Below are 144,179 nucleotides of genomic sequence, written 5' to 3'. Positions count from 1 at the left end.
ACTGGTAGAGCCAGAGTGAGAAACGAAGAAGGAGCCAACATACGGACTGGGCTGCAGGCTCCCCCATGTTGCCATGTTCAGGAGTGGAAGGTGACCTTGTAAGTCATTCTGATGGCATATTAGTCAAGGTAGGTGGACAGAAGATCTGTAACAGTGCATTGGCTTGAAGTGTAAATTGTAAATATTTAAACTAGATAATATGTGGGCACTCATTTGTATCTTTGCACTGAGCTCCGTCAGTTTGAGAACTGGGCTTGCCCTCACACTACAGAGAGCTGGTAAGGAGCCAGGTCTTTAGTGGCGCTCAACAGCACAAGCTAGGAGAGGCAGGCTCAGGAGGCAGGGAGGCAAGGGTAAAGAGTAGTGAAGAGTCTTTAGCTCTTGTGTAAAACAGTCCTAAAACACTCTATCAAATAGAAAATAAATCTTCCCAAAAGATGACCAAAGGAAGATGCAATGGACACAAGGCAGCCAAAAATTAGCCAAGGTTACTGCAACTACTTACTGTGTGATTTTAAGCAAATCACTTACTGCTATACACTGAATATTGGTGTGTCTCCAAAATGCATATGTTCTAACCTAATGCCCAATATGGTGGTATTTGGAGGTGGGGCTTTGGGGAGGTGATTAGGTCATAAGAGTAGAGCCTTCATGAATGGAATTCGTGCCCTTTTAAAAGAGACCCCAGAGCTGAAACCGGTTTGGCTCAGTGGATAGAGCGTCGGCCTGCAGACTGAAAGGTCCCAGGTTCGATTCCGGTCAAGGGCATGTACCTTGGTTGTGGTCACATCCCCAGTAGGGGGTGTGCAAGAGGCAGCTGATCGATGTTTTTCTCTCATCGATGTTTCTAACGTTCTTCCTCTCTGTAAAAAATCAATAAAATATATATTATTTTTTAAAAATAAAAAAATAAAAGAGACCCCAGAAAGCTTGCCCAAAGAAGCCCCTCTCCCCTTCAGCCATGTGAGGACCCTGAGAAGACAGCTGTCTATAAACCAGGAAGCTGCCCTGCACCAGATGTCAAATCTGCCAGTGCCTTAATCTTGAACTGTGAGATATAAATTTCTGTCATATATAAGCCGCCCAGGCTATGGTACTCTGTTAACAGCAGCCTGAACTGTCTAAGACACTTACCCATTGGAGTTTCTGCTAAAATGTGACTTCACAGGTCAGGGATCTTTAGTTTACTCCCTGATATAGCTCAACTGCCTCAAATGAAACCTGACAGATGGAAGATGCTTAATAAATATTTGTGGAAAGAATAAAGCTCAAGATTCAGTTCCCAAATTTGAAACTGAGATGTCTTATAGATGTACGTGAAATGTCTCCTACAGTGCTATAGTAAATTCTGATGATAGTATTGTTTTTATTAGGATAAATATTGCTACAATTATTTGCTATAAACAAAGTAGAAGTGGCAGGTTACGCTGTAAAACTACTACACAAAATAATGGTTATTCCTGCCCTGAGCAGGTGGCTCGGTTGGTTGGGGCATTTTCCCATACACCAAAAGGTTTTGGGTTCGATTCCCAGTCAGGGCACATGCCCAGATTGCAAGTTTGATCCCCAGATGGGGTTTGTATGGGAGGCAACTGGTCGATGTTTCTCTCTTTCTCTTTCTCTCTCTCTCCCTCTCTCTCTCTCTCTCACTAATTAAAAAAACATATCCTCCAGTGAGGATTAAAAAACAAACAAACACCACAATACTTATTCATTATTCATCCAACAAAGCCTGTTACTGAATTCCAGAACACAGTGAATAATCTGACCAATGATGTAATAACGTTATGAAAGGAAAGGGAAAAGTGAGTTTTAAAAACTTAGCATGTCCTCAGGGGAGCTGGCAGCTTACAGTGGCACCAATGTGTCATTAGCTCCAGACCCAAATGGAAAACAGCCTGATGATCTCTCTCCTTCTCTCCTTACATCCTCAGCTGATTTCATTCTCCGGACCCCAGGGCAGATCCTCCGACCGTGTTTATCTGTCTCCGAGAGCCTCCCTCACAATCCATTCCTGCTCCCACTTCCCCCTTTCTTCCTGTTTCAGCGGAAAGAAGTTTTTCTCTTCCTTCCCAAAGGCTAGCTTTTCCACCTAGCCGCCAAATCCCATCCCCCCCTGCTTTGGCCTGGGTCTTACGTCAGTAATCATCCTTTCTTTCTTGGGTCTTCATTCCTCCCCACCTTTTCAAGTTTCCCCTTTCTCTGACTACAAACCAGCTCACTCTTCCTCTTCCTAAAACTGTTCTCATGGCCCTTAGCTCCCTCAGTCACTGAACTTTGTCTGCCTTCCCTTTCACTGACAAACTGCTTACACAGTCCTCTGCGCTCGCCGCCGTCTCCCCTTCCCACTGGCTCCTCGGCCCCCACCGCTCCCTTGCAGCTATGGAGACCGAAGTCTGCCATGCCTGGCCAGCTGCCGGGTCCAGGCCTCCCTGCTCAATCATTTGCCAACTTGAATTTTGTGCAGCAGCCACCTCCCTGGTGCCCACTCTCGATCCCTCCGAAGTCTCTGCCTGCTCAATTCTAGTTTTCTCCTGTTTGTTCTCGCAGCAAACGTAGATTGGGCACAACCCTGGGTACCAGCAAATACATGGGAATATGCTCTAAGTGCAGTGTGGTATCCTTGACTACTAGTAAATTATGGAATAGTGAAAGTGGAAAACCTGATAAAAATCTGAATTAAGTCTGTAGTTTAGTTCATAGTATGGAATAATGTTATTTTCTGGATTTCAAACAAAAAGAACCACAGTTACATAAAATTAGAACGTTAGTGGAAGCCAAGTAAAGGATGTATGGGAATCTTCTATAATTTCTTTGCAACTTTTCTATAAATCTAAAACTATTCCAAAATAAAAATCTTTTAAAAGGGAATACTATAATGATCCCTGCCCTCAGCATTCTTAAAATGATCCACAGTCCTAGGCTGAAGGAGGTATATTATAGAAAAATCTATGAACCACAGAATCTTCCATCAGGATTCAAAATAGAGAGGGCCCCCGGCGTTCCCGGGTCTGTCTCCTGCTTCAACGGTGTTTGGACGGAACAGACCCAGGGACGCCCCTTCCTCCAGCCTCCGGCCACTCTCCTGCGTCTTATCCAGTCACCACCTGCAGAACCACCTCTGGGACCAGCCAACACACTGGGTTTCTTCTACCTTAACTCCTTGTTGCCAAACAAATCCGTCACAATTATCCCACCGAGGTGGAGGCTGCAGTCAACCGCCCGGCCAGCCTGCACTGCGGGCCTCGCACACCTACCTCTCTCGGGGCTGCTGTTTCCAGGAGGGTGTGGTCTTGGGGGGGGGGGGGGCACTCCTTCTGCGAGCTGGCGGAGAAGAAGCTGAGGGCGCTGGGCGGCTCTTAAAGGTGCAAAACCAGCGCGGTGGCCCATTCTCCTCCAGGACGGGCTGAGGCCTCCCCAGATGAGTGGGCAAAGCTCAGCCACGGGCCGCCCTGGCCTTGGAGAGGAGCCGGACCAGGCCCTTGGGAGCTGCCGGCCCTGGGTTCTCCCCGAGCAGACCCTCAGCTCTGTGACCTCCCGGAGAACCACTTCCGGGTGAGGAGGGGAAACTCATCGAGAAGATGGGCCACACCTGCCACCTCCGCAGGCTGCCGGCCCCCAGGCTGGGCGCGGGGAGTCCCTCTTCCAAGGCTCACCCTCCAGCACGACTGGGAGCCTCTGGAGCCCGAGGCCTTTGAGGGGCCCCTCTGCATCCCCTGGTGTCTGGCTGTTACCTGAGCCTCTCCCCGAAACTACTAGCCATTCTGTAACCACCCTGAAGCCTCTCCCATGCATGGGACCAAACGAAACAATAAAGCTTTTTGCAGAAAAAATATATCTATACGGTATTCAATAGAGAAACCAATCTGCTTTTCTCAGCATTTTCCCCATCCCGGGTAGTATGATTTGGATGCATTCATGCACCACGCTGGAAGCACTTTATGAGCGTGGAATGAAGGCATATCCAAGAGTGAATTTTTACACATTCCTGGTAATAAATGTTGACACTTTGGGAGACCTTGAATTGATAGAAGCCGACTCTAGCTTAATCACTCCACCTTCAAAGGAGTTGAATTTAAATATATTACCTACATACTTTCTTTGTTCTTCCCAAAGCAAACAGTTTAAAGTTTGAGGGAATAGCAGGCCAAACAGAGGTGATTTTTCAGCCTTCTTATTGTCTGGCTGCCAGGGTTCCTGGAAATGGCATTTTTAATGAGCATTTTTCCTTCTGGAGGAGACTTTGATGTGGTGGAGATTTTATTTTCCTCTCAAGTGTAGGCAGGGCACCAATTAACCCACATGGAGCACCGTGCTGTCGTCCCAGCTTGGAGTTTATTACACTTACTATGCAGTGTTTAAAATCCATTATCTCACCTCCTGTTATGCTTCCCTCCTGCGGACTCAAAGCAATTCTTCAGCAGCTTTCTGCTCTCTCTCGGTCTTTTAAATATCTCCGTTTTGCCTTGTGCCGCACTAGTGGACATATGATAGCAAGTGAGGTGGAAAGAGGAAAAAGATAAGACAGGAGAGTTGCTAGCCCGACCAGGTGAAAGTGCTGGTTTTATTCATGTCGAGATACGTTTCTACAGAACCTACCACATGGCAGAGGTAAGGCACAAAGATGAACAAATCCGAGATGGATCCACAGACTCACAGTTTAGTGGTGGAAATAGTCACCTCCCTAACTGCAGAAACACATGAAGGCTAGAATTCTTTCCCTAATCAATGGAAATGACAGTTACATTTTTTTTAAAAAAATTGTTTTCATACAAAAGGCCACTGCTCTTGATTAAATAGGAATTAGGGAACCCTGTAAATGTAAGACCCTCCCAATCTGGTGGTTGGAAAAAGAACTAAGAACATTGAGTAAAAGTAATTTAAATGTGAAAGTTGGAGGCATCAGGCCAAACTGTACAAGGAAGACCTTGAGTTGCCAACATTCTCTCCTCCCTCCTGCTCCAGTGTGTTGACTCGGGCTTTCTCTTCCTGTTCTGTTGCATGTAGGGTCTCAAGAAACTAAAAACAAAACAAAACAAAACAAAACAAATTTCATTTAAAAGCCCATCCCTTTGTCACTTGGCAACACCTATCTGGGTTGTGGGTTTAATCCTCAGTTGGGGCACATACAGAAGGCAATGGACCAATGGATCTCTCTCACATTGATATTCCTCTCTCTCTCAACATGCTATTGGGTGAGGAATCAAAAAGATGTTTACCATTAGCAGTTTTCCATATGCCTCATAGTCTTCATGATTTTTTTACTGGCTTCAGAATATTTGTTGAACACAAAATTTCTTGAACTGCCCCTAAGATTTAAACATTTAAGCTGTCTTTAATATTGTATGGGACATATTTAGTCAATAGCCTTTTCCTGACTCAAAGAATTCTAGTTCTCAGGAGTTGCATATTGGGTCAAAGTGAAAAAACAATCTTGATTTTTTAATAGATTTATATGTAATCAAATTAGCCTTTCAATTTGACTTTTTTCCTGAAAAATCTACTCACCAAAAACAAACAAAAAATATCCCATTTTCATTACTCTCTCTGTCACTTGAAAACTTTTAAATTCTTGTTGATTATTTTCCTTCTTTCCTTTGCTATTTCATTAAATAGGAATTGGTATCTTATTTCCTTTTCTTTCATTTCCAGTGGAGATTTTTTCCACATTTATTTAACTTCATTATCCTTCTAAATTTTTTTTCATTTCCTTTGCCGATTAAAAGTCTAATAATTTTTCATAGGTTTTAGATAACTCTGAAATTAATATTTAGACCTTGTACCTAACTAGAAAAGAAATCATATGTGGGTTGTAAGTGAATGTAAAATGATACCTATATAAACAATGCATAAGTTATAATTTTTATAATCTTATACTCTTTAAGTGGGCAGAAAGGTTTTTGTTACTGATATAACCAATTGCCAATGCTTCTAATATAATGCATACTGTATCTGGAAAGGATGTCAAAATATGTAGGAATCCTTTTTTAATTATGTATGAACCTGAATGTACACACATAATAGTACAATTTATGAACAAAACATATACATATTAATAATAGTTATCATTAAATGAGCAAGTACTAGGTACCAGGGATTTTATTTAAGAGAACTATCCTAATAACAAAGTAGATTTTAGGGATAAGGAAACTGAGGCTCGAAGTCACACTGAAAAACAAATCGTTTTTGTTATTGCTGTTAATCCTCACCTGGGGATATTTTCCATTGATTTTTAAAGAGAAGGAAGGGGGAGAGACAGAGAGAGAGAAAGATTGGTTGCCTCCCGCACACCCACCTCCCCCCACACACACCAGGGCCAGGAATCAAGCCTGCAACCAAGGCACATACCCTTGATCAGAATCGAACCCTCGACCCTTCAGTCCTCAGGTCAACACTCTAACTACTGAGCCAAACCAGGTAGGGCAACAATTCAAACCTTAATCAGTATGATTTTAAATGTGACTCTAATTAGACAAATACTAAGTAGATATAAAGACCTGGAATTATAAATTTTGTTTCTACCTACCAAAGTATGTCCTAGGTGTATTTGCTTCATTCAAAACGAGTAGAAATTCCCTTCGCAAAAAGAACACTGACCACAGATTGTTGGATGAGCTCTTTTTCTCTGGTGGAGAGAGAGAATCTGCCTAAGTCTTCTAGGATTCACAAGTTTTTGCACAATAGCATAGCCTCCATTATCTGAACCTTGATATTTTACCATTTTGTTACTTTTATATATTCTAGATCAAATTTAATAATAAAAATCATAAGCAGTTTCTACCACTGGAAGTTGGTTTCTTGATTTTAAGGAAAATCCCACAGAATCAATATTGTGGGATGGATGTTTCTCACTTTAGCAGCTTAGGACTGAAAACAGAATCGCATTTTTGAATCCTTTGTCTCTCTCCACATACTAACACCATGTCCAAGGTAAGTCTGCCAACCCCGGGAATCAACTACTCAGTTCAAGGCTGTGTTCCTTTTGATAAGTCCCTTTTAGAGAGAAAATTTTGTCTACTAGATTCCCTACCACTACTGGGGTTAACATTGTCACATGGTGTCCCTGTTGAAGCCCAGATGGTCCCATCACTTAGGCATGATCCTGACAGATTTATGGCAAAATGGCACATGCCTCCACCAAATCTTTCAACCCACCTGTTCTGTTGTTCTGTGATGGCTGTGCCCACTACCAGACATAGTCCCCTCAGCTCAGGCTTTCCACCAATGGAAATAGGACTCATTTGAAGTTGATTCAACCAACTAGTAGAGGATCCAAGACTTAAAGATAAGCTACACATGTAGGGAGAATGTGAGAATCTAGACAACATGAACCAATTACCAGCTGCTCAATCACTGACTTCATTAAAATAAAACTCCAGGGGCAAAAATATAAAAAGGGAAACAGCCACATGCTATACTGTCTGGTCCCTGCCACCTGGGCTCACATGCTTCAACCAATAGCCCAAATTCAACTCTGCTTCTTAGTTATTCTGGCCTTACCCATACCTACAAGCAGTCACTTTCCCCGACACACAGCCAGTACCAGGATGACGGAATCCAAGGAGATTTCTGATCTTAGCACCTGCTGTCCAAGATTTATGTTCTCTCTCCCCTTTTCCCTCTCCCTGCTCTCACTCCTCCACCTCTACACACACATCTCTCTCTCTCTCTCTCTCTCTCTCTCTCTCTCTCTCTCTCTCTCTCGCCCAAGCCCCTCTTGCCGGAGAGCTGAACACATCATTCCAAAATCTGTCCCTTTTCCTACAGAACTCCTTCATGAGGGGCAATTTTCCAGGAAAAATCCAACCATGTTATCATTTCCAAGGTCCCTTTCAGAGTCTGTTTTGTTTCTAGTGAAATTGTGCTGGGCTGTGAATCTAGCAGTGAGCAGATAAATGCATTCTGTGCTTCAGTCCGTCCTGAGCATAGGGCCAAGAGTTTGAGATGTGATGAGACAAAATATTCTTGGAAACATGAGAATTTCAAACTTGTACAAGAAGATAGTCTAAACCATGAATGTATATTAAAGTTACACACTTTGCCCGGCTGCTGTGGCTCCACAGTTGAGCATCAGCCCAGGAACCAAGAGGTCACTGGTTTGATTTCCCCATCAGGCCACATGCCTGGTTTTCGGTTCAATCCCCAGTGGGGGATGTGCAGGAGGCAGCCAATTGATGGATCAATGTTTCTCTCTCATCGAAGTTTCTATCTCTCTATCACTCTCCATTCCTCTCTCTCTTAACCCTTTGCACTCGCTTGCTTTTTTCTAGAGTCCTTTATTCTAATGCTAACCGTGTCGAGTCACACTCGACACCCGAGTGCAAAAGGTTAAAAAACAATCAATAAAGTTACACCCTATAACCATAACCATCTACTTAGATTCATTCAGGCAAGAACCCGAATGATCTTATTACTCTCACCTGTTAAACACAGAGCTCACCGAGGATTGGTCTCTCACATTGAACACTGCTCTCTCCATAACGGGAAAAAAAGCATTAGTATCTCTAAGCAGGGCCCTTAGAACACATGTAAATTCTGGAAAGTTCAGAAAGGGACTCCCCAGGGACCTTGATTTTTTATTCTCTAAGTAAATAATTCACAATAGTTAGAAATGTTTAGTGACACATTAATAAAAGGCAGCCTGCACAGCTTTACTTGGGCACTGGAAACCATTCCTTGTGCTGCCAACAAAAACATGTGGCCAGCATCATTCCAAAGAAAGAGGTAATGAAACTTCCCTTGAAGAAACTGCTTAAGAAAAAATGGTGACATGATAATAGAATAAGCTTTTGGAAGACACACCATGTGACATTTAAATTTAAAAAAAACAAACACCAAATAAAAGACAGAGGAGCAAACCAGCTAACTTGTTATTCCCCACACTTCGGTCTAGAGACTCCCAGCACCTTACCTAGCAACTATCTGGTCATCAGGCCTCTCATGACATTGCTCGTTACAAGGAAAGCACATCTGGCCATCTGCCTCATCTGAGGTTTATTCCCCCCCAGTGATAGAGAACCCAAGACTAAAAGAGAAGCAACACATGTAGGCAGAGGGTGAGAATCTGGACATCATGAACCGAATAACAATTGCTTAATCACTGGATCCATCAAAATGCAACTCCAAGGATGAAAAGATCTCAAGATGCTCATTCTCACGGGGAAGGGAAATTTTCTCATTCCAGTAAATGAACTTCTGACAAATATCCACAGCTGTATAGCAGTAATTAAGATTGGGAGTTATGCTGTTCCAGTTGAGTGAATAATCTATCATTCATTATTTTAAAAAAATAGATACTAAAAAATAACCCTGCCTATCTTAGGGTAGCATTTTAGGATAGGTAAAATAAAAACTGGCACTAACTCCCTTCAAGTCCCTAGCCACCCTCTTGTGACAACTCATCACTCTGTCCTACACCCTGTGTGACATTGTTTTCCCTGTTGTCCACCATCAGTAACGTCTCTGACTCTGTTCCTCCCTTACATGCTTGATCTGCTAGCTTCGCTTCCAACACTGACAGCCAACTGATCAATTCGTGGTTGACTCACTTTTGAACCATGGAAAAACTCATTCTAACTCTAGCCTCTAATATTGGGAACACTGACTCTAACCCAATTGGGCTTCCACCTGTCTTTATGGCCTTGAGTGACATTTTGGGGGCTTTAATTTCCTCATTGTTAAAGTGAAGGATTGGACTAGATAACTCTAAGACCTTCTGCAACTATCATGTTCTCATCCTAGAAATCATAGCAGCATCAACGTGGTTTCCAATCTTAAAGTACTTTCACTACATGCACCATTGAATTTGATCTTCATAAAGCCCTATGAAGTAGGTCAAGTATTATTAGCGCCATTTTGTTTTATTATTTTTTAAAATATATTTTATTGATTTTTTACAGGGAGGAAGGGAGAGGGATAGAGAGTTAGAAACATCAATGAGAGAGAAACATCGATCAGCTGCCTCCTGCACACCCCCCACTGGGGATGTGCCCGCAACCAACGTACATGCCCTTGACTGGAATCAAACCTGGGAACTTTCAGTCCGCAGGCCAACGCTCTATCCACTGAACCAAACCGGTTAGGGCTACTAGCCCCATTTTAAAATGGGGAAGGTGAGACTAATCTACCACCAATGAATTTCATGTAACCCCTCCCCTTTACATCTCCTTTGATTGTAATGTATATAATAAGCTGCATTTTCTGGAGCATTTTCTCATCCCTTGAGATTTTGCTTCCCAGCAATTGTCATAAGTTTGGCTCAAATAAACTCATAAAAATTGTCTATAGATTTGGATGTCTCTTACATTGACATATACACTGAGTGGCCAGATTATTATGACCACCTGATGTTTGTAGGCAAATTAGCCGTACACTGCATCGTATGGGATATGGAAGCCGAAGGCCTGTTCGAACACCTTTGCTGTCTGCAGTTACCAACATAAAACATCTCCAATTCGCACAGGAACACAAGGATTGGACAGTCGAGCATTGGAAAAAAGTCATGTGGTCCGATGAATCACGTTTCCAGTTGCATCATGCAGATGGCAGAGTGAGAATTTCGCAGAAACAGCATGAAAGCATGCACCCCACATGCATGAGTACAACCCTTCAAGCTGGTGGGGGCAGTGTTATGGTTTGGGGCATGTTTTCCTGGCATGATTAGGGCCCTTTATTCATGTGGAACAATGTCTGAATAGCACAACATACCTAATTATCGTTGCTGATCAAGTTCATCCTATCATGTTGATGGCGTATCTCAATGGAGATGGCTTCTTCCAACAAGACAATGCGCCATGCCATGGTGCTCATATTGTGCAGGAGTGGTTTCAAGAACATGAGGGAGACTTTACCTTGCTTAGGTGGCCCCCACAATCACCAGCTCTCAATCCAATTGAGCATCTGTGGGACAAAGTTAAAAAAGCCATCAGGCAGCTGGTTCCACAACCATCAAATCTCACAGAACTGGACAGTGCTATTCATCAGGCATGGTGTCAGATTCCTCGCATCACCTTTCAACATCTCATGGAGTCAATGCCAAGAAGAATCGCCGCAGTATTGAAGGCAAAAGGTGGCCCAACGAAGTACTGATGGGGTGGTCATAATAATCTGGCCACTCAGTGTATATATAGTCTAAAAGTCTGATGTTACAGACAGACAATAGTGAGGGGAAGGCCTGAGAAGAGGACAGGAGCAGAGTAGAAGGGGTCAAGGTCGGGGGTCGGGGGAGGGGGACATCTGTAGTACTTTCAACAATAAAGATACATTTTTAAAAATAATAAAAATATGTCTTGTGATAAATTATTCATTCCTTTTATTTAAAAAAATCAGTCCTTTGCATAGAAAGAGAAGGCTTTTAAACAAAAGCATGTGATTATTCCTACAAGATAAAATATGGGAAGTTAGAATAAAACAGAAGGGGAAGGAGAAGCAATATGAACTTTTTACTCCCACATATAAAACTGATCCCAGCAGAAGCTAATTATAAAAGCCAAACAGGAAACGATCAAGCTTCCAGAACGACACTCCCGTCTACATCTTCAACCTGTTTCCAAACCTTAAAATAATGTTCATTCCAGGTCCTTCCTCAAGTTTGAATCTTGTATTTTCACTTTACTCGATTGCCATTGTATAATAAGTACTCTGATATGAAAACTTCTTTCTTAGTGTCTAGATGTTTCTTGAGTTTTTACTCTTCCATCTTGAGACATCAATTCCTGTGATGTCCACTGATGTCCCTACCATGGACATTCTCAAATCACTGGCACTCCTCACAGCCAATCAGCGCCCTGTCTGTAGAAATGATCAGCATCCTTGTGCAGTCAGTAGAAAGCAGCTGTAGTTTAGGCACTGTCACCAAAAAAAAAGGAACTGACACCCTATCCAGTTTGGTTCAGTGGATAGAGCTTCGGCCTGCGGACTGAAGGGTCCCGGGTTCAATTCTGGTCAAGGGTACATGCCCAGGTTTCGGGCTCGATCCCCAGTAGGGGGCATGCAGGAGGCAGCCAATCAATGATTCTCTGCCATCGTTGATGTTTCACTCTCTCTCTCTCTCTCCCTTCCTCTCTGAAATCAATAAAAATGTACTTAGAAAAAAAGAACTGACATTTTATCAGCTCCCAAGCTGACGCATTCATGATCTCAGAGTTTATATGCAAGCCGTATTTCATTTTAGTAAAGCATTTCTTCAGGGTAGCTGGCTAATTTTTGTTAAAGTAATTTACATCCATTTCCTCTTATTAGGTCATTTGCCCTTCCCAGAAGTCCTTTTAGGAAGTTATTAATCCATTGTTTCCTCTTAGGACCTAATTTCTTCAGCTTTCATGCTCTTGAGTATTCTAATATCCTGAAATAGTGAAGCTTCCTAAAGCGACTAACTTAACCTAGGAGATTACTCATACGTCAAAAAAGTACTGTTCAGAAACGTTCTAAACAGCTAGGGTCTTCCTTCAAATGAATTCCAATGCAGAAACTTGGTGTATAAATCAGGAAAGGTGAAGCGTGGGTGAGAGAACCCCGATAGATGGGCTTAAGCTCAATGCTGACCCCTGAGGCTGCCCAGAGGACCGTCCCCAAAATCTAGGAATCTGTAGACCACACTTCAAAAACACGTGTGCTAAAGGAATCTGAATTCTTTAAGTGATCTATAGACCATGATCTATAGACCATGCCATGCTTAGAAAGATCAAAATATTAAAAATAAATTAACAAATAAATCAGCATAGATTGAATGAAAAAAATGCTGCAATGAAGAAGGGAGCCAACTATTTTTTATATATATTTTTATTGATATAAGAGAGGAAGGGAGAGGGAGAAAATGGTAGAAACACCAATGATGAGAGAGAATCATTGATAGGCTGCCTCCTGCACGCCCTACAATGAGGATCTAGCCAGCAACCCAGGCATGTGCCCTGACTGGGAATCGAACCATGACCTCCTGGTTCATAGGTTGATGCTCAACCACTGAGCCACAGTAGCTAGGCTAAAAAAATAATTCTTTTTAAGAACAGGAAATAGATATCCATCCTAAGAATTATAATGTTTTGAAGAAAGAAGTCAGAAGTTCTAGGACCCAAAAACAAACAAAACAAAAAGAAAAAAAAAGGAAGAAGGGAGGAAGAAATTTTTCTGGATTAATAAAATGAGTCCTTAGCCTACAAAAAACAGGGTTCGTCATGTTCCAGGAAAAATTACTGAAATAGGAACCATTCCTAGACACAAAGGGTGAAGTCATTTTAATTCCCGTATTTTCCGGCGTATAAGACGACTGGGCCTCTAGAACATTTTCCAGGGTTAAAAAGTCGTCTTATACGCCGGAAAATACGGTATGTGGATAAAGAAAAATACTAGAAAATGTAAAATTTTAAAAATACTACAAAATGTAAAAAATGAGAGAAGTTTACCTAGAAAGGAAAAACTTCAAGCTTGCCTCAGTCTTCATCATGGAAGAAGAAATACCAGAAGAAAATGGAGGTATGTCTGTAAGATTTGGGCGGGGGGGGGGTTGGGGGGGGGGGCGGGGAACATAGTAAACGAAAACCCTAAAATTAGTCAACTTTTCTTTCACAAACGAAAGCAACAGAAGAAAGTCTAGCTTGAATTTCACTGATCTATTTCCCCTACTCCCTCACCTGTTTCTCCTGGGAGCAATTCCCTAATAAATTATTTGCACATAAACCCTTTTACCCAGGGTTGGCTTCCGAAGAACCTAACACAAGGCAATGCCTAATTTTGAATGCCATAATACGTCCAGAATGTGTAAGACAAACAGTAGCCTAATCCTCTACATGCAAAACAAAACGTGCCCAGGAATGCTTTCCACTTTCACTGAGAGTGAGTGGGTTCTAACGGTATCCACAGTGAATAACTCATCAGGAGCAGTCCAGAGCTGATCCCCTAGTGGCACACACCAGGGTACGACACTGTACACGTCACAGTGGCAAGTCACACTCGTACATACACTATTAGCATTATTCAAAACTCAGCTGTGCATCGCTCTTCTAGATGAGCAAAATTTCCTTGGTTCTAGAAGACAAGCAAATCACTCACCATTTCCAAAGACTGAATGTGGCGCTTATTGTTTCAGGGACAATGGGTCCAGTGTTTGGCCCTCAGACTACATGTTTCAAAGGGAATCTTTGTCTGCCTAACATGAAAAAAAAAAAAAAAGATTCTATATTTGTTGGGAAAAGAGCAATCCAGCAGCCTTCACTCAAAGAAACCAGCCCTGACAGTCTTAAGTTACAACTGTTGAACAAAGCCATAGGTAGCCATTCAGTAATACCAGCCTCTCAGAGACTTCTGAGAGGGGCTGAAAAGAAACCAGTTAAGAGAACTAGCCCCGGGACTTGCTTGAGCCATTTTTAATCATAGAGACGTTTTTTACAGTTATATAAATCGTTTTCAAGCACCTTTCTACGATAACTTTTTTTTAAAATATATTTTATTGATTTTTTACAAAGAGTAAGGGAGAGAGATAGAGTGTTAGAAACATCGATGAGAGAGAAACATCGACCAGCTGCCTCCTGCACGCCCCCAACTGGGGATGTGCCCGCAACCAACGTACGTGCCCTTGACCAGAATCGAACCCGGGACCCTTGAGTCCGCAGGCTGACGCTCTATCCACTGAGCAAAACCGGTTTTGGCTACAATAACTTTTTATAAACAAAAATTTCTGCCATTGACATTGTTTAGATATTTACAACTGCATAGTGGTCTGAAGTTCGGCAAGAAATATAGAGCCCTCGCCATATTGGGCTCTACTGGTTTATGAGAAATATTTTAGATATCTTATGCTGAGGTTCATCATTGTCCTTTATAGGGGGAAGAAAACACATACTAGTATACACACCCACATATATATCAATAATATAAACAGAATATTTAATAAACATTTCTCTAGCCTTATATTAAAAGTGTAACTTTGTGCTATTGGACAGGGCAAAATAGGCCTGACATATGTGACAGACATGCCCAGTAATGCTAAAAAGTAATTGGCCTTGCAAACAGATATTCCTAAAGCCAGTTGTCAGAGTACCTCACAGAAGTTCCCTCTCAACTAAAGTTGTCTTAGCCCAGCCCCTGTGGCTCAGTGATTGAGCTTCAACCTATGAGCCAGGAGTTCATGGTTCAATTCCCTGTCAGGGCACATGCCCAGGGTTGTGGGCTTGATTGCCAGTAGGGGGCATGCAGGAGGCAGCCGATCAATGATTCTCTCTCATCATTGATGTTTCTATCTCTCTCTCCCTCTCCCTTTCTCTCTGAAATCAATTAAAAATATATTTTTAAAAAATAAAATCTTAAAAGAACCAATTAATAAAGGGACTAGTTCAGGCTATTCAGAAGCATCCTTCTATAGTCATACAATTAATGTGTTAATTAAAATCATTCATCTCTGTTCACCAAGCAATGTCTCTGAGGGTATCAAATGAGTTAGGATGCCTTATTCTAGTCTCAGATACTGGGTGGTCTTTAATGCAATCCATTTATATAGCCCATACTGGTCCCTTCAACTCTTTCAGAAATATTTTATTATATATCTTTAGAGGAAAAAGAAAAATTCTCTTGAAATATAATGGTCTAAACACTAAACACATCAAAATGTACATAGAAATTCAACATATAGCAAATTCTATGCTTTTACAATCTTGGAGTGATTTGGTTAAAAAAAAATAGTAAAATGCCTACAAATTAAAACTCACATAAGAAAAGCCAAAAGATAAATAGAAAACTGGAAGAAAATTCACAGCTCAGATTATAAAGTTCTTATTTTCCTAATAAATTTTTAAATATCTTAATAAAAAAAACTGAGTCCAATTAAAATGGGTAAAAATATGAAAAGATATTTCACAGAAAAAAATTAAATGGATCTAAAAAAGCAACTAATATCACTTAGAATAAAAGTACTCATTGAAATTACACTGAAATATTTTTACTTATTAAGTCATGATAAAAAGCAATGAATGGTGCTGCTGAAGAATATATATAATGATTTAGAGATAATATTATATACGAGATAATATTATATACCGGTGCATGGATTCGTGCACTGGTGAGGTCCCTCAGCCTGGCCTGTGGGAATCGAAGCCGGGGCTGCGAGGGAAGCCCAGGTCCCAGGTGCCAGAGAGAAGCCAGTGCCAGCAGTCAGGGGAAGGAAGGCCTCCTCTTGCACGAATTTTGTGCATTGGGCCTCTAGCATGCACACACACACACACACACACACACACACACACACACACACTATGGAGGGCAATTTGGCAGAATAAAAAGGATAAAGGATTTGATTCATCAATCCTTTTTGTAATCCTAAAAACACATCCCACATGTGTGAAAAACATATCTACATCTGTATCTAGACACATATCCATCCATCCATCTATCTACTCCCAATAAAAAGATACTCAAAAAAAAAAAAGATACTCAAGAATGTAGCAGAGGCTGCCTTCAGGAAGTGCAATGGATAGTGGATCATAAGGGAGACTATTTCATTTATATCCATTTATATTCATTTGCACTCATTGGACTTTTATTCTTTTTTAATATAATGTTTTAAAACATTCTAAACAAGAACATGAGACACTGAGGAAATAGACTCGATTTCTGTTGATTGTTAGATTCACTTCTTTGGAGTAAAATCCTTTTCAAGACTGAATAAAACACTCTGGAGTGCAGCAGATAACATAAATCACTCACATTTATTCTAGGCTTTGGACAGTAGACATGCTTTTCCTTTGACGCCATACTGCAAGAAACCGGCATCCCCCTTTGCCGCATTTTCTTTGCCTTGGTGAGACTTTTCCTGGGTGATGTGGGAACACACAACAATGTCACACAGTTTGGACTTTTGCTGTTTCCATTACATCATTTCTGGACTTAAGTGGATACCAAGGGAAGCACACTAGATTCTACTGAGTACTTGGCCCACTTAACAATTTTACATTAGTGCATCACTCAATCCTTACAAAGTCATTATGATGAAAGCATGATTACCTTCATCAAGCTGAGCCTCAGAGAATCAAATAAGTTGCCCAAGAGGGCCTAAGGACTAGCAACCTGCTGGGCTGAGATGCAAACCCAGGTATATCCGGTTCCTCAGTGGAGGGTGGACATCAGGTGGACAAGAATCACAAATAACCACTAGTAGTTGTGCATATAACTACAGAAACAAATATGTATGTTTTAATAAACGCTTTTAATGGAAATTATGATGGCATATTGTGCCGGGCCTGCACAGCCAAGGGTTCGGTGAGCCTGAGGGGGGTGAGGGGTGGGGGGCGGCGAAGGATTGAAGAAAAGACAAACAAAGAGAATAAGCTGGATCTAGGTGGATCTCCTGTGCCTGGCTAAGGCCACAGAGAAAGATCCAGACGGCAAGCTGAGCCTTTATTTTATAGCCAGAGGTAAACAAGGTAGTGGTCACCATAGTTACAATGTTCTTGTGAGTTTCACTTGTTTTGGCAGCACTTGCTGCACCTCCCACCGCCCATTAGCTACCCAGGTAAGATCTAGGGAGCGTCATAAGGCCAAGCTTAATTATGCTAAGAGGGCTGTGCCCTCTAAGCTGGGACTTTTTTGTGGTTTGCCAACAGGTCAGTCTGAGGCTTAACCCTATAGCCGCTCCCTACAGCACATCATTCCTAAAATATTTACAAAGTGAGATTCTAACTGTAGTAAGTATAACTGATTTGTAACTGCATTAAGTATAGATGGAAAAAAAAAAACACAGACTTAGATCTGAGTCTATTAACACCAAAAAAATCAAACAAATTTAAGACTCTTTTGTTGGTGATTGCAGGTGGACAGGGTGGGTGAAGGTGGAAAAGGGCAGAGAAGAGACAAATGGTGATGAAAAATAAAATAAAATAATTTTAAAAGAATCTTTTGAAGTTCAGCTTGAATAATATTGAAAACGGTTTAAATGCTCACACAGCTATCCTCGCTTTACCAATGAGAAAACCCAAATCAACCGAATAAAAAAATTTTTTAATTGTGTAATGGAATATCATGGTACTGGTAAAATATTTGTGGCTTATTTTATCCCAAATCTGCACATTGCATTCTCCATTGCATGGATTTGGGTTTTTAGGTTTATTTTTCAGTATCTGGTTTAAAAGGAAAAAGGGCTCGGCATCACAGCAGGCACAGAAGGAAGGACTTAGCACGTGAATTCTTTCTGGGGCCCCAAAGAGGGGCTGTTCCAGCAAGACTCGGGTCTGAGCGCTGGGCAGGTCACATGGCTGACCTGGGGCAAACTTGTTTTGTGAAGAAACAGATGATTTCTACTTATGAGACCGTTGTTTCTGTAACTTTTTAGCAACCGTTAAATCCATTCCAAAATGACAAGCAAAAGGAAAGAACATTCTGAATAAACTGCAAATGAATGGAGTTTTCTCCTGCCTCCTTGGGAATATTATAAGCATCTTACCAAGGGGGCCATATCCTGTTTCTTTCTCTGGTTGCTACAACTGTGGTTTGTATATTGGCTGTATCACTAATGTGAATTTATAACCCAAAGAAAAAAATCAGTACTCCTTTACAAATATGCATCCCCCCCCCCCCCCCCCAGCTTTCAACAGACACTGTTTTAAGTAACATTATTTTTCTCTGCACTGGAAGCAAATCCACAAGTATTTTTCATATCCTACTGTTAGCACGGAAGGTGAAATACTGACTTAAGTGAAAGGAATTGCAAGTTCAGCACTAATATAAACCAGGCCAACACTATTGGGATGTTTATAACTCAACAGTGCCCCCTGGTGCAACTCTAAAAAATTAGCATGAGCCCAAGAGCCTAAATAAATCAGGTTGAAAAAGGAAAGGAGAAAACATTAATGAATGTATCCTTTAAAACGATCAAGGAACTTGACTTTAGTGGTGAACCTTTATACTTTAACAATATACATATATCACTTTCAACTAATAATAGGACATTGAGAAATCAGATTCAAGTGGAAGGAAATGTGGAAAGAAAATAGAAATAAAAATAAGCCACTTGAAAGAAAGAGAGGTACAAAGGGGGGAAAGTGTGGAGAAAGAGGAGGAGTAATAGAAGGACAAACAGACTGTTACTGCCCACAGAGCAAACCAGCTAGAAGGAATATCAAAAACTTGGGTAATGATAAAAAGGCACTTTGCTCCGAGCCAATACCCAGCTTTGTTAGTTTCCTCCTAAGAGAACTCATATTACCAATGTCCAGGGGTCCTCAAACTTTTTAAACAGGGGGCCAGTTTACTGTCCCTCAGACCGTTGGAGGGCCGGACTATAGTTTAAAAAAAAACTATGAATAAATTCCTTTGCACACTGCACATATCTTATTTTGAAGTGAAAAAACAAAACGGCAAAAACACCCGCATGTGGCCCGCGGGCCGTAGTTTGAGGACGCCTGCCAATGTCCTGCGTGCCCACCTGCTAGCATCGGTGACCGCGGGCCCCCGTCCTCTTCACACTTCTGAGCAACTATTGGTGCTGTTTCCCACCAATGCCCCCGAAGTTGGAAATTCGTGTTCTCTGTTTACATGAACGCAGCTCTTTTCAGGAGTTTCTGCTCTCTGAGGGTTTACAACAGTTTTTGATCATTAAAAATAAAAAAGTAATGCTATGGAATCCAGCACGAAGGCACTTAGCTGAGTCAAAGATATTTGGCTCACAACCCTCGGATGTCATGCTCAGAAGAATTCCCCTTTGCTGGGCCCAACTGATGTCCCAAGACGGAGCATCCCTAGGCGTTTCTACTCTATCTTCATTCTCTCCTTGTTTCTCCAAGAGTTTATGTACGTACAGGTCTTATCCCCTATTTGTCTGAATCCCACTGTCCTCAGCATTCTCTTCACTTGGGGAGTGAACAGTGTTTTTGGCTGGTGCTTGATCTCAAGGTCTTTGAAATGTGATGCAAATTAAATTGTATAATGACTACTCTAGGGGACATCAACAGAACCTAAATTGCTTGAGAAATCTAGGCCTGGCAGAATAAGGAAAACTCTCACAGTTACAAACCAGTTATAAATTAATACCAGAGCCCCACTGTATATGTATATGTTGATTGCATATAATGCTCCTGAAATTGACTAGTTAGCAGATTATGTGTATACTCCTTTTCCCATTTTGGTGTTTTCAAAGGGTTCAAAGTAAAGATGCCCTCCCTATAATGCTTTGGAAATAGATTTTGATAAGGTCAGTCACATTTTACTGTCACATTCAACATTCCATTTACAAAATGGGGCGGGGGGGGACAGGTAATCAGATCGACCTGTCATAATGGAATTAATTCTTACTTGTAAGTATATACTTGGTAACAATACTGAAGACACACTAGTTATAAATTTTTATAAACTTAACTTAGTAGCTTTGAAATATATAAATCAAAATTTGATAGAACTAGAGAAACTATTAAATATGCAATCATAGTAGGATACTTTCTCACTTCTCTTTCAGAAATAAACAAATATATAAATAGATGTTTCTCTCTCTCTCCCCCCCCCACCCCCCTCTCTTTCTCTCTCTCCTCTCCCTCTCTTCCACTCTCTCTAAGAATCAATAGAAAAAATATCCTCCGGTGAGGATTAACAAAACAAAACAAAAGTATATATTTATCCATTGTGCAATTTAAAAAAATAAAACAGAAGGTAAAATAATTTTTTCAAGAACAATGTAGTTGGGAAATACTTGCATAAAATCTGACACAGCCCCTGTTTGTCAATGTCTCTCATAAATGGCAATGCTTTCTCCAGATGAAGGTTCCATCCAGTGCTAACGTTTGCCTAGGGCTGAAAGACAACAAATGCCAAACAGAAATTCAAAAGAATTTTAATGAGCTACTTAAGTCTTCTTGAAGCACAGCTAGCTGGGAGGCAATCTGATCATGGAAGTAGCCTCCTGTGGACCAGGAATACTCAGAATAATTGCTAACGTTAAGTGGGACGTTCCATCTGAAATCAGACATGGCAGACACAGCTCTGACCCATGAGGAGTAAAATGGGGCCAGCCCTCGATTTGTTCTGGGCACTCTGCTGCTATTAACATGATGCTAAGGAAACTTTCTGTCCTGAAGATGTTGAACAGGATAAAGATATAGGGACGTGGACTGGTTCATCTGCAGGCCCATCTGAGACAGGAAAAATGGAAGATGGGGCAAGAGTCACACCGGGAAGGTACTTCTTTGCTCAGGGAACAGTAAAATACGTGCACAGCAACCTAGTCCTTCCCTCATTCCAGATGCCGCACCATCCCTCTGAGAGGACCCACCCATGGCCCTTTGGGAGGAGCAGCTACTTTTGTGCTCTCCAAAGAGCACAGGAGCATGCCTTTGTTGACAAAACCGCCCTAACCAAGACGGTCATGCTCTTCTTACTCGGCAGCACCTTCACTCTTCATTATGACACCATCCGCACTACACAAGTTCAAGTCACAGGCTCGTTCTCACTGTCCCGGAGGGAGCTGGCTCCACTGGGCTTCATTATAGTCTAGAACCCCGGGGGCGCTGCTGCCCTGGAGGGCACACAGGTTAAATAAGACACCGTGGGACTCAGTCCCGTGGTAAGCAATAGGTTAGAAACAAGCTTGGGAAAATCCAACTGAGATTTATTAGGAAAAGAACTTTTCTTTCTCTTTTTAAAAATATTTTTATTTATTTCAGAGAGGAAGAGAGAGATAGAAACATTAATGATGAGACAGAATCATTGATCAGCTGCCTTCTGCAAGCCCCCCACTGGGGATTGAGCATGCAACCCCAGCATGTGCCCTGACCAGAATCGAACTGTGACTTCCTGGTTCATAGGTCAGCGCTCAACCACTGAGCAACACCAGCCAGGCTAGAACTTTTCTTCTCAGAAGTTTTCTAAGGGGAATTCAAAGTGCCTTCAAAGTAAAATGATCTCTATTTATGAGTAACAGTGAAATACTGAGAGATAGTGGTGGTTCAAGTAGTCATAAAGGGACCAAGGAGTAGTATCACTCACAAGTTTAAGAAATTTACTCTAGCCCAGATGGCATGGCTCAGTGGTTGAGCATTGACCTATGAACCTGGGGGTCATGGTTCGATTCCAGTCAGGGGCATGTACCTTGGTTGCGGGCACATCCTCAGTGGGGGGTGTGCAGGAGGCGGCTGACCGATGTTTCTCTCTCATTGATGTTTCTGACTCTATCACTCTCCCTTCCTCTCTATAAAAGAAATCAATAAAATATATTTTTTTAAAAAACACACATTAAGTCTTCCAATCCATGAACATGGATATCTTCCCATTTATTTATATCTTCTTTATTTTATTTCAACAATTTTGTAGTTTTTAGTCTTAAAATTCTTAAGTCAAATATATTCCTAAGTGTCTTATCCTTTTTGATGTAATTTTCATGGAATTGTTTTCTTAGTTTCTTATTTGGATTGACTGCTTTTATATAGAAACATCACTGGTTTTGTGTATTGACCTTGTATCCTGAAACTCTGCTGAACTTGTTTATTAGCTGTAACAGTGGGCTATTTTTGTCATTTGTTTAGGATTTTCTATATGCAAGATCATGTTATCTACAAGCAATGGTCATTTACTTCCTCCTTTCCAATTTGGAAACACACAAGCTACCAAATCTTACTCAAGAAGAAATAGAAAATTGAACCAGTTTAAAACTACTAAGAATATTGAATCCATAATCTCACATAAAAGAAAAGCCCAGGACCAGATAACTTTACTAAATTCTACTAAATATTTAAATAAGAATTAACACCAGTCCTCTCATATACTCCCAAAAAAATAGAAGAGGAGGAAACACTTCCTAAGTATTTCTGAGGCCAGCATTTGGCCCCCAAAATGTCCACATCCTATTCCACAGAATTATGATTATCTTAGACTAGAGGCCTGGTGCACGATTTCATGCACCAATGGGGTCCCTTGGCCTGGCCTGCACAATCGGGGCCAGAGAGGGGCGTTGGGGGTTGGCTAGCCGGGGAGAAACCGTGGGAGGGCACCAGGGCATGTCCAGCTCACTCAGTCCTGATCAGCCGGACCCCAACAGCAAGCTAACCTACTGGTCAGAGCATCTGCCCCCTGGTGGTCAGTGCACATCAGAGCGACTGGTTGACCAGTCGACTGTCTGCCCCCTGGTGACCAATGCACGTCATAGCGAGCAGTTGAACAGCCTTAGCATATCATTAGCATATTATGCTTTGACTAGAAGCCTGTTGCACGAAGTTTCGTGCAATAGACCTTCCTTCACCTGGCTGCTGGCGGAAAACTGGTGCTGGCAGCCACGCAATCGGCCACCCCGAGTTCCGCCACCGGCGCCTTCCACTGGCTCCATCGGTCCTCCCGCAGTGCCGGCCATTGGGGCCGGCTGGAGGAACGGGCGAGTCCCCGCCCCCTGCTCCTCCTGTCAGCCCAATTGGCCACCCCAAGTCCCGCCCCCAGCCTGCCGCCAGCCCAATCGTGGGCGTAGCGGAGTGATGGTTATTTGCATACTTCCCTTTTATTAGGTAGGATTATATAGGATTATATAGCAAAGGGATTACATAGGATGACCTGACACTTAGCATATTAGGCTTTTATTATATAAGATTATATAACAAAGGGATTAAGGTTACAGATGAAATTAAGGTAGCTAATCAGCTGACCTTAAAATAGAGAGATTATCTGTCTTGGCCCAGTGTAATCATAAGGGTCCTTAAAAGTGGGAGAGGAAACAGAAGAGAGAGTTAGAGAAAGAGATGGGACAGAAGCAGGGTCAGAGTGATGTGATGTGAGAAAGACTTGACTCATCTTTGCTGGCTTTGGAGACGGAGGAAGGAAGGGGCCAGATATTAGTCTGCTCCAGCTGCTATAAAAGAATCCACAGACTGGGTGGCTAACACAACAGGAACTTATTTCTCACGGTTCTGGAGGGTGACCGTCTCTGCCTCAGGTACCAAATGCTAAGAGGGTAGAGAGAAAAAGCAGTAGAGACTCCCCCAGCGCTCTTGGGACCACAGCTCTTCCGGTCGGGAAGAAGGGTCCTCTTGCCTAATAATTGTAGGTGCCTGCCCAGCCACCACTGCTGGTGCTGTCATTGTCACCACAGGATTGTGTAGGAGGTTCGGCAAGTGATAATGGGAGAAAAAAAAAAAATCCAGGAACTTACCTCACTCTTTATGATGCTTTCTCTCGTTTTAGACCATCAGAGCACTGCCCTTGGAGCTCTTTGTGTCTAGGTAAAGGTTTGGGTTTCAGGGTGCTCTTGATTCCAGGCCAAGAGATATTGGGGAGAGGGGGAAGAAACACAGAATATTCACAAGCGTTTGTTGGTACCTTGCATTCTAGTTTCCTTCCCCCATCTACCTGCTACCATTTAGTTTGCAGGATCCTCCGAGAACTGCTCCTTGCCTTCTAAGCTAGAGTTTTGAATTGCATTCAGTGGGAGAAACAGGAAGGTGTGTGTTTGCTTCATCTGGACCTCGACTGGACTCTGTCTCCTGACTTTTGCTCTCTCCCTTCTTTAGAGGTTGCTCCTTTTCGATACCCCTTTATTGGCTTTTCCTGTTTGATGGACTTTAAATATTAGTGTTCCTCTGGTTTCATCTTGGGTAATTCCCTCACTCTATTCTCACTCTCTACTTAATGCCAACCATGTTCGTTACTTAAATTATTCAATATATGCAAATATGTCACAAGTTTCTATCTCCAGCCTGATCTTTCTCATTAACTCCAAACTAGCATATCCAACTGACTCCTCGGTATCTCCACTTATATATCTCAAAGGCATGATCATTTCAACATGTCTAAACACAACTCGTGATTTACCCTTCAACCCCCAAACCTGGTCCTTTTCAAGTAATACCTGTGTCAATTAATGACACTGTCAGCCTTCTTTGGCATTTAAAAGTCACCTTGGACATCTTCATCTCTCTCACCATAGGAATGGTCAAGTACTAACTGAATAGCCATCAAAAGTTTATTACGAGTATTTTTATTCAGCAGATGATCAATGAACACTTGGTCCTTCACCACAGTATGCGCCGAAGGTCTTCTCTGTGCCAGACCTTGAGCTAAGCCGTGGGGAGACAGTGGTAAATGAAATTGATCCAGTCCTGGCCTCAATGAGCCCACAGACTAGTGAGCAACATTAAACAAGTAAACCCACAAATGACTATGATTACAAATTGTGATGTATGCTCTTAATAAAAGAACCAGCAAGACAGAGCACAACATCTTCATGGAACCAAAAGAAACCTTGTGTTCCTAGAGTAAAAAAATATAAATGGTGAGCAATAAGATTATAAAAGTCCTTGCATGTTATCTTAAAGACTTGGACTTTAGGGTAATAAAAAGCCACTAAGGGGTTTTAACATGATCAGATTTTCCTAAAGCACAAATCTGGTCATGTAATCATCTATTCAGGAATTGGCAGAGGTGGTTTTACCCTCTCTCTCAAATATATTCCTCTTTTTTTAAAAAAAAATATTTTTTTTTATTGATTTCAGAGAGGAAGGGAGAGGAAGAAAGAGATAGGAACATCCATGATGAGAGAGAATCATTGATTGATTGCCTCCTACACACCCCACACTGGGGATTGAACCTGCAACCCAGGCATGTGCCCTGACCTGGAATTGAACCATGACCTCCTACTTCATAGGTCGATGCTCAACCACTGAGCCACGCTGGCTGGGATAATATATTCCTCTTTTTAACAATACCAGAAAAGGGTCCCTTGCCCGAGACTCTATCAAAGTAATGATTGTAATTAGTGCTGGCCGAGATAGAAGCTAATCCACATGGAAGAATATTCCATTCACAAATAACTAACTTTAGTATTGCCTATTCTATATAAAACACATTTATATTTAATTTGCTCATTGTTTTTCACAGCAACTTTATATAACACTAGAGACCCAATGCACAAAATTCGTGCAAGGGGCTCAGCCCTCACAGCCCCGGCTTCGTCTGGAAGGTCATCCAGAAGGACGTCCGGAAGGACATCCAGAAGATCATTCAGCGGTTCGGTCTAATTAGCATATTATGCTTTTATTATTATAGAGATCACCGTAACTATTGTAACTCTTATTCTGCTGCTAGTGAGATTTCTGCCCAGGTCCCATCTTGGGCCTTTTCCTGACATCTGGGTCATTTCTAATCTTTTTCAGTGCCCCTGTCTGGTGCATGTCTCATGCTGAAACAATTTGCTCAGTTCCTTGTGTCAAAGCTGATATGCTAATTACAGAGTGTGTTCAGACCCTGCAAGGCCTCCTAGTTCACTCTTTGAAGAAAAGATCTCAGCTATTTCCATAACTGGTTATTCCTGTTTATATTTGGTATCACACATATCATAGCTAAGTCAAGAGGCAGATAATTAGCTCTGCTCTCACACAAAATCCAGCTCTGCTCTAATAAAAGCCTACTATAAAATGTCACTTCAAAATGACTCTGAAATCACCAGGAAATGAATGTGGTATTTGGGCTGGGAAGGTTGAGGTATCTAAGCAGAAAAATAATTACTTCTAGCTGCTAAGAAAGCTTCCTGGTCAGCTCTCCCCTGCTCCCCCAAAACTCAGGGCTTGTCTCCATCCCCCACTATCAAACACCTCTTGGCAGCAACACCTGGCATCAAATTGTCCCCTTGCTCCATCACCAGAATTTTGGTGCGTGGTTACTGCTAGCCTCTTTAAATGTAGGTTACACATCCAGGAGCACATATAGGAGCCCACGATCTAAGGGAACAAACAGTTTAAGAGTTAAAGCATCTAGAATTCAACAGCCAATACTAAACCTTCTTAGGACTTTCATATTTTGTTTTTGATTTTGTGGTTGTTTTTAAATGTGTTTTTATTTATTTCAAAGATAAAGGAAGAGGGAGAGAAAGAAACGTCAGTGGTGAGAGAGAATCACTGATCGGCTGCCTCCTGCATGCCCCACACTGGGGATCGAGCCCGCAACCCGGGCATGTGCCCTGACTGGGAATCCAACCATGACCTCCTGGTGCATAGGTTGACGCTCCACCACTAAGTCACACCGGCTGGGCAGGTCTTACATATTTTGAAATTTGTCAAGTGGGTTAACCTTCTCTATTCAAAATCCTCTCTTCCCTGCTCTAGAAGCGGAGATAGGCAAGTGAGGAGGTGCAAACAGGCAGGAAGAAAGGAAGAAAAAATAAATTAAAAGGAAAAAAGAAGAAATAAGAACTAACCCTACTTTTCTTGTGGGATTTGATTTTCACTGAAAACAATGTCTCCCAAAGTATGGTCATCCTACAACCTTTTTCAGAATTTCTTGGGGATCTATTCTAAATGCATTATCAGGACCCCACCCAGAGCTACTGGATCTGGGAATGGAGGCCCCACTCTGCGTTTTAAACAAGCAGTATTTTTATACAAGTGAAAGATTTAAAACAACTAGTATAAATTGTCTCTGTAATTGTTAGATATTTATAAAGCAATATACCTCATCGCTCATGTTGTTTCTTCTTCATAATTTTCACAAATGGTGAAATTTAATAAAATGATTAGTGTAAAGCTGATAGATTTATTAGGTCACTGAATCACTATTGTAAACCCCAAAAATACAAAATTATAGGAATCTTTGCCCTTGTGAAGTCCATCATCCAATGAAGAAAAACACACAAACACATAAAGTCTCAATTGACGTATGGCTGGTGCACGGGCATAGTGTCTATGTGCTTAGAAAGGCAAGGTTGGCGGTGGGTAAATCAAGCAGGCGGTGGATGCCTTACTCAGGAAGTCAGGGAGTTTTAGCCGGGAGTTTGGGAGAAGAAAGGCGAATTAGGGAGCCACCACTGGGTGGCAGCACAAGCTCCAGGGAAGAAGACAGGAGGAGGAGGGCTGCGCTTCCAGGGCGCCTGTGTGACATAGAGCCAGTCTCTTAACTTTTCTTTGATTCTGTTTTCTCCCTTGCATCACCCGTTATTTCTTTGTTTCCTTAGGCTCCCACCTCATCTGAGAAAGGACTGAAGGCAGAGAAGACGTCCAAGTTTCTTCCGGCTCTAACATTCACTGATTCTAAGTTTATTCAAGTTTCCTTTCTGGAACGAATGTGTGGTGACTGCAGCCCAAAACTTCTCACAGCCATGAAACACAAATACAGAAAATATTTGTGGGATGGATAGGAAGGAATCTACTGTTGCCCACAGGCAATGACTCCGGGCACCCGTATCCCACAGCTGTAAGATGCTGGAGCGGGCCATCCAGTCGGTGCTCTAAGGGTGAGTGTGTGGTCTAGAATTCCCCTGTGAGCCCTGCCAGGGCTGAGCTCCTGGTGAAAACGGAAGGAACCCAGTCAGAGACTTGCATGTGTTTGATGCCATGATATTTTGTCCTGCAGTTTTTTCACAGCATCTTTGACCTCCTTGTTTCTTAAACTGTAAATGATGGGGTTCAACATAGGGGTAAGCACACCATAAAGCAACGAGATGATTTTATCTGTCTGCTGGGAGCCTGAGGAAGAGGGCTTTAGGTACATGGAGAGGGCGGCCCCGTAATACAAGACCACCACCGTCAAGTGGGCCCCACAGGTGGAAAAAGCCTTGTTCCTCCCCTCCGCGGAGCTGATCCTCAGAATCGTGGACAGGATGAAGACGTAAGAGATGCAAATTAAGAGCATCGGGACGGGCAGGAGGAGCACACTGACCACCAGCAGGGTCATGTCCATGAGCAGGGAACTGGCGCAGGCCAACTTCAGCACCGCCAGGATCTCACAGGTGAAGTGGTCGATGAGGTTCCCGCACAGGGGCATCCGCAGAGCAAAACTGGCTTCCAGCAGGGCCGTCAGGCAGCCGGTCACCCAGGACACCGTGGCCAGCTGCACACAGGCCTGCCTGCTCATGAGGACGGGGTATCTGAGTGGGTTGCAGATGGCCACACAGCGGTCGTACGCCATCACGGCCAGGAGTACACACTCGGTGGAGCCCATGGCCAGGGACAGATACATCTGCACGGCACACCCAGAGAAGGTAATGGTTTTCTGGGGTGACAGCAGGTTCACCAGCAAAGTGGGAATAGAAGCAGATGTGTAACAGATGTCCATGAAAGAGAGGTTTCCAAGGAAAAAGTACATGGGGGTTTGAAGGCGTGCATCTAGGACGGTGATTAAAATCAGGGTGCTGTTTCCCAGGAGGGTGATCAGGTACATCACAAGGCTGAAGACGAAGAGAACGATCTCTAACGTTGGGTATCTAGAAAAACCCTCCAGGAAAAAAAAGCTCCAAATGGTGAGGTTTTCTGCTTGCATTTCTTTTTTTTTTTTTTTTTTTGCACCTGTAGCTACCCTAGGATTATTCTCTTCATTTCATCTGAGAACATAAAGAGATGGATAAAGTATAATGTTTAGTTAGGAAAACACTTTCAAACTTATCTTCACTATAATAAACACAATTTTACCACAGAGAAGTCACAGGGTAGTGGATCTCCTGTTCTAAAGGAAGAACACTGTGATCTACGTAAAAAGTTGATGGTTCCACAACGAAATTTAGGAAAGAGTGAATTTGAAAACAAGAGTCAACATATTTACTATTTAACCTCAACTCGTAATCTTATCCTTGACCCCCTGTAGGTTTTCAGTAAAGTTTTGATGGAAATGTGAATCAACACTGAATAAGTGATTGAGCACAAATTAGAAAAGTAAGCCAGGAAATGAGGCAAATAAAGCACACTTGTACAATAAAAACCGGTAATGATCTTCACTGGACGGGGAGGAATGTTGAGAGAAACAAATCAATGAATTTTAAACTAACACCTATGAAGTTCCAGGTCTAAGTTAACTCTGTCCTTTCCAACTAACAGTTTGGAGGTCTATATACTTGTTCCAAAAATGATGACCCTGTTTGAAGCATTGCAGATACTTGTCTTGATTATATTTCAGAGCCAGTTCACAAGTCACACAAAATAACCCACCTCGTTTAAAAACTGATACAGCCCCTGTACAGTTTCCTTCCTTATTGAGACCTATACCTTTGTGAGCAGGTAAACAGATCTAAAAATTACACCCGGGCAATGCTCGTATTAACACTCACGAAGATCCAGGGAATGCAGACATTAAACTCCCTGCTTAAATTATCTTAAAATCTCTTTGAAAAGATTACCAATCACCTGATTATAAACACGACACTTGGGGTTTTATTTATGTTGACATTTCACAATACTAACCAAAAAAATTACTAAGCCTCCCTTGCTTTTGCAATGATGTTGCTCTTGATCACCTTCTTTCTTTTTCCTTTCCCCACTAGTTCTTTCCTTGCTATTTTCAAGCACACTTGTTCTTAAAAATACACTTGTTCATTGTCATGCTACAGGTGTTAACTGCCACCCTATTTTTGCTCTCCCTTTCATAGACAAACTCCTCAATTACATGGTTTATCTTAACACTTCAGTCTTCACTTTCTCATCACTGACGTTTTCCCCCGTTTCTCCATTTCAATCAATGCTCTCATTTGTCTCCCCGTTCTCCAGATTTTAAAGGTACCGTAGATGGGGCACAATGTTTTTCAAACAGTTTTCACATATTACAGGATTCCTGTGACTTACATTACAGTATTATCTTTGACTTCTGTTCCATGGTCTCTCTAGCCTATTAGCCAGTCTCATCTAGCCTATTAGCCAGTCCTTTCATTTTTGTTTGTGTGTTTGTTGTAGTCATCGGTCCCTAAGCAGCTTACATTGTAGGCCCACACACTAGCAGTAACACTGATACCTGGTTTAGTGGTCCAGGGAATACGTGTCCGTGTTAGTTCCCTCTGTGGTACTTAGGCAGCAGAGTTTTTGCTTTTCTCCCTAAAAGTTTCATTTTTCTACATCACAGTAGTTACCTCTTATTCATTTGTTAGATTATGTTTAGGGATTTCTCTGCCAAATTTTCTATTTAACAAATTCTCTATAAAAATCTTATTATATTATTGTAAGAGATTATTTTAAAGAAACTTAAAAAAATTTTTTTTTGTGCTGCTCTTAAAACTAGCAAAGGGAACACAATTTGCACTGGCCGGGTGGCTCAGTTAGTGGGAGCATTCTCCCATACACCAAAAGGTGTAGGTTCGATCCCCGGCTGGATCACTCTCTCTCCTTCTTCCTTTTTCTCTCTCTAAAAATCAATAAAAACATATCCTTGGATGAGGATTTAAAAAAAGAAAACACAATTTTTTTTTTAGAATGAAAAATCAGCCCAGTTGTCTGGGACTTGATCTTTTCTATTGTTTAAAAATAGTAGCCAAGAAAAATTGGTCCTCTGACCTAAATTCCCTGTCACCAACTCCAAATCTTGTTTTAAGATGCACTTCAGAAAGTTAGCTAAGTGCAAGAAAGAATAAATGCATCCACGTTAAAAATGTTAAACGTATTATGTAAAAATCAACAGTGCAATTCATTTCTTTCAGAAGTATTGACTGTTGCCTCCCTAACTAAAAATATCAAAGGATAGCAACTGAAATACTATGTAAACTTAAATCCTCTGTTGTTTTGGGGAATACCGACTGTCCCTGAACAATTTAAAGTTCAGCAGCCACATATTACAGCAGGTTGAAACTTCAGATCCTTCAGGGATAATGTCCCAAAGATCCAATTATATCAAACTTTTAAAAGTTGAGACAGAGAGGGAATGAGTTACCCCAAAAGAATTTCAAAGAACGCATAAAAATAAAGTCTTCTTTCCTTCCTATCCATCCCAGCTATGTCAAGATTTTTTTCCTTCAATGATTGCACTATAGAATATTTAACAGTATATAGAGAATAGATACCCCTAGAATTCTAAGATATACATTGTTTCGTTTTTTGAAACTGACTCCCTAGTTTTCAGAGATCACAGGAAGAAAATTTACTCTTTAAACTACTTGCTCCAACAAGTAACCAGAAATTTTATCCAATATGCACCTATGGAGAGGGCCTTAAAGCAATGAACCCTCAGTAGCAATGGACACCTAATATCCAGATACTGGGTTCTTTTTTTTTTAATTAATATATTTTTATTGATTTCAGAGAGGAAGGGAGAGGGAGGGAGAGATAGAAACATCAATGATGACAGAGAATCATTGATAGCTGCCTCCTGCACGCCCCCTACTGGGGATCGAGCCCACAACCTGGGCATGTGCCCTTGACCGGAATCAAACCTGGGACTCTTGAGTCCACAGGCCGAGGCTCTATCCACTGAGCTAATCGGCTAGGGCCACATACTGGTGTCTAATACAATTCTCAAGTAAAAGAAAACCCAGAGATAAACAACCCAATCAAAAAATGGGCAATGGACCTAAATATATACTTTTCAAAAGAGGACATATGGAAGGCCAAGAGACACATGAAAACATGCTCAAAGTCACTAACCATCCGAGAGATGCAAATCAAAACGACAATGCGGTACCATCTCACACCTGTCAGAATGGCTATCATCAACAAATCAACAAACGACAAGTGCTGGCGAGGATGCGGAGAAAAGGGAACCCTTGTGCACTGCTGGTGGGAATGCAGACTGGTGCAGCCACTGTGGAGAACAGTATGGAGTTTCCTCAAAAAACTAAAAATGGAACTCCCATTTGACCCAGTGATCCCACTTCTAGGAATATATCCCAAGAAACTGGGAACACCAATCATAAAGGATATATGCACCCCTATGTTCATAGCAGCACAATTCACCATAGCTAAGATTTGGAAACAGCCTAAGTGCCCATCAGCAGATGAGTGGATTAAAAAACTGTGGTTTATCTACACAATGGAATACTAGGCTGCGGTAAAAAAGGAGTTCCTACCATTTGCAACAACATGGATGGAATTGGAGAGCATTATACTAAGCGAAATAAGCCAGTCAGAGAAAGACAAATACCACATGATCTCACTCATTTGTGGAATATAATGAACAACATAAACTGATGAACAAAAATAGATCCAGAGATAGAGACACATCAATCAGACCGTCAAACCTCAGAGGGAAGGTAGGGGAGGGTGGGGGTAAGGGGGAGAGATCAACCAAAGGACTTGTATGCATGTATATAAGCCTAACCAATGGACACAGACACCAGGGGGGTGAGGGCATGAGTGGGGGGGGGGGGCAATGGGGGGGATAAGGACACATATGCAATACCTTAATCAATAAATAAAATAAAATAAATAAAAAATAAAAGAAAACCCAGTTCCTTCGAGAAATGGCCATTACCTTACCACACTAGAACATCAGAAATATGCAAAGAATGACAGGGGTACTTCAGAAGCCACAGATGCCCCTGGGTGAGGGTCCCATTGGCCAAACCTGGGACTGATTACTTTGAGTATCAAAATCAATAATGGTAAAAGTGGGTTACAATCCATTAAATACAATAAGAACGCATGAGTTCTTGGAAGGAGGGAAGGGAGAAGGAAGTTTCTTCCTTACAGTAGGATGCCAAAAAATATAGCAATTGGTCTAGAAAAGCATCAGTCGAGGTTAAAGGTTGCTGTAGTACTAGATTATCATAGGTAAAATGTTATAGTGGGTAAATTTAAGTATCACAGTTATCATAGGTAAAAGCTGAATGAGAAACAGGATATTTCCATGGTGGCAAAGTACCTCACCCCAAACTACTTATTAATTTCCCAAACAGGATAATAGCTTTAAGCGGAGAAACCTGGAGGATAACCACCTCAACATTACCAATAACGGCACAAGTTGACTCCAGCTGCCTTCTGATAAGATGCCCTGAGGACACAACATCACTTCTGCGATATTCCTATCAAAAGGGCATTACCTGCCCTGGCCCCACACCCAAGGGTCGGTTCTATCCCTGACCCCAGTGGGGGCGGGAGGCAACCAATCCATGTCTCTCTCTCATATGATGTTTCTCTCTCTCTCTTTCTCTCTTCCTCTCCCCCTTCCCTTCCTCCCACTGTCTGTAAAAAAAAAAAAAAAAAAAAAATCAACGGGGGGGGGGGGGCGGATTTTGTGCAAAATAACCAACCTATAGCTCTCCCTAACCCCTTCCCCCAAAAATCAAAATCAGGAAACGAACGAAGAAACAAGCTAAGGAAATGTTCCAGGAGATGGAAGAGACAGCTACAAGCCATGACCCAGCACTGAGTGTTACTAAGCCCGGAAAGCATGAGCTCTAGAGAGGACATCAGGACAAAAGACAAAAATCAAATTCTTCAGGAAATAGACCAGCCCTGAAGGTGGGCTGTGCGTTAGACGATAACACTGCACCAGGACATTTCCCGAGCTTCCTAAGGTACGGCCACGTTATGTAAGGCAACGGCCTTGTTCTCAGATACCGACGTGCTTGTGTTAACGGGGCAAAATGTCTCCAACTTCCCCCCAATAGCTCAATGAAACTGCACGGAGGGGGAGGGCGGCGGACCTGCACGTGGGTGGGGGCTCGCCCCGGGCGTCGCCCCTCCGCGCCGCTCCCGGACTCGCGGGGTGCGGCGTGGGGACCCGGGCCCGGCCCCCCAGGCGTCCTGGGCCGGCTGTGCAAGGGGCACCACCTTCCCCGCCGAGCCCGTGAGCACGCCCCCGCCGGGTACCTGGGCGTCCTGGGCCTGTGCGAGGCCTCAGCACCCTGCCCCTCCGCTCTGTCCCCCGGTGATCGGCAGGTTTCCAGCAGCAACGTGTCCAAGGGCTGCTGGGCGGCTGGGCGCTGGCCGGGCCCGAGGCCGCGGTGCTGGTGACCCTCAGTGAAGAGGAGACCCAAGGAGAATAAAGGGAGACCCTCAGTGAAAGGAGACCCTCAGTGAAACTCCCCCACCACCGGACCTCCCCGGCTCCAAGTGCTGAGTGAGGCTTCTTCCACGGAGTCGGGGTCGGGCGATTGTGCGGGAACAGGGTTGCAGGGATGTCCGAGGGCCTCACGCCTTTGTCATGACCTCCCTGTACAGCTGGTACCGAGGGGACCGGCCCAACTCGCCGCCGACACCGCTGATCACGACGTTGGGAACGATGGAGGGCGCAGCTGCAGGACTCCACCCACACGTGGTGTGGGCCGGGTGCGGGGCCTGGCGGTGCTCCGATTCGGAACACGTGGGCTGTGCGGCAGACCCTGGGGAATGAGGGCCTCCCGGCTCCGCCGGTCCCCGCGGACATAGCCATCATGTTCCTCATCCACGATGAGGGGGTGAAGCTGCTCAGCAAAGTGTGGCAGACAGACACCCCCCCCCCGCCCCACTCGGCGCCTCCAGACCGGCCCGCACAGCCCTCTTCTCGCCGTTCCAGTGCAGTCGTCCTAAAGCTCGGTGCTCACAACCAACCCCTCCCGTCACTAGGCAACAAGAATGTTGCTAGAAGATTGACACTAAGACATTAAATAGAAATAACAGGCAGTGATATGGGAGAAAAGGAAATAAAATGATCACTTGCAAACTATATGACAAAGGGAATAAATTAAAACTGTTTCACAGCAAGAGTTTAGTAAAGTTGCCTAATAAAAAGATGAATAAAATTCAATAATTTTCTAACAGCTAGGTGAAACATAGTGACCCGAAAAAGATTCCATTATCAGTTACATGAAAATGTTGAGGTAGTAGAATGACTAACAAGAATAGTGCAGATATGAAGGGAACAATAACATTTTATAGCAGCAATGTTATAACCAATAAACTAAGTGAATCCTAATGTAAAATTTAGAGTGCACCTCTAAACATGTATTATTTTGATCAATAAACAAAAAATTTTAATTCTTGTAAAGATGGTAGAGATGAAGGTTTTCAGAATCATTTCTCCCCAAACCAAGCAAAATAACCTAACCTCAGCCACTTCACCTGTCGAGAGTGGCAGCTCATCTCCTGGTTCTGTGGCTTTTATTTAGAAAAACCCCTCAGGAGGTCTGTTCTATTGGGAAAGCAGGGCCTGGGCTCATTCAAATGGGAAAAGATTCTAACAGAGATAACTCAATTATTCTATTACTAATGAAGTTATAAAATTTTAAAGTTCACTTCTGGCTTCTTTAGAAGGGCTTGGGACACTGGGAGAGGAGAGTGAAGGTATTAGGAAGACAGGAGAAGGCTCAGAAATCTTGAGGACTAAAAAAAATACAAACTAGCCAATGAGAAATACCTAATAGCAGGGAAGGCTAAGGGTCTATAAAAATAGTGATATCTCATATGGAATTTTAGGTTGTTGGCTGGTCTTAGCTATTCTCTACTCCCACTATTACTCCCCAAAATGCAATTAAAATCATATAAACACAACCATCTTGGGTAATGGAGCTTTGGATTTTAGAGGAACAGTAGTTATCAGAATGGAGAACTATGGGTACAGGAAATTTAAGGAAATCTGTCCAATCATTACCTGATCACTAAGCTAACGGAGCAGAGGCGTCAGTGGGCACATACAATAAAGAATTGAGACTTTACAGAATTAGTTCAGGAAGTAGAAAAACAAAGCAGCAATTCTGTAATGGGAGGGGAATATGATTTCTAGATTTGTCACATATTAAACAGTAAAGCATGGCCCATATTTAATGATAGAAGGGTCGCCCGTTGGTGTGGCTCAGATGGTTGAGCATCAACCTATGAACCAGGAAGTCACAGTTCAATTCCCAGTCAGGGCACATGCCTGGGTTGTGAGCTCAATCCCCAGTGTGGGGCATGCAGGAGGCTGCTGATCAGTGATTCTCTCTCATTATTGATGTTTCTCTCTCTCTCTCTCCCTCTCCCTTCCTCTCTGAAATCTATAAAAATATAAACTTTAAATGTTTTCTTAAAAAAGCCCTCAGATTTTATACATTTTATGATGGAATTAAGTGAGCACAAACATATAGAGGGGCCCATAAAGGCTTCTCCCAAGATGACTCAAAAAAGACTCCAAGCACACTCTGGAATTACTGGTGAATCAGCAGAGGTAGCTAAGCAGAGGCAAACTGTTGGGCCTTTTTCGGTTTTTCAAGTATAACTAGCCAAATACCTCGGAAGCTAAACTCTTTTCCTAGAGAACCAGTAAAAATCAATGCACTACTTCAGAAGAACTGGTCATGCAGCTTTTATTTACTTCATACCTTCTTGGGCATGGGTAGGATTTTCCTCTCAAATAAGACTATCACATGCTTAGCTAGCCCAGTACATATTGCAGAGGATTCTATGAAGACTTCGCATATAAAATACAAAAATCTGTTACATATACATCCATTAACAACAGTTTGTACATTACAATGAGTGCCAAGGTCAAAGTTAAGTCCCTGTACTTCACAAGCAGCATGGATACATTGTGGCGGCGGCCGACAGAAACTCCCTCAAGGGGCAGACAGTGTTCACACAGTGCAATTGCTACTAGATCAACACGGTCACGTCTTTTTTCTTCTCTTTTTCTTCTTAGTAAATACACAAGGAAAAGATGGCAGGGGGAAGCCATGGGGGTTTGCTGGCAGTCCGCTTTATTGTGCAGGTAAACTGGATCACAGGCAGACACAGCGGCAATTAGAAACTGGACACAAACATTAAAGAAACTGCTGCTCTTTTATCACCAAAAAGACAATGTTATACTACTTTCACTGTTTGGACCAACTGCCAAACTTCAGGTACCTCCTTTCCATGTATCAATAGATTTCCGAAGCTATATCTAGTGTACTTATTCCAGGAATAAGGAATTTAGTAATTAGACTATCTCAATCAGTCGCTTGTATGACAAGTGGCACAATATTCCTGGGGGGGGGCGGGGGATTATAAAAACCTGTTCCAGATAGCTTTGGAAAATGAAGGCAGAAGACAAACACGCACGGGTCCTTCTTCCATTTGTTCACCAGTATCAACACTCCACAGTCACACACTCTGTTCTTCACCCTTTCACATAAATACGTACACACACGTGCACACGTACACACGAGCTGCACTGGGAGACCATGATTCAGCATTACTCGTTGTACAGATGACTTGGCTGGTTAAGATGAAGGCATTAAGTATAGAAATTAGAAATGTGCTTAGAAAGCTAAAAGAAATTAATTCACTAGCACTAAGCACTAAGGTTCAAGTATCTTAGCACCGCTCTCAGCACCATGGGAAATTCCCAATATTAAATAAGAAAATGTTTAAAAGCATAAAATTTGATGAGGCTTTAACATTTCGGATGGGCCTAGAGCACAGTTCTTGCCCTTACACTGTTTCTGATAACACCTGGCCTCCCCTGCATTCTTGCCTAGGAACAGCGTCCCAGGGACTGAAAATGAAAGTCAGAGGGCACTTGGTGGAGGAGGACTGGTCAGGAAAACACTGTGAGGCCATAAGCTTTCTGAAAAACATCCAAAGTTGATTTTCCCTAAAGCCTTCTCAGGTGGAAGTCCACGATAGATTCCTTAAAACTCATGATACTATTAAAGCTCACAATTATATTCAGTATCAGCTAAGAACATGTTTCAGAAATAAACACTTAAATTTTCTTTGTAAACCCCTTTCCAAATCAGAAGCAACCCCAGAACACAGCATATACAGCCAAGGTTAGGTACTACCTATGCACTGTTTTTCAAACTGTGAATAGCAACCCATTTATGAGTCAGGGAATAAATTTAGTGAGCATTTAAAACAGTAGAGGTGAAGGAGGGATCACAGTATATCACACATAGTAAGAGTCTGAATTATTTATTTTCATAAAATATTTATTTCAGTTAATGATTTTATATTCTCTCTCTCTCTCTCTCTCTCTCTCTCTCTCTCTCTCTCTCTCACACACACACACACACACACACACACACACACTGTTCTGGGTCAAATGTGAAAAGTTATTTTTACTCTTGGTCACAGTCCAGAAAGTTTGAAATACATTCATTGCTCAATAGAAACCACACCAAAAATAAGCATGAAATTTTAACCCTGGTGTTAATGTCAGTAAAGGGCAATACTGAGTATAAACCAATTTTGTGCTTGGAATCCAAGGTGAGCTAGTGTTCTCAGTCTTCGTTAAAATTGTTTTTCCCCTTGCCCTACATCCTTAGGCAGGGGCATGAGCAGCAAAAGAAAGGAAGAAACCCTAGCTGTAATTATTTGAACAGTACCAAGTTATTCCCAGATGGCAAATTAAAATGCTTTCCTTTCTATCCTAAAGTCATACTGTTAGCATAAAAGTGAGTATAAAATTTTAAGGTGCTTTTAAGTTTTGAGATTACAAATGGTCTAAATCAACAGTCATGATTTCGTTGTTGGTTTGGGTTTTACAAAATAAGCAACCACAGACAGACAGAATGATCAATCTTGCCCTAACCTACCTGCATCTGCCTGTGAAAGGAGGACAATCAGCCCTGGCCAGTGCGGCTGGGTAGGAGGATCGTCCTGTACACTGAAAGGTCCTGGGTTCAATTCCCAGTCAGGTTACATACCGAGGTTTGGGGTTCAATACTCGGTTGGAGCGTGTACAGGAGGCAACCTATTGATGTTTCTCTCTCTTCCTCTCTCTCTCTCTAAAATCAATAAAAAAACATGTCCTCAGGAAATGATTAAAAAAAAAAGGGCAATCAGAACTATCACATGGAGACCAAATTCTCCCTCTCAATCCATAAAGAACGATGCTAAACAATTACTTTCTAAAAACCAATCATCTAAACAAATGATAACATTCAGCTTATGAATTTCAAGAATCCAATGATGTCAGTTCAGTTCTTGTTTCTCTGGTGGTCAGCGTTAGCAGTGATTGGCAGAAGGCTGTAAAAGAAAATTTCCTGGGCAGGTCATCCAACACCTGGGTTCTGGCCTCATCACAGGCCTCAGAAAGGGAGCTCTGTCAGCACACAGCCTATTTCTTCAGGTGTAAAGCAAGGGGGTTCAACTAAGTGACTATAGAGCCCCTTCCTGAAATAACTTCATTCAATTTAGAAGCCTTTCTAAGATTTTTTTATCCAGCTTCTCTACAACATTGTTTATCCCTTTAATAACAGCTTTAATCTTCTAATAACTATTTCCATCAGTTTTACCAACAATCACCTCTCAAACATCCATGTTTCATTAAGCTCACTCAGCCCAGATACTTTTAAAACATCAAATAAAATAAAGCTAGTAAGGAACAAAATTTAAGGCATTTTTTGTTTTTATTTCAGCCAAGGAATGATGCATGCTACAGATTAATCTTTACTTTTCCCACTTGGTTTTTCAAAGAATACCACCATTTTCATCACAATGAACATGGCACTTGTTTGTTTCTTCCACTTTTAATTATTCCAGATTTTCAAGCGTTTTCTTCAGCAATGATGCTTTCTCCTTCAGCTCAGGTCGGCTGTCTGTCTCCATAGTTGCTAAAGATTCAATCAGGAGCGTTCTGCACTCAGATGTCAAACTTTCCCACTGTTTAGACTCTGAATGGAAAGAGAAAGAAGAAGAAAAAGATTCCTCATAGAACAAGCAAGGACAAAAAACCAAACTAGTCGTTCTGCTTTTCCTCCATATATCATATCCCCAAAATAAATGCAAAGCAACCACTTGATAACAACTTAGGATATAATGATCACAGGTTCAACAGTTGTCTCAAATCCTAATTATTGACAATAACATGAGAGCATATCAGGGAGTCCCATCCTCTGCCCCCAGTATTAGTGGGATGAAAAGTATCTAGGGATGCTAAAGCAAAGTGGTTAAGTAGGAAGTATCAAGGCAAAGCACAAAGTGACCAAAAGACCATCAACAACACAAAAAACCTCTTTATAAGATACTAGAGGCCCAGTGCACAAAATTTGTGCATGGGGGGGGGGGGGTTCCCTTAGCCGGCCTGCACCCTCTCGCAATCCGGGACCGCTGGCTCCTAACTGCTCACCTGCCTGCCTGCCTGCCAGATTGCCCCTAACCACCTCTGCCTGCTGGCCTGATGCCCCTAACTGCCTCTGCCTGCCAACCTGTTCACCCCTAACTGCTCCCCTGCCAGCCTTATTGCTCCCTAACTGCTCCCCTGCTGGCCTGATCACCCCCTAACTGCCCTCCCCCGCCGGCCTGATCGCCCCCTAACTGCCCTCCCCTGCCGGCCTGATCGCCCCTAACTACCTCTGCCTCGGCCCCCACTACTGTGGCTTTGTCCGGAAGGACGTCAGGAAGGCGACTGGTCTAATTAGCATATTACCTTTTTATTAGTATTTTATTATTAGTATAGATGTTTGTTCAGTTAAAAAAATCTTGAACAAATTTCAAAACTGCACAGTCAGTTTCAACAGATGACAATTTATTAATTCTTTAAGGGGAGCATCAGAGAAACTCAAAGTAAATATCCTAAGTCTTACTTGTGAGGTTCTGCCACTTTCTAGTGTTGTGGTTTTGGCATGTTACCTCACCATTTAGCCTCATTTTACTCACCTAGAATACATTCATGCATATTTGGCAAACAGTGCAAATTCAGTGATCTGATGAGGGGCCTTGCTCTTTCATTTCAACAAAGAAAAAAGGAATTACAAGGTGTGTAGTGTTACTGAGACCAAAAAGCCTGTTCTATGGAGCCCTAGGAGAGGTGCCTTAAATGCTAAGCAGAAATAAAGAAGTAAAAACTGCAAATATACAGGACCTGAGAAAACTGCTCCTGCTTCCCCATCCCCTGGGGTTAAAATAATAAAAAAAGAAGAAAAGAAAAAAAGAGGCCTCCTTTTAAAATGAGTAACAGATACACCACTGGAGAAAATGTTTTCTTTTACCACAGCCATTAGAAGAAATCTTCTTTATAAGAAGGTTAAAAAAAGAAAAACAGGGAAAAATAAGATTAAGAAAATGCTATCAAATTAGATGACTCGGGTGGATAATTGTTAAAATGCTTTCCCAATTCCACTTTTGAGTGTGTCATTCTGTTTATTTACATGCGGACAGTGAGCTATACTATGCACTGTCAACCATGTGCTGTAATAACCGAGATTAAATCAAGATTCACACTGGAAACAAAAACTATTATTCTAAGATAACTACAGCTTCATAAAATTTAAACACTTTAATAAAATTTAAGGGTTTTAGCTTTGTCTATCCCACTTAGATGTGTGTGTGTGTGTGTGTGTGTGTGTGTGTGTGTATTAATTTGTAATTTAGAGCATATGCTTATTAAAAACAAAAACAGAAAATAAAACAATTTCTAAAACATATGCCATAAAATATCCTGGCTTTCCGGTTTTCCAATCAGAACTATCAGGAACTCACCTTCAAGCTTTTTAAGCAGTAATTCTATCACAGATAAAGCTTCTGTTCTCACAGACGAGTATGTCTTATTTTCTAAGAAAAAAAATTACATAATGCACATTACTTGTTTTATATGCCTTTGAAACAAAAGCTTCAAGATTAAGTTAATGCTACTGAAAGATGTTAAATGACAAATTCAGGGAAAGACACACCTTTTCTGAAGTAAGCTTCCCTTTCCGGGTTATCTATCATTAAATACTTGAAATGTGCTATGTGCCCACATTCCTTAATTTAAAAAAAATATGTCAGCCAAATATATCAATCACCACACCAAATGGCAATATTTAAAAGGACCCATTTTAAAGTGGGAATTCAAAAGACACTACTTAAACACATATTCATCTTCTCATAATACCTAAGAAGGGTCTTTAGGTTGCATGACCTCAAATTAACAAAGAACATTACACAACCCAGGGTGAAGACAAAATCAGAGACACCTGCCTGGGACCCTGTTAAGACCAGTTTCTTAACTGCCAGTTCTTTATCCAAAAGCACGCCACCTCCAAGAATTATAACTAAAACATACTTCCTTAGTGTCTACTCTAGAACAGCTGTCGCCAACCTTTCAGACCTCACGGACCACCAGTGTTCGCGGACCATCAGTTGGTGACCACTGCTCTAGATACAGCATCTAGTTCATGGAGAAATTGCCTACCGAAAAAATTAACACAACCAAACTCACAGCAAGGAAAGCACAGGATGAGCTTATAACATCCTGTTCTGTTACAAAGTACAGAAGGGCCTGTAAGAATGATGGTGACCTGTCAAGAGGACACAGGAGTCAGCTTGAAGGAGCCTCCACTGGCCAAATCTGTGACCATAGGAGCAACAAATTAAGAAAAATAATTAATTATAAACCAACTGGGGGAAAAGGAATCCATGAATCAGTATCGATAACAGAGGAAGGGAGAGGGTGGGATCTTGCTTATGAGGCTGCCAACTATCAAAAGGTAAATGTGAGGGAGGCTAGAGTTAGAAAGCCATCTCAGTAAAAACAGGTTCAGGAAGAAACCCTGACGCATGCTAGGTCTAGAAGGTCTTCTGGAGAGGAGCAGCATGCCTGCATGGCTTCACGTGTCTTCCCAGACAGCTGTGAAGAAGAGCAGGTTATCTAAATGGTCTTAAAGTATTTCCCACAGGCTGCTTATCAGACACGAGGAGGGTGTGTATGGGGGGGGGGGGGTGGGGGGGGTGGAATAACTAGAAGGTAGAGAAAACTGAATATACCTTGACCAGGTAATCAAAAGTAACATCGCCAGTGAGGGCAGATGGACACTCTGTGCCTCTTGACGTGAGGCACGTCACTTATGGAGGGAATATCCCAACTGGGAAGTCATGACCTGCATCTAATCAGGAGGAAACATGAGACAACCACCATGAGAAACCCTCCAATAAAAAAAGATGGGGGGGGGGGAGACTTTTCTTCAAAATTGTCAATGTCATATAGGGCAGAGAAAAGCTGGGAGGAAGTGTTCCAGATTAAAGAAGAATAAAAAGATATAACAACTAAATTCAATAAATGACCCTGGACTAAAATTCCTTAATGGAGGGGAGGGGGGAAATTCTATAAAAAACATTATGAGTCAACGGAAAAACCTAGAACATGAACAGTGAAGAATTTGATTTTTAAAATTGCATCATTGTTATACTGCCTGAAGTTGGTAATTGTACCGAGCTGATGTAAGAGAATGCACACTGAAAAATTTAGAGGTAACGGGGTGTGACGTCAACAATATACTTTCAAATGGTTCAAGAAAAATATGTATATAGAAGTAATGATTAAGTAAATGGGGCAAAATGTTAACAGGTAACTTTGGTTAAAAGATATATAGGTATTACATGTACTATTTTTATTTCATGTCTTAACTGGGCCCCTCAGCATGGGACAGGAAGGAAACCGAGACACAGGCTTATGGGAAAGTCACTCCACTTCATGGCAGACCAACCTTTCTGCCCCAGGGGCGGTGTCGTCCATGTCTGAGAGCTCAGCCTGGCAAGTCATTGAGCTCAGGTTTCTGTTTGTTTTTGCTGGCTTTTTAAAATTAAATTTATTGGGGTGGCTTTGGTTAACAAAATTATATAGGTTTTCAAGTATACAATTCTATAACACATCATCTGTATATTGTATTATATTTACCACCCACAGTAAAATCTCCTTTAGTCACCATATATTGGAACCCCCCCTTTACCCTTTACTATCCCTCCCCCACACTCCTTTCCCTCTGGTAACCACCATCCTATTGTCTGTGTCTATAAGGGGTTTTGGTGTGGTTATTATTTTTTTTTTGCATTGATTTAGAGGGGGTGGGGGAACATCAATATGTTGTTCCACATATACATTCATCGGATGATCAAACCCACAACCTTGGCATATGGAAATGATGCTCTATCGAAATGACCCATCTGGCCGGGGCTATGAATTTTTGCTTGTCTTGTTTGTTCATTTGTTGCTTTCAGTTTATATCATACAACTCAACAACAACAAAACAAACAATCCAAAGACACTTCTCTCAAGAAGACATGCAAATGGCCTACAGATACATGAAAATATGCTTAGCTTCATTAACTACATGTCATACCTGTTAGAATGGCTATTATCAACAAGACAACTAAAATAAGTGCTGGAGAGGTTGTGGAGAAAAAGAAACCCTCATTCACTGCTGATGGTACAGCCACTATGGAGGTTCCTCAAAAAATTAAGAATAGAGTTACCATATGACCCAGCAACCCCTCTTCTGGGAATGTACTTGAAAAATTTGAGAACTTTTATTCGCAAAGATATGTGTATCCTTATGTTCACTGCAACATTATTCATAGTGGTGAATACATGGAAATAATCGAAATGTCCCTCGACAGATGACTGGATAAAGAAGATGTAGTACATATTACAATGGAATACTACTCAGCCATAAGAAAAGATGAAATACTGCCATTTCGACAACATGGATGGATCTTGGAGAATATAATGCTAGCGAAATAAGTCCTACAGAAAAAGTCAAGAACCATATGATTTCACTCATATGTGGGGTATATGTACTATTATTGCAACTTTTCTATAAGTTTAAAATTATTTCCAAGTAAAAGTTTTTTTAAAAAATACTTATCACAAGGGTTTTTCTAACGTAGGAGTTAAAATCCTAAATTATAGTTCCAGGTTAATATATTTCAGTCTGGGCATACAGAGTATATTAAATAGGATAGTTCAGTAGTTCCATAAACTTAGTTCCTAGCACAAGTTAGGAAATATTTGAAACTTAGCTCCCTGACCTTTAAAATCAGGACCCCTTATCAATGTCAGTTTATCACACTCACCTAAAGAATATGTGATTGATTTACAAGTTTCAAGGAGAATTTCAGTCAAGGCCTCGGGATCTGCATGTTCTTCTTCCAAAAGCATTAATCTATAAAAATCAGAAGGCAAGACACAAATACCAGTTTTAAGAAATATTCCAAAACCTTTCTGGCACAAATAATTTCTATCTGCATGTATCACTTTATGATGTCATTCTAGCGTTTAGTTTAAAAATGTAAAAGACTTTCATTGATTACATGTAAAATGCTAAGGGGGAAAAGGACAAAATAAATGAACTATGAAGCAAATTACCCCTGAAAAAAGGCATTCATTGACTGTAGGACTCCTAGCTGCACTTTCCATGTGCTGAGTTTTAGCCGGTCACACATCAATTTGCATATCTCCTGCCGATAACAACCTGGGAAAAAAGACAGAATGGGACAGAGTAGGACAGGGAGTGTGAAGGAGCAAAAGACAGAGCGAGGGACAGATGGAAGGCCAGAGACAGAAACAGAGAGGGACAGAGGGGCAGAGATGGGTGGGAGGTAGAAAAAAGAGGGGGAGGGAGGAAAAAAATAAAACAACAAATGCCTTTAGTTAAAGCCATGAAATTTCAAAAAACAAACAAACAGAACTTCAGGCTGACTTTGTGTCCAATTCCCAAACAAATTCCCTGACCAGAACTTCCCCCGTGAAGGTCCCATATAACTGTTCATAAATGCTCATTTTCAATCAGTATCCTTCTCCAAGGAACTGACGCTGAATCTTAACCACACGCCCTTTCCCTGTAGAACACCCTCAATGACAAGAAAGCAGAACTCTGGAGGCGGGAGCTCCTGGGGACACACAGGAGCTTCCGCACGTTGTGGGCTTACCAACAGACACAGCTCTATCCCAAACCAGTCACGCCAACTGCACTTGCAATTACAATTATATAATTAACAGTACACTAACTGATGAAATAGGTGTATAAAACTCAACAAAGTCGTTATTTTTAGTTAGATTCACATATGTAAAGACAGATGGCAGTAAAAATCTGTAAGAATTCTGCACTGGAATTGCTGCATAAGAGATTTTAGCTTCTTTTTCTACAAGAAAGAAACAGAACTCAGAAATTGTAGATGATACCTTGTGAGTAAGGTGTACGAGAAGTCAATGTGTAACAGTTCAATTCTCAAAGGCTTGGCCTTCCCCTCAATAACTGGCAAATGAATATACATTTCTATGCCTTACACTAAAATAAACTGCTTTGGGTATACATCAACTTCTATATATATAAAAGGCTAAGTGACCGACCGTCCGTCCGACTGAGGCACACAGGCAATTTAAAAATAAACGTTGACTTGTGCATGCGCAATACATGTAAAGCTCTCGCTGGTGCCTAACGCACGCATGTTTTAATTTTATAATACTATATTATATATGCTATTTTGACATGTAATTTTTTTGCAGTAACGTAATTACCGCATGAATGTTTCTTCTAATCAATTTCCTTTCAATGTGCACGAATCTGTGCACCGGGCCACTAGTTTTTATGTAAATTCCCTACTTTTTCTACCTCATTCAAGAAAAAGTCAGTAGCCCTAATGGCGTCAAAAAAAAGAGACTTCCACTGCAGGCCAGAACATAATGCCAAGACATAAGACCATTTATAAATACGTATCTTTTGGAAAATCCTTCCTATACATGGCAAATATATTTTTTAAAGTTCACCAAAAAAATGGCAAGGCTCAGAGACAATCTTAAATCTGACTTCAGACAGATCCAATCACAAATAATTAACATACTTTTTAAATAACACTCAAGCATATTAAGGTGTCTGGGGGGAAAACACTGCAGAAACTAACAGAAGGCAAACTTCAGAGGAGCCTGGTTCCCAAGCTCAAGGCCCAGTCAAAGACTCCTAACTGCAACCTAATCCAACAAAAAAGGTTTGCTGTTTGTTCATCTACTTAACCCTTTGGAAATACATGTCCAATTCTGAAAATCTCTCAAAAAGTTTCAACGTTCTCAGTGAAACAGAGATTTCACTTGCTTATTAAAGATTTGTTTACCTACAAGGCCATTAATTTCCAAGATGAAGAGACCCCACTAATATACTCTGTGGATTGCTCAGCAAATAGTATCACAAAGAAGAGTAAAAGAATTCTTTTTACAGTCAAACTATCTCTATATTGTATCATGGGTGTTAAGGGCTGAATTGCGTTCCCCCAAATCATAACTAAGTCCTAACCCTAAGAACCTCAGAATGACTGTACTGAGAGACAGCATCGTTAAAGAGGTCATTAGGGTGGGCCCTAACCCGATACTGCTGGTGTCCTCATAAGAAGAGATTAGGACGCAGACATAGATGGCTATTTACACGCTAAGGAGAGAGGTTTCAGAAGAAACCAACACTGCTGACACCCTGATCTCAAATAGAATTGTGAGAAAATTTCTATTGGTTAAGTCACCTGTCTGCGGTACTTTGTTATAGCAACCCTAGCAAACGAATAAAATAGGATTATGTGCCAATGCAGGAGTAAAATTTGTGTTGGATAATTCTATTAAGTAGTCAGAAGGTACAAGAAACAATAACTTGTCGCTTAGAACATCTCTGCTCTCATTAAGTAGCCTCTGGGTGCTGATGCTTACGCTGAGTCTCCATATTTCGGGGCCAGGCTTTGCCCAGGCCCTCAAAGGCTCCTAGCAGGGATTCCAGCTGCAGCTCCTTTTCCTTCTCATTCTCGTCTTCATTTTTGGTTGTCCGGACTCCAATGCTTTCAGGCGAGTTCTAGGACATACCAAAAAAGAAAAAAGAAAAAGAAAAAAGAAAAGCATAATGTAATTTTTTTCAAAGTTACAGGTTTACTATTAAAACAATCAGGGTGCCAAAGTAGGAGATGTTAACCAAGAATTAAATGCTAAATTCTCTAGCCTGAGTTTTCCTATTTCTAAAAAGAATTTGTAACAGGATACTACATCTTCTAATAAATATGGGAAATCATTTAAAGGAAATCTGAAGCAAAGTGGAAAATAAACACTGTATATGTAGTATTTTGAGCACCACATAAAAATACTTGCATTTAAATCATGGAATTAAAGATGAAAGAACTTGGTAATGACCTAAATCCAAACTCCTATAATAAGAAGGAAACAGGTTGGGAAGTGACTCATCCAGCTAGCTCAAAATATCATCAATTCAAAATATAAGTCTTCCAAATACATTATGTAGGTAATATTATTTAAATAGCCTTTTTACTCAAAGAAAACAACTACAAATTAGCAGCAACACAAGAAATAAGAATGCTATTTAAACTATTTCATGTTTCACAAAAAATAGTGAAACTATACCCTTATTTCTTTGAAAACAAGTATTTCATTTTCCAAATGAAACTAAAGTCTGTTTTGGATCAAATGCCCCCCAATATATGGCAGAGGCCGTTAACAGTGACATACTGAGCTCCCTATCTTCACTCCAGCATGGCTGGGGTGGCTTCTGCACAAGCTCAAAGGCAAAGCTTATTTTAATGACAGGGTGGGGCAGAAGTATGTTTACAGTTGTGAGTACACAAAACATAGAGGTTATTCTCATGTTAGCACTTATTATTGTATTATTTTCCATATGAACAACTGTAAATCCAGTTTTGCCCCACCCTGTATGACAGAGACCATTCATTCCAATATCCACTCCTGTAGCCTAGAGTTTCTTGGCTTGCAGGTCGAAACCCCTGCAATAAACTCATCTTTCTGCTTTGTTTTAAAAATAAAGCTAACCAGCCCTGGCTGGTTTGGCTCAGTGGATAGAGTGTCGGCCTATGGACTGAAGGGTCCCGGGTTCAATTCCAGGCAAGGGCATATGCGTGGGTTGCTGGCTCAATCCCCAGTGGGGGGGCATTCAGGAGGCAGCCAATCAATGATTCTCTCTCATCATTGATGTTTCTATCTCTCTTTCCCTCCCCCTTTCTCTCTGAAATAAATAAAAATATATTTTTAAAAAATAAATAAAGCTAACCACTGTCCCCTTCTCCCATGGAGGACTAATGGACACCGAGAATGCATCTGCAGCCAGATTCCAGCTAAGTACTGGCCAACAGGATAGAAGTGAAAATGCCAGGCAGCATTTCCAGGAGCTCTCCTTAAGAAAGCACTGACATGCCTACTTTGATCCTTCATTCTTTCTTCAGCTCTGCCATCACCTGTCTGGAATGTAGCTATACTGTGGACCATGAGGGCAATGATTTTCTGCTAATTGTAGCTACACTAATCCTAAAACAAAATATGCAAACAGAACAAAGAAACATCTTTCCTTTTTAATTTTTGAAGTAGAAACCAGACGTGAGAAGATACAGGTGGTCATTACCTTCTTGATGAGAGGTATGACAATGTCAGAAAACTCCTGGAATCTGTCTTCTTTGGTGGCCTTCAAGACATCCGCTGCACAGCTGATTGCTACAATTTTGTATTTGGGGTTCTCTCTGCAGCACTCCTTGAGGACAGCCTGGATGATTTCATTTGTGCCGGGCTGACTGGGCACAGGCTTTTCCAGCTCTTCACTACAGACCCACACAAAAGCATCACAACAGTTACTAAAGGCCGCCACTCTCGGGTTCAGCTTAAGAAATGGCATCTTCACTAACACAACGTTTACCTGCAAGCTGTCACCACACAGGCAATGGCTTTCAGCAGTTCTTCCTAAGGGGTTGAAAAATGAGAATGCTATTAAGCACATATGTGTCATTTACATTCTTTGCATTATGACTACAATTTCATATCTATGACAACAAAAATTAACCAGAGTATCTTATCTTTAGGCTCTTACTGTTTAATAAGTACACCCATAGATGCAGAATAACTGCCTTTCTCTCCATTTCATAAAGCCTAGAGAGCTGACTTGCCCAAGGTCACACAGGCCGAAGTGTGGACCATGGAGTTAGAACTAATCTGCTCCTAGCCCAGCTCTTCTTCTGCGGTACTGCACTGGCCACCACCGACGTTCACAGCATCAAGTAGATTGTTTCATGCTGCCACAATCTCATTTTCCCTGCTGAGTGTTCACTGTATCCTACTACTGCCCTTGTGTAAAAAATGACTGTTACTAATTCGTAGGCCCAGAGATGAGCATCCTCCGGTCCAGGTTTGGACAGCCTGGCTTGCTACTCAATTTCACATATGCCCAATCCTGATCTGTGCATGAGGTCACTGGTTTAAGACTTATCTTAAAAAGCTGAACATGATAAGTAAAAATCAATCTCCAGCATTACTATGCAGTATTCAGGACACATGGGTTGCACTTTGAAAATTTGGTTCACAAAAACAATCCATCTGATGTCTCACAAAACCAGATTCTAATTTTTGTAAGAAATGAAAGATGAAGTCATCATCCTTTAAGGATAACTTAGATTTAACGGGGCGTGAGTGGTTCCTTTACCTTTCCTGCCCATGTTCTTCCAGCGAGGCCTTGCAGCAATGCGGTCAGTATCATTCCCAGATATGGAGGTACTAGGGAGCTGGTTTGTTTTGCAATTGATGCCATGGCAATTGCACCCTGGGCTTTCATTTTCCAGGACTGAGACTGTAAAGCCTTCTGGGTAATAGCAATCAACTCCTGCAGGTATAACCGAATGCCACCAAAGGAACCTAGGTTACAAATGGCAAAAGTAAAGCAACTTTTAAGTGACAAAAAAAAAAAAAAAAAAAAAAATTTCTTTCCTAAGTCTGAAAAAAAAGTCAGTGACCACAGTCTAAAGCAGTGATTCTCAATGGTTACATTATGCCACTCTGTAATAGGGAGAGAAAGCAGGTGGTGGTGTGACATATTGCTACAACCGCAGGACTTCATGTACATGGGTATGTCCATGAGGGCATCATGTCAATAGTCCTCATTCCATTTATTTGCATGCATCCAGGTAAAAAAAAAGGGAGGGTGGTTTGAGAAGCACTACTCTAAATAATGCTCTAAGGCCACATAAAATCACTCTTCACTCTCAATTAAAATAAGTAAAACTACTCTGTTGGGGCAGCATTTCTACTCTTGCATGGGGGCAGCAATGAGAGAGGAAAGAGTAGAGCTCTGAGTGCCAACCTTGAGAACTCAGCAATTGGATATAGACTCAAAAGCAAACGGGACACATGGTATTAAGGTCCTGGGAAAGTAGCTACAGGAGTTTATAATAAAAAATGTGAGTAAAAACTCCAGCTGTGATTCTTAAGAAATAGGTTTAATTCTTAGGTACTGTTTACCAACCAGGTACATTCTCCTGCCACACTTCAGTCCATAAGTTACTTTCTTCCTTTTCTGATTTCTCCTCGTCAGAAATCTCATGCATGCCTAGAAATGCCAAAGGCAGAACTTCTTTGGCATGGTTCTTCAATACGTCAGGGCTGTAGCGTCCAATAGCATGAATAGTCAAAGCACAAGAGATCTTATAGATGGGTTCTGAAGAGAAGCAGAAAAAAAACAATCCTTATGAAACTGTTTTTAAGGGTAACTAATCTAAACAGATTATTGCTCAATCTGGACCACAGTAAAATCAATAAGAAATGTTCCTAGCAAAGCACATAAAACCAGATTAGGTTGTTTACATCTAAATTTAAAATAATATAAATATTTAAAAGGTACCATCTTTCTCCATGTACCAGCTATTGAGCTTCTGCAGGAGTTTCTCAGTGCTGCTATCCCGTGAGGTCTGAAAAAAAGAAACAATACTGCCATTGCTGTATAATTATCTAAGTATAATCACTTAACTAAGTAAGAAATTTAACTCACCCGAACTAAATGGCCCATGGCAAATGCACAGGATTTCTGAATTACACTGTTCCGATCTGTCAGGCCACTAAGCAGAGCACTCATAAGTTTACCTAACAGAAATAAAGGAGAAAAATCTGGCACTTGGTTGACCAAATGGTTTGCTCTGTCCCCAGAACCAAAACAAACTTAACCCTGCAATTAATACCTGATTTATTCCAGGGGAGTTTAGAGCCCCTGTATGTTATATTTGTACTGTCCATTTGCCTGCTACAAAATTTAAAATTAGTCTGTGTCTAGAATATTGTGAAGAAAGTTGAAAAAATGAAAGCTAGGTACAAAAAGTTCATTAGGCCCACCTAGGGGCCAATGTAAGAAGAGAAAATTGCTGATGTAAAATGAGCTATACAGTAAACAAATCCTACAGGGTGACAGATACTTTCACCTTCTTGTACCACTGGAAAATAATCAAACACTTATAAAACTTGCTAAAATTGATCATTCTTCACTCCTGCAAACAAAGAGATAAAGGAAGAGGGAGAAAAAGTATACAGGATCACAAGCATGTCGGAATGATAATAATTATTATTTTTTTAAATCTTGTCACACAAGACATGGCCATAGAAAAATATCACTACGCACAGTTTTGACAAACTCACCTGAGTAAGGTGTTAGGTCCTGGGGACACTGAGTAGTTAATGACACAATGACACTGGCACAGCCTCCCTACAAGGTTACAAAGGCAAAGGTCTAAATTTGATGGTCACAGCGCTCTGAAACCCTTTGTTTTAGGTGGGTGTCGAAGATTTAAAAATAAAGAATACAAAGTCTAACAGCCCCTCCATGAATCAATCTGGAAAGAGGAAAACTCTTACTTTAAATTAGCCATGCAGAGATTTTTTTTTCAAAACATCCAGGAGGAAAATGGGTGCTCTCATACACTGCAATTAAGAAAGAAAACTGGCCCTGGCCAGTGTGGCTCAGTTGGTTGAGCATCATCCCATGTACCAGGAGGTCGCCAGTTCGATTCCCGATCAAGGCATATGCCCAGGTTGCGGGCTCGATCCCCGTAGGAGGTGTGCAGGAGGCAGCCAATTGATGTTTCTCTCTCATTGATGTCTCTATCTCTCTCCCTCTCTCCGTTCCTCTCTCTCTAAAAATCAATAAAAAAACATTTTTTTTTTCCAAAAAAGAAAGAAAACTGATTCAATATTTTGGGAGGGCAACGTATGTCATCTTGTCCATCTTTGTTCTAACATTTCCAGTTTTAGAAATTTAACCAAAAGAAATAGCTTCACATGTGTCCCAAGACATTTATAACATTCTTTGTTTAATGTCAAAAAAGCTGAAAACAAACCAGATGTTCCTTGATGGATTAAAATAAATGATAAATAAATAAATAAATAAATAAATAAATAAATAAATAAATGATGTGACAGCCACACAGCAGAATATCATCTGGCCATTAAAGAAGACGCTGTGGAACACACATGCACGAATAAGCAGCTGGAAGGAAACACTTGGAAATATTAACAGCAATCATCTCTGGGTGGTAACCTTAGGACAAATTTTAACTTGCCCCTGATCTATAAATGCTAAAGTTTTTAAAAGGCAAGCAAGTGTTAATTTTGTCAGGAGGAAAAAAAATGTGACTTGTTTGTTTTTAGAGTGTGGGGGTAGAATCTGATCCTTGAAAAATCTTGGAAAGACATTTTCCTATCCAAACACCTTGCTGAGTGCTGTGAAAAATGCTAATCACCACCTAAAAACAACCATGCTTGATAACTTATTAATGGATGAGCATTTCCATTAATAAGTGATAATGAATGAGAACCCAGAGGGCATGTACACAGCAACCAGGGGACAGAAATGACTTCACTAAAAAGGACAATATTAAGTCATATGTCATTTCCTAAATTAGTTACATGTCTTAATTTATTAATGCAACCATAAAAACAAACTGGTTAACCTAAAATATTGGGTTTTATAAAAAATATGAATTTCAAAAATGTGGCTATTATATTTTTGTGGCCTAAACAAATGAGAATTACTCTTGTGAAAAATACACTTACGTACCTTAGTTCCAAGACCTACACCACTTCTGATCAGTTCACATAATCTAGGAACTAGCTCACCCAGCACCGACACATCAAGATATTGCAGGCACTTTTGGAAAAGAATAAATATAAAGTTAACCTTAGAAAATAAAGCCCATATCACACCTTCAATTAAAAACTGCCCATGTCAATCAAATATGTACCCACTGGATTTGACATGAAGTTGAAAAACTGCTACTTTGATTTTGCTCCAATTTCTAAGTTAAAACAAATGTACTATAAACAAAAACAATTCATTGGTGGCTCAACATTACAAACGAAACAGAAACAATGAAAAACACTGATTTTCTAAAGGAGAAAATTAATAACGATTATCCAACAAAAAAGGATCTTGCTGGACCTATTTCCCCTATCAGTCCATGTTCAGTGTAAGGACCTACATTAAAACTGGTCTTCAGTGGGTCTGCCCTACCAATCCATCTTATTAAAGTTGATTCCTTAGCAGATTTGCTACACTATATTTTTTTAAATGCAATGAAGTATATTCTATTATTAATGAGCACATCTATAAGGTGTTTGCTAACCATTCCTATTTCTCTAAGTTGTCTTTTCCTCCCAATAATCCAACTAAGAAATAACATCCTTAGACCAAACTTTGTTCAGTCTCCCAGTAAACCGTAAAAAATATCTCCTTCTTCTGTCCAGGCTTGTGATCTGCTTAGCAAAATTATTTCCAGTTGCTCATGAGCTCTGGGTTAACCACTCCAGGGTATGCACAACAGAGACAACTTTAGTGACTTCGGCGACTTCTAATCTACGAGTCCAGGAATTCAGAACTTCGGTGCTAAGCAGTTCTTTTTTGCAAATCCCTTCCTATGACTAAAAAAAAACAACCTATCAATACTGCTCAGGTCTCTTCCCCTGCCTTTATGCTGCCTGCTTCACTGAATATGTCCCGCCTACACCGCCCCAGGACTTCCCAAAGACAATGCTCACGCAGAGACAAAAATCTGAATCTTGCTAAGTAAGCCAAAGGATACTTAGATCTATACAGAAATATTTTAATATATTGTTCTCCTCTAACACAACTCTGGAGTAATGGATTCTAGTATTTAAAAATCATTTATTCCATTTAGTAATACAAAAGAAGAACTATATTAAGAAAAAACTGAAGTCACAATAGCTGTTGACTCTCCCTTAAATTTCTATGTCATTTAATGTAACCTAGAAACTTTGAACAATTACACTCTAAAGGTAAGCAAACACACTTAAACTTTCTCATTACATTAGGCACTGACCATGTTGATTGTTTCCATCATGGGAGAGGATTTGGCAGCACTGAGTCGAGCACTATCCATCGCAGCCTGAGAACAGAAACTGAAGTTACTCAGCACATTCAATTAACTAAGAAGAACCTCTGTACACTCCCATAAAAGGGCTTTATGCCAAATTGAAGAATCTTTTGAAAAAATAATATATATATAACAAAGTCAAACATACGTCCAATTCTAATTCCTTTTGACCATTCAACCATTTACCAGTAGAGGCAGCATCTCACTACAGGTGAGAAATTCAGACAATATTTAGACATTAACTGCCCTCAGAAATTAACATAGTAAGGCTCTGAGCAAGTCATCCAGCCTTCTCGAGCCTCAAGTTCTCCATCCACTAAATAAAGAAACAGACTAAGTAAATTTCCAACTAAGGTTTTTAAAAAATGTGTCTAAGCAATAAGAAAATTCATGCATTTATTGCTTGAATTTTATAAAGGTCCTTCTCATTTACAATGGCATTTTAGTCTAATAGCTATGCTATAGGAGAGGTTAACACTATCCAGACATAATAAATTAAGAAAAATAAGGCAGTGACTTGCCCAGAGTTGCAAAGTCTGGAATAGAATTTACATTTCCTAATTCTCAACACCTATAAGGTTGGGAAGGGGCAAGACTACTGCTAAAAGAATGGAGAAGAAACAGCAATATTAGAGACCCAGGGAAAAGACAGTAAGTTATTACATAGCATAGGCAAGTTAAAAATCAAATAGTCAACTGAGAAAAAACATTTACAATCTACATGGAATTCTGTCCTAATAAATAAAGACAAATGTAAAAAATAAATAAGTCAAGTACAAAAATAGGCATGGAACAGAAACACACAATTCATAGAAAAAATAAAAATAGCTAATATACTATGAAAAGAAAATGGACACCACTAATAATAAGAAAGTGTAAATTAGAACAATGATTCTTGCTTATCAGGTTGATATCATTCAATGTTGGCTTTAAGATATGGAGGAAATAGAACATTCATAATGTTTGATGCCACAAAATCTCTCCTACAAAAATTCAAAATCATCTCATTGTGGAATACTAGGCATGAATTAAAAAGAATGTAATAGATCTATATATACAAACATGATATCTTGTTAATTACAAAAAGCAAGCTGCAGAACAACATTCATAGTCTGATTATATTTTTAGATTAGTATGTTTGTTTGGTTTTATAGCCTATGACTAAAAAAGATTTTTAAGACACAGGAAATTGTTGACAGTGGGTACTCCTCAGGAAATAATATTGTGCTCGTAGGGGAAAGAGGACTCCCAGGGAATTACTTTATACTCTTTGTATAGTTTTCATAACAAATATGTTTCATCTGTAATATTTAAAAACGCTAATTTTTAAAAATCTCAGTATATCTAAAAAGCAGAGTAATTTTAGACTATGCCAAAGTCTAGATACAAATTCTCTTTACTTGTAGGGTAGGAATGAGTGATCCATAAAAGGATTCTCAGAGTATAGACCCAACCCCTAAAATAATAAACAAGCGGACAAAACTGTGTTATATAAATGTTAATGCATTTTTTGGATGGAAGTGTCATTTTCATCTGACTCACAGAACAGTATATGAGCCATCCCCTACCCACCCTGTAAAAGGGCATCCCTGTGGTCACAGTAATTGAGCTGTATCAAGAGTCAAAGTACATTCAAGGCCTGCAGTGTGTCTAAGGACAATGGACCCCAGTACCTTCACAGGGCTCTTCTTTCATGACACTTACCTAAACGCCTGTGTTGTCAACTCACCTTTTCTTGGTCTGTAGCTCGGAGACTCAAATAATTGAGAACCTGGGGTTCCAATACACTTAAGGATTCTAGCAGAGCTGGGATGAGTTTTGGTGCATGTGGTTTCAACATGGCTCCTGCACTTTTGCTGATCTTCACAAGAGTGTTAATGCTACAGACACACAGAAAACACAGTCCTTTTTACAATCCTAATAATATGCCCTACAAATTTAATCATGGGGATGTTTGCAGTGTATTACATTTAAGAATATACTCAGTTGGTTATAGAGCCTGGTCTTAGCACTATTTTTTGTTATTACTTTGTATTATACACATTTTCACACATATATTAGAGAAAATTGTAAGTTAAATTCTATGTATTCTCCACACAGTTCAACAATTGGCAATCTTTGGCCAACTTTACTTTACATATACCTCTACCATAATACACACAGACATACTCTTTCCCTTGCCATTGTATTATTTTGAAGCATATTCTCTAACTAAACTTCAGTATGTATCACAAACAGGCAAGGACACTTTATCATAATCAAAACAGCAATTCACACTCAAAAATATTAATAATTTTTTTCATATCACCTAATATTCAAACTCCCCTGTTTCACAACTGTGTTTAAGTTTGTTGAAATCGAATCCAGGGCCCATCCACACGTAGCAATTTGCTATAGTTCTTGAATCTTTTTAACAGTGACCTCCCTTCTCTGTTTCTAGTAATTTATTTGTCCTCATTGACTGTATCCTGATGGTGTCACTAAACATGTTCCTCTGTCTCTTACACAGATCTGCAGGCTCAGTCAAGTTCAGGTTCAATTTTTTAAAAACAGAATTTTTCATGGGTGGTGTTGTACGTGTCCTGTCCCAGCACATCAAAAGGCACATGTCTGCTCCTTGCTTGTGCTGTTAAGAGTGATGGTGGATTCCAGTTTGGTTAGACTGAACCATCCATTATAAAGTTCCCCATCAACCTTTTACCACTGGATTTAGAAGCCACGAAAAATCAATACCTAGATTATTTTACTGAGGACAGCAAAATGATGACGTCCTAATTGCATCACTCCTAAAAGAACTTTGCCTCATCAACTATGAAATACTGTTGGTATTATCAATTTGGTCCAATTTTAAGAGTGAAATAAAAATGGAATAAAGTTCCTAAATAGTATTCTAGTTTAAAAACAAACCAAAAAAATACAAACTAGAATCATTCTATTAATTTCAACTTAAAATGGCTATATGTATTGAACTGTGAGTGTATTCTTTTAATATTTAATTACTGTAAGTGGTAAAGTTTATTTTAAAACTAGTAAGCTCTGCAATATTACTAGATAGTACAACCAGCAAGCAAGCTCCCAAGGACTCATGGCCTAACAGGAAAATGTGCTTGCTGGGCACAGAGGCCAGTGAAATTTTTTTTAAAAACACTCTTCTCAAGGTTGAGGCCAAATGGCAAAATGCTGGTCAAAAGCAAGGTTCCCAAGAATATATTTTGCAAATATATTCTAGGCTTTTTAATAAATACTCTTTCTTGGGTTACCTTGGGTTTTCCTCGTCTCATTTTCCACACTTAAATCAAAACATTCACAGAACTAAGTAAATCCAGTATATTCATTTCATCAGCTGATTCACACCTGAGGGCTCGAACTTCTGTCACAGGACTCATCATTCCTTTGTCCAGAAGGCAAGGCAGAAGGGCAGCGATGGTCCTCTGGCCAGCTGCTCCCTTGGCAGGGTCACACATTTTCACACAAACCTCACACACAAAGAGTATGAAAATTAGTGAAACTGACCTCTCACCCAATACTTCCTACTTCCCACATCCATAGAAAAGGATGAGTGAATCCACTGTCTATGACACTACAGAAAGAAACAGAAGAATGAGAACTGGGATTGAGTCCTATGTCTGCAATAACTAAATGGAAAATTTGGTAATGTACTTTATTTTCTAATCTTTGGTCTTCCAATTTGTGAAATAGGAAACTACTAAAGATAAAATGAGAAAACTTATAAGAAAATATTTAACAACATGACCTAGAATGTATTAATCTCTGATATGCCACAAAATCAAGTTCAAGTGGGAAACAAGTTTCAAAGAGCTTGCCAACCTCATAAAAATGAAAGGCAGACTGACATATAAACACAGCAATAATAAAGAGAAAAGATAGATGTTGCTTAATCTAAATGACTACCATGCTCTTCACGGTCAAATAAAATCAGACTTTATATAAAGACCAAAAAAAGCTCACCATTTAAAAAAACCACCGAGATATACTAATCGGTGTTCTAGTGCTGTGGTCGACAAACTCATTAGTCAACAGAGCCAAACATCAACAGTACAATGATTGAAATTTCTTTTGAGAGCCAAATTTTTTAAACTTAAACTTCTTCTAACGCCACTTCTTCAAAATAGACTCACCCAGGCTGTGGTATTTTGGGGAAGAGCTAAACTCAAAGGGCCAAAGATACGCATGTGGCTCGCGAGCCGCAGTTTGCCGACCACAGTTCTAGTGTATTAGCACCCAGCTTCACATTCATTGTAAGAACAGTGAACTATAACATGATGCCAATTACATTGCAACTAAATGTCATTTTGTATGGTAGAAAATAAGTCATTATCATGGTTCTACTAAGTCACTAGAACCCTGCCACATTTCACCCCCCATATAAGATAAGAGTTCTCACCTTGCTCAGAGTTTTCAGAGCTAGTTCTGCTGCTTTTCGTACCGATTCCTAAAAAAGAGAAAAGTTTGGCATCATAAAAGCTAGTTTCCTTCCACAATACATATTAACTGCCTCTAGGTCTACACAGGTTAGTGTGAAAAATCCTATTTCAATTCTAGGCAAAAAAACAGTGCCTCTTTAGGCTCTTTGCCCATCAAGAACATATTTCCATGCCATATATACTTTTTTAAATTAAGTATGACCTATTTTGACCTTACAAAAAGATAGCTATCCTATCTAATAAAAGAGCAATATGCAAATTAACCACAACTCTGCTACACCAACAAGCCACGCCCACAAGCCAATCAGGAGCCAATATGCAAATAAACCCAACCAAGATGGCTACAGCCACAGAGAGCAGGAGGGAGGCTTGGGTTTCCCCAGCAATGGAGGAAGCCAAGCTTTCCGCCTGCCCTTGCCGGCCTAGGCCTCCACTCAAGGCTACAAAGTTTCAATGATAAAAAGATAGATAAATCCAAACAGAAATGGCGGCAGCCATGGAGCTGGAAAGAGCAGGAGGCTAGGGTTGCCCCCGGCGATGGAGGAAGCCAAGCTTTCCGCACACCCTGGCCGGCCCAGGCCTCCGCTTAAGGCTACAAAGTTTCAATTATAGAAGATACATAAATCTCAACAGAAATGGCTGCCGCCACGGAGCAAGCAGAAGGCTAAGCTGCGCTCCAGGCTACAAAGTTTCAATTGTAGAAGATACATAAATCCCAGATACCAGGGCCTCCTCTTGGGTCGCCAGGGGGCATGGCCAACCTGCAAACCACCACAGGCCCCTCATCCAGGCCACCCCATGCCCCAAGGGAACCTCCACCCTGATCCTGGACATCCCTCAGGGCAAACCAGCTGGCCCCCACCCGTGCATCAGGCCTCTATCCTATCTAATAAAAGAGTAATATGCAGATTGACCATCACTCCAACACGCAAGATGGCTGCCCCCATGTGGTCAAAGATCCTGCCCCCATGTGGACACAAGATGGCCAGCACAAGATGGCCGGCAGGGGAGGGCAGTTGGGAGGGACCAAGCCTGCAAGGGCGGGCAGTTGTGGGCAATCAGGCCAACAGGGGAGGGCTGTTGGGAGGGACCAGGCCTGCAAGGGAGGGCAGTTGGGGGCGATCAAGCCTGTAGGGGAAGGCAGTTAGGGGTGACCAAGCCGGCAGAGGAGGGAAGTTGGGGGCGACCAGGCCTGCAGGGAAGGGCAGTTGGGAGGGACCCGGGCCTGCAGGGGAGAACAGTTGGGGGGGACCAGGCCTGCATGGGAGGGCAGTTAGGGGTGACCAGGCCTGCAGGGAAGGGCAGTTAGAGATAAACAGGCTGGCAGGGGAGCAGTTAGGCATCAATCAGGCTGGCAGGGGAGTGGTTAGGGGTGATCAGGCTGGCAGGCAGAAGTGGTTAGGGGCAATCAGGAAGGCAGGCAGTCGAGCAGTTGGGAGCCAGCAGTCGGACATCCCTCGAGGGGTCCCAGATTAGAGAGGGTGCAGGCTGGGTTGAGGGACACCCCCGCCCATGCACGAATTTCGTGCACCAGGCCTCTAGTTAAATATAACAGTTTAGAAACTAAATATATTATAAAAACAAACATGAAGATCTCTATGAGAATTCTAAGAGACTTTTAAAATATCTCTTGCCTCCTGCATGCCCTCTAGTGAGGACTGATCCCACAACCCAGGCATGTGACCAGGAATCGAACAGTGACCTCCACCAATGAGCCACACAAGCCAGGCTGAAATGCCTAATTTTAATGGCAAAATATCAAAATATCTAAAATTTAGATGTCTCAGGAAAAAATGCAGAGGAACTGGTCATGCTATTTGGGAATGGCTGATCCAATTTATAAAACTTATCAAAGTAGAGTTATTCTTGATCACTTCTAAACTCTTATTTGTCCCTAATAAATAGCATCATGGGATCTGTATTAAAAGAAGCTCAAGCAATGGCCATCTTTTTTAAAAAGTCAATTCAATTTAGATCTAAAGATACCCAACCTTGCAAATTCATAGACACATCAAGACTGAAACTTTGGGAAGAACTTGCAGTCTTTAAAAATTTTCTAGATATTGAATTTTTAAATATATAACTATACATATTTTAACTATTTCAGTTTAAGCTATTCTATAAATAAATGCAGATTTTACCTTTATGTCATCTTGTACTCTAAAAAGAGTTTCCCAAATTTCTGGAAGTTTATCAATGATGTCATCTAGGGGTCTTCCTCTTAGTAAGTCATTCAGAGCTAAACAGCTGAAAATAAACAATTTGGTTTCAAATACATGATCAAGAAAGCTCAATATTTTACTCTGAAACATTCGTATCAAAAAAGAATATGCATTCTGCCTATATTTCTAGTCCTCATGCTACCCCACCTCAAGTCAGCAATGACTAGTTTCTCTTTGATGGCTCAAATATACCACAGACATATGGCATTTACAGTCATTCAATGTCTGTTTCCCACAACTATAATACAATCTCTTTGAGATGATACATCATTTTTTACTTACCAGTGTACTTAGCACTCTGCCAAGCATATAGCAGGCACTTAATAAATATAAATTAACATGTGTACATAAATCCTCCCCTAACAAAGTCATGAGAGTATATAAATATATCTTGATGTCTACCAATTTAACAAGTGATCTACTACTTCTTTAATTTCATACTTATAAAAACTAAGACATCTTAGGAAAACCACTGACTAGAGTTAAATAGTTAAATAACAATAACTGCCTAACCCAACCAGAAATATATTTTTTAAGAAGCTTTAATTTACTCCTTTGGCCCAAAGTATAAAACTTGGAAACATCAAGAGAAAAATTCAGTTGCATTTAACTAGTCTTCTTATTTCTAAAAATTGTACCTGGATTCTCGAACTCGCCACATGCTGCTGGTAAGGTTCTTTATCAAATCTTCAAGAATTTCCTTCAAATACTTATCCACCTAAGGAAAGCAAAAGGATAAAATAAAAAAATGTGAAAGCTATCAATAATCAAATTATTCATCTCTAAACCACCTACCATGGTTTTTTAAAAATACATACATTTTTTATTTCGGGGGTGGGGGGAGAGGGAGAGAGAGAGAGAGAGAGAGAGAGAGAAAGATCAATAATGAGAAAGAATAATGGATCAGCTGCCTCCTGCACCCCCCCACTGGAGATCAAGCCCACAACTCAGGTATGTACCCTGACTAGAAAAGGAATCATGACCTCCAGATTCAAAGGTCGACGCTCAACCACTGAACCAGACCTGCCAGGCCTGACCATGTTTCTGTATGTAACAGCCTAAGTATGTCTCTAGGCCTCTCAGCCTACAATTCTTTCCCCACTTCAGTTACTAAAAGCTGTTGGACTGAGCATTTTAAAATGCAAACTTGATCCTCTCATTTCCTTAGTGCATGAGAATAAAGTCCAATCACCTGGACATGAAAATAAAACCCTCTGTGAGCCATCTAATGCCAACCACTCATATTCAGCCTCATCTCCAGTTCTTGGCACATACTACTCTACCTTCCATCCCATACTTGCTTAACTAACTCACAACTTGTCTTTCAAGATTCAAATCAGGCATCACCTTCACAGAAAAGACTGGCCTACTCTACCTCTGTGTTCCCACAGTACCTTCTCAAGCACACATCAGCCCTCCTAACTGTATTGCTCCATCACACTGAGACCTTGAGGGCAGGGACAGTGTCTCAGTTGTCTTTGCGTCCCTGGTACTTTGCACAGAGTCTAGCACATAAAGAAGTGTTATAAATACTCAGAATCAAAGATGAATTTAATTTCTTAAGCCTGTTTTGTTTTGATATACACATCAATTTGGTAATACAAACTGATGGCAGACTGATTCTGTGCTGATCCAGAGAACCTCAAACCTTACAGCTTCTCCATCTCCACTCTTGTAGAAGTTTTGTTATCTTCACTTATATGTAAGAAAACCAAGAGAAGTAAATAGCTTAACCAAGATTTAACAAAAAGATGTCTTTCAATGTCCACTTCTCTAAACATCCTTCACAGGGATCTCATCCACACTTGTGGCTTCACTTTCACTCATACAAAGATGATATTCACTCAGAGCTTGGGCCTCATGCCCTGAACTCAGATCTATAAAGCCAACTGGCCTATTAGATCTTGACTGACCCAATGGTACCAAATAATCTCATAGAGCAAATGAAACTCATCAATCCTTCGACTTGACCCCTAAGTACCTACCACCATAAAAAGGAACACACTCAACCTATTATCAGACTGAAGGGAGAGGAAAGGGCCATATCATATTCAGGGACTGTAATAAGGATCATGGAATTTATTTAAAGTGAACCATGAAGTCACTAAAGGATTTTAACCCAAAACAGCACAATCCAATTTGCATTTCTTTAAAAATCACTTTTACTAATGATAATCAAATGAAGGAAGGCAAAGAGAAAGATAACAACCTGTTCAAAAGGAAAAATAAAGAAGAGAATGGATTCAAGAAACACTCTAGAAGCAAAATCAATAGAATGTGCCACTGGATTCAATTAAGAATGACAGCAAGTTTCCTGGCCTGGGTAAATGGATGAACACTGAAAACAGATAGGGAAAGTTGTTTTTCTATGTTGTTGTTTTAAAATATGTTTTTACTGATTTTTATAAAGAGAGAAAGGGAGAGGGCGAAAGAGAGAGAAAGGAAAAATCGATTGGTTGCCTCCCATTAGCACCCTGACCAGGGATCAAACCTGAAACCTGGGTATGTGCCCTGACAGGAAATCAAACAGGCAACCCTTCCCAACTGAGCCACATCAGCCAGGGTGGAACATTGTTTTTTTCCAAGCCCTATTCTAGACTTGCTATGTCTAAGGTATTGTGAAATAACACCCAAGTTAAGATGTCAAGCAGCAGTTAGATAGATATGCAAGCCAGGAGCACAAGTCTTGTCTGGGCCAAAAATATAAGATTGGGAACCATCACAATAAATGCCCTTGAACTGATGAGCTCATCTAGAATGATAAAGCTGAGAGAGTAAAAGGTACTCAGAGGCAAGCCTGGAGTGGAGAAGTCCTAATATCTAGGAGTGGAATAGAATATGAGAAGCAGCCAGATTATAGAAAACTAAGAGAGAAAGACCACACTCAGTAAGTGCCTGCTTCCTTGTCTATCTCCTCAACTAAGTCAACTCCCTGAACGTGGGAACCATGGCCTGTTCTCCATTGCATCAACAGAACCTATGGACATATAGTATTCCATTTGTGTGAATATTCTGTCATTTCTTTACCCAGCCACCCAGTGGACACTTCGATTATTTCCATTTTTGAAACTTCAATAAATGTTGCCATGAGTATATTCAATACTTTGAAAGAAGAAAGAAAGAAATAAAAGAATTTGTATTTGTTTCAACAAATAAGTATACAAAATAAGAAAGGAAGATGGGCACTGGGTTCAAATCCTGTACATAACCTTAGACAAGAGGTCAGAGATACTTGCCGTTGTTTTGTCAGTGACCAATGCGTTCCAAATACTTGTCATGGCCTGTCTGATGCCAAGGTTGGGGTCAAACTGGTAACGATAGAGACGAGGAACTAGCTGAGGCAGAAAAGGAGCCAGCTGTTCTCCAGCTTTGGTAGCAATTACATTAAAACCAAAAGCAGCACCCTGAAAAAATATGATGAAGTGGGTCAGATACATCTGCTGCAGTAAAATATTAACATAGTCAATATATGAAGATCACAAAATTCTCCCTCCCAAACTTGCCCCTGAATTGAGCCTTTACTTTACTGGGTGTCCCAGCTTTACCAATCAATAACAGCAGCCATGTGGTGGTCTGGCTCTCTCTAATCACAGACTTTTACAAAACACCCTGCATATCAATTGCCACTGCCCACCAATGTAACAGATTTGGCATTGGAGGAAAATAAAAAATAAAAACTGTCCAGTGATAGTAACTTACCTTCCTTGAGTTCCACATTGCATGATGGTTTGCCAAATTCATAAATTTATACACCAGGTCTGGCTGACTAAGATCACTGGCCAGAGAACAAAGCTCCTTGTAAGTAGAGAGGCCCTGACTTGAAAACAAACAGAAAGTATGTAATAATGTATTGCTCTATCTCTGACCTAATGAAAATTACATTACCAATATTACTAGGACATCTTAAAATTATGTTTTTACTAAATTTTCAATATTGGATTACCTCATCACTGCAGAGGGCAGAGAACCAGACTAAAAAGAATATAAAGAGTCACCTAATCTAGTATCACCAATGCCTGGTAAATGACTTCAACACCCCTGCAACTCTCATGGAGGTAGAGCTCTCACCAGCTCTGGAGGCAGCTCGGTGACCCTTCATTATATTGTGCATGAATCTCTCTCACCATCATGAGACTGACTTGAAGATAACCGCCGTCTTCCTTGGGGTCTTTTCTAGCTAGAGCACACAGCCTTGGTAATAACATCTTGAGTCCTGTTAATTTTCCTCTGAACAAATAATATTTGCTCAAATACCTGATCACTTGGGTTAGTTACTTTGTGAAAAGCAAGTACTTTTTAATACCCAGGGAGAGTAAGTAAATGGAAACAACTCTCCACGTGAAAACCATGAGCTAAGGGAGCACCTCAGGAAGAGCCAATGCTGCTTCCTAATGCTGCAGGCAGCACACAGCCAAATCTGCAATTTTCCCTGAGCATTTTTAGAGGAAAAGCAACAGTGTAACCACAATGGAATAATATCAGATAAAAGAGGGAGGGCTCTAGGAATTATTTGAAATGCTAAATTGGTAGACTTCAAGACACCAACCAAGTCGAGTCCTCCCAGTCCCACGCCTCCCCCCACAAACCAGGTGCAGTGGATCCCCAACTATGCAGCCAGATTTCCCTCCGCCTCCAGGATTCACTGTCTGGGAGCTGACAGAACTTCCTGGATCCAAGGTTAGGCTCAATGAAGGGTCGTGAAGGCCTGGCTCCTCAAAGCAGGAAAAGTCTAAAGGGCCACCCAACGCCAGCTCCAGAGCTCCTGGCGAGGTCAGTATCTGCAAAGTGCTGGCCCGATCCTGCTTCCTCACTCTCCCCCCCCTCCCCGGGGGATGACCCAGACATTCTTCAATAAACCTCCAGCATACCAATCTCCATCTCAGAGGTGGTTTCCCCCAGCCTACATTAGGCTTTCTCCATAAAAGTTTTCTCCTTCCACTAACACAACATTGTCTAGGAGGGTGGAAATAAATTTCATGAGTGCTCTATTTACCAAACTAAAGATGTCTACAGGACTGATCCACGGATTGGACACACTTACCCATCAGGTGTTTTGCCAAGACCTCCCCCTTGAAATACCACTGTCTCTCCAGAAACTTCATGTTTAATTCTAAACCAAAACAACATTAAAAATTTAAATTAGACTCAAATTTTTCATACCAGCATTCAACTAATTGATACATTTCATTCCCAAACTGATAAAATTCCCTGTCAAGTAGCTACCAAGTACAAGATGTAACAGTCGACTACTCCTTTCCATCAGCCTGAGAATTTTATAAAATAAAGTCTAGAATAAATAAATAAACCCCCATATAAAAAAGCATCCCATATAAATACACTGAATTAAATGCTGTCTTCCTGCCCTAACCGTTTTGGCTCAGTGGATAGAGCGTCAGCCTGCGGACTGAAGGGTCCCAGGTTTAATTCTGGTCAAGGGCATGTACCTTGGTTGCGGGCACATCCCCAGTAGGGGGTGTGCAGGAGGCAGCTGATCGATGTTTCTCTCTCATCGATGTTTCTAACTCTCTATCCCTCTCCCTTCCTCTCTGTAAAAAATAAAAATGTTTTTAAATAAATAAATAAAAATAAAAACTACCCTTCCTACAATGAAGACAACATAAAGCAGCATCCAATTAAATTATGAGAAGGATATCCTCTCTCATACTCTTCACAGATCAGACTCTGAGCGATGTGCAAGCTTCCTTGCCATGTCTTTGTTTTCATTTAGCCAACAGTAATTATAGTGTTTTTGTAACCCAATGCTTTAACTATCCTGAGATCATTCAGTTTTCAAAATCTGACCTACTAGCATGCTTCCAAATAGTACTTTAGTTTACTTTCTAGACAGTAATTACGCTGCTATTCACAGCATAACAAACACTGACTTTCAATTTAGCAAAGACTTAATAAACAGCAATATAAAAAGTTGAATTTTCCTTCTTCCACTGCATATTCTTAGTATGTGCAAAACTTGTCTTATGTGTTCAAACCTGAAAATTTCAAGTTCACTGTACCTTTTGCCAGTCATAAGTGTTTCTACGAGTGTAGAAACCAATTCCTGTTGATCTTGTTCATTGCCCAGTTCATACACCAACCCAAGGCCTTTTGAAGCAACATCTTGGCTAAGTTCTACACAAAAGTCAGACAAAATAATATTGCTTTAAGGAAAATTTGTCTACTGGCCATCAAGTTGAAATTTTTAAAAACTTGTAGCATTAATCCAAAGGAATATCAAAGTAAAGATATGAGACTAAAATCAATCTGCCTATTTTATTAAAAATGTACTAAATCACCTCAGTGGACATGGCCCCAAAAGTCCCTGTACTGAGGACTACATTCACAGTAGATCCAACCCACAAACCAAGTCAAGATTGCTGGGCCTCAGTGTACAGCGCAGAGTGACAGAGGATCAATGGACCCAAGATGCACACGTGAGAGGCTGACACCTTGCAGAATTCCAACACACCCACATCCAATTGTTTTTAATGAAAAGTCAAACAAGACCATATGTTTAAAACAAGTTATAAAGTGAAGCTACTATTCGCTCTCTCCTGGCCTAGATCATAAAGAGGAAAGGAATCAGAAGTAGAAGAAAGCTATTATTTAGTAGAAGGGCTAATGTTAAAGATGGCCTCAGCTCCATTTTTAAATGCAAAACTGAAGAACATGATTTAATTAGAAAATAAGTAAGAATCAAGTTTCCTGTACCCCTATTTCATTAATAGATTTTTTTTTCAAAATTTGAAATATAAGTTTAATGATGTTTGGAAATCAAATATTTACCAATAACCTACCATCATTTTCTGACAAAACGGACACAAATGCGCTCTGAATTTCTTTAAGATGAGACTGAAAGAAGAAAAGAGGCACTGAGAAAAGTGAAACTCCTCCTCTACAGGAGAACAAGAATCTTCCTCTCAGGATACACAACACCTGTAAGATCTGAGGACCAAGGCAGTCATGAGCCCTGCAATGCTCTCATCTAGGAGGGTGGCCAAACTACTGAAGGTGGGACCGCCTACAGGTAGTCTAATGCACACAGTCTGAGCCTCCGCATCCTCACCACTCTGGTTGTATGCCTTCCCATTTAGAATCATCTTCCAGCCAGTATGTATCAGCTGCCATCCTTCATTCCTTCATGTACAGTTTATTTCAAAATATCTGTTATCGGTTAATGGTCCTTACTTCAGATTGCCTCACCTTCATACACTTTCCTTCCTACCACCCTTCAATTATTAAGATTTCATAGCAGTTTCACCAGTAGAGCTGATCGCATTTATAGCATGGCTTACCTTCACTTCTTTATGGGTACTCAGCTTCCTCACAAGGGAAAGGAGCCAGATACAGGCTGCCTGCCTCACGTGTGGATTGGGGCTGGTGATATGTTTATTTAAAATCACATCCAACACCCAGGGAACCACATCATTCACTTTGGCTCCTGGGGGAAAACAAAGAATGATGAAAAGAAATCAAAATAACCAAATAGAGTTTCCTGAAAAAATTAAATTTTAATCAACATTTACTCAATATAGCAATCCTGTACTTACGTGACTACGGTGTTTAAATAAATTGCTGAAGAAACTGATAATCATTCATGTCAAAACCTAGCATAAGCTAAATAACCTTTCAAAGGTACTCAGGTTTAGTCCCTTAGAATGAAAAAGTATCCCCATAATGGAGGAAGCTCTGTATGTGTAGGTGCAGAGGGTATATGGGAAACCTCTGTACCTTCCTATTAATTTTGTTGTGAACCTAAAACTTCTCTTTAAAAAAAGTATTTAGAAAAAAAGTATCCCCAGTCTCCCTAGTCTCAGCACTTTTTCTTTCTCTATTATATCTTTCCCACCCCCCATCTAAAAACTAACACACAAACCAACCTCTTCACTTTCCTCTCCAGCTATTCTGCTACTTTTCTCCTTTCCTTTATTTCCTCAGGGTCCCTCAACCTCTACACTACTGCCCCTGGGGGCTGGATAGTTTGTGGTGGGCACGGTCCTGTGCACTGTAAGGTTTAGCAGCATCCGGGGCCTCCACCTACTGGAGACCAGCCGCACTGACCCTCTCAGGTACCTGGACATTTCCAAATGGCAAAAGCTCCCTCTCCTAGTCGAGAACCACTGCTTTACATTAAACCATTTCAAAATAGTTATCTATACTCATGCTCTATATTTCTCTTATTTTTTTCCTAAACCCACTCAAAAATCAGTCTTTTACCTTCCCCACTCCATAGAAATTACTTGTAAAAGTCAACCATTACCATCATGTTGCTAGCTTCAATGACGACTTCTTGCTTCTCATCTGAACTGATCTATCAGCAGTATATATGCCCCAGTTGATCCCCATCCCACCCCACCACACATCTGTTCATAGATTTTCTTCACTTCACTTCCAGGATGCCTTTTCAGAGTGCTCCTTTTCACCTGTCCTTTCCTGGTTTATTCTAAACTACCCAAACCTGAAACTCTGGGGAACCCAGAGCTCATTTGTTGAACTTCTCTTTTCTACTCACTCCCTTGGTGATCACATCGAAGTTCATGGCCTTAACTACTATCTCTACATGATCCTCCCAGATTTCCAACCTGGAACTCTTCAACATTCCATACTCATACATCCAATTGTCTTCTAGATCTGTCCTTCAGGTGAGTTGGGACATTCCAACACAGACCAGGAGGAGTGTGGAGGAACAAGAGCCAGTGAGGCAATTTTCCCTGCTCCCTCCCACCACCACTCTACAAAAATGTATCTCCCACAGCCTTCCCCAGCGTAAGTAAAAATTCCATTCTTCTAGCACAGAGGCAGCTGAAGGGTGAGCAGAAGACACTGAAGCCTCATAATGTGACAAAGGGTTAGGGGATACATCATTGGGAAACTGCTATGCCTACACTTGTAAAATTGGCGTAATACACCAATCCTCATGAAAAGAGCACAAATTTGAAGGTACCCATAGCTAACGCCCTGCTTGCTTGCCAAAGGACTAAAAAGGGAAGTTCTCATTCATGATATGCTCACTCTCCTTTAACCAACTATTTCTCTTGACTGAACCAAACTAAGACAGATGTAAGTATGTAAAGAAGAGTTAAGATTGAATGGATACATTTTTCTTTTGCTTCAAATGTGGATAAAGAGAACAGAAAAGGGTTACTTGGGCATTACAGATCAATAAGCTGAAGATTTGGTACCAGCAGGAGGGGAGTACTCTTCCTCGGTCACCAGCCAGGCATCCCGGGCAGCCACGGAGCTGGTTCCTATCGCAGCACTGGTAATGGCCTCACCGATAGTGAATTGAAGTTCAATCTGCTTGGCCTGCAAAGAAGGAAATGCCATGAATCAGAGAAAACATTTTCCAATAGCATTCATTTTATGGAAAGGCTACTGAATACTGTTTCTCTCTTTTGCCTGGACTGCTTTCAGGCAAAAGTGAGGTATAGTGAAGGAATGGAGAAGGTAAGATGACTTGGAGATCTTTTACCAAGTCCATGTTGCACTCCTCTCCTCACCCTCTGTAGGGAACCATGAAACAGTGATTTTTAATCTTTGGAAGCATGATACCCTTAACCTGGGGGGAAGGGCATGGACTTAGAAGCCACACAGGTCTCAGTGCAAATTCTAGCTCTCTCTCTCACCAGCTTCCTACTCTTATTTAAACTGAGCCTCAACTGCCTTATATGTAATACTAGAGGCCCAGTGCACGAATTCATGCATGGGTGGGGTCCCTCGGCATGGCCTGCAGGGATTGGGCCAAAACTGGCAGTCCAACGCTGCCTGCCACTCCTGCCTGCAGCTCCCACTCATCCTGCCCCCAGCCCTCGAATCTGCCATGGGCTCACGCCCAGTCAGTCCTGATTGGGAGAAGCAGCGTTCACCAGCCATGAGCCCTGCATCTGGTTCCCAACCCCCCGGGGTGGGGGGAAGGGGGCGGGGAGGGCTAGGACACGATAGGCCAGATCAGCACTCCAAGCAGGCGGTGGGATGCCCTTACTGGCATAAGATCTGGATCTGTCCTGCTGACGTTCGCACTGGTTGTTGGGAGCCACCTGATGGCCGCTTTTATATCATTTTTTCCTTGCTGAGCATCTAGGGAGGGGAAGCAACCGCGATGCCCGAGGCAGACTTCCAGGAGGCCAGCAGCACTGTCGGGATCATGCCAGTGGTGCCGGTCCTTCAGTGCCTGGCCCATTCTCCAGATATTGGACCTGCAGGACTACTGAGGGAGGGAGTGGCTGCCGCCAGGCTGGTGAGCCACTGGGACGGGTGGGTCAGCTGAGCAGCACTCCTGCTGTTGGAGCGCACTGACCACCAGGGGGCAGCTCCTGCATTGAGCATCTACCCCCTGGTGGTCAGTGTGCGTCATAACGACTGGTTGACATCATTTGGTCGCTTAGGCTTTTATATACATAGATGAGCATAACACCCACCTCAGCAGGCTGGAAGGATTAAATGAGATGAATGTATAGAAAACTTCTAGTGGATAACTGATTTGTAATAACTGCACTAAAATAGCAACCACTATAATTTACTAACAACTCCTCTTTTCAATCATAAATTACATGATATCTACAAGTTATTCTAAAAGATAGATACAGAGGCAATAAAGCACCAGACAGACTGTCAAATTACAGAGGGAAGGCTGGGGAGTCTTGGGGAGGGGGGGGGGAGATCAACCAAAGGACTTGTATGCATGCATATAAGCACACCAATGGACACAAGATACTGGGGGAGTGGGATGAGGGCATGCAACAGTGGGTAGGGGAGGCTGGGGGAAAGTCAATGGGGGGTGGGGAAGGAGATATATGTAATACTTTACACAATTAAAAAAATCTTTATAGCAAAAGAAATAGAGAATAATAAAATATATGTGGTAAAATGTTAAAATTGGTAATCCTGGATAAGGGGTATAAAGAAGTTATTCATACTATCCTTACAAATACACTGTTAGTTTAAAATTATTTCAAAAATCAAATGTTAGAAAATTCTTTTCAGGAATTGTCAAATTTTTTAAATTTGATTTTGAAATTTTGGCATGATTACAAGTCACTGACTTAGCACAGAACTGGATCTCAGTTCCCTTTGGCATTGTGTACCATGAATTGAGAGAAATGGAAAAATGAAGAAATAAGATAATAAAGAACAGAAAGTAGGAGGGATATGGGAATGCTGACCTTTGTGGAGAGCTTTACAAGGCATACCTACAACAAGAATTTAGCCATTCCTAAGCTCAATCAACCAAATGAGATGTCAAATGCTGGTATCACATGCTTCCTATTCTGAGAAAAAGGGATTTAAGGGCTTCCAACCCAGCTTCCCTGGTCAAAAGGTTCTCTTGGCAACTCTAAACTGAGAAAAAGATACTTCAACACAGAGAATCCTGTAGTAGGGGTTCGTTTAATGTGCCTATTTTCTACATGTTTCCGATTGTTAATAACAACGAAGTTGGCATTACAAACAAAAACAAAACCCTTAACTCCATTTATGAATGATATGCTATCTATAATGCCTTAAATAGTCCAGAAATAAAGAAATAAATAAAAGAAATAAAAATAGGCACACGGGACTCATTATATTATCTCTTTACTTTGTGTTGTTTTATAATGAGGAGCAAAACAGACTTTGCCTTCAGTCTAGAGGGCAATTAGACAGTGATAAATGCTATGAAGAAGAAGAATGGAGGGTCATGACAGCATAGATAACTGAAGAACCTATGTACTCTAGCTTGAAGGGTCAGGGCAGGCTTTTCAAGGGGCACAGCAACAACCCAAGAAAGAGGGAAGTATGGGTCTTTAAAAAGCTAAGAGCAAAGGACGCAGAGGCTAGTGTACAAAAAGGTGAGGGAGTGACAAGAATCGAGGCTGGATCAGGGGCCAGATAGGGCTGCACTTAGACCCTCATCACACTGGGCCAGCAGCTGTCAAACGGCAGGTCCTCACTACACTGGAGGACAGAGCTAAGTCATCAGACGCAAGAGCAACTGGAATAGTAGCATCCACTCTCCACATCTAAGCGACTGGGTAGGTTTCCCCTCCTACCCACACTGCACCATGCTTTACTCAAAAATTATGAGAAAAGCACTTTCCCACATAAGTGATTTAGTCAATGCTATGCCAATCATCATGACGAGCCCAAGGCTGGCACTCAATAAGTACTTAGTGAATAAATAAATAAAAGCTTAATTTAAAATCTCACAGCATGCCTTTTGTTTGAATGACTAGTAATCAGAAAGCAATATAAATACCTCCACAGAATCCATCAGACCTTGCAAGAGGAGTTTCTGATGAGGAAAATCTCCATCCCCAACTGGAAAATATCCCAGTGTTTGGATTGCTCGTTCTTTCATCTAGAATAAAAGAGAATTATTTTTTAAAGCATATAACAGCTTTATCCCAGAAGAATGTTTCCAAAATGAGATGGCAGGAAGGGGGCTAACTAATAACACAGCAATGCATACATGGGTGTTTTTATAGTCTCCAATTTTACAGAATTATATCTGTAAGACATTGGAGGGAGAAAAACACCAAACTGAGTCCATTAAGGGTCCATAGGTGCAAAGAAGAAAAAAGAAAGCCTTTAACTAGGATTATTATCCTTCAAACCGTAACAGTTATAAATGTAGGTTCTGGGCCCAAAGAGATAAACCAAAGAACTTATATATACTTATATGCATAGCCCATGGACACAGGCAATAGGGTAGTGAAGACATGGGGGAGTAGGGACTGGGAGGAGTGGGGTAAAGGGCAGGGGGAGAGATATCTGTAATACTTGCAACAATAGAAAGTTTATTAAAAAAAAAAAAAAGAAAAAGAAAAGAACCTAAGATCAAATCACACATCCTGAATATTTCTGTAGCCTTTACAGGTATGTGAACTTAGGCAAGTCACTGCACCTCTCTATGACTCTGTTTCTTCATCTGGACCTTTTGGAGGATTCAATTAATTAATGTATGCAAAGCACTTAGCACATACCAGGCACATTACAAGTGCTCAACAGTGGTTAGTAATTAGTTAATAATGACAAGTAAAAACTACACTGTGGCCCTAGCCGGTTTGGCTCAGTGGATAGAGCATCGGCCTGAGGACTGAAGGATCCCGGGTTCGATTCCGGTCAAGGGCACATGCCTGGGTTGCAGGCTTGATCTCTAATAGGTGCAGGAGGCAGCCGATCAATGATTCTCTCTCATCATTGATGTTTCTATCTTTCTATTCCTCTCCCTTCCTCTCTGAAATCAATAAAAATATATATTTTTTTAAAAACTACACTGTGTGATCTTCCCAAGGATTTAAACAGTAGCTACACAAAGAATAAGATTACATATTTATTAAACTTATTGTAAACTGATTCTTCTACCTGTTAAATCATCTCATACTTCAACACTGAGATGCTTTGACCACAAAGGAAATGTTTTAAAGTCCATAAAAATTTTTACCTAAAACTAAAAAACTATAAATGTCCTTTCCCTCACAGATTACTCACACTGCTTACTAATGCCCAGTCTTCTTAAAACCAAAGAAGTCTTAACCTCACCACAGGAGGTTAAGACTTAGATTTGGTCTGAAATAACAAAAATCATCAAATTATTTAACACTTTATTATCCACCTTTTGTATGACAAAAGAATTGATGCATTTAATTAACACTTTATCTAAATCTTAACCTTTTGCACTCGGATGTCAAGTATGACTTGACATGGTTAGCATCGGAGGTAGCTCGTATGTATTTGAAATATAAAAAAATCCAAATAAATAAGTTTGTATGAAAAGAAACTCCAGTTTTTTATTCTACTGCCTCACTTTGTAAAATCTGGGGTATTTAAAAAATTAAATCCCGAGTAGAATAAAGGAATCGAGAAAAAAGCAAGCGAGTGCAAAGGGTTAATAGTTATTGCCTACATTGGGGTAACTGGGTCAAATGGTGCACACACAAAGGTTATGCACAAATCATCCCTAACTCACCTAGACTTTCCTCTCACATTAAACCCTCTTCCAGCTGCAATGCCATCCTAATTACAATTCATATATAAATTTCAAAAAGGAAGGAAAAAAGGAAGAGGCTTACCTTATTTGTTTCTTTGCTGGAGGGTATTCTATTTAGCAAGCTTTCCACAAGATGCTGCTTGGTAAAGCCAGATCCCTCACTGGGGATTGGGAGAGGACCATTTCTGCCAATTTCACCCAGGGCTGTACAAGCAGCAATTGCCAGGAGGGGCGATGTACTGTCCAAAAATGATCCTGTAAACACATTTAGACAAAACTGAGAAGAAAATACTATTATCCTTGTAAACCAAAGAAATGTGTTCAAGATTTTTTTAAAGACAATAAAACAAAATCAACGTCTATAGTATCTTCTAGTTAATTCATTAATGTTTACGTAGTAAACATAAAAAGGGGCTATACATATAAGTATCTAAACAGATAAAAAACAGTGGAAACAGGGCATAAAGTAGTGTCATTTTTTAATGTTTGAAGTTTTTCCCATAATAGAATCATGTTGTAAAATATACAGTAAGACAGAAGAAGGTAGTTTTGTTATTAAAACACAGAATTTATTTAGCATCGAGTAAGGTTTACACAAAGGCTTGTTCCTTTAAAGTTCACTGCTGTAAAAAGAAATAAAAATGGCCCTATCCGGTTTGGCTCAATGAATAGAACATCCGCCTGCAGACTGAAGGGTCCCAGGTTTGATTCCAACAGGAAGCACATGCCTGGGTTGTGGGCTTGATCCCCAGTAGGGGGCGTGCAGGAGGCAGCCAATCAATGATTCTCTCTCATCACTGATGTTTCAATTTCTCTCACTCCCTTCCTCTCTCTGAAATCAATATAAATATATTTTTTTAAAAAGAAAAGTGCTATAATTAATTTTAAACTAATGCAAAAATTGTGATATCCAAACCAGCATGAACACATTAATTACCTATTGTCTCTGTGGCGCTCTGAATGAGTTCCTCTTGTTCAGGCAGGAAACCAGCATTTGTCTCCAGGTCTTGTTGCTCTGCCATTCTCATTTTCTTTTTAGCCAAATATCTTCCTATGGTGAATCCCAATGCGAGCACGGATCCGTGCTGTATCTCCGGGCTCTGAATTTAACAACACAATAGCATATGTCTGTTTCTCTCTCACATGTGCAAGAATACACTGAAATAACTGTGTTTATTAGTCATCTCTCCAACAAAACATAAGGCCAAAGAATAAAGTGATCTTTGAGGTTCTACTGGATGCTAATGAATTAGGTTTAGGGAACAAGAGAAACTTTGAGTTTCTAACACAGATAATTCCAAGAAGTTAAGCTGAGTCTTGATTAACTTCAAGATTTAAATTCCCTAATCCCACTCCCACTCCAACTCCGGGAGAGGTGGCTCTCTTGCATGTTCCTATAGCACCCAAACTTTCTTCTAGCTTATAGCACTTAGGTAACTTATGCAATTACACTATCATAATTTTCCAGCATAATTTCTCCCTATTGCCAACCAAATACAATAAACAGATCCTACTTCTAATTGCTCAAACCTCCAAACACAAGGTAAGTAAGCAATAAAATATTTGAAAGCATGTGGTATTTACTGATAGGACAGGCACAATGATAGGCAGCAACATATGTATTTACTCCCCATTACATTCCTAGCACCTAAAACAGTGCCTATCAGACACAAGGCACTCAAATTTGTCGAATGAACTGATTCAATTATCTCATTTAAACTTTACAATCATAAAAGTTCATTTTACAAATGAGAATGCAAGAACTAAAAATATACTAGATATTTTTTTGTAAAATTCTACTATCTCCCATAAAAAAAAATGAGTAAGACCATACTGGTAACATACATGATTATTTTTTGTAGTCTTTATAAGCTGTTCTATCATCGACTTCAACTCATTTCCCGACACTGTGGATACCACCACAGAATAAAACAACGCTGCCAGTTCACGCATCTCTTCTTTACTGCTGTTCATCAGAGTCTGAGTGGTATAGAAAAATATTTTTATAATATATATATCTTCCTGCTGATAACATCTAACATTTAAGATTAAAATAAATGATACATTATATTGTTCAATCTATTGGACATAAAAACACAAGGTACTTCAAAGTGAAATAAAAGTTGAATTATATACCAAATTTCATCAAAGATAGAAAGTATAAACAGGTGGAATTAATACACATATGATCTAAAACAGAGGTTAATAAATGTTTTCTGCAAAGGGCCAAATAGGCTTTGTGGGCCATATGGTCTCTGTCATAACCCCATCCTGCCACTGCAGTGCAAAAGCAGCCACAGACAATAAACAGGTGTCTCTTTGTTTCAAATCAGCTTTATGGACACTCCAAGTCTCATTTCAGGAAGTGTTATTCATTTTTGTGTGTGTTTTTTTCAACCACTTAAAAACGTAAAAACCATTCTTAGCCTGCAGGCCATATAAAAACACACCAGGTTTGGCACATGGACTGGAGCTTGATGACCCCTGATCTACAAGATCAAACATCAAACTCTCTAACATCATTTTAAAATCAGCTAATATTCACAAAGAATAAAAACCTTTTAAACTAGAAGAAATTTCATGAGAGCAGATTTTCCAAAAGTGTAACACTCACACCTCTTGGTCAATTTCATTCATGCTTTCACACAGAAAGAGATAATCTGTACATTTAACCATAACTCAAGCTGCAATTATGTAGCACAAAAACTATATGGGCCATACCCATACCAAGAAAATTATTCATTGTTTAACTGAAATTCAAATTTACCTGAGCATCTTGTATTTATTTCTAAACCTGGCAATTCTTTTGGTGTGACCATGGGATGAAAACATTCTCCAACACAGTTGGCGAGAGTGTAAATTGGTACCACTCATAAGGATGTGCACTGTCAAAATTGCTAAAATGCATGTACTCAACTCCACTTCTCCAGGACCCATTAAAAAACATACTTCCTCATTTTCAAAATGACAATTGTTCATTGCAGCAGACTAGAAGTACCCTAAGTGGCCATCAGTAAGGATTTATATAAATTATGGTACATTCATACAGGGGAAAACAATGAAGCTGTTAAAGAGGATGCTCTCTCTGTAATTACATAGGAATACCTCCATGTTTCAGTGGTAAATAAAACAAGTAAGGTATAAAACTAAGTGACAACTGGGCTACCTTGTGTAAAATAAAAAATAAAAATAAAAAATGCTTATTTTTATTGGTGTATATATGCATAAGTAAACTCTAGAAGGTACACCACTTATAAATAAGTGATGATCATGTATATTTGTCAGTGAGAGAGGGACAGGAAGCTGGGGGATTTGGATAGGTGGGAGACATTTTACATATTTTTTCTTAAACTAGATAAATGCTAAACTTTAAAAGACAGAAAAATAATTATTTTGTATTCATATGACTCTCAATTCATCTCCCACTCTCACCAGATGGATCATTGAGATACAGTAACCTACACGTTTCTCAGTAAGTGTTTGATGATGAGAGAGTTTTCATAGGAACACTAACAAGAAGATAAAATCATGAGACTTAAAATATGCAGACTCAAAGAGAAAGATATATGCACAGGGTATACCTTTATCCATTCTGTTTTGTCTACAAACTTGGTAGCCAGCTTTTCTGGATACACTGAGACAGCTTCCAAGAGACAGTACATGACTGGCAAACCTAAATAAGAAAGAATTCAGAACCATTTTAATTTCAAGAGAAGTGATAAACATCAGGGATCACTAAATTCCTTTAGGAGGCAGTCCCTAGTTCTATAAAGGAAAAATTAACCTAAATAGCGTGTGACAATACAGCATATTTACAGACTGGTTATCTATACTAAGCAGGCCTGTTCTTCACACCCACTTTTAAAGTAAAAATATCATCTATTATCACCATTTATTTCTGAAAAGAGAAACAGTGCATCAAGGATGAATCAGATAAGTTTAGAAAAAGAAACAAAAAAGACTAATGTTCAATCACAGTAGTGAAGAGAAAAAGTAATTTTGCTATAAATTCTTAGCTGAGCTTAAAATTAGATTTTTTCTCAAGTGCTATAATATCTGTCCTCAGCATCACAACCTCCTACCTCCAACACCTGCTAACAGCTGCTGAAGCAGGCCGATGTAGATCTGAACAGGGTTGGTTTCTCCACTCTTGGAAGAAGATGACGAGGATGTTGCCTGGTTGCCTGACATTAAAGTCCTTATATAGCGTCCAATGGCTGGGGCATGATCTTGCATATCTGCCAAACTCTGAGAGGTGGGCACCACCCCCGCACTGTGAGCTAGGCACATTCGTAAGTACAGAACTATCTAAAACAGAAGGAAGAACACCAGGTAAGTTTCTCCAAAAACCAACGTGGGAGGATATTCTTCAAGTAACAGCTTGGACTCCTCTACCTTCTTCATAAAGCTATTCAACAATCCCCACAGAAACTGAAAAACATGACCCAATATGTTAACTGAAATTACCATAATGGAGTAAAATTTACCAAATAAGCTTTCACAAATCCAAAGAGTGTTCTTTAGTGGCATTTAACATAGTTAAAATGCAAACTCAACTCCTAAAGTCTAAAAAAATTACAATACTCTGTGTATGTGTTTGTGTGTGCTTGCGAGAGGGAGGGAGGGAGGGAAGAAGGGAGGGAGAGAATGAGCAGAAACCTGGGGCAAATAACCTACTCCTGTGGAAGTCCAGTTGTATTTAATGTCCACTGACACAAGAATTTGAGAAAATGGGTTCCAATAATCTACAGAAGAGCAAATATGACACCATAAAAACCTCTGATATAAACTGGCGGCTAAGGAGTCCTCTGAAAGCTCATTCCTTGACAGCTAAGAAAGGACAGGCAGCAATTTCATTGTGAGGAATCTTACTCTCGTCGTTTAATTAATGCAAGTCAGTGACCTAAACAACAGAATTTCCCTTAGTAAATGTGACAAAAGTGAATCTCACTCTCCAATCTCCAAAACTAGATAATCCAAACAACTTCATATCTAACTTGCTGTAAAATCTCAATAGTAATCAATGTGGAGCATCCAGTTCTTTCACAAAGAGAATCTCAGCTGAGATAAATGTATTTATCTACTCCTCTATGAATTAAAATAATACCAATTACCATTACTGTTTTCCTAATAAACAACTATAAAGAACAATGACACCACAATATGAATTTATCTAGAACACAAAATATATGCAGACATCTCTTTGGGTGTGACATTATCTTTTAGAATCTTTATAGAACACAAAACAGAAATATATGCCAATCCTACCTCCCCAAAGGCTGCTGGATTAAATGGAAGGACAGTGGTCCCAGTCATGTACTTGGCTGGAGTTTTCATTCGATGGGAAGCCTAGCAAATAAGCCCAAAACAAACACCATTACTGAACAATGGAGCACATGTCCTTCCTCAGTTTGGAAATAACTGTACTTCAAGCTGCATTACTGTTTGAAACGGGTTCTTTCTACTCAAAACATTTTCCATTAATCATGCTATCATGTTCCTCACTCTAAATGACAGGTGGGCTGCCTTTTCTTCCTCATGTTTTTACTGGTTTGTTTTAAAAAGAATAAATATTTACGGACACAGCCACCCCAGGCCACTGCATGCCAGCTCTTTATTAACAATTGAAGCAGGAAGAAAATTGCGCACAAGAGCATCTTCTGACCACAAATAGGACTGTGCGATGGAGAAAAGAATCATGGCTGCTTAGTACTGACCCTCCAACTCCCTTCAGGTGGCTATCTGAGCAAAAAGCTAGAACCACCAGTAGAGGCAGAATATGCTGGAGTACCCCTTCCCCCACCCCTCCTCATCATACTCAAAGAAACACTGATTAAACAGTGGAACGGGATCAGGGCTGGGGGTCAGGACTGCCAATACTCTCTGACCTATCAACAGAGAACACTGACAAAACAGGTGGCTTGCAAAAGCAGATGTGATGTTCTCTTATGATCACAGTGGAAAAAATCTGAACTGTTCCTGCATCATTCTTACACTTAAGGTGCCTTAAGTAATGTCATTAAAAATAAAAAGGAGATGTATTTTTAAGCATGTCATACCAAGGGAACAAGTTGCAAAATACAGCCAAAGTGTTGAAGATAAAAGAAATTGCAACCAATTTAGATTTGGTCAAAAGAGATCAATTACATTTGAAAATAAATTTTTTCTCTTCATTTTGTACCTTCCTCTTATTGTAAATATATTGACACTGTTAGAACTGTTACTACTATTCAATACTTTTTTTATTTTATTTTATTGATTTTTCACAGAGAGAAAGGGAGAGAGATAGAGAGCCAGAAACATCGATGAGAGAGAAACATCAATCAGCTGCCTCCTGCACACTCCCCACTGGGGACGTGCCCGCAACCAAGATACATGCCCTTGACCGGAATCGAACCCGGGACCCTTCAGTCCACAGGCCGACGCTCTATCCACTAAGCCAAACCGGCTTCGGCACTACTATTCAATACTTAATGATGATAACATTTTAAAGGTGTCACCTAAAATATGTATGTTTAATTTCATCATCCATTATATAACTCAAACTAATTATCTGAAGTCCAATGCCTTACCTTTTCTTGGATATAATATACCATTTCTGGGAAAGAAGGCATCTGCTTAGAAGCACTTTCTTTTCTGTTTTTACCAGGAAGACACCTTAATACTCGCTGTGCTTCTCCATGGACTTCTTCCCGTCTTTCAGACAAATAAGAATAAAAAATCAATTTTACCAATTGTAGAATAATCATTTGAAGACAAAGAATAGCAATTTTATTTGGCAGCTGAAGTTTTGAGAAAATGCCTCAAATATATTCTTGGCTATCTAAGCAGGGTCATAAGATACATTATAAGAAATTACTTCTTTTTGGCAATTTCTTGAGATTTGAAGTCATGTGGCTTGCATTTTTGAATTTTACCCACAAGTAAAAAAAAAAAAATGAGACAAATTTTTATATCATACGAAGGGACATACTTTTTAACTCTTTAATAAATTGCTTCTAAATTCCATAGACCAACATTTCAAACATAATTTTAGTAATGCTTGAATAAATTTAAAATGAACCCAAATTCAAAATTAACACCTTTTAAAACTTACGGATCTCCTGCAGCTAGTAAGAGCAAATATCTGGAAGGTATATGATCTGAGGGAAACACTGTGCTGGCAAATTTCACAGCCACCTGTCGAACTTGAACTTCAGGCTATATGACATACAAACACACACAAAAAACACCCACAGATTAAAAATAATTGCCAATAACTCATTCTAGTCAGGATAAGTCATATTAATTGTATACAATCAAAAGTTAATTTGCTATTTCAATAAGTATGTCTAAAACAAAATCAAGACAAAGCAATTGTGCAAGATCTTTGACCATGTTGCTTAAAAGTCTTTAGATAGTGATATTACTTAAAAAGTACTTCTATGATCTAAGGCAGTGGTTCTCAACCTTTCTAATGCCGCAACCCTTTAATACAGTTCCTCATGTTGTGGTGACCCCCAACCATAAAATTATTTTCGTTGCTACTTCATAACTGTAATTTTGCTACTGTTAATGAATCGTAATGTAAATATCTGTGTTTTCCGATGGTCTTAGGCTCTACAGCAGCGGTTCTCAACCTGTGGGTCGCGATCCACAGGTTGAGAACCGCTAGCAGGGTTGCCTGTGGGTTGCGACCCACAGGTTGAGAACCGCTTGCAGGGTTGCCTGTGGGTCGCGACCCACAGGTTGAGAACCGCTAGCAGGGTCGCCTAAGACCATCGGAAAACACAGATATTTACATTACGATTCATTAACAGTAGCAAAATTACAGTTATGAAGTAGCAATGAAAATAATTTTATGGTTGGGGGTCACCACAACATGAGGAACTGTATTAAAGGGTCGAGGCATTAGGAAGCTTGAGAACTACTGATCTAAGAGGATCTTTCAAAGAAAGCAGGAAAACCCACAAAGACCACAGCCAGAGACTTTCTCTCTATACATGCACATCCTCAGCCCAACCTTGGGACCAAGGTCACCGTGAAAGTTTCTAGCCACAACCTATTTTTCCCCAACTCTCAAACTCAAAGTCACATGAGTCAAATTCAGATATTTTGCAGGGAATATAGTTTACTTGGAATCCCTACAAATTTGAAGCAAAATATCTCATGCTTTTTCAGATTAGTTCTAAAGTTAAAACTGACTCCAAAGCAAAGTTTCAATTACATAAGTATATTAAGTTAACTTAAATAGACTAATAATCTATGAATACAAAGTTCAACCAGAAAAGCAGAATCTAGCTCAGCTGGTGTGGCTCAGTGGTTGAACATCTACCTATGAAACGGAAAGTCATGGTTCGATTCCTGGTCAGGGCACATGCCCGGGACGCTGGCTCAATCCTCAGTGTAGGGAATAGGGGAGGCAGTCAATCAATGAGTCTCTCTCATCATTGATGTTTCTATCTCTCCCTCTCCCTTTCTCTTTGAAATCAATAAACATTTTTTTTTAAAGCAAGATGCATATACTACCAACCATTAGAGTTCACATAGTTGGTTTGGACCTACCTTTATCAAGTATGAAGCCACAAGTGCCTCCATGAGGGTTCGCTGTGCTCCTTCCAAAGTACTATAAGCTCCAACCATCATAGATAATGCTTCTTGAATAGCAAGTCGAGTCTCGGGCTCTTCCTAAAAGAGAATAAAAAGTGTTTCCCTCCTTATTGGGTTTCCAGGTGAGCATCCAAGCAGAAAGCAGAAACTGGCCAGGTGTTTCCCTACCTTGCACAGGGCTTCAAAGAGCTGCTGCACAAGAGCTATATCCTTAGTGAACAAATGGGGCATTCGACTGTAAGAAAATACAAGACTACCTTTACTATCATAAATTTCCATAATATGGAAGAAAATGAAATTAAATACAAATTTTCCTGAACCTGCAATTTCATCTCTGGACATCATGTCAGCATCATTAGGTTACTTACCCAAAGAGCCAAATATTTTTATAAATAAAAATTTAATACTTCAGCTATCTAATCCAAGTAACCCTTGACTAATAGACACATTATCCAGATATTTTCTTCATTATATTCCATGCATTCAGTTAATATTTCTGATTTTAATATAAAGAAAACAGATAATTAAGACTAAATTGCTATTTAAACTAAAGGCTAGTGTGATAAGGGGCTTTGTTACTTCATACCAACAGACAATGGACAAGGTGCGCTGATAAGTCTGCGCTGTATCAGCTGATCTCGGGCGGTTTTCTGAACCCTAAAGTTTCCTTCCCTGCATAGAAAGAAGAGCAAGACCTAGTCTACACAGGCCAAAGCAGAACATGCATCAGGACTAAAAGTAGCACCTGGTGCCACTGAGGATGCTGACCTCTAACTCCCTGCTTTGAAATATAGTGAAGGAAAGGAAACCAGGAGGAACTGGAAGGAGGAAAGCATACTAAGCAGAAGAAAAAAATCCATCTTTGGAAACCGGGCCATTCAGAATCCTAATATAATACTATCAGAAAAGAGAATCACTAGCAAACCTTGATTATGGGGATTATAAAGACTAATAGTAAATAGCAACAAGAACACCTGAGGTCAAATGTTTCTAGCATACAAGAAAATGTAACCTATCATGACACAATCCAGTTCAAAATTCATTTCAAGACTACTATTTAACATGGTAACATATCTTTAAGTGCAAATTAAAATTTCTCATATAATATTCCTGCTACAAGGAAGACATTTCTAAACAACCTATGGCCATTAAATGCATTTCCTTTCACAATCAAACAAACTTATTCTCCATCCATTATTAAATGACACATAACTTTTCTTAGTATACAACAGGATATCTCTCACTGAAAAAGAATTTACTCACCTGGAGAGTTTTCCAACAGCTGAATATGCCATTGACAGTAGCTTAGGGTCCTTGAAATTAAGAAGAAAAAAAAAGAACAAAAACAGACACAAAAAAAACAAAAACACAGTAAACGGCAAAACCTTTTGCTGCAATTACATGCATTACTTTACTCCTTGATAAACCTGGTCTCACTCTACCTAACTGCATGATATTAGCATCCAAACAAAACAAACAGAACAAGTCTAAACCCAGAATTCATCACACTAATTAAAGGGAAAAACAAATAAAACCTTTTATCCCCAACTCACTCCCAAAAGAAAATGCAGTGGTCATATATGAAAATGTTTCTTAGCTGGTGCTAAGTTCAGGATCTTTTCAACACTATGTAACCTGCAAACACCAAAATTCATTTTCAACACATTAGGAAAAGTTTATAAACTTATTAGAAAATTCAGCACTCATCTAACAATCTAAGATCCTCCCTTTTTCACCCAAAATTGCAGTGAGCAATTCCTATAAAATCTGCACTTCTCATGTCTTCCACTATAAAAAATTAAAGGGATTACAGTCATCAAGTAAGTTAGTGAGATTGCCTCCTCAAAAAAATGTTACATGGTTTAATGGAAACCAATTGTTTGTCTGATTACTAAGAAAAAAATAACATTTGTGTGAGCTGAAGTCTGTACACTTAACGTAGGATTCACTCTCCCACACCTAGATGACCACTCTTATGGATTCAACTTCATGGATTCATCATTGGGAAGACATGCAGGTGTCACCTTCAAGTAAGGGGATTAGGACCCTGTGGTTTATCTGGCCTCTCTAATCTATTTTTAAATATATAAATTCTCCTAAAAAGCCCCAAAGCATTTTACTATCTACCAACATCCAAAGCATCTGACTATGTATGCCATAAAAATAATCTGGTTCCTAGGCCTTAAAAACCACACAAGCACTATTCAATAGAAGACAGGACAGCCAGGCCCAACACTGCCCCCAAAGCTCAACTGCATAACTGCACAACTAATTAACAGCTTTTGACTAATAATAATATCTACTAAGGTGCCTTCATTGTGCTGAATAACTTATGTGCATATTTCATTTAATGTTCACAATAACTCAACTAAATGGTATTATTTTCATTTTTCTAATAAAAATCAAAGGTCCAAAAAAGCAAGTAACTCAACAAAAAGCAAAACTAGGATTTGAACTCAATTCTAACTCCAAGTGGCAAAATCTTAATCACTATGCTATTGCAAACATGCATTCACGTTTAACTAAGACTTAGGAAGATAATGCTAACTAGAGTTCTTGAGACTTTATTTGTTTAAGTAAATTCCCCTGAAATACTGGAGATGGTAAGAGTGATATTGCATGGACTAACAATGGGATTTGAAATGCTATAACCCAAAGAGTCCTCATCTGGCTTATCTTAAGGAATCAAAAATTTACTGAATGCATGTTTTGACAGAATTCTGAATCAGTAATATCTCAGACCCTAAGAATTAACACTGTTTCTCAATAAATAAGCAAATCCAAAAGACCCATATAGAAATAAATTATAAAATAAAATTTAATTCTTTTCATTCCATTTTTACACAGTGCCTAAAAATAGAATAAAATGTATTTGTTTTTTAAAATGTTATTTAAAAAAGTGATAAGACCCCTCAAGATTCATATCAGTTTTAACACTTATTTCCAAAAGAAAAAGATTACAGTAATTTCTGCAATTTGCACCATTCAAGTAAAAATGTTAAGAAACGATGGAACAGTATCAAACTGTAACTAACTAAATCAACATGTAGAAGACTAGGAAAGTTTATAATAGAAAATACTTTAAAATATAAAATGTTAACAAAATTTGAGTTAAGTTACTTACTTCTTTATACTCATTGATTAGCTTGGTGAGGCCATTCAAAAGCATTGGACCTAATGGCTTAATCTTGATTTCTGGACAACTTCAAAAAATAAAACAACAAACACACACACACACAAACACAAAGCAAGATAAGACTCTCATAATTACATATATTTTCAGATACTTAAAATAATTAGAAACAACTGAAATAATCTAATAAAATCTGAAATTTTTAAAAGATTAGCAAACATGATTTCTTTCTAGATAAGATATACTTTAATCATTTGATCACTCCAACAGTTTGAAAAATTTATAGTCAAACTAGAGGCCCAGTGCACGAAATTTGTGCACGGAGGGGTGTGTCCCTCAGCCCAGCCTGCACCCTCTCCAATCTGGGATCTCTCTCACAATCCAGGACTGCTGGATCCCAACTGCTCGCCTGCCTGCCTTCCTGATTGCCCCTAACCGCTTCTGCCTACCAGCCTGATCACCCCCTAACCACTCCCCTGCCAGCCTGATTGATGCCTAACTGCTCCCCTGACAGCCTGTTTGCCCCTAACTGCCCTCCCCTGCAAGCCTGGTCACCCCTAACTGCCCTCCCCTGAAGGCCTGGTCAGCCCTAACTGCCCTCCCCTGCAGGCCTAGTCCCCCCCAACTGCCCTTCCCTGCAGGCCTGGTCCCCCGCAACTGCCCTCCCCTTCAGGCCTGGTTCCCCCCAACTGCTCTCCCCTGCAGGCCTGGGTCCCCCCAAATTGCCCTTCCCTGCTGGCCTAGTCGCCCCCAACTTCCCTCCTCTGCCAGCCTGGTCACCCCTAACTGCCCTCCCCTGCAGGCTTGATGGCCCCCAACTGCCCTCCCTTGCAGGCCTGGTCCCTCCCAACTGCCCTCCCCTGCTGACCTGATCACCCACAACTGCCCTCCCTTGCAGGCCTGGTCCCTCCCAACTGCTCTCCCCTGCTGGCCATCTTGTGGTCACCATCTTGTGTCCACATTGGGGGCAGCCATCTTGTGTGTTGCAGTGATGGTCAATTTGCATATTACTTTTTTATTAGATAGGATAGTTTGAAAAACTTACGTTATACAAATGTGATGCACGAATTGTAGAGATAACGTTCTTAATTTGGAATTTGTATTTGTACCAAAAAGTCCATCATACACCACCTATGAGAAAGAAACTAGTGGTCAAGAACAACAATTAATAAGAATAGAAATTGACTATTCTCAACTATTAGGACTCAACAGCACATCTTTTGCACTACACCTTACTCTTCCAAAATTAATGTAGTTCTTTTTAATATATGTATACATTTTAGCTGATAAACTTAGGAAGCCAATCAGTAATCCCAATCAATAGTCTGTGGAGTGACAAACATGATGGCTGATCTGACTGATCTGACAAGTCTGCAAAACTTTGGGGTCTACCACAAGGAAGTCACATAGAGTTCACGCTGCCATGGGCCACCACCTTGCCACTCCACGCCACACAGAGGACACTAGCAGATGAGATCATTTTGGGGGAATTAGGTTTCTTAATTACATATAGTCATTCAGAACAAGTTATACAAAAAGCTTCATGGGAAATATCGAAATTAAAGCATTCTAAAGTGTACAGACAGGGTATAGGTGCTCCATGTATTATGTAGTCATGCCTAGACAGCAAAAATATATAGTAGATGAGGACTGTAGAATATCCAGAGGGTTGACATTAAACATCAATATCAAAGAAATCTAAACTCCTCAAACTCCTACTTTTTATGGGAAAGATAGTCTTACACTTCAAAAGAAAAAATCCTTCATACTATTTCCTGAAACTACTAACAGTATTCTGACCTTACTTAATAATAACAAGTGACTGGACATACTATTGAGCATCTGCTGTATAATCAACACTCCACAAGGTACTGTGAGATATAAAAAAGACAAGCATTGCTATCAGGGCACTCAATCTTGTTAAGGAGTCAAGTACATACATTTAAAATGACAGAACATCGCTTCTCGGCCTTTTGGCTAAGATCAAGTGTAAAATGACAGAACAGCACAGGCAGTGTGGCTCAGTGGTTGAGCATCAACCTATGAACCAGGAGGTCACGGCACATGCCCAGGATATGGGCTTGATCCCCAGTGTTGGGTGTGCAAGAAGCAGCGGATCAATGATTCTCTCTCATCATTGATGTTTATATCTCGTTCTCCCTCTCTCCCTTCCTCTCTGAAATCAATAAAAATATATTTAAAAATAAATAAAATGACATAGAACAATATATAATCAAGTGCTACATTTGAAGAAAATTAATGTGATAATGCTATATTATCCTACCTAATAAAATAGTAATATGCAAATTGACTGCACCTTCGCTACGCCCAAGCCACACCCAACATCCAAAGCCACGCCCACCAGCCAATCAGGGCGAGTATGCAAATTACCCAACAAAGATGGCGGTTAATTTGCACACGCTGAGGGAGGGAGGAGTGAAGACTGAAGAAAACTTAGAAGGAAGACGGAGGAAAAGTGAAAAGCAAGATGGCTGCCAGAGGGAAAGCCCAGGCGGGGTGGGGCGGGGCGGGGCGGAGTGGAGCAGGTGGCAGCGGCGCGGGTGCAGGCACGGCGGCCGCAACAGCGGCAGCAGCGGCAGCGCATGCGGCCACAGCGGCCGCTTGCAGGATTTTTCCTGCAAATGGGCTACTAGTATAGAATAATATGGTCAGATAATAGAAGCAAAGGATTAATTAGAACACTGTTTTGTGGGGAGAAATAAAATTCATGCTGCACACATATGCAAAGAATTGTGCGAGTTTCTTTCATATGTTCAAAATCAAGATGAGGTAACATGTGTCTAGTTAAAACTATTGGTCTCTGGTAAGAAGCTACCTTTAAAGGATTCTGATTGACAGATGGAGAAAAAAGGGGTAGGGCCAACTTTGTAGGAGAATAGTAATCCATCATTAGAAATGGGAATATTAAAAAAGGAAGAATGTTTACAGGTGATGGACAGTGAGTTTGTCTTTGAATGTACAAAAATTTAGGACCTATTTTAAAGACATAAAAAACTACAAATAAAGTGTATACCTACAGGATGGCTATGAATATTTTGGCACAAAAATCTTGCTGTTTATTATACAATGCAGTGTTACCAAACCAAATTTTCTGAAACCAAAATTATCAAGACACTGTCTGGGAAACAGTACTTGGAAAGTGAAATGGAAGCAGCTCTGATAATTTTATGTTTCTCTAGAGACATATAACAGGTACTTGAAATTAGTAAAATATTAGGGTACCAGATACTGGGAACAAAAGTTTTATCATCTAGAAGGAAGAAGTAGCCACTTAAACAAATAAGCCTTCCGAAGGAGAGACGCTAAGAAGTCTACATCAACCTACCTCCTGAAGATCCATTAACGCACTTCTTTAAGTAAAGAGACATAAAAGTTGTAAATAGGCCGCTTTCTCTGGAAAGAACAAATTACCTGAATGTTAGCTGGGAACGTTTCTGCAGCTTGTCTGGAACGAAGAAGATGGGGGACAATCTTTAACTTGACTCTTGTACTGACGGGGTCCCTTTTCAGCTCTGGCTTCAGAACTGCTCCCTGTCAAAAATATTTTGGATTATAACTTACCATTTCAAAATTACTGTGAAGTGAAAAAAAGTCATGAGAGAGCATCTAAATCAGTGATCTCAATCTTGTTTCAAAATCCCTTTTACACTCTTAAAAAGTTACTAAAGATTTCAAAGAGCTTTTGTTTATAGTGGAATGCCTACCAATATTTAATAAATTAAGTTAAAACTGATATATTTTAAATACTTATTCACTTAAAAATAGTATTAATAAATATATTACTAGTATATTTTTTCATAAATAAATTTTTTAAGAAAAAATGTATTTTTCAAAGCAAAAGACTGTACTGACAGAGTGGCATTATTTAATACTAAAGGCCCGGTGCATAAAATTCATGCACGGGGGGAGGGGGAATGTCCCTCAGCCCAGCCTGCACCCTCTCCAATCTGGGACCCCTCGAGGCATGTCCGACTGCCCGGTGGGATCGGGCCTAAACAGGCAGTTGGACATCCCTTTCACAATCCAGGACTTCTGGCTCCCAACTGCTCGACTGCCTGCCTTCCTGATTGCCCCTAACCACTTCTGCCTGCCAGCCTGATTAACGCCTAACTGCTCCCCTGCCAGCCTGATTGCCCCTAACTGCCCTTTCCTGCAGGCCTGGTCACCCCCAACTTCCCTCCTCTGCCGGCCTGGTCACCCCTAACTGCCCTCCCCTGCAGGCTAAATTGTCCCCAACTGCCCTCCCTTTGCAGGCCTGGTCCCTCCCAACTGCTCTCCCCTGCTGGCCATCTTGTGGTCACCATCTTGTGTCCACATGGGGGCGGGATCTTTGACCACATGGGGGCAGCCATCTTATGTTTTGGAGTGATGGTCAATCTGCATATTATTCTTTTATTAGATAGGATAGAGGCCTGGTGCATGGGTGGGGGCCAGCTGGTTTGCCCTGAAAGGTGTCCCGGATCAGGGTGGGGGTTCCCTTGGGGTGTGGGGTGGCCTGGGCGAGGGGCTTGTGGTGGTTTGCAGGCCAGCCATGCCCCCTGGCGACCCAAGAGGAGGCCCTGGTATCTGGGATTTATGTATCTTCTACAATTGAAACTTTGTAGCCTGGAGCAGAGCCAAGCCTTCTGCTCACTCCTTGGCAGCAGCCATTTCTGTTGGGATTTATTTATCTTCTATCATTGAAACTTTGTAGCCTGGAGTGGAGGCCTAGGCCGGCCAGGGTGTGCAGAAAGCTTGGCTTCCTCCATCGCTGGGGGCAACCCTAGCCTCCTGCTCTCTCCAGCTCCGTGGCTGCTGTCATTTTTATTGGGATTTATTTATCTTCTATCATTGAAACTTTGTAGCATTGAGTGGAGGCCTAGGCCGGCAAGGGCAGGCAGAAAGCTTGGCTTCCTCCATTGCCGGGGAAACTCAAGCCTCCCTCCTGCTCTCTGTGGCTGTAGCCATCTTGGTTGGGTTTATTTGCATATTCGCTCCTGATTGGCTTGTGGGCATGGCGGAGGTATGGTCAATTTGCAAATTACTCTTTTATTAGATAGGATTTTCTGTAAATCTCTTCACTGTTTACATTAACAGTAGAGGGCTGGATTCTTTTATCTTCTGCATTAAATCTGTTGTGATATGTTGTTTCAGTTAAATAATATTTTAAAAAACAGCTTCACACAAATATGGATGGAAAAGTGGAGATAATTTTAGACTTTTCAGGTAATTGTGGATACTCTGATACTACACCAAAATCTGATAAGCAATCACTTGTTAAAGGTGACCTGCCATTTGGACTTGAAATCCTTGTACTTTTGCATACTCTGTTATACTAAACCCCTCTGGTCTATCTAAGTACCCTTGTATGCTTCTGTAACATCAGAGGTCATCTGGAAAATACTGACTCACTTACTGTAAGCGTATGTTGCATTATAAGACTTCCATAAAGGAAAACACCACCACCAATCTCATCAGAAAAGTCAGGAAGTTCTGACAAGCTGTCAAGCTCATTCTAATGAATACACATTTTCCAAAATTTGGGTTTGCTTAAAAGCTCAATTTTTATCAGTGCCAATAAATCATATTGTTTTTCTTGAAGTCTCATTTTTTTTTCATTTTAGAGAAATATCTGACAAGCATGTGTCTCAACACCCACAGTTTTCCCATCTACTCTTCAGATAAAATAATATTTACTGCTTCATCAGATATTCTTAAGTATAGCTGAGTTTTATTCTTTTTCTTTTTTTATATGTGAAGAATATAGAATGTCTGCTAATATTATTTAGTGACATAGCTTTGATTCATGCTAGGACCCCAGCAACTGCACCTACTGTTGCTTTTGCAGCATCAGTTCAAATATCAACAGTCAAACTTTTATTTTTTTAATATTTTTTTAAATATATTTTATTGATTTTTTACAGAGAGGAAGGGAGAGGGAGAGAGATTTAGAAACATCGAGGAGAGAGAAACATCAATCAGCTGCCTCCTGCACACCCCCTACTGGGGATGTGCCCACAACCAAGGTACATGCCCTTGACCAGAATCAAACCTGGGACCTTTCAGTCCGCAGGCCGACACTCTATCCACTGAGCCAAACCAGTTAGGGCAACACAGTCAAATTTTTAAAAAGCAGTAATTGCTTGCCTTCATGGACCCCTAAAAATCTCTCTGTGACCCAATAAGGGTACATGGACCACACTCTGAGAATCACTGATCTAATCCAACCCCTTCATTTTTACACAAAGAACATGAGGCCCAGAGAAGTTCTGTGATTAGTCAAATCTCTCCTCCACAGTACATTTATTATGGCAGTCACTGGGGGTAGGGGCAAATCCGAATTCCCAATTAATTGTTCTTTCTGCGATATCACACGCAACTGAATCTAACTAGAGCTAATTTTTAAAACAACTCTTTATAGTTTAAAAATAAGCAAATAAATAATCCCTGTCTGGGTTTGGACTTGGAACACTTTCAAACATAACTTATGTTATTAAGCAAACATTTTACTTTAGGCTTCAGAAGAACCTACCTATTGCTCTAGATCAGTGGTTCTCAACCTTTCTAATGCTGCAACCCTTTAACCCTTTGCACTCGCTTGCTTTTTTCTCGATTCCTTTATTCTAATGCTAACCGTGTCGAGTCACACTCGACATCCGAGTGCAAAAGGTTAATACAGTTCATGTTGTGGTGACCCCCAACCATAAAATTATTTTCGTTGCTACTTCATAACTGTAATTTTGCTACTGTTAATGAATCGTAATGTAAATATCTGTGTTTTCTGATGATCTTAGGCTCTACAGCAGCGGTTCTCAACCTGTGGGTCGCGATCCACAGGTTGAGAACCGCTAGCAGGGTCGCCTAAGACCATCGGAAAACACAGATATTTAAATTACGATTCATAACAGTAGCAAAATTACAGTTATGAAGTAGCAACGAAAATAATTTTATGGTTTGGGGTAACCACAACATGAGGAACTGTATTAAAGGGTCATGGCATTAGAAAGGTTGAGAACCACTGCTCTAGATTCTAGACCAAGGGTCAACAAAGTACAGCCCATGGGCCAAATCTGGCCCACCATCTGTCTTAATAAGGCCTGTGAGTTCGGAGTAGTTTTTACATTTTCAAAAGATTTTTTAAAAATCCAAATAATCCTATGTAATAAAGAGGTAATATGCAAATTGACCCTCATACCCTCACACAAGAAGGCTGCCCCCATGTGGTCAAAGATGGCCGCCACAATTGGCCGGCAGGGGAGGGTAGTTGTGGGTGACCAGGCCTGCAGGGGAGGGCAGTTGGGGGCAATCGGGCCAGCAGGGGAGCAGTTAGGCGTTGATCAAGCTGGCAGGGAGTGGTTAGGGGGTGATTTGGCTGGCAGGCAGGCGAGTAGTTGGGAGCCAGTAGTCCCAGGGATCGGCCTAAACCAGCAGTTGGACATCCCCCGAGGGGTCCCAGATTGGAGAGGGTGCAGGCTGGGCTGAGGGACACCCCCTGTCCCGTCCCCCCCGCCCTCCAGTGCACGAATTTCATGCACCGGGCCTCTAATATTTCATAATATGTAAAAATTACATGAAATCCAATTTCAGTGTCCCTAAAGTTTTACTGGTACACAGTCATGCTCGTTAAGTTGTGTGTGGCCTACGGCTGCTTTCACCTATGTCAGAGTTGAGTAGTGGCAGCCTCACAACCACATGGCCAGCAAAAGCCTTAAATACTGACAGAAAAAAGTTTACTGACTCCTAATCCAGACATTATTTAAGCACTTGAATTGAGAAGACCAGATAAGGTAAACTAAGTCACCAGGAGATTTTACTCTACCTAGACTAGCATGGCTTAAAACTATTATTTCCTACAGCACAGGTTCAGCTTAAATAAAAATAAATAGGAAAACATGTTCAACTACATGGAGCTCATGTAACAAAGTACTTTTTATGAGGATGTGAGAAAACACAAAAACAACCCACCTCTTTTGTCTTCAGTGGTATATCGCCAAGGTATACTTTGTACATCTTATTAATGATGGCAGGATTATTCCAGTCAATCAAGCTACAGAAAGTTTCAACACAAATTGTTAAAATTATTATTTTTCTCCTACTTCAACGATTTCAAAAAATGATAGCCTCAATATTTGTTACCAAAAACAAAAAGTTAAAAACACTCAAATGAAATGGGCAACTGACATTATAGAAGAGAAGAAAAGGAAGGGGATTAACTTCATCCAAGTTTTTAAACAGAAGGAAAAAAGTCACTTTTTCCACTTTGATCAGGAGATGAGTTCCAATGGTTCAATGTGGTACCGCAGCACAAAACACTAAACTGTATTCACTCTCAGGGCCCATGCCATGGAGCAGTTCCAACAGAGCACAGCTATACCACCCTTGTTCAGAGAGCACTGGGGCATTTCTGTTTAACCACTTGGAAATTCCTCACAAGGAAATTCAAAAGTAATGAAGAGGGTGACCAAGAAAATTTTACCCATTCAAGACACAACCCTAGGAAGCTTGCAGCCCATTGCATTTCTCAAATATCGTGCCATTATAATTCCCAGCATCTTCTTCCTTATTTATCAGCACACACTTGCAGGTTTAGCATCTAACCCTTTAGTCACTAAGACAAATTCCTACTTGGGCCCCACAATAAGGTGAATTAGAATATCATGTGATTGGTGATTGGCACCCACTCTCTGCAGCAGCGCCCAGTCATTTTATAAACCTAGTTAATAATGCAATCTTGCATTCCACTTGATTAGCAAGATTTAACTACACTATCTTCCGCCTTTGGATATTGGTTCTGCTTTCAAGATATGCTCTATTTGTGCAAACACAAATTATCCTGCTGCTTTGAATGCTTTTCTAATCCATCGCTTCTTTCCTAGCTTGTCAATTTGCCTCTTCTTTGGATATCGACAATTCCACTTCTTCAAACTCATTCTGTAATTATAGCTTAGTTATTATTCACCTACATCTTTCCTCAGCTGATGACTACTAACTAATCCTCAAGCTCCACTATTGTTTCTCTTTTATAATACTGTAGGGTTTAGAGATTTTTGACAAAAACACTTTAGGAAAAAAAAAATGTAAAAACTTAACAGTGGTTAACTATTAGGGATAATTTTCACTGTTTCTTTTACTTTTCCTCTTGGCATCTTTCTAGCTTTAGTTTCCTGAGTAAATGTTGTAAAAATTCAGAAACATAGAAAATAAAATTCCTTACAATCTGCACCATATCCCTCCTCTACTCCTTTTCAGTAACCACTAACTTTGCTATGTATCTTTTTCTAGACTTCTTTACTATGCATGTAAAATAGGTGGGTAGTTATGGCACGTAGGTAGATTTTAAAGAATAAGTCAATAGATGCATCACTTGAAGAGATACTTTGGAATATTTGTTAAACAAAATGAAATATTTTCTACATAATGTTCTCAACTTATTTTTTTACCTCTCAACAATGTTATATTATTTTATGGAAAAATGCATACACTTAATAGACAAAACCAAAACTAATATTTAATACATCTGTATTTCCAACAATCCAATCTACCATATGGTGTAAAGAATGGAGCCAGTTCAAACACAATGAAAAATTTTAAAGGAAAGTATTTTGATACTTCGAAACCAAATAAATTTCTTGAAAGAGATATCAGGAAGATATAGTTATAAGCAGCATGAAGGAATTTTAGACTTGGGGAGAATGTTAAGAACATTCTAGTCCAACTTTCTTATTTCAGAGTCCAAGGCCTGGCAAGGTTAAGTGAGTATTCCAAATTCAGAGAATCAGCAAGAGGCACTCCTCCTGTATGCTACTTCACATGCCCCTTAGTGGTAAGTCATTCCCAACCACCACCACACACAGACATAGTTAGCGTATATTTCAACAAACAAACTATAGATACAATGAGGTTAATTTCCTTATTCTGTTACACCTACTTGTATCGTTTCTTAGGAAAGAGAAAACTACAATGCATGGAACCTTTATAAAGCTTTATTTCCTTATCCACATTCAACTGTCTTTTAGCTGTTATTATACTAAACATTAAAATAAATTTAGAAAAGAACTATTCCATAATTTGATTTTTTTCAACCATCTTCAATTTTTTTCTTTGCACATGTCATTTTTAAAATCAGTGCACATAACATTTTGTATTCTGCTTTATTAATTAGCCAGTACTTGGAGACAATTTCCATACTGCTTTATTATTTTTATAGAGGCCCGGTGCATGAAAATTCATGCACTCGGCGGGGGGTGGGGGGGTGTCCCTCAGCCCAGCCTGCCCCCTCTCACAGTCCGGGAGCCCTCAGGGAATGACCTACTGACCTCCCTCCGCAGGAGGCGACCCGGCCAATCAGGGGAAGGTGCCACCCCCATCACCCTGCCACTGCTGCCACTGCCGGCCACCACGGCTGCCTGCCCTCGGCCCTCGCAGCTGCCACAGCTTTGTCCGGAAGGGCGTTCCAGATTGCGAGAGGGTGCAGGCCCGGCTGAGGGAACCCCCTTTCCCGCCCCTGCGCACATGAAGTTCGTGCACCGGGCCTCTAGTTATAGATAATTACCTGGCAGATATATAATATTCCATATAGATACACACCAGTTCTTTAAATTCATTACCTAGCCAAAGGTCTCACTTCTTATCGGAATATTCCTAACCCCTTCCAGTTTTAAACTGCTTCTCCAAACAGCTTTTCTTCTTTGTCTGATACAGAATTCTGCTCGTAAGCAAGCTGTCCTTATTACAAATTAGTTATCCATACTAATAAAAGGGTAATATGCTAATTAGACTGGGAGTCCTTCCAGATGTTCTTCTGGACAAAGCCTTGGTGGCGGGGCCAAGATAGAGGCTGTTAGGGGCCAAGAAGGGAGGGCAGTTGTGGGTGATCAGGCCAGGATGGGATGGCAGTTGGGGGTGATCAGGCCGGCGGGGGGGGGGGGGGCAGTTGGGGGCAAGCAGGCTGTCAGTGGGGGTCAGTTGGGGGTCATCAGGCCGGTGGGGGGGCAGTTGGGGGTAATCAGGTCTGCAGGGGGCGCAGCTGGGGGCGAGCAGGCTGGTGGGGGGGGCAGTTGGGGTAAGCAGGCCAGCAGGCAGAGTGATTAGGGGCAATCAGGCAGGTAGGCAGGTGAGCGGTTAGGAGCCAGCAGTCCCGGATTACAGGAGAGATGTCTGACTGCCGGTTTAGGCCCGATCCCACCCACAGGGATCGGGCCTAAACCGGCAGTCGGACATTCCCCGAAGGGTCCCAGATTGGAGAGGGTGCAGGCCGGGCTGAGGGACAGACACCCCCCCTCCGTGCATGAATTTCATGCACCCGGCCACTAGTATTTCATAATCTCATAAACTGAATGTTTCATTACATAAAATCCTAAAAGAACAAATACATGCTGAGCAATTTAGAAATCTAGCCTCTTTCCAATTCTGAGAGTTTAAAAGCAATGTAGTTTAGCCCTGGCTGGTTTTGCTCAGTGGATAGAGCATCAGCCTGCAGACTGAAGGGTCCCGGGTTCAATTCTGATCAAGGGCATATGCCTGGACTGCAGGCTCAGTACCCAGTAAAGGGCATGCAGGAAGCAGTCGATCAATGATTCTTTCTCATCATTGATGTTTCTCTCTCTCCCTCTCCCTTCCTCTCTGAAATCAGTAAAAATATTTTTAAAAAAATAAAAATTAAATTAAAAAATAAGAGATGTAGTTTACCTTTGCTTGCTTTTCAATTCTAGGTCTGCTGCCGTTGCCACACTGTGGCGAGTGTCACTCGAAGCAATCACCAGGTGGAGAACAGCCTCGAGTTCAGGCACCTGCTCAGCTTCTATGAATTTCACGATACCCAATTTGCACTGTGGATAAATGGAGGGAAGGAGAAACAGTGATCACAGAAACAAAGAACACCAACCAAAAATACTGTTTAACATTATCAGTATGGCCCTAAACCAAGGATTAATAGTAACAACAGTAGCAGCTCCTATTTAGCCAGGGACTGTACTAAACCATACATAGTCATGATTTCATTTAATCCTCACAATCTATGAGGCATTATTATACCCATTTTTCAGATGAGGAAAGTGAGGCAAGGCTTAAGAGATTAAGACACATAGTTAGCGAGTGATGAAGGCGAGATTCAAACCCAAGTCTCTCAGATTCCAAGACAATTATGATACACAGCCCTCCTACTGGGATACACAGCCTCTCTAGAATGACAAAACCTTGAAGACAATTAGGCTACACAGCCTCTCTAAAATCACAAAACCTTGAACTGAAGTCCAAATTCTGAGCCTCCAGGTAAGAATGGTGGTTTATTAGAAATAAAGTTCATGGATATGACATTCCAAAAGGAACTAAACTCACATTCATTGAGTTCCACTGTATTGTTAAAAATATTAATTCTTGTCCTCAATATACTGACATTCTGAAAACAATCTGATTTGAAATGTACTCTAGTCAATGCAAGTGAATTTCTATTCAAACAGTATTCAATGTAAATAACTGGCTAAAATGAAACCCAGACTAAAGAGAGATTCTGCTTAGAACTTCATGTAATGTAAAATAGCTATGAGTCTCACTAAAAATAAATATACCTGGTAAGTAAAACTTTATGTTTACCTGAAGAAATCAGTTATATAATAGTTCTTATGCATATGAAATAGGACTGATACAATTTAAAAGTATTAAATGACAAAGAATGCAATTTAAAAGGTATATAAACATCATAAAAATGCCTGCCTTCCCTCCTCCTGTAATAAGAGCTACAACAGAGAAGAGTCAAACATTTACTTAAGCCATAAAAAGGACAGGTATGAGAGTCAAGCACACAAAAAATGTTCAAAGAAAACTAGAAACAATACTAATGTCCATCAATAGAAGACCACGTGGCTTACATGTAATTAAATTATATACAGAGAATAAAAGGGATGGCATTTTTTAAAACTTGATATACTGTTAAATAAAAAATATGAACTACAAATAATATATGATAAGTAAAAATGTATAGTAAAAATTGTATTTGTGTGTACACACTCACATACACACACAGAGCATGAGAAAGTAGGTGGCAGGATTCCGGGTAATTTTTAATTTCTCTTTATAATGTTTTGGACTAACTAAATCTTTAAATTATCATTATTTTTATCAAAATAAAAGCTGTTTATCTGGAAGAAAATATGTGAAACAAAAGAGATTTAAAAATTAGAGGAAAACAGCTTTCATCCTGTTCCTTCCAACCCTAAATTATGAAGCTGACCAAAGGCATACAGAAAACCTTAGAAATGAGAAAAGAATAACCAACATCAGACTGCAACTTAATGTTAACAATTGTTCTCTACCACTTACAGCTTTAGCCCTCACACAGACCTAGATTCAAAGCCTAGTAGTAGAAGTGAGACCATGGTGAATCTCAAAGCCTTTTACCAATGGAAGTAACAATTTTTATACCTCATCGGTTACTGTGAGGATTAAAATGAGATAATGAATTCAAAGTACTCATCAGTATAGTGCCTGTCACATAGTTCACACTCAATAAAGAGTAGCTTCTATTACTATTTACCTTTATTTCTTACTTACATCATGGCTTAAGGAGAACAAAAAAATCCATAAAACATGAAGTAAATCTAATTTAACATAGCCCTCACTGAACAAATCATTCTAGAAATTTGAGTTGCAAGAATGTCCCACTTGCCTTTTCCCCTCTCATTGGAAAAGTTTTGACCAGTGGTCACTCACATCCCCAAAAAAGAAAAGGATCGAATCACTTAGACTGCCATGGAGATAAAGAAAGGATTGGAAGACGAACCCATGTTGCTTGAATTCCAAAATAATTACATACTGATCTCATCTGTTCTTCCCTGAGGTGCCTGATGACACAGACACAGTGAGGCACCTTCTCTGTAGAGCACCAGTCTTTTTAAAAAGCTGCTCAGAGAACATCTGTGTCCTGTTTAAATCCAGAATAAAATTCTTAATGCCATTTTTTTAAATTCCCAGGAAGAAATATAAAAGGGAGTCATGCTTTCTCCCATATTGTCACTTCTGAGTACAGGTTCCTCACTATACACAAAATGCACAGCCCTAAAAACACTAAATAATGTAGGATAATTTGTATTTTAACTGCAGCAAAGCAGCTAAATAATTATTAAACCCATAATTTAAAACTAAAGTAAAAAAAGTTAAATATACTCAATTCAAAAGTGGGCTGTATTTCATACTTGAAATATGTAAGCAATATTAGAAACGCTGAAGAAATCCCACTCCTCCCTTTCCCTGGGGCTTTAACAAGTAACTGACATGATGAAGAGTACACATCACATCAACTGCTCCTTCAAACACGTTTCAATAGAGAGCCTGAACACACTGTGTGGCACATGCCTTCATGGACTTCACAGGGGTGCATGTTCAGGGGTAAGTTGCTTTATGAATAAACAGTATGTGATACCTGTTCCAACTGTTCAGGTGTCCATGGGTTATCACCAATAACTCGTTTAGCTGCATAAAAGCTCATTCCTGGGGGAGGCTGTGGTATGCCAGAACTTCCCCCACTATTTGAAGAAGAACCCTGTGCTGAAGATGAATTTTGGCGACTCTGGGATTCATTTAACACATATCTGGAAAGGAAACAGAAATTTTACCCCTCTCTATTAAAACACATACAAACTCATGCATATATAATACACTCACTTATACACCTTCCTCTCACAGAATTCTGCTAGAAGAATAAACACTTAAAAGTGAAATTTCATCATAAAGAAAAATGTTAAAGGTATCTAAAAAAGGTACTACATCTTCAGCAAATTGACCATAAGAGTACATCTGTTCAACTTGGTTACAAATAAAATATAGTAGTTACCAACAATAAATATATTTTGTTCATTCTCAATCTATAAACTATTGTTCTGAGAGCCACTGTGGACCCACTGCATTTTGAGTTTTTAGTTGACAAATACAGAGAAATGTTTGTTGACTTTGGGGGGGATAAAAAAAAATACTGCTTTATACTCAAAGCAGAGAATATTTTAACAGCCATTTCTATTGCTGTTAAGTTGCAATTCACCTTCAATTCTCCTTGAACTCCTTATGTCCCTACATTACAAAACTACTAAAAACACTTAGCACACAAGCACATAATGTTCCCAAAATAAAAAAGATCAAGAAGCTCAAAGAGGAAAAAAAGAATCAGCTTTCCCATTGTATATTCAAAGACCTTCACAGCTATTATCTATTTAATTTATCATCCTATTTCATTTTTAGCTTCTATAGATTAAAAATGAGATTTCTGGTAAATTCATTTCGATCCAATTGAATTGGTATACCTCATCTACAAAATTTCTATGTGAAAATTAATTCAAGTTCCTTCAGACTCTAAAAGTATATGCTAACAAATTATCAAACCAAATACTAAGTAAAATACCTATTACAATAAAAACTAAAGAAAACAGTCAGAGCTTGATGGCATAGTAAATTATACTATACTAGCTGCCCGGTGCACAAAATTCATGCGGGGGGAGGGGGTCCCTTCAGCCCAGCCTGCACCCTCTCCAAATTGAGACCCCTTGAGGGATGTCCGACTGCCGGTTTAGACCCGATCCCTCTCACAATCAGACATCCCTCTCACAGTCAGACATCCCTCTCACAATCCTGGACCGCTGGCCCCTAATCACTCACCTGCCTGCCTGCCTGGTTGCCCCTAACTGCTCCCCCCTTTGCTGGCCTGATCGCACCTCACTGCCTCTGAGTGCTGGCCTGATTGCCCCCAACTGCTCCCTCCCTACCGGCCTAGTTGCTCGTAACTGACCCCCTCCCACTGGCCTAGTCACCCTGTACTGACCCCCTACCAACCTGGTCGCCCCCAATTGCCCCCCTCTGCCAGCCTGGTCACGCCTAACTGCCCCCTCCTGCTGGCCTGGTCGCCCCAACTGCCCCCCCTGCTGGCCTAGTTGCCCCTCACTGCCCCCCCTGCCGGCCTGGTTGCTCCCAACTGCACCCCCCCCTGCCAGCTGGTCGCCCCTAACTGCCCTGCCCCCCGCCAGCTTGGTTGCCTCTTACTGGCCCCCCTGCTGGCCTGGTCGCCCCCAACTGTCCCCCTCTGCCAGCCTGGTTACCCCTAACTGCCCCCCCGCCGGCCTGGTCGCCCCCAACTGCCCCCCCCTGCTGGCCTGGTTGCCCCCAACTGCCCCCCCCTGCTGGCCTGGTCACCCCAAACAGCCTGCTCTTCAGTCTTTGGTCGTCCCTCACTAACCACCCTGCCGGGCTGGTGGTAGGCAGCCATCTTGTGAGGGTGTAAGGGTTAATTTACATATTACCTCTTTATTATGTAGGAGGATTACTTACATGCCATATTCATTCAATTCCTAAATTCATCTTTTTAAATTAAAAAAAACTGTTAAGGAATCACTATTGTTATACAAACTAGGCAAACTCTCAATGGTAAGAAAAATGTGAGGAATCACTGGATTGGTACATTATGTAACTAAGTCAAATTTGGATTTCACAGTTTATTTACCAAAGCCATCATCACCTGCCAAATCTGACTGCCTCCTGATATAACAAATATAAAAGGAAATTTTCATTTATTTCTAAATTATAGCAAGACTGGTGGCAATAAGTAAATCAATCAATAATTACTGTACAGCTAACACTGTACAAAACATCATCCTAAATACAAGAGAGAGGAACACCAGGAGGGGTAAGATTGAGCTCTGCCATCTGTAGCAAGTTGAGACAATAAGACAACACATGTCACAATCTGACATGTTGTCAGATGACATAAGAAATGATATGACAGAGGTAATGGAAGTGACAGGTAGAGGTTAGTAGAAGTGTCTGAAGGTTCATAAAATAAAGCCAACTAAACTAGAGGGGTAGGAAGAGAGCAAACTGGAGAGGAAAGAAGCCATACAGCATGAACTCTTATGTCTAGACTAATATGGAGGCCCACATGTCAAGTTTAGAGCGTATATTGTAGTTTTAATCAGGAAAGAAACATAATGAAACCAGTATTTGAGAAAAATATCTGGCAGCAAGACAACCTAGAAAATAAGCTGAAGCAGATCATAACTAGGGCACCAAGCCAGGGACCAGACCAGGCCAGGGACCACTCTTGACTTAAAGGAGCTCCCAAGCTATTAGAGAAAATGGACATGTCAACTATGCAATAAAAATACAAAATGGCAATGCGTATAGATGGGTGATTACTGATAAACATAGCTGACATCTCAGCTACTTGGAGATGCTTTTTCAAAGTGGATTTTTGGGTGTTGTTTCTTCCAGCATTTCCTTCTTCTTTTCTTCCTTTGTTTATGGGGAAGCATTCTAAGCAAAGAACCGTATTCTCTTAAATCATAGAAAGGCCTGGACACATTAAGAGTGCATGAAGCCTTGGCTGGGTGGCTTAGTTGATTACGGTGTCATCCCATACACCAAAAGGATGGGGGTTCAATCCCTGGTCAGGGCTTGTAAGGGAGGCAATCAATGTTTCTCACATCGATGTTTCTCTCTCCCTCTCTCTAAAATAAATAAAAACATATCCTCAGGTGAGAATTAAAAAAAGAAAAGAGTGTATGAATACATGAGTGCATGTATGACTGGAAAACACAGCCGGCCCAAGGATTTTAAGGTGTGTTTTAGACATCAGGAAACTATGGCAGTGTAGAAAGTTTTGAAGAGTGGCTGGTGAAAAAGTGATGACAAGAGTTGGAAAGAGCCAGTACTAGATGGCTGCAAGGGGGAATAGTCCCAGGATACATCAAGGACAGGGAGGAGGTACTGTGGAACTGGCATTGTAGCAACCAGGAAGAGAAAAGCTGGAGGCAATTTATAATTGTATGCCTACATGGCTAAGAGAACCATCATAGCATATCACATAGTCATCACAGGCAGTAAAGAAGAGGAACTATTTTTATGGGAAAAGACTGATTTCAGCTTGAACAGGCTGAATCTGAAATCAAACAGCAACTCCACACCTATAAGGTCAATAAGCAGTGGGGCTGGAGTTCAGAAGAGGTCCGGGCTACAGCAAAACACTGAGACTCATCCATTTTCAAGTGAAAGGCGAATAGTTAACTCCACACAGGTAAAAGCAGTCATGCGCAAGGTTGCTTTGTTTTGTTTTCATTTCTTTAACTTACCCATAAGGCATCAGGAGGACATCTAGCATGAAGTCCAAAAGCAGCTGCACAGTCTTTGGTTTCTCAGCAAGATTAAACGGAGAAGCTGATTTTGATGATTCAACAGGGTATTTCATGTGAAAAAGGGTTGGTATTAAAAGATGCATTAAGCTGAAAAAACAATCACATTTAATGCAACTACTTAAAAAACATGGTTTTTATACATGAAATAATAGACAAAACAAATATCCCATAACAAAAAGTGGCAATTGTAGCAAGGGCCACTCATTTCAATACCACTAACGTAGGAAGTCCTAATCTAGGGGCTGGCCTAGATTTCCTTCTTATTGAAAGTTCAGTATATTGAGTGTTAATTGGCAGTTAGCCCATCTGGCTGATCACCAGAAGCACCAGAAAAAAATGTACATAATATGGGCTCAGTGTTAATATCTGTCAGCACAGGAGATTTTATATTAAACCTTAGGTAAAGTTTAACTTATAACATGTCCTTTTGATAATTTTTTTCCCTTTCCACAGTTAATTAAAATAAAGTTATTCTAAAGCTAAAGAAATTAAAAATCCATCATGTCAATATTTGAAATATAATAAAATTTCCAGTGTGAATTTAAGTAACACAGCTTCAATAATTCCTTCTTTCACAATACCTTTTGCTATTCTTAAAACACATGAAAAATGAGCTGAAAACATTATTTAACTCCCTCTTCCCTCCACAATTTCATGATAATTCTCACCACTACACATCTACAATACAGAACTCTGGGCTAAGCCTAGAAATGAAGGATGTTGTCTAAACCTTTTCATCTCTCCAATTCCTGTATTAATACAAACAAGTGACCTGTCCTTTAAGAAAACTGCTCTCAAACTTTATATCTTCCAAGATAGACATGTTTTGATGAAAAGTATTTTGTAACTATTTTTTTCAGTCATAGAAAATTAGTTGCATCTAAATCACTGACCAAAAAAATGTATTTAGATTGAAAAAATGTTGTTTGCTCTGCACATTTTTCAATATGCTCATATTAGTAAGTTTTATAATGGTATCAACAAAACATTAATGGTGAGTTGAGGTAACATAATTGAGGAAAGCATACCTATCCTGCTGTGGCTGAGGCTTCCCTTCCATTGCAGTAAGAAGCGTAGGGGCCAGTTCACATTGTTTTTCCACTGGTAGGCGAGGATAGCCCATCTTAACATAAATTATAGTAAAATTCTAAAGCAACGCGAGAAAAGCAAGTGAGTGCGAAGGAAATAATCTAGGATTTCAACATAAATATATTGATAACTTAGGGAGTTATAACAAAGAAATCGCATCCTCCTTCCATATGTTATCACATGTTTATTTCAGCTTAACCAACTATTACTATATTTCAGGATGATGGCAGCCCCACATATTCAAAATGCTTGCTTTAAGATGGGCCTCACGTGAGGGAGCAACACCTAACCAATGCATATATATATATATATATATATATATATATATATATACATATATATACACACACATATGTGTGTGTGTGTGTGTGTGTGTATGTGTGTGTGTGTGTGTGTATATATATATATATATATATATATATATATATAAAATTATCACCTTGTATATTTTAAATATATACAATTTTATTTGTTAAGTATGCCTCAATAAAGCTGGGGGGAAAAGTACTCATATATGCAATTACTTTCACTGAAAAGAATAAAGTAACATTTGACCTATCTAAACCTACATACAACACATTAGCATCAGATCTACCAGTTTGTTGCATTAATCCCTTCAAGCTAAGAAGAGACGTGTTAAACTAGGCTGCCCTTTCTCAACTGCTCTATTACTAAACCAACCTTAGTATATTACAGTACTCTAGTTCCTCATTCACAACTGACCAATGGTGGTGAACCAAGGGAAGCTGAGTGCTGTCAGTATGCTTGCATCACTATAATCCGTGTGAATGCCTCATTTTAAGCAAACCCATAAATGCATATCTGGATTTACACATAATATAAAGATCTGCTTTTATGAAGGATTCTTCACTTTAAAACTGACTTCTTAAGGTTATCCCTTTATTTTTTCAATTTCAGTTTAAAATCAAGATTTTTTGTATTAGTTTCAGGTTACAGCATAGTGGCTAGACAATCATATACTTTACAAAGTGGTCCCCCTAATATTTAAAGTACCCACTTGGCACCATACACAGTAATTACAATATTATTGACTATATTCCCTCTGCTGTACTTTACATCCCTGTGACTATTTTATAACTGCCAACTTCTAGTTCTTAATCCCTTCAATAAGGTTATCCCTTTTCTTTAAAGCCATTCCTATTTGGCAATTTTATTGGCTCAAAATGGTCCTTTGTGTTTAAAAACAGGAACATCTGTAATGGAGCTGTATGTCCAGAGCAGGCACAGACAAGAGGTCTGGACCAGTAGGCTCCAAAGGTCTGAAATCCAGATGTTAGATTCTGCCTCAATGCTAGAAACTACAGGGCCTGTGAAAAAACATCACGTCATCACACAACATTGTTTTATACTTAATTTTCATGAAGACAACAATTCAAGAGGAATATTTCTTACCAACCTCAGTTTAATCATTTTAAAAGGATACCTTTCTGAATATATTATACTAGAGGCCTAGTGCAAGGATTCGTGCACGGGTGGTATCCCTCAGCCTGGCCTGCACCCTCTCACAATCCAGGACCCCTCAGGGGGATGTAGCAGTGCCGCAGTGGCAGGTGGCTGGGGAGGAGCCGCGCTGCACCTGCCGCCGCTCAGTAGCACTGCCACGGATGTTAGAGAGAAGGTGGGAGAGGCTCTCGCTGCCACAGGTATGCTCACCAGCCATGAGCCTGGCTCTGGCTGAACAGCGCTCCCCGTGTGGGAGCGCACTGACCACCAGGGGGCAGCTCCAGCGTTGAGCGTCTGCCCCCTGGTGGTCAGTGCGTGTGGATCAACCAGTCGTTCTGGTCACTCGGTTGTAACAGTTGCTTAGGCTTTTATATATATACTAGAGGCTCGGTGCATGAAATTCATGTACGGCAGGGGGGGTTGTTCCTCAGCCTGGCCTGTACCCTCTCCAATCTGGATCCCCCTCACAATCCAGAACCACTGGCTCCTAAGCGCTCACCTGCCTGCCTGCCTGATGCCCCTAACTGCTCTCCTGCCTGCCTGATGCCCCTAACTGCTCCTCTGCCGGCCTGATGGCCCTAACTGCTCTCCCCTCCTGGCCTGATCCCCCTAACTGCATAACTGCCCTCCGTCTGATCCCCCTAACTGCCTATCTGCTCTCCCCTCCTGGCCTAAACCCCGTAACTGCCCATCTGCTCTCCCTTCCGACCCTGGCACAGGAGTGCTGAGAGCTCTCCACCAAGGCCCCACCCCCAACCTGATGCCCCACTCTGGGCCGGGTGGCGTGGCGGGCCTGTGCGCGCCTCCACGGGGGGGGGGGGGGGGGGAGGAGTGCCCCTGGCAGCAGCCTCATGTCCCGGTGGTGCAAGTCCCCGCCCACCAGCTCCTGTGTGCATGCAGCCTGTTGAATGGTCGTGACTGGGATACTGTTACGACCAATTAGTACATTACCTCTTTATATATATAGACTAGAGGCTAGATGCATGAAATTTGTGCAAGAGTAGGCCTTCGCAGCCTCAGCAGCTGCCTCCATCCCTTCCTCGCAACCACGGTGGCTGCCTGGATCCGTATCTCTTCTTGCCATTTTACCCTTTTTTCTTCTTATATTATCTTTTATTCATGCCTATGCTACATAACCCTTCTCTTCTCTCTATTCCAACTGGCCTCATATAATCTTTTACTACGAATCAAATCATTCTTTTATAGATCAAAATATCTGACAAGTCATTTCACCAACATTCCTTTGCTCAATGTAAAAGCCCATGCACAATCCTGTTCCTACCATTTCCTTAATGGTAACAGTTCCTCTAGATCAATACTCAGTGGTAAAACAGTGTGTCATTTAAAGAAAACATCTCATACTTCATTTAGAAATAGTCTATGGTAAAATTCTAAGTTGCCAATATATTGATGACATCTAGTAAATGTTATGAAAGAAAATTACAGTAAATCAGAAAATATTCCAAAATAACACTCACTGTGACAAAGGAAACTGCAGCAGGGTCCTGGTATTGAACCAACAGTGTCTCTATGGGGAGTTGTATTTTGGGGCGGCTTTTTATACGCTTATTCAAATGGACCAACAGTTCCATTACCTAAAATACAGAGAGATATAAATTGAAATTACTGATCATAGCCGAAACCGGTTTGGCTCAGAGGATAGAGCGTCTGTCTGCGGACTGAAAGGTCCCAGGTTTGATTCCCGTCAAGGGCATGTACATTGGTTGCGGGCACATCCCTGGTAGGGGGTATGCAGGAGCCAGCTGGTCGATGTTTCTCTCTCATCGATGTTTCTAGCTCTCTATCCCTCTCCCTTCCTCTCTGTAAAAAATCAATAAAATATATTTTTTTAAAAAGAAATTACTGATCATAATTCATTTCTCAGGCATTACTTATCTGAGAAATACAACACAAATCAATTTCTCAGATAGTACTTATTTGATAAATAGTGGCTACTTTGTTGTCTTTAAAATTAAATTTTACATCCCAGAAAGGGAGTATAAAATATCCCCTAAGATCCCATGCATCAGAATTTTTTACAATAGTAGTTTCATTAGCTTTATTTTTTTTTTTTATTGATTTTAGAGCAAGGAAGGGAGACAGAGACAGAGAGCAAGAGAGAGAGAGAATATGAGAGAGAGAGAATATGAGAGAGAGAGAGAGAGAGAGAGAGAGAGAGAGAGAGAGAGAGAGAAAGAAATATCGATGTGAGAGAGAAACATCGATTGGCCACCTCCCACATTTGCCCTGACTGGGGATCGAACCCGAAACCTGGGTATGTGCCCTGACCAAGAACCAAACCCACAACCTTTTAGTGTACAGGATGATGCTCCAACCAACTGAGCCACACAAGCCAGGGCTCCATGCACCAGAATTTTACTAATGAATTTATTTTTACACTGCCTTTTGGTTAATCAAAGTTGAGATGGGCCTCTACTGAGGCACAGTCCCCCAGACCACCTGTGAACAAATGAGTGAGACACAAAATGCCATAGACTGAATGTCTGTCTCCCCAAAATTCGTATATTGAAGTCTAAACCCCAGTGTGATGATTTGGGGAGGTAATTAGGTTTGGATGGAATCATGGGGCTTGAGCCTACATGATGGAGTTGATATCCTAATAAACAGATAAAGAAATTCGAGTCCTCTCTCTTTGCCACGTGAGGATACAGCAAGAAGGCCACCTTCTATAAACCATGAAGAGTTCATACACGAAGAAACTGACCATACTGGCATCCTGACCTCAGACTTCTATCCTCCAGAATTGTGAAAAACAAATGTTTGTTGTGTAAGTCACCTAGCCTATGGTATTTTGTTACCCAAACTGACTAAGACACACCATGAATACTACAAAAAAAAAAAAGAGAGAGAGAAATGTACAAGAGAAATATACATTGGGTTTCCAGAAGAGAAAGTACCTGCCAGATCAAGAACTTCAGAGAAAAAGGACAAGAACACCACTCCTAAAGATCAGATAAATTTCCAAGCACAGAATCAGTTATTAGGAGGCACACAGGTTGAAAATGACATTACACACTGCATCTGACTGAAACACAGAGTGGTAAGATAAGGGCCCAAATTATGTAAGGTATTGGGTAAAATACTGAGGAATTTTTACTCTATTCTGAAGATCATCTGATTCTACTAAAGAGTTTTAAGTAATGACCAGCTTCCTCTCTCTTAAGTGGGAGAGACAGCAGAAAAAGAGTTCGTCAATTCCCAGAGAGAGAAAGAAAGATAACAGAGGCTCATGTCAAATGGCTCCAACCTTACCATAAAAGTGAGACTATCTTGCTCAGAGAGGAGCACAGAAAAACTTGTGCAAAGCATTTTGCATTCTTTATCTCATCTGATTCTTACAATAACCAGAGATGTGATACTGTCATTCCCATTTTACAGGTGAGGAAACAGAGGCTCAGGGAAGAAGTAACTTATCCAAGGATATGAACCAGCAAGTGGCACAGTCAAGATGTGACTCCAAGGTCCATATATTTAACTTCTTCAAATGCTGGTAACTGAGTTCAATTCATCTAAACTAAAGAGCCTGTCAGGATGAGACATCCTTAGGACTCCTGATACCTTAAAGAAACCTAGAAGTTTGCATTACCATGCACACTTCCTCCAAACTTCTTACCTGGTCCAGATCTATGGATACCGCTGATGACAGGGAAAAGAATCATAAGGAAGCATACAAAGGAAATAGCCCTCTTCTGACAATCTAATGAATCTAAGTTGATTCCTAGAAAGACTGTTTGGAAGATTATTGTTGATAGTGATAAACAATTGTGTGCACAATTACATGCTTTATTTTTAAGGACTTTTTTAAAATATATTTTTATTGATTTCAGAGAGGAAGGAAGAGGGAGAGAGAGATAGAAACATCCATGATGAGAGAGAATCATGGATTGGCTGCCTCCTCCAAGTCCCCCACTGGGGATCAAGCCCACAACCCGGGCATCGAGCCCACAACCGGGCATGTGCCCTTGACTGGAATCAAACCTGGGGCCTTTCAGTTTGCAGGCTGACGCTCTATCCACTGAGCCAAACCAGCTAGGGCAGGACTTTTTGTTTTAAATGAATTAACTACTTATTTTTCTTCAACCAATTTTATCACCTTAAATATTAATTTCATAATTTGGTTGTCTACAGTCTAGAGTTCTCTATAAACCCATAAAAAAATCAAGAAATCAGCTGAACCAGTTTGGGCTAAATAGATAACAATTAACTTCTGCAGTAAGCCTATAGAATTACCAACCTCAAGTATATATTATTTTGGCCATATCAGTTCTCCTTACTACACATTAATTTTTATTTTTTTATTTATTAATGAACTTGTGGTTGTTTATTTTAGGAAGGGGAGAAGGGGGAAGAATGGAGGAAAGGAGGGGCAGTGGGGAGGGAGGAAGGGAGGGGAAGAGGGAAGGAGGAGGGAGTGGGGAGGGATGGAGGGAGGGAGGGAGGGACATCGATTTGTTGTTACACTGATTTATGCATTCATTGGTTGATTTCTGTAAATGCCCTGACTGGGGGATCGAACCCACAATTTTGGCATATCAGGACGAAGCTCTAACCACCCACTGAACTATCCTGCCAAGGCCAACTTGTTTTTATTGATTTTTTTTTTTTTTTTTTGAGAGAGGAAAGGAGGGAGAGAAATGTCAATCAGTTGCCTTCCACACGCTCCCCGAACAGTGACCAAACCCTCAGCATAGGCATATGCCCTGACCAGGAATTGAACCTACAATACTTGGTGTACGGGACAATGCTCCCACCAACTGAGCCACCCAACCAGGGCCAGGAGCCAACTTTTTAATTGAAGTATAACATACAGCTAAAGTACACAACTGCCAATATATGGCTCAATAAATTTTCACAAAATAAACACACCTATGTAACTACCAGAACCACAACACCATTCTACTACCATTTCTCAATTTACTATATATAAATGAAACATATAAGATGAACTCACGTGTCTGAACATTTTTCATTCTACACTGTATTTGAGATTCATCCATGATGTTGCTTATATCATTAATTCACTTATATTGCTCTAGTGGAAAAATAGCACAATTTATCTATTCTCCTATTGATTGACATTAGATTATTTTCCAGTTTGGCCTATCATGAATAATGCTGCTATGAACACTGTTACATATGACTTTTGGTACACATACGTACACACATGTTGTATATTAATTCAGGCTTGAAAATGCTTGGTCATGGAATATGCATATGATAAACTTTAGAATACTCCAAATAATTTTCCAAAGTGGTAATAATATTAATTTACACTCCTACCAACAGTCTAAGATTCCCAGTTGCTCACATTCTTGTCAACACTTGCTACAGTCAGTCTTTAATTTTTAGCTATTCCGATGAGTCTGAATATACAAAGTTAGGTGTAAAGTAGAATTCTACATAACAAACTTCATATTCCTTAAAATAGGAAATGTACTATAATGATATGTCAGTAGAAATCTAAAACTTCTATTTCTCTTTCACTCAATTTATTCACAAATTCCCAGCTACCTTACAGGATATCCTGGTTAAATCTAATATGCATTATGCAATTGATAACAACCCCAAAATTACATAATTGAGAGGCAATACAAATTCTTAGTTTCACTGATTTCAAAATTTCACATATTAAAGTTATTTATCCATGACCTTTCAAATCGCTGCCCACTGGAGTCCCTGTTTCCTTTCCCTGGTGCCTGCCCTCTTGTGCACTGGGTGCATCGGTGTGGCCTTCTTCAGCTCCCTGAAAGCTTCACACTCTGCTTCAGCTCAGGGCCATCTCTGTCTTTAATGGTCTCCCTCATATCTCTGCCTGGCTACTGCCCACACACACACACCTACAAGAGGTGTACCTTATGCCCCAAATATATTCTTGCATAGAAACCTATTCCATCTTAACATTTACGACAGTTTCCAACTAGATACTCTATGCCTGATTATTTAATACCAGTATCCCCCAACTAGATGTTTCTTTCATTCACTAACATATCCTTACCACCTGGCATACAGAAGGCATTCAGTAAATATCTGCCAAATGAATGACAAAACTAATAAGGCTAAATAAATAAGCACAAACCAATTCATGTAGGTCTTTTTATACTTTGCTATCCTGAGTGTAATAGAATGCCATAGAAGAGTTTTAAATAGAATAGTGACATTATCAAATACATATTTATCTCAGCAAGGCCCTATTAACAACAGGCATGTCAAATATATAACAAGAATGCCCTACTCCTTCCTGCAAACATAACAGACATTCTTAAAGATACTCTTTCTCCAATGAACCCAAGTCAGGACAGATCTCAGATTCCCTCTCAGGGCAGGCATTGCCAATTGCCATTGCCCATCAATCAGAGTAGCCCAAGAGATGAAACCAGATCAAAGGCTCGAAGGTCTAGTACAACCACAAGACTAATGAACTATTTAAAAATGAAGTGGGTAAATGTTCCATGAAAACATTTAGGTTAAAAAAGAAAATTCTGGCCCTGGCCAGGTGACTCAGTTGATTGAAGTGTCGTCCTACATCAAAAAGTTGAAAATTCAATTCCCTGTCAGGGCATGTACAGGTGGCAACAGATTGATGTTTTCTCTCTCTCTCAAAACAAATAAACATATCCTCAGGCAAGGATTTTTAAAAAAAGAAAATCTTGGTATGACAGTTATCCAACTTTTGGTAACAGGACTTTACAGAATCTTAAAACAGGAGCTATACAACATCATGCTTTCAAAAATTTTTATTTTGCTAATTTTTAATTAAGATTATATTCACAGTCAGCCAATGATTAAAGAATATTTTTGCCCCGCTACCACCAACTTTCATATTGGAATCAAAGGTATGAGCCCTAGCCAGTTTGGCTCTGGATAGAGCGTCGGCCTGCAGACGGAAGGATCCCAGGTTTGATTCTGTTCAAGGGCACATACCTCGTACCTCAGTTGCAGGCTCCTCCCAGCTGGGCCCTGAGTGGAGCTCATGCAGGAGGCAACCAATCGATGTGTTTCTCTCACATCAATATTTCTGTCTTTCCCTCTCGGCTCCACTCTCTCTAAAAATCAATGGAAAAATATCCTCGGGTGAGGATTAAAAAAAACAAAGGCATGAATTTTAAATTAAGCCTCCATACATTTCAGAATAATTATCTCAATTATATCATCTGGCACTGATGCCAACTGTATATAGTTGGTGCTAAACGCAGCTGTGCTAAGGATACAAAAGCTATTTTTAAATCATGTAAGGTGGTCTCCATTTTGAAAGACCATAATTAGGATCATGAACCTAGATTTCAATAATGGGCAAAGAAAATTTACTTCATAATATATATCCATTTATTCACCATTTAATTCCCCCAACTGTCCCAACATGCTTACCTTTTTGCGTACTCCTTCTTGGGTGCTAGACAGCTTGAGCAAAACAGGAGGAAGGAATTTAGATATAATATTCTGTAACTGTTCATCTGTTTCAGCATGGCCAAGTCGTAAAAAGACCCGTTCAAGCTGATCTATAATATAAAAAGTAAAAAAAAGGAGAATTTAGCAAGTCAAACACAACCAAGAGTAATTGTTTTTATGGCTTAATCATTTATTGTACTGCAGATCCTTCAGTCAGAACTTTAACATAGCTAGCCTTATATGTAGATGATTTTGACACAGCTATGGAATGACACTGAAAAGGGCTACTAGCTAGTTACACTCTTACAACTGTCCCAGTCATTTAACATCAGGAAGAAAGGAAAACAAAGCCAAGAATAACAAAATTCTCTCCTACATACAAAGTTATTCCATTTTCCTAAAGAATTTCAATATAGAAAGAATTTTTTTGCCATCAAATATAACAACTGGCCTAATCGAAATTTTGAAAATTTTTAAAGGAATATTCTATACCTACCTAGCAGAGCAAGGCAGAACTTTAATCAGATACCAGGCACAATATATATTGGGTGATAACATTTTTTCCCCACAACTCACATTATGTTTTAATGTAATATTATAAAATATATACAATAAAAAATAGAGAATGGTATAAGGTGATATAAAATAGAAAGTAAAAAACCTCCTCCCCACCCTCCAATCTTCCAGTGTCACAACTATAAACACAAGTTTCTTTAAAATACTGAAATTTAATATTCTAACAAGTCACAAGGCTTTGTTTCTTTTCCATTGCTTTGTTTTACAAAGTGCAGATACATTAAAATATGGAGCCCCACTAGTTATAGAAAAGTTGAAACTCTTAATTTTATAATAAAATAGAGTTAACACTGGATTGCCAAAAGCCCATTTTCTTCACATTTAATGTTTATTCTTCCTCATTAATAGTTCAAACACACACATCCAACCCCTACTGATCACCAACATTTTAGTCTTATCTTGCAAATGTAGCACATATATATAATTAAACAGTTGGTAAACACATAGAGATTGAGCACAAATAAGGCCCAGAGGTACTGCTGTGCAATGTATCTACCAACAGGTTAATTTGGCCAGTTGTTATATTTGATAGAAAAAAAAAAAATCAACTGGTTTCTGTTTATAAATGTGACTAAACAAAGACTGGGTTTGTTTCTTTCAGCTTCAGAGACTAGAGATTCTAAAAGCTTTTTATTTGTAGCAGGAGACTAGATATGTTTCTAATCACACAGTACTAGAGCCCCTTGAATTAAAATTTGACAAAACTCAAAATTTTATCACCCATTAATAAACTACTAAGAAGGACCAGGCTAGAAGCAACTATCCAAATACAAAAGGCCATTCTTCAAGACGCTACTTTTACATGTATACCTGAAATTTTTAAAGAGATACAAAAAGGTCAACAGCTGTCAGTAGAATACAATATGCTACTTTTATCCCGTCTTTGACATGTAATCTTTTTTAAGCACACATGACCCTGTTTGCACACCAGCCATGTGTACTGTCACATCCCAAGGTAGACATTATTCACTCTCGGTTGGCATGTAATAAAGCAACCCTTGTGCCACTGCCACCAGTTTCAAACAAAATTAACCTTTTTGAACTTGTATGCATATATGCATAACCCATGGACACAGACAATAAAGTTGTGAAGGCCTGGGGTGGGAGATGGAGGCAGGTTAGAAGAGGTCACTGGGAAAAAATGGGACATATACAATACTTTGAACAATAAAGGTTTTTTTTAATTAACCTTTTCAATGGGCACACTCAAGGGCTCGCTGATGTAATACAGTACTGTTGATGGCCACAATCCAGGATTTATTTTTTTGGGGGGCAGGATCAAAAGCAGTGATGTTATCAATTTCACAACTAATAAGGTAAAGAAAAAGTTCCAGCCCTGACCCATTTGGCTCAGTGGATAAAGCGTAGTCCTGCGGACTGCAGGGTCCCAGGTTCGATTCCAGTCAAGGGCATGTACCTTGGTTGCAGGCACATCCCCAGTGGGGGGTGTGCAAGAGGCAGCTGATTGATGTTTCTAACTCTCTATCCCTCTCCCTTCCTCTCTGTAAAAAATCAATAAAATATATTAAAAAAAAAAAAAAGTTCCAGTGAACTCCATACTCAGTTAAATGTTCCTGGTAGCCTATCTTCTATATAATAAAAGCCTAAGCGACAGTTATGGCGAATGACCAGAACGACCAGTCGCTATGATGCGCACTGACCACCAGGGGACAGACGCTCAACGCAGGAGCTGCCCCCTGGTGGTCAGTGCGCTCCCACAGGGAGAGCACCACTCAGCCAGAAGCCAGGCTCACAGCCAGCGAGCGCAGCGGCGGTGGCGGGAGCCTCTCCCGCCTCCATAGCAGCACTAAGTAGCAGTGAAACTAGCAGTTAGGAGCAGCAAGCAGGTGGGCAGTAAGGAGCGAGGGGTCCCAGACTGTGAGAGGGCACAGGCCAGGCTGAGGGGACACCCCCCCCAAGTGCATGAATACCATGCACCAGGCCTCTAGTAGATTTTATATTCCTAGGAAGACTAGTGACTAGAGTACAATCACTTTGTAAATAAAGAAAATCTGGATCCTTCTATACATTTTCTCCTAATCTCTGGAAAATCCATTGCAGTCCCCAAAACAAAGCCTCCTACTCTAAAATCCATTGTTCCTGTCCTAGAGAGCTCAGTTTTGGCAAATCTTCTGGGAAAAAGTGGAAAGTCCACAACCAAAATGGCAACAGCAGTAAATGCACTGTTAATTACACAGAAATAAGAGGTGGCTGAAATGTATTCTGCTTCTAGACTAATTTTTAAGAATTTTTTAAGGATTTTCTGGACAGGCATTCTGGCATAGCAATCTCCAGCAGTATATTTGATAGAATAGCCCTACCCCAGAGATAATTACAGCAAGGTGCTCAAGGAAGATAAATGGAGACAAATGGTCAAAGTGGTCACTGGGAAACTATTAGGAAAACAAAGCCACTGAAGAACCGAGTTCTCCAGGTAAGCGAAGAAGACCAGAGTGCTGTGAGAGAAAGCAGGAGCCCTCTGCACAGGATGCAGAGCACAGGCAAGCACAAGCCCAGGGTAGCTTCCAGCACGCTGGTTCCATTGTGGTTACCGACAAAAGCTTCCTTCATCTGCTTTTGAGACTTTTTTTTTCCTTCTTCCTGCCATGTCTGGCTGGCCTCAGCGCCCCCACCAGCAGAGAGCTGACTACATTGGTCAGGCCTCCCAGCTCCCACTGCACTGTATATTGGAAAATCTCCCCTTTTATCCGATACATTACAAATTCTTTTCTCCTACAATGCCTTTTGACTCCACAGCACGTTCTTTTCATATCTAAGTTCTTAAAATACAAATTTACCATTCCTTCCTTTTATGGCTTCTAAGTTTCTAGTCATGCTTAAAAATGCCTTTTTCACCTGGACGGTGTGGCTGTGATTGAGTGTCAACCCATGAACCAGGAGGCCACCAGTTTGATTCCCATTCAGGGCACATGCCCAGGTTGTGACCTTGATTCCCAGTGCGGGACATGCAGGAGGCAGCTGATCATTGATGTTTCTCTCTTATCAATGTTTCTATCTCTCTATCCCCTCCCCCCTCTAAAAATCAATAAAAACATATTTTTCAAAAATTTTCATGCCCTTTTCACTCCAGGATTATAAAAAATGTTATATTCTGCAGAAAGGAATGAACATAGCAAGCATGAGACTGCTATTGAAGTCTTCACTTGCCAAGACGGGCCCTCAGCTGGCATCTGGAAACTTGGATTTCAGAACAGTTCCCATCATTTCCAGAAGTGATAAGAGTGACTCACTGCGTCTAAACTGTTTATACAAACAATATGGTTTATGCTGAACACCTGCTTTCCTTTTGGGAAACTGGAATTTTGGTATGTGTTAGGCAGAAAGTGCCAATGTGACGCGCACCGAATAAAACCCCTAAGCACTGAGTCTCTACTGCATGTCTGCAGACAACATTTCAAACGTGTTGTCATGACTCGTTGCTGGAGGAATTAATGTGTGGCCTGTGTGACTCCACTGGGAGAGGACTCTGAAAAGGTTGCACCTGGTTTCCTCTGGACTTCACCCCCATGTACCTTTTCCTTTGCTGATTTTGCTTTGTGTCCTTTCCCTATAATAAATCTTAGCCAGGAGTACAACTATATGCTGAGTGCCATGAACCCTCCTAGCAAATCACTGAGCCTTGGGGTGGTCTTGGAGACTCTGACACATATGTTTATTTATCTATGTTTTCTTCTAGCTCTTAGGATTTTCCTTTCTGCATTCAAACCCTTAATCCAGCTGGAATTTTTTATTGGGGGGAGGCACATGGAGGGATATAGGAAACCTATTCTTTTTGTGGTTTTTTTTTTAATCCTTTTCACTGTGAAATTAAACATTTAGAAAAATGTATAAAACATATAGTTTAATGAATTATTATAAACACCTACTATGTAACTATCACCCAACTCAAGTAAAAATATTTATTTGAAACTTGTACAAAAAAAAGATTTCTACCCGGCCAGTTTGGCCCAGTGGTTGAGCATCGACCCATGAACCAGGAGATCACAGTTCTATTCTCAGTCAGGCCACGTGCCTCGGGTGGCGGGCTCCATCCCCTATAGGGGGCATGCAGGAGGCAGCAGATCAATGATTCTCTCTCATCATTTATGTTTCTCTCTCTCCCTCTCCCTTCCTCTCCGGTCAATTAAAAAAAATTTTTTTAAACCACTGAGATTCTTAAATTCCAAAACAACAAAATCCAGATTAGATTATGTCAACTATTACATTCATATAGCAAAAAAACTACTAAAAATAAATATACTCATTTAATTTCATTACATAATTCTCTAACTCATATTGTTCACCTCTTTAGTTTCTCTATCTAAAGTGAAAGAAGAAACCTTCCTCCTTCTACCCTCCCAAGGAAGAAACAACCAACCAACCAAGGTGAAGGATTAGCCACTGATTTTTCTGAAAATTTGTAATCATTCCTGAGAATTAAAACTATCCACTGAAATCGTTCACTCTCCAGATCTCTCCAAAAAAATATATAACTTTGACTTCCAAGTTAAGGAGGAAAGGCTATTTTCTCACAGGATTATAAAAGGCAAATACTAGTATTTCACTCACATCATCACTTAAGGAAAAAGAAACACCCATAAAGTAAAAGCAATAAATCAGTTTCCTTAGAGATGTCACCTTTTCATAACAACTTGAACATCAAAACACTCCTTGGGAAGTATGCAAGAAAAGCATACACTGTCAAAAAGAATAGGAAAAGAGGACTATAAGGTATTGAATATCCCCATATGGATTTTTTTTTTTCTTATTTGTTTTATTCTATGTCATCACTAATTTACTTCATGAACATGAATAACTTGTGTGATTTAAAAAGAGAAAACAGTTATATTTCAAGGTGACAGTGTTATCGTCCTAATTAGCCAGTTAATATTAATAATAGAAAGAGAGCAAAGGGGAGGCCAAACATTATAAGCATTAGAGGCCCAATGCACAAATTCGTGCACGGGTGGGGTCCCACGGCATGGCCAGTGATCAGGGCCATTGCGGGGAGGGGAGTGGGGGCGGCCGGCCAGGGAGAGGGACTGCGGGAGGTTGGCCTGCCGCTGCCCCTGATCAGAGCCCTGGGGGAGGGGCCGCGGGAGGTTGGCTGTGGGAGTGCACTGACCACCAGGGGGCAGCTCCTGCGTGAGCATCTGCCCCCTGGTGGTCAGTGTGCATTATAGTGACTGGTTGACCAGTTCTGGTCATAACAATCACTTAGGCTTTTATATACTATACTAGAGGCCCGGTGCACAAAATTCGTGCACTGGGAGGGGGGGTGTCCCTCAGCCCAGCCTGCACCCTCTCCAATCTGGGACATCCCTCTCACAATCCAGGACTGCTGGCTCCCAACTGCTCGCCTGCCTGCCTTCCTGATTGCCCCTAACCACTCCCCTGCCAGCCTGATTGATGCCTAACTGCTCCCCTGCCAGCCTGTTTGCCCCTAACTGCCCTCCCCTGCAGGCCTGGTCACCCCTAACTGCCCTCCCCTGCAGGCTTGATCGCCCCCAACTGCCCTCTCTTCCAGGCCTGGTCCCTCCCAACTGCCCTCCCGTGCTGGCCATCTTGTGGTGGCCATCTTTGACCACATGGGGGCAGTCATCTTGTGTGTTAGAGTGATGGTCAATCTGCATATTACTCTTTTATTAGATAGGATAGAGGCCTGGTGCATGGGTGGGGGCCAGCTGGTTTGCCCTGAAGGGTGTCCCAGATCAGGGTGGGGGTTCCCTTGGGGTGTGGGGCGGCCTGAGCGAGGGGCCTGTGGTGGTTTGCAGGCCGGCCATGCCCCCCGGCGACCCAAGCAGAGGCCTTGGTATTTGGGATTTATTTATCTTCTACAATTGAAACTTTGTAGCCTTGAGCAGAGCCAAGCCTTCTGCTCGCTCTATGGCCGCAGCCATTTCTGTTGGGATTTATTTATCTTCTATCATTGAAACTTTGTAGCCTGGAGTGGAGGCCTAGGCCAGCCAGGGCTGCAGAAGCTTGGCTTCCTCCATCGCTGGGGGCAACCCTAGCCTCCTGCTCTCTCCAGCTCCGTGGCTGCTGTCATTTTTATTGGGATTTATTTATCTTCTATCATTGAAACTTTGTAGCATTGAGTGGAGGCCTAGGCCGGCAAGGGCAGGCAGAAAGCTTGGCTTCCTCCATTGCCGGGGAAACCCAAGCCTCGCTCCTGCTCTCCATGGCCGCAGCCATCTGGGTTGGGTTTATTTGCATATTCGCTCCTGATTGGCTTGTGGGCGTGGCTTGTTGTTGTAGTAGAGGTTTGGTCAATTTGCATATTACTCTTTTATTAGATAGGCTAGATGGTCATCTCAGAAGTTTCATCAGGAAGCTACAGCTTCACACTCCCTAGGGAACCAACCACTGGTCCATTCCCTGCAAATCACTGGAAGAAGGGATTGAACAAAAGGGGAGGTGGATGCATGTGCAGTGAAGTCAAGGTGATGTAGGAAAGGTGCTTGTCTGTCAGTCTAGTCTTGGAAACAATGGATTGGCTAGAGGGTGGACCCATCAGAAGGGCACAAAATCTAAACTCCTGGTTAAAAACACCCAAGAGTTACATCTTTCTTGTGCTCTCTTTTGCTCTTGTTCACACTCTTGTTCTTGCTCTTGCTCTCTCTTGCTGCTTAAGGCCACATGGCTATGGAGAAAGAAGAGGCAAGCACATGGGCATATAGTCATGTGGCCTTAAGCAGTTGCATGGCCATGGGACATGGGACATGGGATATGGGGACTTCATACACAGGATGCTGAACTGGATTAGACTTGAACATGGAGCAGAAACTATGGCAGTGGCCTTAATTCTGGCCCTGCTGAAGACAGGATTGGACTTCTTCCATGGCAAGATGGACAAGAGATAGGACCTTAGGGGAACCCCTTTAATTTTACATCATCTATAAAGCTTTCCATGAAACCCCATCCTCTCATGGGGGCCTCAGGAAATTCTTACCCTCACAGCACCCCAAGAACTCCACTTCCACTGATAACAACAGGTTTCAGATTTTTTTTTAAATCTTCTACAAAGAACATTTTTTTCTGAATTATGAAAATAAATTTTAAATTACAAATCAAGTTAGAAGCCTTAATTGTAAGCTGAGATTAAAATGGAAAGCTGAAAATGCCTAGAGTACTGCATACTGCATCATAAAGCAATTAATAGCCTAAAGCTACAGGATTATTTTGAGAAAGATCTGTCAAGTTACCACAGAAATACACTAGACTATAATAGAACAATTTCACAAAGAAATATTCTCCCATAAATATTCTCAAATAAAGTAAATGGTATTTACTTTCCTCTGATTCACACATATGTAAATACATTATGCTCACAAGGCAGTTTCACATGGCCTTTTAAGTCTCAAAAAAAAACGTTGTGAGGTGGGCAGCTATTGTCTGCATTTATGCATAAAAAACTGGGGCTCCGGATCCGACTTGCCAAAGGTGTCCAAGCTAACAAGACACAGACTTGTAAGTTAAACTTAGAAAGGTCTTTACCCTCCAAATATACAGTACCTACCTACCTCTAAAGTATTATTTTTTAAAGTAGGTAATACTAGCTCCAACTTAACAGATGAGGAAAGAGAGCTTAGGATTCGTTAAGAATGTTGACCAAGATTACAAAGGTAGTAAGTGGCAGGGCTAGAATTCAAACTTCAGGCAGTCCAACTCCAAACCCAATGTTCTTTCTAGTAGTCTGATTATAGTAAGGTTGAGGCAGAGAATATGGGAGAGATTCTAAGCTTTACTAGACAACTATGTACCACATGACTTTGTACTCTGGCCACAGCCAGTGTGGCCACTCAATTCATCCGTTCCTCAGGTTCAGAATTGGGACCAAAGAGTTAAGCCTCCCTGAATGCCTGTACTTAATAAGAGTACGCCAGGAGAGAAATGACATGGGCATCCTCAGCCTACCCTATGGAGCACAAATCGGAAAAGCTGGTCTGCAGAAATAATAGCATGGAGGCGCAGAGAGAAGTTGGCAGAACTGATGACTTCCAGTCCTTCGTTCCAAACCTCTCTTGTTTGGAACAGGCCCCTCTTGTTTCCATAGACTCCTTGATTCCTCCATAGTAAGTGCCCCGTTTTTGCTTAAACCAGCTCACAACTGGGTCCAAGTACAAATGGAAGGTCTTAACTGGGGAAAAAAATAATTTTTAAAAAAAATTGATTTCTGAGAGAGGAAGGGAGAGGGAGAGAGAGATAGAAACATCAATGATGAGAGAGAATCATCAATCACCTGCCTCCTGCACACCCCCTACTAGGGATGGAGCCCGCAACCTGGGCATGTGCCCTGTAGAGGAATCTAACCATGACCTCCTGGTTCGTGGGTCAACCACTGAGCCACATCAGCTGGGCAAGAAATGTACTTCTATAAAAATACATTAAAAATTAAGCAGTCAACACATGCCTAGGATGAATATCAGATCAGAGAGGAAGTCCTTTCTAAGATTCTAGCCTCAAGGGACTTTCTCAACCATTCATCCCATTCATTCCCCAACTGCCATCCAAATTGATAAGCAACAGCTTATTAAGTGTATTGTATGTTCTCCCAGCCCAATTCTTTCTGTTAACCAGTCCCTCTACCGGGAATACTCTCCCAACCATCTCTTCATCTCCACACATCCAAATCCTCCCTATTCAAAGTCCAGCTCAAACCCAAAATGCTCCACACTTACACATCCCATTCTGGCACTATAAACTCCCATAGACCTTTCTACATCTCTCCTGCCACTTATGTGTACATTATGTAACTGCCCAATTTCCCCTTCACTAGCCATAACAACTCTTTGAGGTATGACTTGAATCTGACTCCACCTGACTCCCTCCATCCATCTCTAGAGCTCCCCGGGTTGAGAAACAGTGACATAAGTCTCTTAGTATCCCAGCATTTAACTCAGTGCCTCGCAGAGAGTAGTTGCTCAAATACCTGTTGAATATATGAAATCTTACTTCCTCTGCATTAGAAAAGCTACTTAGAAGTTTATACAGTTAACATCTACAGCAAGGCAACTGGATGCAAAGGGGCCACATACTAAACCTGACAAGCTCAGGGAAGGCCCGTATGGTGGACTTACAAACTCAGAGACCTAAAGTAACTTAGCATAATCTGAAATTAAAACTTAACTTAAAGCAATTTATGGTGGGTAGTTAATGTCCTAGGCTAGAGTCTTCCCTGACAAAGGTCAACTTTCACCTTACTTAAGCCTGTTTATTGTCTTTTTGCCCATAACACTAGAGACCCGGTGCACTGATTCGTGCACATTGAAAGTAATTAATTAGAAGGTGGCCGTCGGGGCGGGACTGGGCAAATCACCAATGAATTTTATGTAACCCATTAACATCTTCTCTTTTAATTGTAATATATAAAATAAGATGCAAAACTGCCATTCTCTGGTGTATTTTCTCAATCTGTTGAGATTTTCTTCCTGGCAATTGTCGTCAGTTTAGCTCAAACTCACAAAAATTCTCTACTGGTTTGAATGTTTCTTACATTGACACAATTTATAATACCTGACATCAGAACCTCTTAGAAAAGGGACTGTATATTTTTCATTCCTATGACAAGTGCTTAGGATTCTTTTTTAGAGAAAGATGATGAAGAGAAGGAGAAAGAGGATAATGAAAAAAATTCCAGAGGGTCCAATTGTGTGGCAGAACTGTTCTGCTCCAAATCAGGAAGGGTGCATAGTTACTGCACAGCGGAAATGAGAAAAGAAAAAGAGATGGAGGGAGGACGGATCAGTGAACGGGAGGAAAATCAAAGCTCCACAGCAAGGCCTTGCCCCATGACTCACCGCATCTCTAAGAGTTAACTAAATTCCTGAAATGCTTGGAAAAGGGGATCATGTGTGCATACCAGTGAGACAGGGAGTTTCATGTCCACGCTGACCTGGGTGGAACCAAAACACCATTTTTAGAAGGAAGCCCAGAAGGTAAGAAAAGCATAAGTAAAGTAAATTATAGGACATTCATAAAAACTAGATGTGATGGAGGGAGGATAAATACCCCTGAATTTTGACAATAATCTGCAATTATGAGTTTGAGGCTGAAACTATGAAGAATAAGGAAGCTCTAGCTGGCATCTAGATTTTGTATGTAATACTCATACTTTTCTGGTAAATAAATCCTGTGAATTATAAACCTAAGTAGGTACTAACTGAAAGTTAAAATCCACATATCTATTGATTCCTCTATACCATTTCAATGTACTAAATGCCACTCTAATACTTGGAAAAATCCTAATGAGGTCAACAGGAAACTTCTTGAGGAATTAATGCTTAGAATTGTAATCTCTACTCCTTAGTTTTATTGTTGTTGTTTTAAAGATTTTGTTTGTTTGTTTGTCTTTAATCTTCACTAGGAATATATTTTATTGATTTTAGAGGGAGAGAGAGGAGAGAGAAACATCAATTGGTTGCCTCCTTTACACACCCCAAGCAGAAATCAAACCCACAATCTGGGTATGTGCCCTGAAACCACTACCCGTTTTGGTGGTATATAGTAGGCACGCAACTGAGCCATACCAGCCAGGGCTACTCCTTCCCTTTTAAATACAGGATTGCTCCCTCCCCCACCTTTTTAAAAGGAACTCCGTAAATGCAAATGAACTTAAAAAGGGGAATGTCAGGAAATCTAGCACTAAATATTAAGTCGGAGGTGGGGAGAGGATCCATTCCAAGAAAGAAACAACCCATCACAGTTCCTGCAGGAGTTGCCTCCTTCTAGCCAGGGCAGTCCAAGGGGGTGGCAAATAACCCTTGCAGACAATGAGGTCCTGAGCAAGAGATTCCTACTAACACACAGTCCCTGCTTGCACCCCTCCCATCCAAAAATATGGCAATCGACAGACTATCTTCCTGTGCCCTAGCCTACCAGTCTTAGGCAGATATTCCCAGGGCCCAGGCAGATACTCCAATATGGAAACCCCTGCATCAGGATACACTAGTGACTAGATTCTAAGCAAGGAAAGGGAGTCTTTCTTCTCCTGCCACTTCAGAAATCCTAGCCATCTACATATGATGTCAGGCTACTTTAAGCCCCCTTCCAACCAACCCAGCATAGCCCATAGCAAGACCACTCCTCCCTGCTCACACACCCCATCCCGTACTGCCCCCTCCTCCCCTAACACACACACACCCAGAGGAAGGGAAGAAGTCAGAGGGCTAGCTAGGCAGAGTTGGACCAAGTGAGGAGACAGCAACCCGCATCTGTATCCTAAATTTAATAAATAAGTGCCAGACCCCAGATGCACTGAGGTCCACAAACATTCCCACCTCCCAAGGAGCCCTTTCCCTCAGAGACAGTAGCTGGCAGATACCCGTTTAGAAATCAGTGTTAGTAAACTGATGAGCAGAGAGATTAGCTTATGAAAGCTGGCTCAGAGGAGGTAATATATACTATGCAAGAGTTCAGACTGCATAAAAGTCAAATATGATAGTTCAGATCCAGCTAATTACTTAGGACAATGCTCATTTTGACGTGTAAACTCTAGAATGTTCTTTATTTAAATCCCAGCATTTGTGGTTTGACCTGCTTGCCTTCACTATATCACAATGACATTAACACATCTATTACAGGCCCAAAATCTTTAAGAAAGAAAGAATCTAAGAGTGAATAAACAATGTCCTCCTCATTTATCTTCTAAACAATTCAATTCTAAACAATTCCTTCAACCGCCCAATTTTCCATTTCTCTGTGATGGAATGAAGATATGTAAAATAACAAACGTTGTTCCAATGCTGAACTTTGATTTATAAAATATTCCATTCATTGCATCCCTCAAAATTCCACCTAAATGAATTAAGGCATCATACATCACCAACAGCAATATACATACTGAAAAACAGAATGCACTGGGGGAGGAGGAACCCAATTGTTAAGTTAGAAGATAGCAATAAAACGCACCTTTGGATTGAAGCTACAAAATCCCAGACACTCATAGTATATTCAGCCCATGACATCTGAGAATTACAATCTGAACTTACAGAGTTTCAATCAAAGGACCATCCAATATCATCCAAGAGTAAAACTGACACCATACTCTTATTCAGTCTCAGAATGAAGTAGAATCAAGTGGCTTTTCCATCACAGTGCATGACAAAATGGCAGAATTAGCACTATCCAATTACCAGAATAATACCTCTATCAATACCTCTTTTCACAAACAAAACAATTAATTCCATGATGACATTCCTGGAGCAAGTAAAATCATTTTTTGTGGTTGTGGCAGACAATGCTACTTGTAAACTTAACACTCAGTCTTTTCCTTGTGCACACTGCTAAGTAACACCTTGAAGTTTCATCTTTTTCTTGCTAACTTTGCGAACTTATGTTTATGTGAAGACAGAGAATAGAGCTTCAGGTCCATAGAAACTAACATGAACTAAACTGATTCTCTCAGGATAGCTAGAAAAGGAGAAAAGCCCATGGAGACCTAGAGGGGTAACTGTTGCTTGATAATCAATGCATTTTTAAATTCTGCTACAAAAAAAAATGCATACATCCTAAAGAACTAAATCTACTAACCTCTACAATCAATGTGATACATGGTTTATCCAGTCTTGACAAAAATCCTCTGGATCACCAAGGGTATGTTCATCCACTCGTACATATGCAATTGTATAAAGAATCTATTATTTAGAACACCGGGAAAAAAAAAACAATTAAAAGATTTATACTTACAGCTACCATTTTTTTTTATTATTTTGATTTTTATTTATCGATTTTAGAGAGAGAGGAAAGGAAAGAGGGAGGGAGAGAAAGAGAAACACAGATTTGTTGTTCCACTTATTTATGTTATGCATTCATTGGTTGATTCTTTTATGTGCCCTAACCTGGGAATGAACCGGCAACCTTGGCATATCAGGATGATGCTCTAACCAACTGAGCTACCCAATCAGGACCATAGATACCATTTTTTTTAAAGCACTTTTCATTTCTATGCTAAGATCCCCTGATGCCCCATAGTGATTACCAAATTGGAGAAAGAATAAGAAATGTACTCTATAAAAAAAAATTTACTATGTAGAATATGCTAATAATTTAAAAATACACTGGTAATTATTCACTGAAGACTAAAAAACTCTAATACCAATGCAACATATATTTTACCATATATGTGCATATGTATATATCATAAACACACAAAACCTTGCATCAAAATTAAAAGAAAGTATCTGAAATAAACAATAATTTTATAAGAAAAATATTAGTATGTAGGCACATGTTATTAGCACATTTTAACTGAGAACGTAACAGTCATAACTCTGGGAACCTTTGTTTGCCCTCTCTCAGCACTCCTAATCCCCTTCCCTGATTCTTCTTTGTCTTTTTCTCACCCCTACATATACATAGCCCCCAAACAGCTGTCCTTTGGACAATCTGTCCTTTCCCATGACTCCACCATCATCCCTCCTCTTCCCCAAGCTTCAAAACTAAAGTTCTCACACACCTACAATCCACTTGCCTAGCACTGTGCCAAGTTCTTAGCATGCATTCTCTTACCATTCTTATAACAACCCTGTAAAATAGGTTTTGTTATTTTCCCATTTTACAGATGAGAAAACCAAGACCCAGAAGTTAAATCCCTTATTTAGGACATTAACTACAAAGTGGCAGAGCCAGGATTCAAAGCCAGCTCTGACTTCAATGCCAGACAGTTTTAGCCTCTATCCAAAACAGTCTCCCTAAACAACCCAACATGGGTGCCTCAATTATTCAGTCATTCATTTAACAAATAATTTATTTGTTGAACACAAATCTGTTCTATTTTCTACTTCCACCTCCCTACATCTGTCTAGAGCAGGGGTCCTCAAACTTTTTAAACAGGGGGCCAGTTCACTGTCCCTCAGACCGTTGGAGGGCCGGACTATAGTTTAAAAAAAACTATGAACAAATCCTTATGCACACTGCACATACCTTATTTTGAAGTAAAAAAACAAAACGGCAAAAACACCCGCATGTGGCCCGCGGGCCGTAGTTTGAGGACGCCTGGTCTAGAGACTACACTCCCCCCATCCCTCTCACCTCTCAGGTAGATTATTCGAATTATCTCTAACTCCTTCCTCTCCTGAATAACCCTCATCTAGTTAGCCAGTAATTTCTGCCTATTTTAGAGATTCTAGATTATATTACCTCCTTGCCAATTCAGACCATAAATTTCCTTTCCCTGGCCACTGTGATACCCTCCTAATAAGTCTTTGCTGCTCGTGTTCTCTGGATCTTTGTAATCAATGTTACACCACTGCCACCTGTTATCCTTATAAAACAAATCTACTCATGTTACAGCCACTGCTTAAAAGCCTTTGATGGTTCTCCACTGTCTACAGAACAAAGTCCAAACTAGTTGCGTTGACATTCCTATATGAACTGGCCTCAACCTATCTTTCCAGCTTCATCTCCTACTGCTCCCCCCTAAAAAATAGCAATAATTTATACAGAGCTTAATTGTTTATATAGTGCATTTTCATGTACATTAATCCTAACAGCACTATGAGTATTTATTATCCCAATTTTATGATAAAGAAACTGAGACTTACAAAGGTAAGATACTTTGCCCAACATCCCAAATAATAAAAAGCAGAAAGGGCCAAGTCTCAAACTCCAAATCTTATCTCCTTCCCCAGTACTTCATGCAGCCATAGCACCCCCATTCCAGCATATCAGACTTACTCAAACTTTCTCGGAAAGACACATTATTTTCCAACCTCTGTCTTAGCTCAAGCTACTGTTCCCTTAGGATGGAATACTAGTATCACTTTTTGCTGTTTCCAAAGAACTGTTAGGCATTTTTCATCATACTTCACATTATTTATCCTATCTAATAAAGAAGGAATCTAATAAAGAGGGAATATGAAAATTGACTGTCATGCCATCACAAAGATGGCAGAGCCCACCATGGAGGCGGGGTTTCTGTAACACAAGATGGCTGTGCCCACAGTGGAGGCGGGTTTTTCATAACTCAAGATGGCTGCACCCACAGCGGAGGCTGAGTTCCCGTAACGAGCCTTAACGAGCAATCAGCAGGGACCTGAGGCTGCACGCCTCTGCCTGGTGGGGCTTGACAGGGGACCTGAGGCCGCGCCCCCCGCCCCAGCAGGGCTTGATGGGGGACCTGAGGCTGTGCCCCCAACCACGGCACTGGGCCGGGGGACCTGAGGGTGCGCCGGGGGACCTGAGGCGGCACGCCCCGCCCGGGGGGGCTTGACAGTGGCCCTGAGGCTGCGCCCCCCACCCAACAGGGCTTGACGGGGGACCTGAGGCTGTGCCCCCCCACCTGGCAGGGCTTGATGGGGTTGGGGCCGGCTGGGTCTGGATCTCGCCCAATAGGGGTGGGGCCGGCCGGGTCTGGGTCTGGGTCTCGCACGATATCGAGGTGCACGCAGGTGGGCAGGGACTTGACTCTGGGTCCCGCGGCACGCCCCAGACTCTGACAGGAGGAAGGTTTTCATATATATTTTACTAATTTTCTTTCATCTCTGACATTTCTATTATAGAGAAAGGGCAAATAGCAATATTAAAATATTTCCTCTAATTAATTCCCTTTTAATGTGCACGAATTTCGTGCACCGGGCCACTAGTATTTACATATAAATCTATCTCTACATTGAATTCTAAGGCCTCCAAGGACAGTGCCATTATGTTAGTCACTCAGTTTTAAAGTCTGCTTACTGACCTGATAAACATGTGGGAAAAACAAGCCATACAAGATGGCAAGTATCAAGGCAGAGACTGGTCAGACCTGAAACCAGAGATTGGATCAGACCATCTGGAACAGTGGTCACCAACCAGTGGTCTGTGGGTGGTCCAGGAGGTCTGAAAGGTTGACAACCGCTAATCTGGAGCAAAATGGATCACACCATCTGAGCTACTGGCAGTGACTACAATTTTAACATCTTCTGAACAAAGCCGAATGCCCTAGTGCCAACAATTCTCACAGACATTGGCCTTTATTAAATACTAGAGGCCTGGTGCATGAATTCCTGCATGGGTGGGGTCCGGCTGGCCCGCCCCAATAAGGGCGATCGGGCCGGGCTGGCCAGGCTGGCCGGGAGGAGCAGCTGCGGGTGGTTGGCTGGCCGGCCTGCCCCTTGGTCGAACTCCCAGTCGAGGGGATAATTTGCATATTAGCCTTTTATTATATAGGATTACATTTTACTGAAAGCATAATGAAAAACAATAGGATGAAATTGAAAGATTAGAAGTTGGTAAAAAAAAAACAACAACACAGAAATATTATTTTCCATTTTAACATTCCTATTTGATTAAGTAACCAAAATTTAAATGATACAGGCTTGCTTTAGCTTTTTGCCAAAGATCAGTTCAATTGCATGTATGGCTGTCATTAAAGGTACCATATCAGTATGCCCACAGAATCCCATTCACCTACACAGCTTACCATGGCTCATCCTCTAAAAGGCACTAGGATTCCTGGCACTGGCAGAGAGACTCTCTCAGAAGGTATTTGACATGCTGATTATCTGACCAACTTTTGCAGCTGAAGTTTCCCATGGCTGTGTCAAACGGTCAAATTGAATAGTATCAGTGTGCCTTAAGATTACAGGTTGTTACTCCTCTATGCATTGTCTTTATCCCAATGAAGATCAGATACTGAGGATGCCTTATAATTATAAAGCCCAGAATATGAAATCATTGAACAGCTGACCAGGTGAAAAGTCTCAAGTGCTTCCTTCTTTGTCTGAAATTTCCATACCCACTGCTAAAACATAACTATACGGTTAACTTTTCCATGAACTGGCAGAGGATTTTACGAGAATAACTAACCCACATGCCCTGCGCTGAAATTCATTTCATTCCAAATAGTTATACAAAGAAAGAAAACTACAGACAATAACCTTAAGTAATTCACAAACTAGATTTCAGAACTGCCCTTGTCAGAACTAACTGTTCTCTTTATTTTGGCATCTTACCTCAAAATCTATGTTCTATTCAATATACATCAGAATGTTGCCACATTTTACACACTACAAATTTATTCCAGAAGCTAGCAAGATATGGGAGGGAAAGCCATGTTGACCTTGTTGTAAACTGTATATTTTCCCTTTCGGATACAGTAAATACAGTGGTAGAGCAGAAATAACAAACGTAGGAATCGGAGAATCTGAGTTCAAGCCATGACTGTAAAACGAGGGAAGCTCCACCACTGAGAAAATAGCACCAAATTCACAGGGAACACCGCTGCACGGCTCCATCAGTCAACACGTACAAAGTGATCAGAACACATGCTTAAGCCTTGAAACATCAGCTTTACTATGATTCTATTACAATACCTGACTCCAAGTGACAATTAATGATATTTGTGAAAACAAATTCTAACAAATCCCAACTCATACCTTTTGCTAACCCTCATAACATCAATGATACTACTCCAAAAAAATAAAGTAAAATAAGACAACCCTAATTCTGCTTCTCAGGAGCTCCTGAAAAGTGTGGTGGCAAATACATTTGAAAGCAGGGATAGATTTAATTTAAACTTATAATATGTATATCACTTCAAATGTAAAGGTAAAAAATGGAAACTGTGTTATCACAGCTGTACATCTCTAAATAACAGACCTGGGAACTACAGATGATAATATTGCTTTAGCATTATAATACATTTTGGCACTTAGTTATATCATTTATATGGATTCCTCCTCTTTCTTCTCAACAGAATTATAATTCTTTTGTGTCCCTACAGCAATGTTAAATAGCCGTCAAATAGTTGAATTAAAGTAACATTTTGCAGAGAATTTAGCAAAGCATCTGACTTGATCTTTTCATCAGCACAAACACTCTGTGATGCACAGAAGTAATTCAGCCTGAAGGCTGGTTATGAGCGCACACTGGCGTCTGAGACACCTGGGATCCAACTCTACCACTGACTAGCTGCTGGAGCTTGGGAGCCTAAAGTCTGTTTTCCATTCCATAAAACAGCGATAATTTTTACCTACCTCTTAGGATTATTTTGACAACTGAAAGAATATAGACAAAGCATAACAATGCTAGTGCTGAACTATTTAGGAGGAAGTGTACTGACGCCTCCAATTTACATTGAAATGCATCAAAAAGTGGATTCATAATGCCACTGAACTGTACACTAAAAACATAGTTTAGATGATTAATTTTATGGTATGTGTATCTTACCACAATCTTTTTTAATAAAAAAATAATTAAAATTGTAAAACATAGATTGAAAGATGGACAGACATGTGATAGGGCTAGTAAAATATCAAATGTTGAATCTAAGTAGGGGTATATGAATGCTCATTTTCAACTTTTCTGTATATTTGAAGATTTTTACAATAAGCTATTAAGGAAAAACAATGCTAGCATGTTGTAGTTTGCTTTTATCATCATCTACTAGTCAGAAACAATAGCCAGCAAATAGTCAGATACTTAGCTCCTTTTTTATGGCAGAATTTTAAAAAGCACCTTTGTGCCAGCCATCTATTCTTTTATTATAGCCATTCTGAAACTAAAAGTAGTTTATTTGAAACTTCTTAAACAGTATATATGTGTGTGACTTCAAGTTAAATTATTCTAAGGTGCCAACTGCCATTTCCTGAAGAAATACAGAAATCAAGTCAACAGACATCTTTGGTCGATGATTGATAATTCAACCAAACAAAACACTGGAAAAGCAAGATTGGAACTATTTGTTCTTAACTTTTCCAGTAGCTGCTGATAAAGCCAAAAAATTACTTAACTAGAAGTAGAAGTACTATCAGCACTTTAACAGGTACCTAAAGTACAAATACATCAGCCACTTTAAAATGATATCCACTGCCCTGGCCAGTGTGGTTCAGCTGGTTGGAAAGCATCGTCTGGTACACCGAAAGGTGCAAGTTTCTACTACCAGTCAGGGCACATACCCCGGTTGCGGGTTTGATCCCTGGTCGAGGCATGTGCAAATGTTTCTCACACTGATGTTTCTCTCTCTTTCTCCCCCTACTTCTCTTTAAAATAAAAAATTTTTAAAGACTAAAATGATATCCACTTCTTCTAGTTTTGTTCCCCATTCCAAGTAGTACTTCAGATTTTAACGTGTTTATTGGTACAATAGGAATAAATATGCAATATCAAAATTTTTAATGTCAGACCACCTCATACCCATAAAAAATACTGAGGCCTGCCCTGGCCTATGTGGCTCAGTGGTTGTTTGAGCACTGTCCCATGCACAGCAAGGTCTCTGATTTGTTTCCCAGTCAGGGCACATACCCAGGTTGCAGGTTCGATCCATGTCAGGGTGCTTATGATAGGCAACCAATAGATGTTTCTTTCTCTCTCTCTCTAAAAATCAATAAAAAGATATATCCTCAGGTAAGGTTTTTTTAAAAAAATACAGAAATAAAGTGTTGGTAAGGACATGGAAAAACTGGAACCCTTGTGTACTGATGGTGGGAACATAAAATGAATGGTACAGCCACTGTGGAAAACAGTATGATGGTTCCTCAAAAAATTAAAAATATCCTGGCCAGCCACTGTGGCTCAGTGGATGAGCGTCAACCTACGAACCAGGATGAACCAGGAGGTTACCGTTGATTCCAGGTCAGGGCACATGCCCAGGGTGCGGGTTCATTCCCCAATGTGGGGCCTGCAGGAGGCAGCCCATCAATGATTCTCTCTCATCATTGCTATTTCTATGTCTCTTCTCTCTCCATTCCTCTCTGAAATAACATATATATATATATATATATATGTGTGTGTGTGTGTGTGTGTGTGTGTGTGTGTGTATGTATTTTTTAAAATAAAAATAGAATGACCATATGACCCAACAACCCCACTTTTGGGTAAATACCCAAAAGAACTGAAAACAGGATCTCAGAGTTATTTGTATACCTATGTTCATAGCAGCATTATTCATAATCACTAGAACATACAAGCAACCCAAGTTTCCATTGACATGAAACGGATGAGAAAATGTGACGTATACATACAGTGGAATATCATTCAGCCTTAAAAGGGAAGAAAATTCTGTCACATGCCATAACATGGATGAACCTTGAGGACTTGATGCTAAGTGAAATAAGCAAGTCACAAAAAGGCAAATCCTGTATGACTCCACTTACATGAGATACATAGGGTAGTCAAAACCAGAGACAAAAAGTAGAATGGTGGTTGCCAGGGGCTAAGAGGAGTTAGGGTTCAATGTATATGGAATTTCAGTTTTGCAAGATAAAGAGAGCTCTGAAGAGTCTGGTGATGCTTGCAGACAGTATGAATGTACTTCATATTACTGAATTGTATACTTAATGGTGATGATGGTAAACTTTGTTATGTGTATTTTACCACAATAACAAAAAAAAAACGGAAGGAAAAAATCAGGGAACCAGTCTCCCCAGAAGGCCTGGTGGTGCTCCAGCTCCGAACTGACAGATAAGCAAGCAACCTAGTGGCTCTCAGCCCCGGGTCTACCTCTCACCTCTCCGTCCTGCCCAGGGTCACACCCCGTTTGTTTATTTCAGCTTCCAAACGAGCCCACACTCCTCCTGCTACACCAGTTTTGTGTTAAGACAGCAAGGAACTTAATCTCTCTAAACCTGCCTCCTCTTTAAAGCAAGGATAATTCCTACCTACCTGCTTCCTAAGGTTGTTATGAGGGCAAAAAAAATGAGATCATGCACTTCAAAGTACCTTTAAACTGCCAAGCACCAAAAAAAAACACACAGAAATTATGTGTATAACTACTTTCATATGGAAAAATTCAGAAGGGGCTAAAGCAGCAGAAACTTCACCAAGCTGGGGGACACCTCACCCAGGCTGCTTCTTCATTCCACGTCAAACTCACAGGCATCCCTAAAATAACACCTCCTTTTTGTCATTCACCGAGGGGCGGCCTTGAGCAAACGAACAAACCGAAAGCATTCATCTAACCACCCCCAAACGCAATCAGAAATGAATCTTACACGTCCTAGACAAATTCCATTTTGATGACCCCCCCACCCCCGCGTGGGCCTGCACGCCCCGGGACTACACTTCCCACAAAGCACCGAGGCGAGCCCGGGCGGCGGGCGTGGCGGCCTGGAATTCAGGGTGACCACCGCTCTCCGGATCGAGGATCGCCGCCCCCTGGAAAATGGCAACGTTAAAGGTCGAGTGTGCACTGGCTCTCCCCGCCGAAAGCGCTGTCACCCCGCGGATCCTCCGGCGGCCGCCACCCTCTCTGCTCTCCCGTCCTTCCTGCTGCACCGGAGGGTCACCGCCGGTCCCTGGCCTCGCCGCGGCTTTCGGGGGTTTCACAGAAAGGCATCCTCTCCCCCGTCCCTGAAAGCGCTATTTCTAAAAACTCGCTCAACAGTTGGGGTCGGGGAGCGGGGCACCGCGGGGTCAGACGGGACGGGCTGACACTGCCCGACACCCCGGTCCGCCCGCCCAGGCACCGCGGGCAGGGGGCTGGCTCCCCCACCCCCGAGCCGGGGCGGATCGCGGGCAGAGGTGGCTCCGCCTGGGGCTCCGGTTTCAATTTCGCAACGTGACGGTGCAAACCTGAGGCCTACAAACGCCGGCGGCCGCGTCCGGCGCCCCGCCCGCCCGCCAGGCCCGGGCGCCCCAGCCCCCTGCACGCCGGGCCGCCGCCTGCCCACCGGCCCGAGCCAGCCCGCCCGCCCTCCGCCCTCCGGCCCCGCGCGGCCCCGGCCCCGGCTCGCGGCCGCAGGCTCGCCGTGGCACTTACTCAGCTCGTCCTGGGAGGCGGAGGCGGCGGCCGCAGCCATGTTGCGCCGCGGCGGGAGGGAGGGGCCGGAGGGGGAGCGCGCGGCCGGGCGGCGCGGGGGGCTCGCGGCTCGCGGGGCTGCAGCGACCCGGAGCCGCTCTCAGGTCGTTCGGTGCGGGCCGCGCGGCGCCCACGAGGCCCGCCCGCCCGCCGCCTGCGTCCTCCTCCCTGCGCGCGGCGCTCTCGCCGTGCTCCCCCCCGCGAGGTCGCGACTCGGGCGCTCTCGCCGCCTCGCGCCTCTGCGGAGCCGCCGCCGTCCGTCGGCCGAGTCCGGTGCGCCCGGCCCGCGCGGCGGCTCTGAGGGCTCGCGCCGCGCTCGCCCAGCTCACGCCGGTTTTATATTTAGAAAGAGCTGAGCCATCCTCCCAGCGGCCCCCCCGCCGGGCCCGCCGCGCGCCGCCCGCCCTCGCTCGCTCGCTCGCGGCTCGTCCTGCCCACCTGCCGCCGCCCGCCCCGCGCGCCGGAGCCGGCCCGGGAGCGCTCCCCGCGCAGACCCGGCACGCGGCGGCCTGCACGGCGGCCTGCCCGAGCCGTCCCGCCGCGCCCGCGCCGCCCGCAGCGGGCCCCCGGACGCGCGGGCCTCTGACCTGAGTCCGAGCCGGTCTCCATGCCGGGGATGCGGCGCTCGGGCCCCCGCGAAGCGAGGCGTTCGGCGGACTCTGCCCCGGGGACCGCTCGCTGCCACCCGCGAGGGGCTCCTCCGAGCGCGGGCCCAGGGCTCGGGCAGGGGGGGATCCTCGAAGCGGGGCCGGGGCTGCCTTTCGAAAGCGCCGCGGCTGTCACGTTGCCGGCCCCGACCTGAAGGCACACGCCTGTCCGGAGGAGAGACGTGGACTCGGGAAAGTGGAGCCGGGCTCGGAGTCGGCGGGAGGAAGCCCCGCCCTGCGCCTCCCGCCGAACTTCTCGGCCCCGGCGCTGGGCGCTGACTCAGTCCCGAGCGAGCCCGGCCCCGCGAGCCGCCCCGGCCCGGCTCCCTGGGCCCCTGGGCTCACTTGGGCGCTATCGAGGGCAGGTTTCTGGCGCTCTGAGGATCGAGGACGACCGAGTGAAGGGAAATCACTAAGCCCTACTAAGAGTTAAATGAACCGATTTTTTATAAAGTTCAAATTCAAGTGTGTATGTATATATATATATACACATATATATACACACATATATAATATGTATATAATATATATGTGTGTGTATGTGTATATATATATATATATATACTTGAATTTGAACTTTAAAAAATCGGTTCATATATATATGCTTCTATGAGCTATGTTTTAAAATGTGTATATTGTAATACCTACGTTCCTTTTGGTGACCCGAGTGATTTACTTTTTGATCTACCGATTTTCACTGTATACCTTCAGTTTGTCTGTGAGGTCATGTACTTGAAAAAAAAAGAAAAAAAAACGCTTGCAAAATGGAATTCAAATTAAGGGGTTGCATAATTGCAGTGCTTTAAATGATGGTACTGTCGTAACAAATTAGGTACAAGATCAGATACATTTTTTTCATAAGAGGAAGGAATCAAGATTGTACATGGGGTAAGATTGCATTTGTTCCTAAAAGTGGACATCTAGAAAGCCCTAGTGAATGTCCAGAAGATTGGAATATCATAAAAAAAAGTGAAAGCCCTTTCTTTCCCTCACCCCACTCCGCAGAGAAAACGATAGTTAACAGGTACAGTTGAGTGCACATCCTGCTTGGGCTTGTCTCTGCACACACGTATGTACAGCCCCAAATACGACGGATGGGAAGGGGATTCACAATCACTATAAAGTTCTGATCAAGCTGAAGCCGGTTTGGCCCAGTGGGTAGAGCGTCAGTCTGTGGACTGAAGGGTCCCGGGTTCAATTCCGGACAGGGGCGTGTGCCTTGGTTGCGGGCACATCCCCAGTAGGAGGTGTGCAAGAGGCAGCTGATCGATGTTTCTCTCTCATTGATATTTCTGGCTCTCTATCTCTCTCCCTTCCTCTGTAAAAAATCAATAAAATATATGTTTTTTTAAAAAATAGAAAAAAAATAAAGTTCTGGTCAATATTTCCCCCCATAAACATTCTTCCATGTTAATTCCAAGAGCTGTACACCACCACACTTTTTGGTCATGACTTCATAGTACATTAAATTAACCAATCCCTTCTTTGGAGGACATTTTGGCTCTTTTCGTTTGTTGTTGACACAGTCAATACACAATAAACTATTTTCAAAGAATACAATATTGAAGTGTATAAAGTAAAGGTTGTCCCCTACCTCCCTGCCCACCATCCCCTCATCCCTAGAAACAATTCCTATTAAAAGGGGTGTACACAACCTTTTCTGACTATTTCTATGAATATATAAAGTGGCTGCACCAAGGACTGGTTTGGGGAGACTTTGACTTTGCATAACCTCACATAGATCCTTCTAAAGTCATTGGAAAAAAAATAGAGAACCTAAGTTTTTAAAAAAAAGTTAGGCAAGTTTACTTCTAGACAAAACCAGCTAGCAACTCATCAGTTCCTCCTACATAGAAATTCCAGAGTCCATGTGTATGCAAATTATAGATGTGTGTACACAGATTTTTGTTTTGACAAAAATGAAATCATACTACACATATTATGAAACTTTATCTTTTCACCAAACGATATATCACAGTTGTCCTTTCCTATCAGTAATGATAACAGTAGCTAATACTAATGAGCAAGGCGCTGTTTAAAGTGTTTTACTTGGATGAATTAATTTAATCTTAGTAACAATCTTATGAAGTAGGGATTTTTATGACACAGCTGGTTGAAGAACGTATCGAAAGTGCCACAACTGGATGCCCTGCTGGTGTGGCTCAATGGTTGAGTGTCAACCTATGAACCAGAAGGTCACAGTTCATTTAGATTCCCAGTCAAGCCTGGGTTGCCAGGTTGCTTGCTTAGTCCCCAGTAAGGGGCCTGCAGGAGGCAGCCGATTAATGATTCTCATCATTAATGTTTCTATCTCTCTCTTCCTCTCTGAAATCTGTTTAAAAAAAAAAAAAAGTGCCACAACTGGAAAGTGGTGGAGAGAGTATTTGAACCCTAGCAGTGTGGATCCAGAGTCCACTCTTAACCACTATGACCTGTATTTCAGAACTACCTCCTTCTTTTAAATGGCTACATACTAAATACATGACAAAATTTATTTAATCATTCCCCTACAAATGAGTATTTAGGTTGTCTACAATTTTTTACTATTGAAAACAAGGCTACTGTAAAACTTTCTTATACATATATCTTTATGAAGTCACACATTTCTATATGTATATGTGAAATTGTCAGGCAAAAAACAACTTATTACAGATAGTAGTTAATAGCCGCTTACAATGGTGCTTAAAATTCCAGTGGCTTTATTATATACTTCTAGCTTTTATATATATATATATATATATATATATATATATATATATATATATATATATATTTCATTGATTTTTTACAGAAAGGAAGGGAGAGGGACAGAGAGTTAGAAACATCGATGAGAAAGAAACATCAACCAGCTGCCTCCTGCACACCCCCCACTGGGGATGCGCCCGCAACCAAGGTACATGCCCTTGACCAGAATCAAACCCGGGACCCTCCAGTCCGCAGACTGACGCTCTATCCACTTAGCCAAACCGGTTTCGGCACTTCTAGCTTTTTTAAATAGTTGCTTCTCCCTTCAAACTACTTATAGTTTATTTTTCCCATTACATAGCTTCATCTTTTTTTGTTTGTTTGTTTTATTTTTATTGATTTCAGAGAAGAAGGGAAAGGGAGAGAGAGGTAGAAACATCAGTGATGAGAGAGAATCATTGATCAGCTGCCCCCTACATGCCCCACCCTGGGGATTGAGCCCACAACCCAGGATATGCCCTGACTGGGAATCAAACCATGACCTCCTGGTTCATAGGTCAACACTCAACCACTGAGTCACACCAGCTGGGCATAGCTTCATCCTCTTACTACACACTTTTGTTTTGAGTAGTGGCCTTGAGATCCTTTCTATCTAGAATTTACTTCAACATTTAAAAACGGACAAGAAGGCATTGGAGGAAGGGAGGGGATGAACAGGGGACAGAGAAGAGACCACTGAGAAAAGAAAATAAGATATCACAAAATCAAAGAACTAAAAATGTGCCTCTTACTCCTTAAAAGTCCCCTATCTCCTTTTGTAGGCTTAGTCACATTAAATGTATGCACAGTTCTAACAAGGTAACTAATCTCCTTTCCATAGTCCAAGGAGATTAGAAGCAGAATATCAAAGAGTGCTCTTCTGGGCAGGTACATGATGACAGAAGTGCTAATAGACACCCTAAGAAATAAGAAACAGGAAAACTATGAAAAGAAGCTATAAGAATTCAAAAAGCAAAGCATGCTGGGGTTATTTATAAAATACAAAAGCACTGTCCACCCCATAGGCGCTGAAATTATTTCACTTGAATAATTGATGTTCATGGCCTTAGTCCTGACATCAAGAAATAGTAAAATTATGCTTAGTATATCAGCATCAGAAAACAAGGGAGTATGAAGTATATTTTACCAAGCTTTTCATCTACAATGGTTATAATAAGCAATTCTAAACTACCTAGAAAATCCAGCTATCCCAAATGATTCAATTATCCATTCCCAAAAAGTTCCAAACAAGCCAAAATTCTATATTAATAAGCCTCATATGGTATTTATTTTGGTTGCTGAGTCAGAGACAGGGTCCAATCTACCAACAGAGTTCACAACACTAATGGTTCCTTTTTGCTCTTTTCAGTCAGTTATTGATTAAAGAATATATCACTGCATATCTATCTATATAAAAGCCTAAGCGACTGTCCAACCTGTAGCTATAACACACAATGACCACCAGGGGGCAGATGCTCAACGCAGGAGCTACCGAGCTGCGGTGACTTGGCAGCTGCGGTTCTCGGGTGATGTACGAGGAACCAGAAAGGAGGGAGCCCGATTCCAGGGTGTATCACCTGAGAGCTGGCCTCTCTCAATCCAGGACCCCTCAGGTGATGTTGGAGAGCCGGTTTCAGCCTGATTCCCCACAGGCCAGGCCAAGGGACCCCACAAGTACACGAATCTGTGCACTGGCCTCTAATAAAATCATATTATGACTCAAAACATTCTAAAAATCAGACTCAGAAACATCAATCTCTAATCACAATACTATAGAATCCTTCCATTGTGCTCTCATTCTTGTGGATTTAGAGTACATTTTAGATCATCACCTCAACCATTTGACTGCTTCCTGGTCTATGTGTCCTCTTCTGATACCACTTACTCCATTTTTAGCTGAAATCCCAAAGATGGCAATGAAATATATATATATATATATATATATATATATATATAGAGAGAGAGAGAGAGAGAGAGAGAGAGAGAGAGATTTCAGAGAGGAAGGGAGAAGGAGAGAGAGAGAGAAACATCAATGATGAGAGAGAATCATTGGCTGCTTTCTGCATGACCCCCACTGGAGATTGAGCCCACAACCTGGGCACGTACCCTTGGCCAGAATCAAACCCAGGACCCTTCAGTCTGCAGGCCGATGCTCCATCCACTGAGCCAAACTGGCCAGGGCAGCAATGAATTCATACTGGCACTTTCTTTCCTTGGTTTCTATCTCACAGACAGTGCCAATCAATTCCCAACCTTAGGCAAACTTCACCATTCACTTTATTTTTTACTCCCAAATATCACTGGGGAAAAAGCAAAAAGCTGACCTGGTACAATATATTACTCTACCTTGCATTTCAGAGAATGAGGCAACCTTTCCATCCCCCACAATAATTTTATACCAGTGCAATATAGTTTTACCTTGAAAGTCTTACTGTTCACTTCATTCTTATCTTCAAAATATATGTATACATATTAGAATATTTATAAATTTTTCCATGGTTCTTTTAAAATTATTATGATTGAGTAATCATAATTAAAAGTACACAATTTATCAAAACAACATAAATATATTACAACTTCTTTG

The 144,179-nt window shown here is 41.0% G+C and overlaps 2 protein-coding genes and 2 pseudogenes across 8 annotated transcripts; all 4 read right to left on the bottom strand.

Annotated features, from left to right (window-relative positions):
* Positions 1–28,242: 28,242 nt before the first annotated feature.
* On the bottom strand, positions 28,243–29,193 carry OR2K2 (olfactory receptor family 2 subfamily K member 2; the record flags this gene model as incomplete). The annotated part of the gene is made up of 1 exon (XM_079790825.1): positions 28,243–29,193. The coding sequence occupies one exon, from the start codon at positions 29,191–29,193 to the stop codon at positions 28,243–28,245; it is 951 nt and encodes a 316-aa protein (XP_079646951.1).
* Positions 29,194–36,611: 7,418 nt separating this feature from the next.
* On the bottom strand, positions 36,612–139,116 carry ECPAS (Ecm29 proteasome adaptor and scaffold). Of its 5 annotated transcripts, none has more exons than XM_079789853.1 (50): positions 138,812–139,112; positions 129,038–129,141; positions 115,910–116,040; positions 110,002–110,118; positions 106,999–107,117; positions 105,908–106,057; positions 102,220–102,388; positions 99,492–99,631; positions 95,769–95,850; positions 91,236–91,355; positions 88,849–88,934; positions 87,795–87,873; positions 85,934–85,983; positions 84,839–84,905; positions 84,626–84,748; positions 83,178–83,281; positions 82,654–82,777; positions 81,350–81,430; positions 80,164–80,389; positions 79,663–79,754; positions 77,927–78,061; positions 77,019–77,181; positions 76,164–76,336; positions 74,348–74,449; positions 71,298–71,421; positions 69,411–69,556; positions 68,913–68,967; positions 68,133–68,247; positions 67,160–67,228; positions 65,818–65,935; positions 65,355–65,522; positions 62,757–62,836; positions 62,038–62,143; positions 59,857–59,904; positions 58,806–58,927; positions 57,181–57,331; positions 55,398–55,463; positions 54,119–54,208; positions 52,702–52,768; positions 52,064–52,155; positions 51,917–51,983; positions 51,542–51,733; positions 50,726–50,934; positions 49,946–49,989; positions 49,658–49,850; positions 47,950–48,088; positions 45,628–45,733; positions 45,336–45,424; positions 41,985–42,056; positions 36,612–40,177 (listed from the first exon to the last, which is right to left on the bottom strand). In XM_079789853.1, the coding sequence occupies exons 2-50, from the start codon at positions 129,057–129,059 to the stop codon at positions 40,038–40,040; spliced, it is 5,523 nt and encodes a 1,840-aa protein (XP_079645979.1). In that variant the 5' UTR covers positions 129,060–129,141; positions 138,812–139,112; the 3' UTR covers positions 36,612–40,037. The 5 variants fall into 5 exon arrangements, with proteins under 5 accessions (XP_079645979.1, XP_079645980.1, XP_079645982.1 ...); XM_079789854.1 differs by lacking the exon at positions 138,812–139,112 and adding an exon at positions 138,186–138,608; XM_079789856.1 differs by lacking the exon at positions 129,038–129,141 and having other exon boundaries at positions 138,812–139,116.
* Positions 116,884–118,097, bottom strand: LOC307111077 (phosphatidylinositol-glycan biosynthesis class W protein-like; annotated as a pseudogene). Its single transcript has one exon. The product of its transcript is annotated as a phosphatidylinositol-glycan biosynthesis class W protein-like (transcript).
* Positions 118,213–125,196, bottom strand: LOC307111076 (phosphatidylinositol-glycan biosynthesis class W protein-like; annotated as a pseudogene). The gene is made up of 2 exons: positions 125,188–125,196; positions 118,213–119,239 (listed from the first exon to the last, which is right to left on the bottom strand). The product of its transcript is annotated as a phosphatidylinositol-glycan biosynthesis class W protein-like (transcript).
* Positions 139,117–144,179: the final 5,063 nt, after the last annotated feature.

This window comes from Cnephaeus nilssonii, assembly GCF_951640355.1.
Source record: "Cnephaeus nilssonii genome assembly, chromosome: 14".
NCBI lineage: Eukaryota > Metazoa > Chordata > Mammalia > Chiroptera > Vespertilionidae > Cnephaeus > Cnephaeus nilssonii.
The sequence above is the reverse complement of the archived record's forward strand: the minus strand, read 5'-3'. Positions and strand labels throughout refer to the sequence as shown.

Excerpts from the sequence above, each read along its gene's own strand:
- ECPAS (XM_079789852.1), bottom strand. The coding sequence starts at position 138,225 with ATGGCTGCGGCCGCCGCCTCCGCCTCCCAGGACGAGCTGA. Across the intron at positions 52,769-54,118 it reads GTGTAGGTCTTGGAACTAAG|GGAGGCTGTGCCAGTGTCAT; the intron begins GTACGTAAGTGT and ends GTAACCTTGTAG. Across the intron at positions 45,425-45,627 it reads ATGAATGCCTTTTTTCAGGG|ATTAATGCTTTTGGAAGAAG; the intron begins GTAATTTGCTTC and ends TGATTTTTATAG.